This window comes from Amborella trichopoda, chromosome 1 (genome assembly GCF_054954075.1).
Source record: "Amborella trichopoda isolate Santa Cruz 75 chromosome 1, AtrichopodaSantaCruz75HAP2 v2.0, whole genome shotgun sequence".
In the NCBI taxonomy this organism is placed as follows: Eukaryota; Viridiplantae; Streptophyta; class Magnoliopsida; order Amborellales; family Amborellaceae; genus Amborella; species Amborella trichopoda.
Genome location: NC_142336.1, coordinates 48080084 through 48224262, shown reverse-complemented (window position 1 = coordinate 48224262; position 144179 = coordinate 48080084). Strand labels below are relative to the sequence as shown.

At 35.8% G+C, this 144179-nt stretch overlaps 6 protein-coding genes across 40 annotated transcripts in view; 2 read left to right on the top strand and 4 right to left on the bottom strand.

Annotated features, from left to right (window-relative positions):
- The window catches only part of LOC18442361 (SGNH hydrolase-type esterase superfamily protein), an 11838-nt gene extending 5603 nt beyond the window's left edge, over positions 1-6235 (top strand). For 4 of the 8 annotated variants that reach the window (XM_088869595.1, XM_088869605.1, XM_088869602.1 and 1 more), the window contains 2 exons: positions 2973-3048; positions 5962-6235. In XM_088869595.1, coding sequence (XP_088725721.1) covers positions 2973-2981 — 9 coding nt within the window. In that variant the 3' untranslated portion in view covers positions 2982-3048; positions 5962-6235. Of the gene's footprint in view, positions 1-2972; positions 3049-3246; positions 3328-5961 lie in introns of all 8 variants that reach the window. The other 4 variants (XM_088869589.1, XM_088869586.1, XM_088869591.1 and 1 more) reach the window with 2 other exon arrangements.
- Positions 935-8512, bottom strand: LOC18442360 (calcineurin B-like protein 1). Of its 8 annotated transcripts, none has more exons than XM_020672304.2 (9): positions 8362-8512; positions 8069-8159; positions 7696-7778; positions 7548-7607; positions 7359-7467; positions 7202-7254; positions 5029-5109; positions 4724-4836; positions 935-1223 (listed from the first exon to the last, which is right to left on the bottom strand). In XM_020672304.2, exons 1-9 carry the CDS (start codon positions 8398-8400, stop codon positions 1145-1147), a joined length of 708 nt encoding a protein of 235 aa, XP_020527963.1. In that variant the 5' UTR covers positions 8401-8512; the 3' UTR covers positions 935-1144. The 8 variants fall into 8 exon arrangements, with proteins under 8 accessions (XP_020527963.1, XP_006852641.2, XP_020527964.1 ...); XM_006852579.4 differs by having other exon boundaries at positions 8069-8156; XM_020672305.2 differs by lacking the exon at positions 8362-8512 and adding an exon at positions 8252-8342 and having other exon boundaries at positions 8069-8156.
- A 12949-nt stretch (positions 8513-21461) lies between these two features.
- LOC18442358 (calcineurin B-like protein 7) lies at positions 21462-29156 on the bottom strand. 11 transcript variants are annotated; one of them, XM_088869629.1, is made up of 9 exons: positions 28717-29156; positions 27001-27158; positions 26682-26764; positions 26460-26519; positions 24174-24282; positions 23844-23896; positions 23398-23478; positions 22934-23046; positions 21462-21955 (listed from the first exon to the last, which is right to left on the bottom strand). In XM_088869629.1, exons 2-9 carry the CDS (start codon positions 27077-27079, stop codon positions 21793-21795), a joined length of 741 nt encoding a protein of 246 aa, XP_088725755.1. In that variant the 5' UTR covers positions 27080-27158; positions 28717-29156; the 3' UTR covers positions 21462-21792. The 11 variants fall into 11 exon arrangements, with proteins under 11 accessions (XP_088725755.1, XP_088725751.1, XP_011626310.2 ...); XM_088869625.1 differs by having other exon boundaries at positions 28721-29156; XM_011628008.3 differs by having other exon boundaries at positions 27001-27064; positions 28721-29101.
- Positions 29157-48225: 19069 nt separating this feature from the next.
- On the bottom strand, positions 48226-56847 carry LOC18442357 (Acid phosphatase/vanadium-dependent haloperoxidase-related protein). 3 transcript variants are annotated; one of them, XM_011628006.3, is made up of 3 exons: positions 55969-56847; positions 48937-49144; positions 48226-48541 (listed from the first exon to the last, which is right to left on the bottom strand). In XM_011628006.3, exons 1-2 carry the CDS (start codon positions 56707-56709, stop codon positions 48983-48985), a joined length of 903 nt encoding a protein of 300 aa, XP_011626308.1. In that variant the 5' UTR covers positions 56710-56847; the 3' UTR covers positions 48226-48541; positions 48937-48982. The 3 variants fall into 3 exon arrangements, with proteins under 3 accessions (XP_011626308.1, XP_011626309.1, XP_020527800.1); XM_011628007.3 differs by having other exon boundaries at positions 48970-49144; XM_020672141.2 differs by having other exon boundaries at positions 49003-49144.
- Positions 56848-70714: 13867 nt separating this feature from the next.
- Positions 70715-115883, top strand: LOC18442356 (RING/U-box protein). 9 transcript variants are annotated; one of them, XR_016057575.1, is made up of 15 exons: positions 70715-70960; positions 71409-71516; positions 79942-80027; positions 80223-80313; positions 94783-94835; positions 98644-98713; positions 98835-98944; positions 106402-106467; positions 106835-107532; positions 107637-107742; positions 110088-111289; positions 111398-111472; positions 113575-114624; positions 115303-115529; positions 115668-115883. XR_016057575.1 is itself a non-coding variant. In XM_088869545.1 (15 exons), exons 9-14 carry the CDS (start codon positions 106941-106943, stop codon positions 115519-115521), a joined length of 3240 nt encoding a protein of 1079 aa, XP_088725671.1. In that variant the 5' UTR covers positions 70715-70960; positions 71409-71516; positions 79942-80027; positions 80223-80313; positions 94783-94835; positions 98644-98713; positions 98839-98944; positions 106402-106467; positions 106835-106940; the 3' UTR covers positions 115522-115529; positions 115668-115883. The 9 variants fall into 9 exon arrangements, 7 of the variants coding, with proteins under 7 accessions (XP_088725671.1, XP_020527856.1, XP_088725667.1 ...); XM_088869545.1 differs by having other exon boundaries at positions 98839-98944; positions 110088-111285; XM_020672197.2 differs by having other exon boundaries at positions 110088-111285.
- Positions 115884-133602: 17719 nt separating this feature from the next.
- EMB1796 (Pentatricopeptide repeat (PPR) superfamily protein) lies at positions 133603-136092 on the bottom strand. The gene has a single exon (XM_006852574.4). It carries the CDS (start codon positions 135804-135806, stop codon positions 133860-133862), a length of 1947 nt encoding a protein of 648 aa, XP_006852636.1. The 5' UTR covers positions 135807-136092; the 3' UTR covers positions 133603-133859.
- Positions 136093-144179: the final 8087 nt, after the last annotated feature.

The window sequence follows — 144179 nt, the reverse complement described above, 5'->3', positions numbered from 1 at the left end:
GGTTTTTTGCACGATTTTGGAAAACTTCGAGCTCTTCAATTCCGTTGCCAATCTGATGAAAATCGAAGATTAGGATCATCTTTGTGTTCTTGATCTATCCATAGGCTAGTTCCTCCAAAAAAATAAAAAATAAAAAGGAGGAATTCGTATATGTTATTTTTGGTGTTTTTATTCATTCTCTTTTTTCCTTTTCTTTTTTTATATTTTATATTATTTTAAAAGCCAATAATGACAATTGTTTTTCATTTCATGTTCTATATACATGTTTTGATGTTTATTTTTTTAAACATTTTTTGGTTTTCCTAATTTCCCCTTTTTTTTTTTTCTTTTTCTTTTTCTTTTTCTTTGGTCCTTTTCTGGGTTTGGGCAGAACTCGGGCAAATCCACTAGGACTTGGGCAAGGGCTGAATCCTGAGCCCAATCCAAGTTTTGAAACCTTGTGTTTTAACATATATAATCCACATCGTTTTCAGCAAGTTATTCTCACCATTTGGTAGGTCACTTGCAATTATGCATATATCATACTGGTCTACATAGAAACTATCCAAACCATTTACACATGTAACTCACAGTAAACACGATTTGAATCTGAGGTATGCTGTGCTCCCTGACTAAAGTGTCTTTAATAAGTCGTTATCAGCAGTCTTCATCATCACCGGTCTATATTTCTGGAAATATGAATGGTTGGTGACAGCACAGGGAGGCAGTGTCATCTCTATTTTGCAACTACTTTTTCTTATATCAACATTTGCTCATGTAAAAGAAACGTGATTTAACCCTCCCTCTCTCTCTCACACACACACATACCCACATACACACAAAATTAGCAATGTTTTCCATTGTTTTGAAATTGCTAAGATGCAGCATGAGCAAGTAGAAAAGCCATAATAACCTTAGTATTTTGTTAAATCCTTTCCATGAATTGGAAAATTAATTTCTTAACCTTGGGTATTTGTATTAATAATCTAAATATTCATTAAATAAGTGTCAGAATTTTGGAGTACACCCATCTCATGTCATCTCCCAAGAGTCGCAGGCAACTCCACTGTAACAGAAAATGTGAAGCACAAGGACAGACCTTCTGCCCAGCCAATGAAGACTTATGATTCACTCCCACTAAGTTGACACTACTTGGACATTGAACTTATCCCAGTTCCCTCTGTACATCTGCATCTTCGACTTCTGATCTGAATATAAAGCTTGGAAATGTAGTGGTTATGTCCCTGCAAAATTAAAGTTCTCAGATTGCATTTGCTTGGAAATTAGACAAAAAAAGTTTCGAATAAAGGTTAAAAGTTGAAAATAAATGAATGATGGAAATTCCTTCTATTGGTCCTCTCCTTATAAATGCTATGGTAGCTAATTGGCAGTGATGGTTCCTATGCTTGGTCTTCTTTTTTTTTTTCTTCAAGGCTCTAACCCTTGTCCCCCAGATAAAAAGCATAAGATGTGTACCACTAGGCTAATGCTTAAAGGACAACGTTTATATTCATTCGAGAGCCAGTTTTACAATATATTAAGATCAGAGTCTGATTGGAAAAAGAGCACAAGTGACATTACAACTCGTCCTGAAAATACATTGATACCTTCATGAAAAATAGGAGCTGATGTTATAAATACTAGGACATGATGAAATCATAATGATGCATGGTAAACTATGTTGTCCAGGTACGGTAACCAATATTGACTCTGCAGCCTCTGCTATGAACATGATGGGTATTGCACTAAATTTCCCATGAACGATGTATAGGGAGAGACTTGTATGAGGAACTAGAAACTGTTGAATATTCAAATATAGCTTTAAACACTTCAAAATATCACCTAGGGTGGGCCTGAAAATCCTTTTTGTCTAGATATGGGGATTGTCATTATAAATCTCAAAAAATAAGGATCCATAAGAAAATTTGGGGTAGGTGGGTGATGGGTACCACAAAAGAATGATTGCCGATACTCACCATTACATGTGTAGGATATAATTTAGCAGGTATTCTTAATTCCTTTGTTTTAATAGCTTTTGAGTTGGTGGAATTGCTTTCTGACTTCTCTTACTCTTTAACCAGCCTAATCCATTCATGCACTCCATCATAAAATATAGTTGGCTTTTGAGCTTAGCCCCCTCAATAGCCATATCTTAAGGCATTGTCAATTGTCAATCAATATAAATGTACTTGTTGCTTCCCATTTTCAACATAAATGATCAATATGCATATAAAACTATATATGCTGTGTAAAATTTTATACATCCTTCAGTTATTTAGCTGCCTTTGAACTTATGGATCATGATCAAGCTTTTAAATTGGTGTTGAAGTGGGCTGCCTGGGCACCATAATTTTGGTTGAACTGGGCAGCTAGGTTTATTCAACATGTTGTTGAGAATTGGTTATGGAGGGACTGGTTTGAACTATTCTTTTAGAAACTCTATTATTTCCCCAAGGATGAAGAAGTCGGGAAGGAACTGCTTTAGCCTAACTTTTACCTTCATATATATATATATATATATATATATATTAACTTTCATATGAGTCGAAGTATTAGGATTGGGGTGGTGGTGGTGGTGGTAAGGCATTATTTCATCTAAATGATTGGTGAGCATAACTTTGTAGGTTCTAGAATTAATGAATGCCCAACAAGATAGAACATCTCAATGCTGCTACTGCTCGATATTTTACTTCACGATTACTTAAGATTTGATAATGTGAATTTCTGGAAGTACCTGTTGTGAGTATGAGCAATGTGCCATTCAAAATCTTTGATGAAGGGTGCTCACATTGGAGTATCAGTTTATTTCCTAGATTAAAAACTCAACCTATTTTGTAATTGCATTGAATTGTTTTCTTTCCTTTCTAAAAGATATTAAAGTTATCCTGAACCTATTGTCTGTAAAAAAAACACTCCTTTTCCCCTTTTCATCTGATGACACATGTTGTTTCCTTGATTTTATTGACTCATGAAACTTCTTTTCTTTTATGCAGGGAAACTAAAGCACCGAGAAAATTTGACGAGATGCATCAAGGGTCTCAAATAAATCATGATGAACTAGTAACGTTGGTAAAGCTAACATGTTTGCATAATATAGTATTTTATCTTGAATGACTTGAGCTTGATGATAAAATGAATGCAATCGGTGTTCATAATTTTAAAACATGTCCAGATAATTTTTCCTTAAAGCTATCCTACTATCAAAAGATTCAAAAATTTGACCTAACATATTTTTTCTAACATTTGCAATTCTTCGAATGGGCTAAGGGCATATGCTTTTTCAGCAAGATGAAACCTGATAATGGTTGCTATAGCAACAGTGGCTTAAAGTTTGGCGTTCACATTCAAGTAAGCCCTAGTAGAGTAATCCAATTAGCTCAACCCACAAAGTTTTCAGCTTCCTATTATTTGAATTCACTTTCTTAGGCTTTATATGTGGTACATTTTGTAATTACTAAGGCTTGCAATGTTCAAACCAATTTGTCATATTTTGTGGGAAGATAAGAGACTTTTCTGGTATGTTTATAAATTTTATTAAATCTAAGACAAAGACAAGTTAGAGTCTCACAAGAAGCAGGGCATAAGGGAAAAGGAAACAGGAACAAAGAAGTAAGATTCAAAATTCGCAATTTATACCTCCATTTTGTGGGGCTTATGGGTAACCACCCATGAAACATGGTTGAGACCTCTTAAACCTTGGTACTGGAGTGGTAGGAAAGAAAGTAGGTGCAGGAGATATTAGTTTTTAGGCTATGCAATCTAGAAGACATAGAACTTGAAGCCTAATTATATATTTGGGTGAATGAACAGTTCAATTCTGCGGTATACAGGTTATGTCTAAAAAGCTCAAAATTAAGCTCCACCTAACATGTCTATTGTACTTGCTTTCTGGCCATCAATCGGCATTGTCATGAAACGAAACTTAGTTAAATTAGGGGACAGGAATTGCAATCCCATGGTTGTTGGGATTAGGAGCGGGATCGGGAGAGGAATCCAGATTAGGAGTAGAGGATTGTGAAATGTACAAGATCCCTATGGTTGGAAGAGCCATCCATACAGTGCATTTGTTGGGGATCTAGATCCCCAAATGCTAGGATATCCCAATCTTTTTAGGGATCTTGCCCTCTACCTTAAAGTGCATGTATAGTTTAAGACTATATACATTTTTTAAAGTAGGGATCCCTTTATTTATAATCAAATAATGCAACCATATTAAAAGTATAGTTGTATTGCTAGCTGGCTCAAAACTAAGAAAATCATTAGTTTGGTTGTTCTTTTGGACTTTAAAGTTGGGATTGAGATCCTTAACAATAGGAATCGGGATCCCAAACAGAGGGGATCAAGATCTCAAAATTTAGAAATAGAGATCCCTTTGCCGGAGCGCTGAAGCGATATTGTAGAGTGAAATCACCATGTTTGTTGGGAGATCTCAGCAACTATGGGTAATCGAATTTCTCTAGAATTTTGTTCCTCTCTCTTCAAGAGAAATGACTGTTTTTTGTTTTGTTTTTTAGGGTTTGGTTTTTTCTGTTTTTTGTTGGGGAGGGGGGGGGGGGTTGGGTGGCAGGCCAATAAAATAAGGTTGTACCACATGGTAATTGGAAATTTGATCCTAATTGTAGTGCAACTTTGAGATCATCAAACAAAATAATAATCTCGGAGAAAAGAGATAATAAGGATACACTGTTAATATTAATTTAGGTAGTCAAAATAATCATTGTTACTTCAAGAGGAAGTTGCTTACTTCAAATATGGTACAGTCATGATCTTCATTGAGGACGGATTTCGTGCTACAAATGCCTTCCATTCTTCTCTATCAATCTTACCATCACCATTTGAATCTGCCTCAATGAACGTCTGTGAAGAATTAACAAAGAAAGCACTAAGCAAGTGACAAAATAGACAACAAACTATTGAAGATGTGTTGGGACAGGCATCAAACTGATAGATGCTTTTTCTGAGTAAATGTTCAGCAAACCATGGCTAAGACTACAACAATACAAAGTATTATCACATAACAATATCTGGTCATTGGCCAAAGATTTGCACCTTATCAACGATGGCTTCAATAATGTCATCTGATAGACTCATGTCTGATTCATTAAGAAGAGCCAGTACCATTTCTTTGACCTGAACAACAAATGATATTCACAAAGAGAATATCACATACTTTTGAGTAAATCACATATTACATTCAATACAAAAGCAAACAAACCATCGATATTAGTTTTCGAGATGTGTAAACAGAAAAGATTGTTGTTAGTGACTCTAGCATGCTGCCGTCTCTCCCACACGTTGCAAATTAGAATCACATGTGCAAGTTGTCATGAACTGAACTAAATGAACCATACATGTGGTTCTTGACTTCATGTTTCCATAGAGCCATCATCACTTGATTATGTATTTAAAAATTCTCTTCAATGTGTAGATTGTTGTGCATTACACTAACAAACCTACTGAAACTCAACCGACTAGTAGCATTTTATGGTACTACATGCTTCTAAAATTTATGGTACTACATGCTTCTATTCATTGTGCTAGAAACCTTAAATCCTATCATACAATATTGATGGAGAAACGAGAAACGTATCAAAGGATAAGAATTGACTCTGTTTCACTCATATGTTTATGGCCTTTAATGAGGACCATATGCACTTCACAGCAATATACACTTCACAATGAAACAATATGCACTCCTTCAATACATAATTACAATTATACCCTTGGGTACGAAAATAACTTCTATATATAGAAATTAAAGAAGATAACATTACACAAAATAACATGCCTGCTCCTGCTGATCCACTAATGTTAGCGGGTGATATTACTCCTGATCCACAGCCTAGTTCCAATTCTTTTCTTTTGGCTACTTGCATCTTAAAATATTTCCTGCATTTTCTATAATTGAAATCTTGTTAACCTATAACAGACAATTGGTTGCCTTTGATTTTGTGATGTGACTTTTGTATTATGGTTATGCAGGACTGCCAACTGGCTAACTCTTGGAAGAGATAGGAAGGTTGACATACTTCTAAGATTTCCATTCTATGCCAAATCAAGTTTTGATTGGAGTATTTTCTGCAGATACATTTGAATTTTATAAAGCTCTGATCCTAACGCCTTTGAAGTCTGAATTGGTCCATTCTAATATGTAGTGCGTGCTACTCTATCTTGTAACATTGTATCATTTAGTTTTTTCTGATGTTTCTCACTTCACACAACCTATGAATAACACATCTGGAGGTGTCAATCAAAATATTAAAATAGTTCAATGCCTTTCTAGGACTGACAAAACTAGCTGCTTAGTTTGAGACTCTTGATGGGACCCAGTTTACGTCCATATCTCTGATAAACAATTTGGAAACATTACTGTATCAAGCCAATCTTTTGCCTTCCATTAAACCTGCTACACGTGACCACAAGGACCTGTTGCCATTAAAGCAGCAAGAAGTTTTTCCAGTCAACCACTTGGTGTGTTAAACAATCACACTTTCCATTCACTTACTGAACACAAGAAAGGGAAAACAGATCAATTTACTTTTTCTATTTCTCATTTCCACAACCTTCACTAGGTTACTTGTGGTAAGTTAATGGCTCTGCTACCTTCATATGGATCACAACAAATTTCTTTGTCCAAGTCTCCCTTATCCACTGTCTGTTCACTCTTGTAAGTCCGATCTTATGAAGGCAAGAGAATTGCTTTCGAGATAGGAAAACTGTATGCAGCAAGCTGTAGATTAAATTAAACTGAAAATAGGTGTGAATAGGTCAATTCATGAATTCAATGCAAGAGATCTTTTCAAGCTGTGAAATAGCAATCTCTTTTTTACCATATCCAAATCTGAGTTGTAACCTCGGCAAGCACGAGGATATTACGACAATAACAGGAAAAAGCAGAACATGAGCTAGATATAAATAGAAAGCTACAGAAAATGAGTTAGAGATGTGTAAATCTACACACACAAACACATGTACTGGATCTAGTCGGCTTATATGATGAGCAGATACAATATATTTAAAAATTGAAGGAGAAAAATGAAATATAGAAATCATTCCAAAAGAGTTCATGATCCAACACAATTTTCTAACTCAAACCAAGACTGAAAATTTCATACAAGTATAGGTCGCTCAATCTCTGTCACTCCCTAAACAATGCTAGTGACATGATTACGGAAGTTATTTATCAAATTCTTGAATGAATATGAGTTGTCACAGTTCTCACCTCCTCCCTCTCTATGTAGCCAGTTTGCCATAGATCATACAATTGGAATGCAACTGCAACAAAGTTGTATTACTACTCCAACAATGAGAAAGAAGATATGTAAAATTCTCTAGAAAGTGTGTAAAGGAAAGAAGAAGATCAAGCAACTCATAAATACATTCTTCTTTGTCTGCTTGAGGTGAGTTCGGATGGAAGACGCTTAATGATTTGACAAATTCCCCAAATCCGATCACTCCATCATGTTTTGCATCAAACAACTCAAATATCTTCAAAACAAAATAATTAAATAATTCAGTGTATGGACAAAAACTGAAATATGCAAGTAAATGAATTATTAAGTTTCTACCCTGTCCGCAAATAGGTTTTGCTTCTTGCTGTTCCTAAACAAAGCAAGCTGAAATTCCTCCTACAACACCAACAAATTAGTCAAATTCCATAAACTTAAAACATGGAAGTAGACCAAGGTCTAATTACAGGAACTAGTGAGAAAATACCTTGTTAATAAAGCCGTCATCGACCATAGAGCTACTTAGTTTCTTAAACAACTCATACAAAGCCTCTACTTCGCTCACACTAACTGCGATAGTGTTAAGGAACAAAAAAGATACAAAAAAAAAAAGAAAAAAAACAGAAAGAGGAAACAAAAGAAAAGTCATGATACCGCTCTTAAAAGGGCAAGAAGGAAAATGGAAGGAAAACCAAGAAGTGGAAAAAACTCACAAAACCTTATTTTTCCTTTTGAAAGAAAAAAACCAACATGATACTCGGAGTTAAGGATTTTAATGGAATAGAGTTTCTTTCTTCAGAAAAAAAAAAAAAACTATTTTAGTAAATGACAGAGAAAAGAAAAAACAAAGACAGACTTACAATATGTTTGAGAGGCAAGAGCAACAGGATCTTCATACCCTCTTGGACGCTTCAATTGCTTTGCACAAGTGCAGCCCATAAAGCCAAACTGCTAAAAAAAATCGGCATATAATTCTAATTATTCATGATGCATTAGCTTCTCCCTAAGAATTGAATTCTTTTTCAAGTTCAGGAAAATTCTACCCATTGAAAAACAAGCACGAGAAAAATTCTAGTTGAAAAAAACTCAACAAATCATTTAACCAAGAAGACTAAATTCAACAAATTGAACAAGGAAAGATACAAATATTTACCTTACTAGAAAATAATGCTGTCGTTTGACATTTTTTCATGTTTTTAAATTTAGCTAAAAAAGAAACAAATTAAAATCATGTCCATATATATATATATATTAGGATATGTTGCATTATTTTGTCTTTTTTGGGGTTACTGTACAAGGCGTTAGAAGAATTCAAATTTCAGAAAATGAGAAGAAGACTTCAAGCTTTTTGCCGTATGGCCCAACCTTTGCCAGAAATGTCACTCCTACCACCTCTTTGATAGCGTCATGGAATATTGGAATATGCATGTAAGATGCAAGATTATAAATTTTAAATGAGAAAATATTAGGTGCACACCAAACGTGCCCTTAATTCTAATTTCTACCGGAAAAGGGAAGGGATTCAATCTTTATTGAATTTATTTCCCATAGAAATTTAGCGTGCAACACATGTAAAAGGGATACGACAGATATGATATATACTTGAAAATTAAGATATAAAAATGGGGAAATTTATCAAATAGAAAAAGTTTATACAGAGCCGAGGCTCTAAACATTCAAATTGGAGTACACCTCAAAATTTTCATTAAAAGAGGTTGTTTTGATGACCAAATATCCTCACATTGATCATCTCGACATCAAGATGCATGGAAGTGAAAAAAATGGATTTCAAGATGTTCAAGTTTTCATAGATCTGCTTGATCTATTATTTAAGCTTGAAATTTATAATTAGAGATAAAAATATATTTTAAAAGGCTATCACAAAGATTTCCAATATTGAAACTACATTTCTTGACACTATTTGAAAGTATGATTTACTTTGATTGTTTAGAGCCTCGGTTTTATACAAATTGCATCCTTATCAAATTGGTCAAAATAGTTTAACACTATACTCATATCTTTTGATTTTATTTTTAAAATACCCATAAAACACGTATGGTCTTGAGTTAGAATAGTTGCAAATAAACAAAATATTAAATACTTCATCACTAATGGGTATTTTGATGTAATTTCTTTTAAAATAAAGTGCCACAAAAGAAGGATCCATTCCCTTTAATGAAATGCAACATAAGCTCAATAGAAAACAGGATTTATCCCAAAAAAAAAAAAAAAAGGTCATGATCTCCTCTTACTGGCCCACGCATAGAAGGGGCTGTGAACTAATATTGCCCATATAACTCAAATGGATCTTCTAACAATCTTGATTAAGTTTGTTAACCATTTATATTAGCTAAGATGAAAATGGTTCAAATTTGAATTTCAATTGAAAGTTCAGTGTGATAGGGCATCAATGGTATAGACCCAAAGTAAGGCAACTATGGCCATTTAGGGAAATAAAAGGCCAGAATCCATTTTAAAAATTTATTAAAAAATGTATTAAAAAATGTTGGAGGCTCATTTCTGTTGGAATTTAAATATTCTAGACCTCAAACGTTTACTAAAATAATTTGAACATTTTAATAAATGTATCAAGGATAATGTTAAAAAAAACGCTTCTCTATTGTACATATTAAAATGCCACCCAAGGGCACCCATACAAAAAAAATTCTTCTTAATACAAAATTTGATTAAATAAGAAATAGAGCTAAAGCTCTAACTTTTAGTTAGATTTTAGGTATAGTGCGCTCGTGATAACATCTAGGCCAGGTGTACACAAACATTTAGTAGGCCACATTTGAATTAGCACTTGGGAGCTTTTTAGGTATAGTGCGCTCGTGATAACATCTAGGCCAGGTGTACACAAACATTTAGTAGGCCACATTTGAATTAGCACTTGGGAGCTTTTAACTATGGGCTTTAGTGGGGGGGCGGAAAATAGGCCCATATAGGTTCGTTCATGGGACCGAACTATTAGCCATAGGCTTTACCGGAAGGCCATATAGGTTCGTTCATGGGACCGAACTATTAGCCATAGGCTTTACCAGAAGGTTGTGGTTTATATAAGTTCCAAGGAGTATCTCCAAACTTTGTTATGAGATGTAATTTTTGTGGCCAAATTTTTAGGATGGCACAAGAATTTATTTTTATTTCTAATCATAAAAATTTAAAACTCATAAATAATCCAAATCAAGCAGATCTATACATACATGAGAATATAGAAACTGGGTAGTCCAGATAATATATATTGAAAGATGCATCTCTTTTTTTCTCCATATCTATATATCTGAATACCAAGATGATGAATTATATGTTTTTTTAACATCAAAACAATCTTTTACAAAGGATTTTAGAGGTGCACCTTAATTCTATATTTTGAGGTATCAACCTTATATAAACTTTTTTCTTAATAGAAAGTTCGCTAAAGTAAATTGGTCTCCCTTGGTGTTAACAAGTACAAAATTTATATGGTTTGCCTTCGAGTCCATTTATGAATGCAGTCTAATGGTTACATTTACATAAGTTCTTTTTGGGGTAATCTAGCGGTAGGAATTGAACTTGAGATGTAGTATTGCTAAACATCAACCACTCAAGCCCAATTACTAAGTTATATTCACATAATAGACCTGCCAACACAAATATACACTCATACATGATTTATAAAATTAGAAATTTGAAAATATGTTTTAGTAAACAGATAATCTGATAACATATAAAGGAATCTTAACTCTTAAGTGAAAAAAAATACAATAGGATTACTTACTTTTAGTACAAGTAGATCGCATTAATCTGTAACCCCACTCCAGAAGCTACATCATCCACAATAGCATTCTGGTTAAGAAGTTTCTGAAATAGCTCTGGATATCTAATCTTCAACATGATATCACCCAACCGTTTGTGATGCCATACAAGAGTTCTAATGGCATTCTGGTTAAGAACACATTCTAAATCACATTAGGATGGGTGGCAAAAGAAAGCTAAGGAACATTTCAGGTATGAAAACATGTCTTTTAGACCAGTTATATATGATGAACATAATGCAGCTTATTTTCATGTTGTTGATCCAATTTATTGTATATTTCTTGATAATTTGGTTCTTAAGTAACCATCAAACACCAAAAATTCACCTTTTATGGGATTTTATTAATATAAACAGGGATGTTTCCTCCAAAGATATTATAAATGATTTGTTAATTATTGTTCGTTATAATTTATTTGAACCAGAAAGCCTTTGATTTTCGGCAAGCATGATTTACATTCAAGGATGAAGAAAATACAGATTGAATGTTTCAATTTATTTTATTGAAAATTTCACATCATACTGTAAAGAGATATGTCGGAAAGTGATTGGATCGTTTAATATGTGAGTCTCTTTAGCATTGAGGAATATTTGGCTGCAACCATGACTGGCCAAGAATGCATTTAGCTAAGGTAGTCAGTGGGCTATGCGGTGCTAATCTAATGCGACAATGAAAGTGCAATCTAATCTAATGCGACAATGAAAGTGCAATTTAATTGGATCCAAGCCCTTTTTCTATGCTCGCATGAAGCATATTGATGTCTAGTATCACTTTACTCGAAAAGAAGTCCTGGATGGAGATGTTGAGTTAGAGATTGTTGAACTTCGGACTGATAACCAAATGTTAGGCTTCCTCAACAAAAGCCTTCTAAAAGCAAACTTTGAAATGTTAATGGGCGTATTTGGACTGCTGGACTGCAAGCATGTATTAGTGAAGTGTCCTAGAAATGAAATCATGTTGTAAAGGTACTTTAAATAATTTTATTTTTATCTAATTTTATTTTTATCATCAGCTTGTTTCTTATTTATTGAAAATCATGTTGTTGGTTGGGTTAAAGTTCTCAAAATTTCTATCTTCTCTAGGACTCGGAAGTTTAATGGAGTAGTATAAATATGAGTCTCCTCTCCTGTTTTTGTCCATCTATCTCTGGATAAATTAAGAATTATCTCTAGTTGAGGAAGTTAAAAGATTTGGGGGTAGCTCTAGGCAAAGGTGGTCAATGTGGAGGGTGCCATAACGTGATGTCTAGAGTTCCAATTTTATCAGGTCCCAAGTTAACATGTAAGGGTTTTTAAGGTTTATTAATTCTAGTACTTTATCTAAAAGATTAGAAGTGTTAGAAAGTTAGATACTTATAACATGTTTTGTATGTGTGAAAATCATTTGGTATAAGTATTTTTATATAAAAGAACACTCCCATGTGATAAGGAGTGGGAGATTTTTCACACTAATTGGTACCAAGGCATTTTTTCACTTTAATTAGCAGTCAACTGGTGCGAAAACTCTCTCACACCTAATCACTTGGAGGCGTTTTTTTTATGAGAAAATATTTTCACGAAAATATTTCCAATTGAGTACCACCGGTAGTTGGAACAAGTTTCCCACGTTTTCATAGATCTTTCTTTTTTCTCTCTAATAAATGTATTGAAATTAGCAGAATAAAATCTAGAACGATATTTTCACCAACAGGTAAATGGGATTTGGCTTGACAAGTATGGGTCTAAGTGAGCCAGGTCCGGGTTTTTTCATAGGGCTTGTCGAGTTGGGCCGATTCTTCATTTAAGGCCCATTATTTTGACAGGCCCTCTCGAGCCATAGTATAAGGTCGGATAGGCACCAATTTACATAACATTTTTAGTTTAAAATAATGCAAATGGGCCAGGTCTGGCCCCTTTATACGGCCCATCGGGGCAGGTCAGGTCCCGCCCATCAATCAGGACATATTAGCTTAATGGATGGGCCTGCCAAGGCACAAACCGGGCCCAGCACACTTACACCCTTATGAACAAGTTTTGATTTTGATGGGCCACACAGAAGCCCATTTTGTTCTAAGCTCGAACCACAAAAGTGACGCATGGCATCTTTCTTTGAATAAAGGTCCAGACCAAATGAATAACTTATTATTCTCTTTAGGTGGTTATATGATGTTTGGGTAATGGAATAAATTCGAAGAGGGTTCCAGTATTTAGTGGAGCCTATTCTTATGTAGAGGAGGATATGCAATTTGAGGCAAACTTACGTACCAAATGTAGGCAAAATTAGGAGTACTTAGGGAAGGCATAGTAGGAATCTATTTTACCATGTTCAAGGTGAGCTGCCCCATTCATGGAGAGGTTGTCGATTATATTCTTGGGAAAGTTACTATAATCCCAAGGACTATGAGAAAATCAGGACCATCACAGTCCATTGAAATGGATGGTGATAGGGGCAGTCGCTAGAAGATGACATGATCCTATGGTGGGTCCCTCTCTTTATGTATTTAGGATTATGGTATACTTGTCAAGGCCTATATAATACTCTAACCAAGGTTTTAAAATCACGGAGTTGGGTTGGAATTGCCCAATTGCTCGGGAATCGGTGGAGCCGGTCCAGTTCCCACCATATATTGGGAACTGGCCGATTTGCCGTTGAAACTGACCTATTCTTTGACAGAACTGGCTGGTTCTGTTAGGCAACTGGTATATCCATCCCCCACTCTTATTTTTTATTTATTTTTTAACCTTTTATCTTTCTCAAAAAATTTTACTCAATAGGAAGATTGATCTGACATGCTGATCTACCAGTCCGGACCAGTTTTTGGGACTAGCGATCCGGGTCACCAAACCATGTTTCCAAACCTCGATTGTAAAAACATGACCTACACGTTATCACGATATACCATCAATGGATTGGACAATAATGTAGGAGCAAGTCCATTTGAAGTGGTCATTTTCTAATCATGACCATTATGGATCATGCTAGGTTTTTCCCATAATAGCTTTCGAACCAAAATTCTAGGGGAAAAAGACGCATTATGGTTTCGACCACAAAGTTTTGCCAAAGTTTCAATGGGAATTATTATCGTCCAAAACCTAACTTGCATTTTGGGAGGGTAACCCTTAGACGTATGTTACATGAGGCGCAAGCCATATATGAAACATATGCGACCCTTAGTAGCAAAAATTTTAAAAATAAAATAAAAATTACAATGAAGTTTCTATACGGTCTAGGTTTAATGAAAATAAAATAAAACCTCACCTCAAATCGTCGTCCAAAAAGCACTTTCGGCAATTAAAATATCCATGATGGCTCTAAAATTAATTTATAATACCGATAGTGAGATTCGAAACTTAAAAAATGAAACAGATTTTGCGGATCTATGAACACTTATTCTTAGGGCGAAATGGATGGTCTAGATAATTTGTTACCATAACCATATTTTTAGAGTTTAAAATCCTATTTTTTTTTACAACCATAATGTTCAGGCCAATATGATCGATGCAAAGATTTTCTAATGCTTGAATTATAATTTTAGATGAGTTATAAAGTGAGACTTTATTTGTTTTAAAAGGGTTGCATCCCTATCAAACCATTTTCCTAAAAATAATTGGGCCAAATATCCCCAACAATTCTAAGGGCATTTTGGTAGTTTTTTATCAAACATATTTTTTCTTTTTCTTTTTTTAAAATGTGGCCCTATGAGAGATATGCACGTAATTTATAAAATAAAAATACAAAATAAAATAATCTGAGTCTTCCAATCAAGTTCAAATGTTCTTACTTAACTAAAAGTATCCTAGCCTTCACATGTGATTGAATGGCTGGGACTAAGTGTGGGACTAAGTGTACACATATAAGGGCAATGATTTCATACAACCGTTGTATAGTAATATGATGCAACAACCATAAAAAACTATCTTGTGGCTATTTGTTTGATCCAAATTTTAAAAGATACACTCTTTTTATTCTAATGAACAATTACAAAAAAAGAAAAAATTGAAAACACAACCTAGAAAGTATTTTTTTAGCTCAATTAACATAGGCCGTTTATTTTGGTGAGATGTTTAGATCTAGGCCTTAGAAGGATTTTTTCATTTCCAATTTTTTGGATGGCTTTATTATCATTAGATAAACAATGTTAATGAAGAAAAAAATTATTTTGAGTTTATAAAGGCTAAGATCTTGAAATTCACAAAATTGATGGCCTCATTCGTTTTTGGAGGAGACTCATTTTGACCATATTTAGGGTCCAAATTGAACCTTTTTTCTAGGGGGGGGGGAATTGATTATTGAGATGAAGATAGTGTGTGTGCAAAATTTGGGGTCATACAAATACCACAGATATAGTTTTCTAGAAGTGTTGTTGTATTATACTATGATACAACCGTTGCATTGGATAATTGCTCCACATATAAAGTTTATATTATGCGTCAATTCATCTACCATAGTCCAATAAGTTATAGCAAATCTTACTCTAAAGAATCATCGACTGTTCGTCCTTCGTGAAGAAAAGTGGGGAAAAACTTTACCAAGGGCAATTGGAGATGACTCTCTCTACTCTTGCATGCCACATCTATTCCACACTTCAAATGCCAAAAGTGCAATAAATGTTTTATTGCAAAGAAATAAAAAAGAAAAAAAGGGGGAAAGATTATTCTTGCCAAAAGTTTCTATCCTCCGGAGGGAGCATACTGTTTGAAATCTAATTTTTTTTTTTCTTTTTTTGAAAAAAATTATCAAGTAATTTTTAGGTGGTTCTTGAAATTTCAAATCAAAACTATATCCCTTTTTTTGCCCGAGGGAAAAAATGTATACTATATTGCCACTCCGAGCACAATCTAGGAGAATGCCCCCACCTCCCCATTGCTCTTTCCCTGCTAGAATGGCACAACACTCGGGATTGTCTACAAAAGACCATTTATCTTTGCGTGTAGTTTTTATAAGGTTGTAATTTTAAATAATTTAATAAAGCGCATCTCCAAATTTTATCACAACATATATTTTTGGTGGAAATTTTTTTTTAGGATTATCTGAAAATCTATTTTCAAATCTAATTATAAAATTTTAAACTTAAAAAATGGTTAAAATTAAGTAGATCTATAAACATATGAAAATATTGAAATGGACTGTCTAGATAATGTGTTGCAAGATGCATTATTTTTGGGACTCAAAATCTTTTTTTTTTTTTATATTCATACATGAATTTATTATAAGGGTATGATACTTATAGAGTCGAGGATCTAAACAATCAAAGTAAAACGCACCTTCAAGTAGTGTCAAGAAATGTGGTTTCAATATTGGAAGTCTTTGTGATCGCCTTAAAATACATTTTTATTTTTAATTATAAAAATTTAAAGCTTTAAAAAAGAGTGTAGATCGAGCAAATCTATGAAAACTTGAAAATTGACAGTCCAAAAATGTATTACAAGATGCACTATTTCCAAAACTTGAAATCTATTTTTTTCTCATGTCCATGCATCTTGACGTCGAGATGATCAATTTGAGGATATTTGGGCATCAAAATAACTTCTTCTAATCAAACTTTGGAGGTAGACTCTAATTTGATTATTTAGATCCTCGGCTCTTATATAAACTTTTTCTTTAATTGAAGAGATGATGAAAATTTGTCACCATCATGGACGGTGATGGATAAACTTCATTTAGTTTGACATATGTCTCTTCATCATTGGCAAACCCATTGGTTACAAGATGATGAACTACATGCTATGGTTGTGATTAAGAATACTTGTTAATATTGATTGCATTAAGACTTGGTCGGTAACCTACTTTGTTCTCTCTCCTTCATTTGGTATGTCATCTAAATGAAGCCAAGTGTCATACTCTTCGTTGTGATTACTTACGTTTAGATAGATAGTTAGAGATAAGAAAAGGTCGAAAGAAATCAATCACTTTTATAACAAAAATTCAAAAAAATGTTTCATTGCTATAGATAATATTATTGTAAAAAATAATTTTCATGACTAAAAATGGTGTTTAAAAGTAAAATTATTATTTTGAATATAAGTGAAAATTTACAAATTTTAATGTATCTCGCCTTTTGAGTAATAAATTGATTTTCAAAACTAAAATATAAAAATATTTGATTTAATTTTAATGAGTAAACTTATAGTTTTCTATGTGATTTTGACCTTTCTAATTATATAACAATTAGTCAGATACTTTGAGATAACATAAATGCCCAATTTTTCAACAAAAAACTAGTTGTGGACTAGGTTAAAACTCATATATAATGATATTGTAACTGGCACACAATTATTAAAACTCAAAAAATAATATTCTGTAGGCTATGTTTTCAAGGTGGTATTATAATCATGTATAGTTAATTAAAATTAGAAGTTGAACATCTCATTAATAAGAGCACTTTTGTCGACTCACTTTTATAATTGTTGCTGTTAGACTTTTACATGATAATACTGGTACAAGTTAGAACATACAATACGCTGGATAGATAATTGAAAATGTGATTTGTAGTCCCTCTATAACTAAACTGTGTCTTTGTAACTCCTTTATATTGGGAAATCTTTTCTCCTAACCCTTTGTAATGGGAAGAAACCTGCCTACCCTCCTATTGTGTCCACTTAAGTTTAATAGGTTGCTTACCCTAATATGTGCTTTGTTAGGTATCCCATTGAAATGAATGCAATGTGCCCTATTCTTAACTATGGCTTGATATATGCTGAATAGATAGATAGATATCAAAACTTTAACAAAAAAAATTGGAAAAATTATTTATTTATGGGTAATGTGTTTGCATAACGGAAAAAGGTTTAAAATAGTACAATTTTATTTCTATACTTTAATTAGTTATAAGTTTTAAAACTATCTTTTTATTCAAGGTGAAATTTCTCTATCTCACCCATTGGGAAAAATACCATTTCCAAATGGGCAATAGAAAAGATTACCCATTTTAGTTTTAATAATTAAAATTTATGATTTTTATACGATTTTAACCATTTTTAATTAAATCAATTTTTTAAACTATATGATTTTTTAATTATAAATCAATTTGAAATGGGTAATGCCAATTTAAACAAAAACTATGAACTTTGTTAAATTCAAATTTTGATTACCAATATATTGTGAATTAGAAACATTATTCAAACTTAAAAATAAACATTTTTATTCTATTGGTGAGTTGATATCATAATCACAAACAATTGATTAAGATTCAAAGTTAATATTTTATTGAGGAGAGTACTTTGGCTATTCAATGGCATACGTGATTTAAAATTATTCTCATTCAAAAACTTGAAAGTTTGGTCAACGGACTCATTGTTTTTCATTCAGATGTTGGGCCTCGGAATAACCCCTTTTATTCATAGCTCCGCCACTACTGTTGAGGAGGAGCAGAGGCATTAAGAGCTCTCCCTCTGTCCCCACGACATTAATAAATGCGAAGCTCGATTATCATGGCTCTAAGCTCGGGCAGGTTGACCTCGACCTATGATAATCGAGCTACGCACTGGCAACCTTTTTAAACCCTGGTGTCATATTTCACCTCACTAATCAAATAAGGATGAAGTTTCTATATGGCCTAGGCTTTATGAAAACAAAACAAAACCTCACAACGAATCTTTGTCTCGAAAGCACTTTCGGCTATAGAAATTTCCGTGATGGCTCTAGAATCAAATTTCACTTACAATAAAATTTGGAACTCAAAAAATGATATAGATCTTACCGATATCCACATCTCCTTTTTTAACTTTATTTTCCTAGTTGTCCACATATTTCTTGTAATTATTGGTGCAAAAATTGCCTATTTCCTGCACTATTTTGCACCTACCACCAATGTTTTAAAAACCGATCCGCTCGTCGTCTAGGCGCCCTCCTAGGTAGCCTGCACAAAAAAATCGCACGCCTCAACCCAGGCGGCTCTACACGGGCGGTTGTACCTAGGCGGGCGCCCAAGCGGGCTAGGCGAGCACCCAACGCCCAGGGCCGTAAGGCATTTTTCGATATAGAATATGGAGAATATGATAGTTGGAGACCTTACAATAGCCTATTAGACTTTTAAATGTTTTGTATGGTTTGAAATTTTGAATAAGTTTATTCTCAACCTGAGATATGTGATATGTTTGTATATAAAAACATATGTTGTGAGCTCGTGATATTTTCTAATAAAATAAATTACAAAATTTGACACAAATATATGCATGTATGTGCACTTGGATAGCAAATATATAAAAAAATGAAAAGAATTTACACCACAGGGTACCCGAGGTTCTAGACGCTCGCCTAGACGCTGGGCACCAAACAGGCCGCCTAGGGGCCACCTATCGTTTTTTGAAACCTTGCCCACTACAAAGTGCTCTTTTACAAACTACTGCACACACCGACTAGGATCCATTGAAACCATTCAAAATTTTGAAAGCTCCCAAAACCGATATTAAAGTCGTAAAGGGCACGTAGCCGTAAGATGAGCCATAGTGGTGCTCATCTTACGGTTTGAGCACCACTACAATAGGACCAAAGCTCTCTCTTAAGCAGTAAGCTCGGACCTATGTGGGCTTCCAGTGAACTCAGCCGCATTTCTAGTTTTTGTAGTTGGGTACCTCATCTCAACCTTCACCCTAAACACGTAGGAAGAATTTTTCAAATATTTTCGTGTGGTGTGATCATATCTCATTGCCAAGTTTCAATCCATGGTGAGTTTGACTTGGAGTTGGCCACCTCCTCCGAACCTAGTCCTAGGATACGCTCAGCTCAAGGTCTACCTACAGGTATTTACTCTATTGTCCCTTGGACCTACCCTCAAGTCTATAACCGAACTCACCTGGGTGCAGGCGGATCCATAGTTGAGAGACCTGACCTTCACATAAGTGATAGGTTGAGTTCCATATGGGGCGGCCCCTAGCTAAGAAGTATGAACCGCTAGGACAACTCTCAACAGGAATTAGACGCAGTGATTTTCCAACAACTTGGAATCGGTACTTCATCTAAACATCAGAACCGCATGAAAGCTTTGATTGATACACTCGTCGGAATGGGAACACACGATGCACTGCCGCCGAAAGACTACGTAGAAGAAACACTTTGGAGGTATTGAAGACCTTCCACCTGGGTTCATCCATCCAAATTTCAAAACAAGTTTTCCGAGATAGGAGACTCGAAGTCTCACGCAACGGCTTACTTATCATCAATACCTACTCCATGTGACATACTAAACCAACTGAAGGCCATGTTCTCACATAGCTTGGCCGATGGCATTGGAATTTTATGAGGGATTTTCCAATTTAGTACCAAATGGCATGTTCTGGCACTTTGCCTGGCATTATCATAAATGTAAACCAAGACCCATATTTCTCGGAGAATTATCGGCTACAAAACAACGTGGTAGAAAATGCCACTCCTGAGTACATGGACTTCTTTAGTCGCCGGCCTCCACTGTTCTTTGATTTTATGCTCGAGAGGGTCGCCCTCCTTGAGAGGTCCAAGAATGCCGCAGCCAGCGCCAAGCCATTCCAAAATAAAAGTGTGGCTGAGGGAAACACCAACGGCCAAATCAACAAGATCATCATCAATGACAACGCCAAGAACATTGCCCAGCAATTGAGGTAGAAATCTCAGAAGAGGAGGAATAAACCTAGGGGAACCAGCAACAACAGTGGAAAAAATCGTTAGGACACTGACCTTCACGCCTCATAAAGAGCTGCTTGACAAGCTATTGGAAAAGCTCCTTGAACACAACTTGGTGTACCTTCCTCCACAAAGGGAGCCACCTTTCACTATCAACGATATCTCGAAGTGGTGTAAGTGGCACAACCATGCGCAGGACTCACAAAATTATGCATATCGTTCAGGGCCTCTTTGACAAAGGGACAATTCGACGACAGAAAAATGACGAGCCAGTTGACGAGTCAAACCAGAAAATGGGGGTCTTCACCAATCCTCTTCCCAACAACAATAGTGGCAATGGTAAACTCGTAGTCAATTATAACCCACAAGGAAATAAGGTTATCCTCATGACAAAGGATGGCATATGAGAGGAAGATCCTACCCGGTTCGTTTTCCCCACTGATACCAAAGAGGGCAACCAAGAGGACCAAGTCGATTCACTAGACATTCTTAGGAGAGTTCCCTTGAACGAGATACTAGAAAACCCATCAAAGTGGGATAAATACAATGACGAACCCTTAGAGGTTGCCATGATGTCCATCGACTAGGACAATGTGCACTCTAAGGGGTCTCCATCATCAAAAAACAATATGCGCTCTAAGGGGTCTCCATCATCAAAGAATTGCACATGACAAGCTTACTCTCTCTCTCTCTCTCTCTCTCCCTCCCTCTCTCTCTCTCCCTCCCTCCCTCCCTCCCTCCCTCTCTCTCTCTCTCTCTCTCCACAACCACACGCACACTCAAGCACATTCTCCACCATTTCTTTCTTCTTTAAGTACCAAAAACAAGATAACAAACATGTATACTCTTTAAATAGGCAGGAAAAAAGGGAAAAAGAATATACAGCTGAAGAACTCATACTATATATCACATTTACACTTCAAAAAATGGAGCTCGAGCCCCCCATCCTTCCCATCCACAATGGCCCAAAACCCCAGATCACTATAAGCTCAACCAATATCAGATAACAAGTCCTTATGTACACTACCGCGTTGCTTACACTTGTCACCCTGATGCCAACTTATTCCATAATCTCATTCTGTTTGAAACAAAAATGGGTAGAGAGATAGTAAAACATATGGCTCTGAAGAATGTACCCTTGCTCCATAGCCATTTCTTGAGAGAGGAATATTGTAGATATCTTACATTGAGAACTGCATTACCTTCCTCCATTAAGTAGAAACATTACCCTTCTCAATTCGGACAGAAGTTTGTGTGGCGCTTTGAACGTTCGAGCAGAATTCAGAGTCAATGATATGCTTTGTTGATACACTGAGCTCTGCATCTTCCAATTCAGAGTTAAACACAAAGCTTGGAAATGCTAAAGTTATGCCCCTGAGGAGAGTGAAAGTCACATCAGTAATGAAGTCTCCAGGAATGAAATAAAGTGTGCTGGGGACTGATCATGCACAAACTTGTAAGAAATTATAGGAAAGCGAAGCACAATTGCCTCAGGACAAAAACTAGAGAAAAAATGTGAAGGTGTGCATATACACATGTGCACATATTAATAAAAACATAATAATTATGGAAAACATTTGGTTCATCCAGCTGGCCACCCTCCTCCATTCCCCAAATATGGCACACACATCCTTTTGGTGCTGGTGAAGAATATCCTTGAAAAAGAATGCAAATGGCTTTTCTTGAGGAGAAAATGTTGAGTACAAGGCATCCATTTTGGGAAAAGAATAAAACAGCTTTAGATTGAAGCCCAGGGAATTCAGATAGCCACGATTTCATAGAATGCCTCTTCATGACCAGATAAATAATTTTTAAAAAAAGGATTTTGAGTTCTTGAAGGGTTACCTAGATCTAGCGGCCACGAAATGGAACGCCCGCACTTTGTTGGCATTGAGATGGTCTGTCTGCCTAGTTTGGTGCAAAACAAATGCCCATAACGTTCTGATAATGGTAGAGGGTAGACCAATGTAGCCTCTTTCATGTATGTAATATACATATGCATATTAATAGTTGTAATATAACTATAATATCCATACTGTATCATGGGAGATATTCATTGTAATTGAACTTCTTGGTATTTAAGTGAACCAAGTTACGAAAACAACAGAACAAACATATCTTGGACAGGTAAGTCCAAATTTTGTACCAAGTTTCATCTGACTGGCAGGAGGATATGTAAGAATATTTTTCTTTTTTTATTATTCGTGGTACGGTCACAAAGAATACGAGTCCAAGAGTTGGAAAAGGTGCACTATGCTCCTTGTATGCCTACAGCTCCTGAAGGCAGACCATATATATTACACATTTTAAAGAATGAGAGTACAAAAGGTCGGAGTTCAAAAGAGGACTCACTTGAGGTATGGAAGAGTCATGTTCTTCAAAATTAATGGATTCCTTTTCACAAATTCTTTCCATTCTTCTTGGTCAATTTTTCCATCCCCTTTTGTATCTGCTTGACTAAATGTCTGCAAGAAATACATAAGAGATGACAGAACAGACAATGAGAGAACAGGTTCATATAAGACTTAACAAAGAAATTCACCAGAAAACAATAATCCAATGTTTGCATCTGGTCCAAGCTATTCATGACTTCTTAGGATGACAGAAACTGACCAATAAATGGCATTTCTTTCTAGAGATGGCACCTTTAAAAATTAGGTTTTAGCATGGTGGATCTAAATTCAAGGAAACATACATGAGATTCTTTCAGATAGTATCATATCATAAGAATGATACTATGTTTTCATGTCTAAATAGAAAGAGATAACATGTCTAAATAGAAAGAGATAAGAGGAGATCTGTGAGGGTATCCACACCGTATCAACTATGGTTTCAATAACATCATCTGAAAGATCCAGATCTGATTCATTTAAAAGCGCCGACACCATCTCTTTCAACTGTTGAAAAATCGACAACATTATTCTCCACCAGTTCTTGATGTATGTGTCAACGCCTATTTAAAGCAAATGAAACCAATATCTAAAGATCTAGAGTTCTTGATGTATTTTGTGTGTGATGTTGTACGCACGACACAACATGCACATGGACATGCACCGGGCAGCGCTCACACACATACACATGCAAAGCCAACTTTCTTAGTTACAAGAATAACATGAAACCAATGCATTGCTCAAAATGGCCATAATCTATGACATCCATAATGTTTGTGCCATAAAAGGACATAACATGGGGGATACTATTTTTTAGAAGGAAAATAAGAGTAACCACTGAAGCAAAGATATCAAAAATTCTCAAGGGTTACCTCCTCACGTTCAATGAATCCAGTGTGCCGTAAATCATATAACCGGAACGCAACTGTCACATGTTTTACAATAATGTAAGAACTGGAAATGCCTCCAGCCACTTGAAAATCATGTCAGAGCTTGCAAATCATAAATACAATATGAAAATACATATATAAATACTTGTTATAATACACATGGAATGTTTATCAAATTTCTACAAATAGCCATCACATTAGGGGATTCTGAAAGGGAGTCATAGAACATAAACTTAAAAGAAAAGAAAATAATATAATATAACTAAGGAGTATACAATGTTGTAACTTGTAACAGCATGGTAAATGACTTACATAAGATTTTGTCTGCCTCTGGAGTGTTTGGATGGAAAATGCTCAAGGATCGTACAAATTCCCCAAACTCAATGACTCCATTGTGTTTGACATCAAATAAATCAAATATCTGAAATCATATACCATGAAAAACATAAGTGATGAAATGAACCATGAAGTTATTATATGAATGTACTATTATCGAAATGAAGGAAACTTACACCATAAATTACAAACATGAACACCATTTCAAAAAAGAAGAAGAAAAAAGAGTCCAGATGCAACAAATGACATGCAGTGAGACACTGGTCCGCTTTTCAGCAACTATGCTACACGGCCAGACAGGACATTATCATAGAACCGAAATGGGTACATATTGTCTCATCAAATATAAGCAAGTTAATAACCAAGTAAAACTTTGAAAGGAAGCAAAAAAAGCACAAGTGCAAATTCATAAAGCTCAGGTGGAAAATATATATCCAAGGAGTTTTGAGTATCCACTACCTGTGAGGGAAAAAGCTTTATGACAAGCATTAGCTAATGACAAAATTCATATGAAAATAAATGCATTCAAGTGTATTCGAAACAATTCACTGTTGAAGCCATTCCAAATTTCTAGCATAGAAAACCAACTAGAAATCACTATTAATTCTTTCCAATTTATGAAATACAGAATGTTATTAACAATTATCGGTAGTAGGTGATATTATTTGATCTTGTCAAAGAGGCACTTCATTAAAGGAGAGGCAACTGTCAGTCCATTTGGTTCACTAGATTAAGTGTCTATACAGAGTGCATTTGAAGAAGGCAAGATCTTTTCTCATCTTTGCTAGTAGGTTGACATAGGATTGCAGGTGGGATGGGAGTTCTAGGTAATGGGAGCAGTGAGGATAACTTGATCTAAAAGGAAAGACAGGAGAATACAAGCAGTTTGGGAACCAGGAAGCTTCATTAGGGTGATGAGAAATGTCGTAAAGGATTACAGGAGCGACATGCATTGAGTTATGTGCTTGACATTTGGTGTTTGGATGGAAGTTTGGTGACAATAGATAGAGTAACTGCACTTCTCTTTCAACAAGTTGATGGTGCAAATTTGGGAGGTTAGTGCCGGATCCCCTGTTGGGGCCAAACGGTAAGATTCACATTGGGAGACCCCTCTAGTTTTATAAGGTTCGCCAATGAAGTCCACAATCCTGATGGAACTAGAGAAACAGATTGTTGTTTTGTTTGACAGTGATCTTTCATGAAAACATTCAATGAATTCACATTATGCAGTTGAGCGCATATATGATGCTCCCATGGGGGCAAAAATATCCATTTATTACCTCAGGCAATTGACCAACTTAGGAGGATTTTTTTTATTCGAAATTTTGGAATCCTCTTTAGGATCATCACACGAGTATTTCTAAAGAAAAGAAAAGGACATTGGGTACCTAAACACCCAGATTTCACCTTAAAAAAATTAGATGGCATATGTGCAATCCAAGGGAGTGATTTTTTCAGGATGATCAAGGGTGTGTATTTTTTATTTTTCGGTCACGAAGTTGAGCAGGTAACATCCCTAAATTCTGGGCTCCTAAAAGTACTCTAAGTTAGGTTTTACTTGAGGGAGCAAACATACATTTTGCTCCAGTTATGGCAGTAGACTGGGAATACTGTACAGCCATCTCAGGCATCAAGGACTACATTTTAGGATCATGTCTTGAAGAGCGGCACTCTCGCTCCCAGTGGATCTAATTCTTCAACACAAGCTTTAATGTTGGTCTGTTGAGAATATTCCCCTTAAGTTTACCGCAACTTTTTCCTTCTAAGTGTAAAAGGCACACTCAATGCTCATTAAGAATCACTGAAACTTTTCCCGCTAAAATCATCTCATCTCTACTCCTGGAAAACATTGAAAGGCATATTACAAACTTTAGATGATCAAGGGAGTTGGTGTTGATGTGCGAAAGTAATCTTAAATGCTCTATGGGGGTTACTAAGCATTCGTGTCTTGATGGTTGTTCGAATACACATATTTGAGGAGTGGGACACAGAAAGATTATCTCAGTCTGGAAATTGCTTCCACAAATTATCAAGAACTGAGGGGAAGCACATGTTCGATGAAATTTTATATCTTTGGAGTCAAGTGAGTTTAAGGCTGTAGATTTCTAAACACACTCTCATTACTAACAATAGGAAGGAATCATCAATTATGTATTATGACATACATTACAACCATGCATCAAATATTTTTCAGGGTATCAACAGCAATAAAACAATGGAAAATATGAAGACACTAAGTACGTCCAACTTCTAATTTCTCACCCGGTCTGCAAAGAAGTTCTTTTTGCTGCTGTTCCTAAAGAGGCCAAGTTGGAACTCCTCCTGCCAATGAAACCACAAGTAGAAGATAAAAAAATAACATGCATAAGACAGCTGTGATAAAACATCTAGTTGATACAAACTCGCAAATTCTATTCCACCTAAAAGAAAGGCACATGAATGTTAAGCAGTGCAATCCAAAGATGAATTTACGAAGAGCGATACCTTATGAATCAGGCCATCATTTATTATGGAACTGCTTAGTTTCTTAAATAGTTCGTATAAGGCCTCCACTTCATTTACGCTAACTGCCAAATGTACAACATGACCATTAAAGTTATAATCTAATATGAGAACCTAACAAATGAATTGCACATTCACAAAATACTATAGTAATGTAAAGCCAATAAGTTGCACATATCCCTAAATACGCACACATTCAAGCAGGGATGCACAAGCACATCTACATGCATGAATCTACCCAAACATGCTCAAATGAAGCTACATATAGTATAGACATAGAAGAAGAGGTTATACTACTCACATGATGTCTCAGCAGCAAGAATGTCAGGTTCCTCATAGCCAGGTGGCTGCTTAGCATGTCTCGACTGAATACAGCCCATAAAACAAAGAGCATACTTATGATTGGGTATCACAAAATCCAAGAAGCTTTCTATTAATAAATGTTCACAAAATTGGTACCTGCAAAATCATCAAACAATTAGAAAATCAGTAAATGAAGGCATGCAAGTAAGCTTGTCCTTGGCATAAATTACGCAGCTTTGAAGCATATTTAGTGCATAAACAATCATCTGTATGTTTCTTAATTTGTTTTCTGATCCATAGAAATAAATAAAAATAAAAGTAAGAAAATAAAGACAGCCACCATTGCTTGATATCTCGACCAAAGGACTACTTGCTGGGAAAGGAGAAGATCTCACTTTTGTTTTCAAATGTTCAACAGTTCACTTCTATAAAAAGCGAGGTTTCAACAGGTTCATGTATAGAACTGCTGCCCCTCTCACCCAGATAACAAAACCAATATTTTAAAAAGCAAGGGAACCCTAAAATGAAGAAGATATTTACAAGGAAAATTTCATAAAATTAGTTTTAAAATAGGCCCTTAACAGAAAGGTTAACTTACACCTCAAAGTGGAGGAGAAAAAGAAAATCACATAAAATATAGAATGTCAAGAACCAAGACACTAATTTTGCCCACTTCCTCTGTTAGCAAATGGAAGTGCAGAAACAAAACACATATAAATCGACAAAAACAACTGTGACCTAGATTGAAAATTTCCCCAGTTATATAGATAAAACAAAAAAAACAGTGAAATTATGTAACCCAAGATATTATTAATTATTAATGAATGCAAAAAGAGATGCAGTGAAATTGTGGAAATCAAGATATGTAAGGCACCATATAATCTGATCGCTTATGGCTAAATTGAAGGAAAAAAGTGGCAGCTAAAGGAAATAGTAATAATCAACATATACTTTTTGAAAAATAAAGGAAAAAAAACCTTCCACCCATCGTTATAAAAAATATGAACATACAATTATATAGCGTGAATGCTGAATATCACAAAGAAATTATACATTATAAATTTGACCTAATTGCATTTGCTAAAGGGGAAGTATACTACAATCATCATACATGGACATCTAAATAAACAAGCTCCAAAAAGACAAACAGAAAAAGAAGAGAAGAACACTCAAACTCAAGATAGATTTGAAATAAGTACATAAAAACAGGTGAATCAGCTTTATGGTTACACAAATATCCCACAATAAATTTTATAATTATTCGAAAGTTCAGAAATACATTGACAAAAAGAGAGGAAGAATCAAGAAATGCCAAAAATCAATGGCAATTTGTTGATGTTAAACAACCATGCATAATTCCCCAATGATCGTATACATAAAATGAAATCAAGAAAAATTCATGAATTATAGGAAAATAATGTACGAAAAACAAAAGTCAAAAGAAAAATACAACAAAAATTAAGGAAATTTCGAAAAGAAATATATTAAGATAGCAAGAAAAAAGCACAAATTAATACTTGAACCGAAGAATACCAAGCCCAGAACTCCAAATTAAGCGTACATCATTGCAATTAACGCTGGAAACTCACAAACTAATATTACAAACATAAAGAAAAAAAAAGGTACATAGTACCACATAAATGCATCAAGATTCACGGCGAAAATTTCGAACTAAAAGCGAAAAAGAAAACATTAACGGGGAAAATGAAGTTACAAGCCTGAATTTGAGAAACCCCAGAAAAAATCCAGGTTAAATTGACCTCGGAAGCTCTGAACTTAGGATTTAATAAGGTGTTAAAACGTGACACTCCCCTTTTTTCTGAATTTTTTTGTATATGTTTCATGTCCTCTTTGTTCTGAATTTGAAGGACATTCAATTCAGCCGCCTCCCCTGAACGCACTTCTATGCTCTGTCCTCCGTAGAATGTTCCTTGGTAACGCAGTCAAAGGACGTTGCAGTCGTATGTTAATATATCATTTTGGAAAGTCCGGACATTTCTTGTTTTCCTTGCGGAGGCAACGGGAAAATAGGAACTCAAAGCCAAGAAAATCAATGACAACATTTTGATAATGGGAAAAAGACAGAAAACGATGGGGAGAGAGAGAATAGTGGAAAACTTGAAAACGATCTCCGCATATGCCATCATTTTCTATGAATCTAAAATTTCAGTGGTCCACATCTTTTATTTTATTTGGATAGTACATATTTAGTACTATATTAAAAACGAAATTATATCCTCTTTAAAGAGATGAATGGCTATCTAAAAAGCTCAGATAGTCAGCGTGCATGAGCTGGTTTTCGAGAGCGACTACTTTGAGCATAAATCAAAGGTTAGAACCGTTTCCAGCTCAACTCTCTCGAGACCTTTCTTTGGCAATGCCAAGTTAGGCCTTTTATTGTCTTTAGAAGCATGTTAAATCAACGTTGTTTAAATAAGTGGTGTAGAAAATTATAATCTTCCATTTATTCATTAAGGGCCATCATCACTTTGATAATTTACCATTTTATACAAGAATTCTTAATTTGAATATCTTTTATTGTTTTTGAAGACATGTTACACCTACGCCGTTTAAATAGATGGTGTAGAAAATTATAATCTTACTTCTACAAACAAAGTTGTAATTTTTTACGAACTCCATTTATTCATTAAGGGCCATATCACTTTGATAATTTACTATTTTATATTAGTATTCCTAATTTGAATGATGTATTGTTTTACAATGTCCAATATAAATTATGTGAGACAAATTTTTAGGCTTTACTCTTTTATGATTTACTGAAAATTACATGTCTTTAGCCATAAGTACCTATTCCTAATTTGAATGATGTATTGTTTTACAATGTCCAATATAAGTTATGTGAGACAAATTTATAGGCTTACTCTTTTATGATTTACTTAAAATTACATGTCTTTAGCCACAAGTACCTATAACAAACCCTAAATGATATTATGCACAAGAATAGTACCAAAATAGTTAACAAAATAGTATTATCTAGATTATATTTAGGCTATATCTTTTTGACGTAATTTTAGACTATCTATCAAAATACACATGATCATGACGTGGAATAATTGTAAAAGGGTAAATTATTAAATAATTTATCTCTTGCGGGTAGTTTGATTAATTTTTAATTAATTTTAGATAACATAATAATCTTTTTCAAATAAATTACTTGTCATTCAAACAAGCCCTAAAGAGTGATCTTAAACAGTGGCAATAAGTGTGAATGCCTGTCGACCATAATAAAAAAAATCACCATTTTTATGGAAGCAGTTTTAAACGACGAATTTTTTAAAAGGTCGGCAACAAATCGCATAGTTTTTATAAAAAAAAACTTTTAAAACGTGTTTTTTTCATAATATGATTTAAATCAAGCCAAAAAATATATCTTTTTTTACCTATAATTTTTTTTGAAAGATATTTTTTTCCCCTGTTTTGTGTATTGCAGCCATTACTACTTTCATGCTTGTTAAAAAAAAAAAAAATCATTTAAAAAAAAACCTAAAATATAAATTTTTATCCCTATTGGGTTCTTCAAAGCCACAGTTGCATACTGAAGGTATGAAAAAAAATCCCCTTGTTTTTAAACTTAATTAAATAGATGTAGATTTCAGTTGCTATTATGGAAAATAACTGTGTAAATGAAATACTGCTTATAGCAAATCATTTTGTAAAGTAATCATTGTGTAAAGAAAATCATATACATGCAGATTTTTGTGATAATTTTTTTTTATGAAAATACTGTTTATGGCACAAATTAGAGCTCAAAACATAGTCTTTTAGTGATGAATGAGAAGCAAAGAGTGTGACTACAAGACCAAGTAATCAATATTTTGTTTTTGATTATGTGATAACAAACATAAACAATATAGTATAAACTGTAAACATACAGGAGCAAGCAATTGTACATATAGGATTTGTTCCCAAAACCTAATCTTTTAACTATGCTTGTTGTTTCGCCATAAAAATGAAAAACCTTCTTCCTTTTCTCTATCTAAAAATCAGTATAGTTATGGCTTTCTCTTAAACATCCCAAATCAGAGAGAAAAACTCTCTTCAAACTATCCCAAATCAACATCTTCCTTTTGTCTCTCTAAAAATCAGTTAAGACCTCTTCCATTAAGATTTGTGAAGCCGATGATCTCTTCTTTCTTCTCTCTCTACCTAATGGCTATGAGCCCAGCCCTATTTCTTCTTTTCCTTTTTCTCTCTCTAAACTGTAAACACTGAAAAGCACTGACGTCCTCTATTATAATGTTTGTTTGTCTTTTCCGAACTTGTTTTCTATTATTGTTCCGGTAGTTGTTTTTTTTTTGGGTGAATAAGTAGAGAGAGAAAAATTGAGCTTAGGATGTAGAGTTGCAAATAAAATACAACTCGCAATCGCGATAAGAAAAATAACACAATAATATGGTTTGAAGCAATGTTTTAAAAATCATCGAGTCGGCACAAAATCGGCCGATTTGAATCAAGAATCAGTCATCCTGTGTCGGTTCTTGTGTAAAGCCAATAATCGTCTGGTTCTTTCAAGAACCGATGGATTCTGCATAGTAAATCGCCCGGTTCTCTCTAGAACCGGTGGATTCTGTATATTAAATCGCCTGCTTCTCTCTAGAACCGACAGATTCTACATAGTAAATCGCCCGGTTCTTCGTGTCATGACCTCATGACCCGCCCATTCTTCTACAGGCAAAGGCATTTTTGTAAATTTCGGGGAGTTTCGAGTCCACCCATTCGTCTACAGTCAAGGGCATTTTTGTAGTCAAAGGCGTTTTTGTAAACTTTGGGGAATTTCGAGGCCGCCCATTCTTCTACAGTCAAGGGCATTTTTTAAAATTTCGGAGAATTTCGAGGCAAAATTCGTCAGAGAAGGCATTTTTGTAAATTTTGGGGAATTTCAAGGCCGCCCATTCTTCTACAGTCAAGGGCATTTTTGTAAATTTTAAAGAATTTTGAGGCAAAATTCGTCAGTAACCAGGAACCCACATCAAGGGCATTTTTGTAAATTTCGGATGTCAATTTAAATTTCAGAGAATTTCAAGGCAAAAATCATCAGATACCAGGAGCCCACAGGTCCACACGCTTCGCGGGGCCCTAAAGTTCCTACACGTACGTGTGCTCACTATCCACGCGCTTCGCGTGGTCTTGTTGCTTCAAACACGCTACGAACAGTGAGTAGAAAGAACTATTCATTAACATAAATTTGCTTCTCTTCAATGTGGGACTATGTGAAAACGTAATACCTTAAAACGTTTATATGTCGTATATTTTGTTAACAGCTTTATTAACACTAACTTACCAGTGTCATACCAGTTATTGCGTGCACTCATTGTGTGGACGGATGCGGGATTGATTCCTTATTGAGGAACTGTTTTTTTTCCTTTTTTTTTTTTGTCGAATTTTTTTCTTATCAAAAAAATTAAAGGTTTTTTGTAAAAAAACAAAAATAAAAGGTTTTTTATCAATTTCTCTTTTTGTCAACTTTCTTTCTTATCAATAAAATTAAAAGTTTTGTATAAAAAAAATGTCAAAAATACAACAAGTATTTTTGTTAAAATAAGTTCATACATAGAAAAAAAAATGAAAATTAATAATGTAGTACCTCGATTTGTTATTGGATTCTTAAAAAACAACATTTATAATGAATTTTAATAATTTTTTGATCTTTTTTTAAAGCTTAATCCGACAGATTCGGCCAATTCACTTATCTGGATGGGTTTTTGGGGTGCCCGATTCGGGACACCGATCCGTTTCTTAAACCACTGCTTTGAAGCGGTGTTTCTAAAATCGGTGGTCTGATCCAGAATCGGGAAATCCGGATCGGGTATCGGTGATACCACTCCAAATGCGGTATCAGTAAAACCGGGCAGTTCCTACTTTTTTATTTTTCAATCCGGATTTCTTTTCTGAGAAAATTATAAAATACACCCTCAAATGGACTATCTATGAAACTTACCCCACCTCAATTTTTTCTCACACTTTTTTCCCCTAAAGAACCTTTTCTCGCAAAAACCCCCCAACACAAAAGTAATATAAAATAAGACTAAAATACCCTCATTTATTTTCACACGGCCGTCTCTCTCTTGTTTCTTTTCACACGGCCTTCGGCTCTAGCAATGGAAGACTGCGCTCTGGCAGTCCTAATGTGCACTCCGGCAGTCACAATGTGCGCTCTGGCAGTGCTTTGTCTGACCCTCATTGCTCCGGCATACTGATAATTGTGCTCCAGCAGTGATACTGTATGCTCCGACAATCTGAGAATGCGCTCCGGCACTAAAAATACGCACTCCGGCAGTTCGCTCCAGCAATGTAGCACCGCACTTTGGCAGTGCTTCTTGACATTCCGCTTTGGCAGTAAGATACTGGGCTCCGTCACTACTCTATTTGGGATCACGAATTGATTTGGTTTGTATAGGAAGGGCATTTATGTCCAAAAATTAACAACTTTTTACCTTGAGGGGTTTTTGCGAGGAAAGGTTGTTTGGGGAAAAAGTGTGAGAAAAATTGGAGTGGGGGTAAGTTGCCTAGATAGAAAAAAATTGGGGAAAGGTTTTTTTTTTTACACCTTGGTGTTTTTGAAATGTGATTGACAATTTTCATGCCAGCTGGCACTTCACCTTCCTCCTACATGTGATTGACAATCCTTCCTTCACGCCAGCCTTTCTCCAACACGAGATTGACAAGCCTTCCTTCATTCCAGCTAAAGTTACCAGCTTAAAAAGCTTCAACGTGCAATTCGCACGCTTCACATGGCCAAGACAACATTCAATGTAGCCAGATTGTTGGGCTCTTTTACTTCTCACATCGCTTCGATGTGAGATATATCTGTGAGTTGAAAAACGCTGGCAAATATTATTAGCTTGGGATAAATTGCAGTGAGATGGTGTATGCACGACGGTGTATGCCCGTCATGAATAAGAAAGTTGTATGTCCGATTGTGGCAATGAAATTTGACGATAAAAAAAGAAAAAAAATATTAAAAATAATAATTGGGTGCCCATCATCCCTATCTTTTACCAAAAAAATTTAAATTTACTTGTCAAAAAAACATAAAAACTCTATTAAGCTATTATATCATGGTATTATCTCATTATATGAGTAATAATTAATTAATTAGTATTAAAAAATTAGTACTAGCTCATAGGATAATAAAAATAAAAATAATAACAATACCATTTCTAGTATATTGGATATTAAAAAACAAAAAAAAGTTTAAAGGATATTTTAAGATAGAAAATAACACTAACTCACACCACTTTAGAATTTATTTCAAGTTGCTTTATCAATTATCCCACATTGCAAATATAATTTTTTAATTTATTAATAACCAAATCTTTTATATTATTTATTAATTTATCTATATTATAAATTTTATAATATATTATTTTTTCTTATAATTATAAATAAGATTTTTTAAATTAGATGATATATAAACATTTTATATTTTATTTGTATAGTAAAATAATTATAAAATATGAATGTATAAACTAACAACCTCAATTTCCATATATATTATTATAGTTAGTTAAGTTGTAACAATTTTGGATAAGTACTAAAAAATGTTTGATACTTTGATGTGATACTAATTTATGTGGGAAATTAAGTTTTTTTATCTTCTAATATAGAAGTGTTTGTAACTAGTTACCTCACATTGCAAGTATGAATTCATTTATTTAATTTTTAATTTTATTAAAATATTATTGTAAATTTATATTTCTAAATTCTATATTTCTATCCAAACTAAATGTTATATATTAGATTTATTTATTTGTGAGGGTCATACCCTTGTTTTTTAAATCACATTTATTATAATATTGTAATTAATAATTATATTAATTACAATGATAACTAAGTCTTATATTTTATTTATTTATTTTAATTATACAGACATCCAGATAGAAAAACAACGTCTCAATAATCACCTATTTTTACAAAGTAATGAAAATGCATAATGCACCACTCCTAAATTCATTTATAAATGAAAATAACATTATTTTTAGAGATTTATAGTGATTTTTTAAAGATTTTTTGAGACAAAAATTGTCAATTCCACTCAATTCCCGATCCGAAACGTCGATTCATCGATCCAGATGAGTTTTTGGGATGCGCAATCCGGGGCATCGATCCATTTTTAAACCACTGGTTTGAAGTATACATGCATATATAGGCCTAATCAACCGACACTACTGGCTTTGAAGGGTTGAATAACTACTTGTAAAAATAATAGGAAATCTATCAAACTCTACCAGTATTTGATATCTTATTCATTTCTAACCCCCATATCTAATATCTTATGTCTTTTGCTTTAAATAATTTCACGAAGGGGCACTTTTCATTATGCAAGTTGGACAATGTGATCAAGACCACTCACAATGTCCAATTACAAACAAATAACTTTTCAAATAAATAAATAAAAGAAAAAAAAGCACGATTCTCAATTGCTACCAATATTTAATACAATTCATTAAATCAAGGGAAATTGTCGCTAATATACCTATATTTTACTATAATCGAAAAAAAAAAAAACCCAATTTTTCAAAACCTCACCTACACCCTTTCTCACAATTTTTAGCCTTTTTTTTTAGTAAAATAACCTTCACGGTAATCTTTTTACCGTAAAGAACGTTATGGTAATTTAAATACCGTAATAAGTTGAAGGAGTATTACGGTAACTAAAATATCGTAATATCTTAAAGTAGTATTATGGTAATTTAATTACAGTAATAACCTTACGGTAATTTAAATACCACAATAAGTTGAAAGAGTATTACGGTAATTAAAATATTGTAATACCTTAAAGTAGTATTACAGTAATATTGCCCACGCCTCATTAAAAGAGCACAAAAGATTTTTTACTCTCGGGAGTCTACTATCTATTTACTCCCTCGACAAATATCCATGGTAGCTATATTTTTCAAATCTCAAAATTTTTAAGATATAATCTCTACTACTTATAGAATAATTTCAGCAAAAGAAATTTTCCAAGTAAATTATTCTGCATAATAGAAAAACCTAATACTTCAAGATTGAATAGAAACTATCCAATTTTCAAAAAGCTAGATTTAAGTGTCACATAACTCACAATTCAATTATTTCAAAACTAATTTAATAATTTTTATATGGTTCTCAAAATTTTAGAATAAAAACATTCTTACATAGGTGTTTTTGAGCGAGGGAATACATCCACATCGTGCTCCCATAAGAACATGGATTTTTTGAAAATACAGTTCCAAAGAAGATTACCGTGAAGGAGGAGAGGGATAGCCCTAATATTAGCTTCGGTTTGAAGCTTTTCAACTAATAGGGGTTCGGAATTGACTGGGAAAGTATTATGATAAGAAGAATACCGTAAAGATTGCCCCACACATTACGGTAATTAAATTACCGTAATAATGATTCAAACTATTACCATATTTAAATTTATGTAATACTATTTGATTTTTTTTACAGTGTTTTAATTACCGTAAAGCTTAAAATGTATTGCGGTAAAAGGACTACCGTGAATGTCATTTTGATAAAAAAAAAAAACTGAAATTTGTGAGAAAGGGTGTAGGTAAGGTTTTGAAAAGTTAGGGATTTTTTTTTCAATTTTTCTAAAATAAAGGTATATTAGTGATAATTTCCCTTAAATCAGAACCTCAATCGGGCTTAGTACACCCTACACCACACCGAGTCTCCTTCTTTTGATTATACTTGCCGATGATGCTTTGGATCTCTGATCGGTCTCATGATTCTCCTACATATGACAAAAACTTCTCAATGACATATAGATCTCAATCTAGAACCAACTACTTAAGGCCTGGCCTTAATGCTTTACTCAAGTCCATTTAGAATGGTTTGATCTTTGGAGAGATGAGAGATTTTTGGAGAGATGAGAGATGAGAGATAGATTAAAGAGAGAGGGAGAGATCTATCGGTAGGGAGATTCTCATTTGCTATCCTCAAGCTAACCTTAGCTTGGGCATGCCACCTAGAAACCACCTAAAAATGGGCATGACCCCTTGGCTTGGAGAGAGATTGATTGAAAGTCCCTTGGCTTGAGAGAGATTTTGGTTGGGGCGTGCCCCATTAAAAAAACGTAGGAGAGATCTTAAAGCCCTAGGTGGGGCGTGCCACCTATAGAGAGATCATTGAGATTGAGATCCTTACAGAGAGGAGAGAGAAAATAAGAGTAGAAATTTTATGAGGTGAGAGAACTCATTTTTATAGATTTTCTATGTCATAGGTTTTGCCTTAATTCGTATGGTCAAATTTCAACCGTCGATCTAGAGAGACTTGTGAGGTGAGAGATAGTCAATGTATATAGTATACAAAACCTTGCATACTTTCCCAAGTCTTAATGGCTTTTGTGTGATCCCTAATGAAAACGCCCTTTTTCGAATTCGTACTATTTCTTTCTGAGAAAAAGTTTTATAGACGACTTAAATTTGGAAAAAAGGTGAAGTTCCATCTCAAAACCTCGCCAAAAACATGGAGTTCCAACTCTCAAATTAATCATTCCAACATCTACAATTATCAATGAGTCTTAAAAATAATATTTCTTCTGACATATATTTCTTGTAACATCTAAATTAATATTTTTTATAACATATTATTCTCACAGTTTTGTCAAATTTATACTATTTTTAGAGCTCCAAATTCCATAAAAGAGCGTTTGGATCTATGGATTTTCAATCTTTGGAAAAGTCAATCCTGGAATTGAGATTTATTGAAATTGACATTTCCTGGAATCTTGTGTATGCAGTTTGGATCACATATGAGATAAAATCAAAAAAATGCAAATTTCTTGCTTGGATTGCTTGGAATATCTTTTTTTTTTTAAATGTAAATCATTTCTCTCTCTCTCTAAAATTTTAATGCACTCTTTCAACATTCATGATTGTTTTAAAATGAGGAACAATATGTTCTCAAGGGGCAGCTAGCATAAAACTTTGTTATATTTTTTCATGAGTCTTGTAGCGGAACAAGATTTTATGTTACCGATTGTAAATAATTGGAAAGGCTCGAATGATGATGACAATTATGAACTATATTTTTTTATGAGTTTTAGTACAACTCTATTTTTAATGAGGACCGACCATTTCTCACCCAAAGTCTAAACCTATGGCCCACAAGGTCTCTTTTTTGGTACAAATTCATAAAAACAATTTATAGCTGATGTAGCTCCCAGTAATATCGATCAATTTTCAGTTTTAAAATAGACCACACAGCCTCTAAAAGACCACACATATGGTCAACTCAACCATTCATACTGCTCGCTTCTTAGTTGGCTTCATAATTTTGCTCTTCTACACGAATCCCGCATGTGAATTTGAAAAAGTTTGAAGCTGGCAACCGCAGGGGGCATGGGAGAAGCATCTCGTGAACCCCATTTAGAGCACAATAAGCTAACTTCATTATGGAGAGTCTTTTTCTGACTATTTAGAGTTGGTTACACGAATTGTGATTTACTATTCTACCCAATCAAGAGCGGTTTTATGAATTTTGACTATTTAAAATCGGTTACATGAATCTTGATCCGTCATTCTGCCTAATCAAAAGCAGTTATATGAATCCTGATTTATCATTCTGCCAAATCAAGGGTGCACAACAAGCTAAGTTGTTATTTCAAATTGCGAGTTGCATCTCTTTTTTTTTTTTGGTTGAATACTAATTAAGATTAGCCATGTTTTAATGTCTGCATGCCTAGTTGAAAAATGTTCACGCTTGAATGACTTTTTTTTTTTTGCTATGCCTTATCCAAATATATTTTTCTAATAATTCTTTGGCATACAACTACAAATATTTTGCAATTTTTGAGAAAATCTATTTGTGCATGATGTGATTCTAAATTCTAATGTTGCACGCGTATACTAAGGACAAATATTTTTAAGTGGGGTAGTGATCTCATGCAACCGTTGTATCATAGTATAATGCAACAATCTTAAAAAACTATGTTAAGGCCATTTGTTTGATCGAAAGTTTAAAATATACACTCTTGTTATTCTAATGAACAATCACAAAAAGAAAAATTTGAAAACACAACCTAGAAAATAATTTTGTAGCCCAATTAATATAGGCCGTCCATTTCGATAAGATGCTTAGATCTAGGCCTTAGAAGAATTTTTTCTTTTCCAATTTTTTTAGATGGTTTTATTATCATTAGACGACCAATGTTAAAGAAGAAAAAAATGATTTTGAGTTTGTAAAGGATAAGATCTTGAAATTCACCAAATGAATGGTTTAGATTCGTTGTTGAAGGGGACTCATTTTGACCATATCTAGAGTTCAAATTGAATTTTTTTTTTTAGATTCATTATTGAGATAAAGAGAGTGTGTATGTAAAATTTTGGATTATACAGATACCAAAAACATGGTTTTTAAAAAATGTGGTTGCATTATACTATAATACAACCGTTGCATGAAATCACTGCCCTTTTAAGTGATTTGTCAAGCTAACAAATAGGACAGATGCCTAAATATCTTCGAGAGTATATACCATGCTCTAAGGGAGCATAATATGCACTTGCTCCCTAAACTAACTTGGGGAGATTTTTTTATTCATTTTTATTTTATTTTTTGTATTTTATTTATTTATTTCATTGTAAAAAAATATTTCTTTATTTATTTGAAATTCTGAAAATACCTAAAACTAACTACATGTTATATTCAAAACAAAAACTCTTAAAAATTTGGACGGTTGTTATTCAATCTCGAGGCATTTTTTTTTTCAAACCCATAAATAATACAATTTGGAAACCTTTTTATTGAATATAACATATGTTTTGAAGGGGTTACATCCCTAAAATTTGGGCTCCTAAAAATAATTCTCAATCGGGTTTTTCCTATGAGAGTAAATAAACAACAAGCTCCCTCGATATCATAAAATCTTTTGGTATTAACTTTAATTTCACTATTTTGGTAGGTTGACATTATGCAACAATCATCATGTCACGTCTACATTAAGTTTATTTATGAATGTGTAGGCCATTCTAGCTAACAATGAAGCCATTTGGTGCACATGGTTAATGATTCATGTAGGCACCTAAAATAGTTGGGATAAAGTTCAAATAATAATGAAGCCATTTGGTGCACATGGCTAATGATTCATATAGCCAACCTAAAATGGTTGGGATGAGGTTCAAATAACGATGTTAATGACTTATAGGGCGACCTAAAATAATTGGGCCAAGGTTCAAATAATGATGATAATGACTTATAGGGCGACCTAAAATAATTAGGATAAGACTCTGATGATAGTGAATTAAAGGCCATGAATAAAACGATTGAGGCATGGGATAATGATGAGCATCACCATGAATCGAGTATACATATCATGCGTGGCACCAACATGCAATTTTGGTACTTCATCATGTGCAGTAAAGTATTAAACATGCATAAGGTATCAAAAGTATAATTCTTGGGGAAGGGGTTGGGGTTGTGGTGGTAGCACCGTACACCCTAGTCATCACGTTGTAGTTTTCATTTTCACTACTAATGTCACTCCACTAACATCTTCAAAAAACTAATTTTTAATCTACTTGAAAAAACAGATCCAAAACAAAAAATGGAACATTGATCCAAGTTTAGTACGAAACATAACGATGAACACAAATCCAAATCTAAATTTCAAAACCCCGCTTCTAGAAATACAAAGATAGATACCAAAGGGTTTTTTTCTTTAGCAATGAATGGCTTTTTTACGCATCCAAGAAGTAAGTGAATTCACATGGACTAAATGAAAAAAGAATATGGTTTTTTTAAGAGAGATTCATCAAAAAAATATTTTAAAAATTCTAAAGCTTCGGTTTTGGTAGTAAAACATTGAATTAACTCCCATAATGTTGAGATCGGAATGGAGGATCTACAAAAATGCCCTTGTAACCATTTTTTTAGGAATCACGTCTTCTCAATATTTCCTCTAAAATTTTGTATTTCTTCATGTTTGGTTCACATGAAAATATTTTTACATAAAAAAATTCTCTTATGTGGCTAAGTATAAGAATATTTTTACATTAATTAGTTGTTAATTAGTGTGAAAAGATACATTAAAACTAATAGGTATGAAAATATTTCCACTTAACCGCATGAGGATTTTTTCATGTATATTTTCACACGACCAAACGTATCATTGGTTATTTTACAAAAAATTTAACATAATTCCCATTTAGTAAGTTTTTCCAACATCAACCAGTGGTTTGTCAAGACGAAATTGTCCATGTGTTCGTTGTGATCATTTTTGGACTACAACAATGGGGGGGGCAGACGACCCGGGTCCACCCAAAAATATCGGGAAACCAACCAGTTTGTAGAGAATTAGCTCCACCAATTATTTTCTAATTTTCTTAATTCTTTTTGAAACTTCACTCAGTCGGCAGTAGGATCGTCGATCCGAACCGTCAATTTGTTATCAATTTTTCAAATAGACGATCTACATCATCGATCTATTTTTTAAATAATACTAGAAATATAACACAAAGAATTGTTATGTTCACCACTAATTAATGCTTCATTAGGACCAATTCCAACCTATATGGAAGCTCAACCGGTGGTATTGGGTCCTCCAATATTTAGAGTTAGCAAAGGCCCAGGTGGTCCGCCCTGAAAAAATTGGGGTCTTGGCCACAAAATGTGGCTCGAGTGCATGCTCATAGACTAAGGTTACTTAGGACCAATCCTTTTTTTTTTCTCATTGGATCCATTGGACCAGGCCTAGAGGCTTCTTCGGTCCCTTGTGCTGGGCTATAGGACTAGGGCTGACTATGGCTAGGCCTAGCCCCCTACCAATAATGATATCTTTTTACATTCTAAAACTCGCAGCCACTCCATTGGTTGAACAGACATGGTTTTAACGTATCAATCGATTGATAATCATAGTGTAGTGGAAGAGACATAACTCCAATTCTATCTGAAAATTGATTGATTTATGTTTGCTTGAAATTTAAACTATCTATCTTTGATAAAAATAGCTACAATCTCCTCCTGTAAAAGAAAGCATTTTCCAAGCCCATAGAAAAGTTCGTTCATTGAAAGAAATTTCCCCATAGCACTTGGACATCCAAATAAGTGGTGCACCACTTTCTTACAGAGCTACATGAAAAAAACCATGGAAAAGTTTGTTCACCAAAGGCAGGTTTGGTTCGTGTGAAATTGTTTTCTAAAAAATAATTTTATATGAAAAAATTATCTCATGTAGTTTAGTGTGGGAAAATTTTTATATCAATTAATTGTCAGTTAGTGTGAAAAGATGTGCTAAGATCGATGGATATGAAAATATTTTTACACTTAACCACACGATAGAATTTTTTCATGTTTCACGCGAACCAAACGTACCACAAGAGATCTTTCCCGTCGCCATCACAAAGTCAAACATAAATAAATAAAACGTTAGTTTCTCATGAAAATACATGGATGACTGAGAAAGGCCACAGTTTTTCACAACAACCATACAAAGTCCACTAAAAAAAAAAAATTCCCACCAAAACAAGGCCGATGTGACAAAGGTAGCTATCGTCAAATTTTTTAAGATGGGGGTTAACTTAACTTTTTGGTGAATAAAATCATAATCAACATAAGCATTTGGAACAAAATTTTCATTAAGTACTAATTATTGTATTAGTACTATTTAGTTTAGTGCAATCTTTTTATGTTTTTTCTACAACATAAAACTTATATACTTCTCCTTATCCAACCATCCATTCTGAATGGAGGGCTAAGATTGCCCCAATCACAATGTCACGTCTCTACACTATTTTATTTTAATTTTTTTTTTTATAAACTATTTTGACACCAAATTTTGGACCTTCAATCCTCTATTAACTCTCACTAGCAAAAAAAATTAAGAAAAAAAATTGCAATAAAATAAAATGATCAAAATACCTTGAAAGTTTTAAGGGGTATTTTGGTCATTATATTTTATCGAAAACTTATTTTTAATATTTTTAATAGGTGCGCCCCGATGAGAAGATGGAACGTACCGAATTTCATATTCATACAATTTGTATAAAGAAAACTAAAAATAAAATACTTTGAGACATTGGATCTAAGATCAAACGGTGAGTAGCTCTCTTGATCAAAATTGGACGGCTGGATGGTAGGAGAAGCACAGATCTTCTATGCTGTATGAGAAGTATAGAAACCTTTCCGTTTAATTTGACGGTAGTAGGTCCATGAAAGGCGCTTAAAAATAGGTCCATGAAAGGCGCTTAAAAATAGGTCCATGAAATCAAACACAGGATCCCAATGTCTCTTATCATTTTAAATCACACAAGCCAATATGGCCTACAACTCTAGCCTTGCTTTAAAGAATCGTAATTGAAAAATTAATGTCCCAAATTTGGAATTTACCCAACTTTGTGCTGATTAGGTCAACTACGGGCAGATATCATTGGTAGCCATAATTTCTGGATACTAATCATTTGCAATCATGGATATTAGCAACTCTTAAGAGATCTTTGTTATACATGTTTATAGAGAAGCCCATGACTAATGTCTTAGCTAAATAGGGTATTTTTAGAAAAAGAGCTCAAGTTTAATTGGTTAGTACTAGATGATTTGCAATGTTATGTTTTAAGCTCAATTCCTATCAAAGTAGAGGCCCTCTCCTCATTGACTCAACCAAAAAAAAAAAGTGGGGTATTTATTTCCTAGGGTTGACTATTCTTCATGGGTTTGTTTCTTTAATGCCGCTGTAGTTTTCTTGCAATCGTTATTGTTCAATAAATTAGTAATATTGTAAAAAAAAAAAAAAAAAATAGTAAGCATTTTGGATTATGTTTGAAAAACGTTTGCTTGTTAATCAAGGGGAAACTTGCATTAGGGTATTTCATGGGCATAGTAGGTAGGCCACTCCCAAAGATTTTTTCTAAAATTTATGGCAAAAATGGAATGGATTATTAAAGGGGGCCACATTTCTACATATAAGTCTGGGGACTCGTAGAAACCATGTCCTTTGCCTAATGGTTGGAAAAAGTTCTTCAATTTTAATTTGGAAGCCATTTGAATTTATTAATAGAACCAATATTAGGGCAGAAAATTAGAATTAATTTGGAGCCAAGATTCCAAATTTCCATCAACTCACTCTGGGTCTGAGAAGAGACAATTGTAATTTGAACACTGTTTATCAGGTCTTTGATGGCTTACAAATGGTGTGTCTCGAATGGCTTCAATAACAAGGGCCGTGAGTGTGAATACGCAAATAAACAGCAATTTAGTGTGACACAATGGAGAAATTTATTAACTAATATCTATTTAGATTTAAGATGTCATCGATTGAAACAAATGGAGAACTTAATTAATAATTTCGAACTATGGCCCAGCAAATAATTCAACTGATTGTATATTATTGAGAATATGATCCTTGATAAAGTGGAATGCAAGATCAGGATATATGTAACCAACTCCAAATAGTATACACAATAATGACAATTGTGTATTAGTGTGACTAGAACATTTGCCATGTAACCCAATGCCAATCAGTGCAAGATTCCAAAACTATAATGTGGTTGAATACATTCTTCTAATTCAACATTGTTTTCTCTTTGATGTTTTCCTGCTTAATCCTCTGGTGTTCAATGACTTCCTTATAGTATTGTGTGCCTATTTACTCCTTTTTATTAATCTATTGGTTTGGATTAGCAGTCGTGTCTAGGGTAGATGGCACAAAAAGCATTTGCCAAAGAGATCGTCTATTGCCTTTTCTTTGACAAAATATTTCAGTCTGTTGCTGAAATCGGTAAATGAATATGGCTTGTTGAATGGGTTTTGGTGACTCAAGAGGGTACTTGATTTAACATCTGTTTTGTACTATGCAGCTAACACATTAGTTTTTTGCATCTCCAAAATCCGACAAGCTCAAAATCTGTGGTTATTCCTAAAATATTACATAGTAGTACGAGTTTTAAAATAAATATGGACAAATCCAGGATTATTAGTACTCTACATTGTGAAGTAAGTGCAACTGCAAGTCTTTTTGTTTGGAGGAGATGTGAAGTAGAGACCCTCCCATGCAAGTATTTAGGTATTCCTTTGGATAACAAGAGATGTCTGGGACGCAATGATCGACAGTTTCCATGTTAAGATGGACTCATAGAAAGCAAGATATCTGTCCTTGAGACGAAGGATAATATACTATTCAGAGCTACATGGTCAATCCTGCAAATTTACTACAAATCCTTGCTTTAGAGCCCTGAAGGTGATCAGTAAGAGACTCGAAGGGATAATGAGGAAATTCCCATGGAATTGTACTAGAAAAAGAAAAAGTTGAACTTAGTTATTTGGATTTTAGTGTGTGCCCCAAAAAAGTGTGGTGGCCCAGGGACTAGAAGGCTAAAAGCAGTGAATAGAGCTCTTCTAACCAAATCGTGGTGGCATATCACCTTTGGATAGAACCTACTAAAGCATGTTCTTCAAGCTAAAGACGGTTTGTATATGGGATTCTTATTGAGAAACTAAATACAAGATCAGCAGCATTTTATGTCCGAAAAGGATAGCTTATTGTAGGCCACCATTTGGCAAAATGTTAGTTGGAGATGAGGAGAAACATATTCATGAAACTGCAAATGGCGGGTGATACCCCTGTAAAAATCTGGTTCCCAAACCATTATCAGAAAGTTACACAGTTCCATATTACTTTACAGGAGACCAAAACAGGGTAAGGGAGAAAAACAAAATTGGGAAATTAGGCTAAGGCTCGTTGAGTTGATGAAATGGTAGTGAATCAACTTATTCCCAGCAATTTCTTTCATGCTGCATGCACAGTTGGCACTATTATTTTGGAAGCTAACCTCATCTAGTGATTTTTCAGTCAAGTGATATTGTATGAATCAAGATCTATTCAAACTATGCAGGCTGCCAATAAAACCTGGTCTGTGATGGCCCCGCAACCACAAAGAATGGAAGCATTTTTAGTTAGCAACTATAAATTGTACTTTATTGAATGAGCATTTAAAGGAAAGGGAAGGTTAATGAGGAAACAACTCGGCTCCTTCTCAAGAACACCTTGGAATTGGATATTACTCTTTGTAAGCTAAATTGGGTAATAATTCAAACCGCATCTCATTAATTCCTACAATGGGATCTCTCATGTTCCTAAAAGCTGGCATTTTCTTATGGCCAGCTGCGAAGGAGTTATGTGAAATATTTGAAAGAAAGAAATGGGAAGGCCTTTGAAGGAGTGGTCAATAATCTGAAGGGATCCAAAGTGATGGCTTCTATAGTAGCGAGGATTTTGATAAAGAGGAATTCATTGGTGTCTCAAAGGAGCATATTGTCAATAATTTTCACCTGATTACTACGCTTAGAGCTAGAAAGACAGTGAAATCCAACATATGACAGCCACCATTGGTGAAACTAAATTTCAATGGAAGCTCAAGAGGCATACTAGACCCGGCTCGTGTTGGTGATATTCTCAAGGACCATTGTCGAAACATGATCTTCGCCTACCCAGGTCCATGAAGCAGAGTTGCAGGCACTTAAGAATGTGGTCAATACCTCTTGCCCTCCTACAACAGAGACATTATACAGGGAAACTCTACTAGTGCAATATTGTGGTGCCTTGGTGCACATAAGATTCCTTGGGGTTTGAATGTACCTAATGTTTGGGCCCATTAGCAAACGAGGAGCTCCAATAGAAGGCTTTCTCCTTATATACCTGTTGAAAGGGGTTTGAATATACCTAATGTTTGGGGCCAAGTTGGTTTTTGTGGAGACCAGTAAAGAAAGAATTTTGATAGGATTATAAGGATGGTAGGTCATTTTGTCAATCCTAGGGCACAATTCCTGTTGATTACTTATGTTTCTACAAAAAGGGTTCGTAAAAGGAAGCTGCAAAGCTTCTCATGTTGAGTGTATAGATGTTGACTTATGTTATTCTACCAATTGTACATTTGTCTCATTGTACACCATTTTGTATTAAAAAATGAAGGCTTGATTTAACATTCGCGGAAAAAGAAAATTTGTTGCTTCACTTTCACTTCATCTTGTGAAATAATTAGTCATTTCGATATTTATTCTCACAATTCCTCTCCTCTCTTGCTCTCTTAACAAATGAATGGAAGGTGGAGATCATCATTGTCGTATCCCTTTCCCAATTAATTGGAGTCAAGTAATAGAACTATTCAAGATGAGATACACAAAAATAGTTGTGTTCAATGTTAGAGACATAGAACTGTCAAACGACCAAAATATTGATAGTTTTTTAAGGCTAGCAATATGAAACCAAAGGTATTTTTGACATTTCATAGTTTCATATTCTCATCCCTGAACAATTATGGGTATATTAGTAATTTAACTTGAGCAACTTACGTAGACCAAATTCAACAAACCATCGTACCGCCCCAGATTTTACGGTTCCTAAACATGAACAAGGGTTATTTGGAAATTTTTTGAAAAAACAATTATGGGCCACCTTTAAAATGAAACTCAACAACATAAACCGTTAGTGTAAAATGATATCTTTTGAGGCCTTTATTGGTTTTATAAGATAATTTGAAACCTTTAATCATATGTTTCCTGTTTTCCAATAAATTCTAGATAATTTGAACTCTTTAATCATAATTTTTCTTTCTCCCTATAAATTGTATATTTTAGTAGATGGGACTTGAATGACTCCAAGCTCGCTTCTGTTATTGCCTTCTCGCAATTATATTCAAACATTGACCTCGAGCCACATTTGGCTGCTTCGAGGTTTGTCATACTTGTAAACTTAAAATTCATTTTTTCTTTCAAACTCATGATCAGGGTGATGATAGACAAAATTTTGAATCCAAATTCCTTTTCCAAGAGGGATTGGTACCCTTTAGTCATAGGAGAGAGAGAGAGAGAATGTAGCCGAAATTTTAGTGAAAATTGAAAAGCTGGCTGCATTAAAAATGAGACTAAAAACAAATTAAATGGAGCAACGTTGCCATTTTCACAAAAGATTGAAAGGACTTTTAGTGGGGCTGGCAACCTGGCCATGATATTTTTTAGGGTTTGAAGCCGGCTTAAAAATTCCCCTTGGGTAGTACTGCAGTATTCGAACTTGACTGTAGAAATGTCAATTCTTGGAAAGTTAGATAAGAGCCCAAACCCTCTATGTGGATGCCTTTGAAAAACATAAATGCTCATCCATATGGGGCCGTCAGGCACAGCCTGCAGTCCGAAGCAGTCAGGCCTCCCTGAACACTTCCTGCAGTCTTAACATTGGGGCTCAGACCATGCCGAGCCACTAGGCCCATTGCCACCCTAATTCTCCCTAAAATAAGCACAAATATCATCTCATATCTGAGGGGAAAAAAAGTAACAAATACAAGAGTTGAAGAACAAGAATGAAGCCATTAACATGATCATTAAGTGGCTATCCATCTGTCTTCAAGGAAAAGAAATGAATCAGAGGTATAATGTACAAAGGAAAAAGTTTATATAAGGATGAGGCCCTAGACAATCAAATTAAGGCGCACCTCAAAAATTCATTAGAAGATGTTGTACTGGTAGCGAACGGTAAAAGTTTGCCAAAAACAATGGTCATTTGGACAAGTATGGAACTGAAGAAAGCGCCCGCAAATCAAACTCCTGACCTGGGAAAAAAAATGATAAAAATAAAATAAGCTTATTAATTTTGAGTATCTTTTTAAGAGCCAGTTGCCATGAGCATTGCAAAAACTTAAGAAACCAAAGGGAAGAGAGAAACCTGGAAAGTAAATGTAATGATAATAGGACAAAACTTAGAAAAGAATATGAAGAAAAAACAAAAGTGAAAGTTATAGAAATTAGAAATTGGGAAAGTAAACCATGAGGTTGGTCATCTCTACAATTCACACAACTACAGACAGTGGAGATGAGCTGTTCTTCTGCTCATGTGCATCATTGCCCTCTTAAGCAGCAGGACATCGACCCTCCATTGCTGAGTAAGTGAATATATATATATATATATATATATATATAGATAACGAGAGAGAGAGAGAGACAAGACCAGTTTCAAAAGATCTGTGGGTGCTATAAGAACCTGCACAAGCAGATCAGATTGCAACCAAACAACCTTGGCAGCACATGCAAGCAACCAAGATGCCAAGAAAAGCTCCAGCTATGACTTGTGAAGGAGTATGACCAAGGAGTTCTTTGAGCTTCCTCTGACTAACAGGATGGCCTTGAAATAAGTCCTCAATGATCATATTCAATACCTGCATTTATCAGCATGTCACATGAGCACACTTAAATAACAAAAACACTGAGACATTGGGGCAGATCTAAAAAAATGATTTCTTCTTACGAAGTGTTTTGCGATCATAAGTTTATCTTCATGAGTCCCTCCATCGATTGGGATTACTAATGAATTTCTTTAGAAAGCCTAAACTTGCAAAAAATCTGTTTGGAAAAGGTAACATAGTCCAGATTTGAATATACGAAGGTTTAATTGCTCTAAACCCATGAAATAATCACAAATCACTATAAAATGAGTTACAAATAAAAGAACAATCGAAATTATACCATTTATTGTTATCTCTACCAAACACCTTGACTAACATCTTCTTTCATTTTTCAACGCCACTAAGCATAGAACAACTACTTCTCACACAACAAATAATAATTTCTCAGAGAAAAATAGCTATGGTAAGTTGAGACATTATCACATAACAATTCCCAAGATGGTTGAAGAAACTGCTCTAGGTATTATTTAATCATGCATTCCAGAAATTTCTTCAGAGAAAGTGCACAAATTTTTCTCAATAGCACATCCGTCTTCTTTATTATCATACGATGCAGCGCTAATATCAAACTCAAAACAATTGTTTTTGTTTTTTTTAATTGTTTTATAGTTATCTTGTATACTAGCTAGAAGGTGCAAACCTATTACAATGAACTTTCCATGTGGAATCCTTTAAATATCTCAATAGCTCAAATTGACTGAACAAACATCATCCTCGAGTATGTATGTTTTTCAAATATATGTCACACCAAATCGAAAATTGATTAATTTTCTCAACATAAGCCACAAAAAATATCAAATTTTATACATCAGCAATTCCTTCAAGAGAGCCCATACGATTTAAAATGAAGAGATTGATAACCATAATAAAACAAGATGCAGAGCAAGAAATCTGGGGAAAGGGGTGTTCACTGGATACACCTCTGATTGGGCCACCCATAGTGGATAGTGAAGACAGTTCAATTGTACAATTCTACATCCCAAAGGTAAGTAATACGTGAGCTCCCACTACCTCATTACTTTCAATTCGAATAGATGCTGTCAATTGGGATTTTTTCTTATCTTCGCAATCGGAATTTAAACTTAAAAGTAGAATTCAAAACTTTTTCTCTTTGGTAACACCCATATGCCTCAACAAGATACAAATCATAGGAACCAAGATGCAAAACAAAAATTGGAATGGTCTTAAGGAAACTGTAATATGAAATTTATAAAAATATCAAATTTTATACAGTAGCAATTCCTTCAAGAAAGCTCACACGATTTGTAATGAAGGGATTTATAAAAAACAAGATGCCATGCAATAAATCTGGGGAAAGGGGTGTTAAATGGATACACCTCAGATTGGGCTGCCCATAGTGGATAACGAAGACAGTTCAATTGAACAATTCTACATCCCAAAGGTAAGTAATATATGAACTCCCACTAACTCATTACTTTCAATCCAAATGGATCCTGTCAATTAGTGTTTTTTCTTATCATCGTATGTCAATTCAAACTTAAAGTAGACTTCAAAAACATTTTCTCTTCAGTAACACCTGTCTGCCTAAACAAGATACAAATCATAGGAACCAAGATGCAAAACAAAAATTGGGACAGTTTTAGAAAACTATAATATGAAATATCTGTGCTGAATTAGATGGGAAGCATGATATAAATATGGGAAAGGTAATGCTCAATTCAGATTATTCCTTAAGTCGAATCCATCATTTTTGTTCCTAAATACTTTCAAGCTTACAATACCCAAAGTAACCCAGTCTGATGTTTGATGCCAAAGTCTTGGAATTCTTCTTGAATGGCTTCTTTTGAACATTAAAAAAAGATAAATACTAACCACAACCTCATTGCATCGACATCACAATGGACTCAGGAAAGGAAGGCATGACAAAATGGAAACTGACCATTATATGATGCAAGGTCAGAAGTGTGAGATACACAAAACAGTGTGTAATGAGATGGATCAGGAATGGATCCCTAGGATCTGCATTAAATTTATTATTCAACTCCATAAAAACAATTAGGTTTTACATTTCATTATGCCCCATTTTGACCGGAGCACCATGTCACACAAGGAGTGATCAGACACCATAAAACCTCTTCCGTTTACAGCATCATAAAAACTATTAAAATACACCAATTATTGCTCCAGTTTGAACAATATGGCCTTCTTCAGATTCAAACATTTTTCCAAACAATTGATTCATTCAACCCAGTTAGCTGCCTGGGATTAGTTGCCAGTTACTGCTAAACAAAAGCACCAATTAGTGCCCCATGCACTACCTCATTCAATTTCCTTGAAGGCGTTTTTCACATTCATTTGACTAGTAACCCATCCAAAGCAAACTAGACAAGGTTAATGTTGTTTTTGTAGTTCCCATCTTAAGCATAGGGCTCAAAGAGTCACTGTAGCCCACTCCACACTGTAGAGCCTTTAGCTCCTAATTGGGCCTTGACCCATCCTATAATTCAATCCTAGATTATTTTTTTTGGAGGAAATGGTTAACTAATTCAATCCTAGGTTTCATTCTTGTGAAACACTACTACCTCTTCATTTATGGCTTCCACCCATTCTTACGCTCCTTCAAATGACTGAACACTATGATCTTGACAATTACATATGAAAATTGTTATGTGCAGGAGGAGCAAAAGTCGGGGTTTGTTGCTTGCCAAGAGTTTCCTAGTTTGGGTGTAACATAGAGGTGCCTGTCCCATGGATATATAAAACAAGAGAAATAAAAATTAAAAAAAAAAAAAGGATTAATCAAAAAATTTTTTGAATAACACTTGTATGAAAAATTAATATAGTAGAAATATCTTTTATCACACTCACGGTTAATTTAACCAAATAAAAATGTCCTGGGTTTAGAACCCAGAACAAACATAGGTATTTAAATCATTTAACTCGAATATCTTAAGTTGGCAAATTACCAATATGCCCTAACTTCCTCAGGGCTCCAAATCTGGAACAAAGGTAGTCTGGGCATTGTCTACCAAACAATTAAAGAGATACCTAACTGAAATTAATTTAAAAAAGTGACCATCTTTTGGGTAAAATGGTAAATTAGTCTATTTAAGAACCTTATTGCTTTTTGGAGGTGGTGTGACCATTTTATTGATATTTTTCCAATAAAATATATAGTAATAACTCATACTATTTAGTCAAGTCTTCTCATATACAAGATCTCAACCATAATATATTAAAGATATTAAATTGGTATCACATTATCAATAACAAAGAAGGATATAATTTCGGTCAAATCATATACAAGTACTGCCTTTTCCTTCATATGTTTCCTTTCCTTTCTATCTATTAAAAAAAAAGAGGTAGATCAAGGAAATAAATATATATATATATATATATATATATATATATATACATACAGAGAGAGAGGGAGCATTGAGAGAGATATCATTCTATCTCTCTTGTAGACATATTTTTATAAAGATAATGGGTCAAATCCCATAACCATTGGTGACAAATGTTGGACCCACGATTAATTGTGATATTAGGAGCAAGAGATTTACTTTTTGTGATTGATGTGAACTTAAGAAACTCCTTCCTTTTGGAAAATTTATGAAATATGGCTTTTTTGTTTTTTAGATATGCATTAATTGATTTCTTTTTTAATTGATGTGCATTTGTTGCTTATTTTCCTTTAAAATATAAAGAATATGGGTGTTTGACATGTTGACCAACTCCTATTGCTTAGGGTAGGATCACATTTACGGAGCAGGATCGAGACTCAAGTTAGGAGATCCAGAAAACTCAGGATGACATCTAATGATGTTCAAGAAAGAAATCATAAAATTACACCTGCCTATCACATGATATTTTCCACTGGCAGATTAGGCCACTACAACAGGAGGAGATGGAAGCAATTCTAGTATGGATGCAGCTCTAAATGATAAATGCAATCCCATAGTGCATGAAGCAAGCAGTTGTGAGCATGTAGCATTCTGAAGAAGCAAAGTCCATTTGTAGGTAGATATATGATATGGTTAAGAACACCTCACTCCCACACCATAATAAACCAGCTACCCTAACTTAAGCCTCACAAGGGAAGAACAATTTCTGGTTTTGCAAGCTCCTACCCATGTTCATGGAGTAAAAATGTTGTAAGCCTCGCCAGCTAGAAGCATATCCAATTATACTACAAATAGTGATGAAAAATGTGGATTCCGCTGCTTAGGCTAGCGCCGATTTACCCAGGCAACCTGTGTGTGTGTATTGTGGGAATTGGAGGGAAGCCATCAGCCAAGCCTCATTGCCTCGTGAGACCGCTTTTGGCTATAGATGGAAAGAGTGACTCAATAAACTAGTCAAGCACGTCTCTCTCTATAACTCGTAAACACTTTCTCTCTATCTTAACCAGTCATAAACTCCTTCCTCTAAGCACATTATACGTGTCTTTTCACTCTTCACCTCTCTATCATATTTAAATCACACCCATCACATCTCTCTCCCACAAAATTAATCCATCCATATCTGTCTTCTCCTTCTTTACCACTCAAATCTCAAATGAAATTATGCACGTTCAATCTCTCCCCAAGCCCCTTTCCATTGAATGACATCACACGCATCTCTCTCTCTCTCTCTCTCTCTCTCTCTCTCTCCATAAGATTGAATCAAACACAACCCGTCCCTCTAAAGTTAGAGGTCCCTTTTCTCTCTCTAATGATCTTTAGAGGTCCCTTTTCTCTCTCTAATGGGCTTTAGGAATCAGGTTTGAGCTTAAGTGGTTAGCAGTTGACTGTAGCAATGCTACATCTCAAGTTCGAGATTCCTAACTGAACCACCCCCCCCAAAAAAAAAAAAACAGAAAGTAGAAATAAGAAAGCACAACCAATGGCACAAAATCTCTCTCTCTCTCTCTCTCTCTCTCTCTCTCTCTCTCTCTCTCTCTCTTCAGATGCCTCTTTCTCAAACAGGCATACATCTTTATCCAACAGACATCCTTGTAGGGGGTGGTACACGGCGGGCAAAGGCACCTGCCAGGTGCTCCCTTAGGCACCCTCTTGAGGTGTTAGGAAAATAGGGATACCTTCTCAGTACATCTTTCTGTTGTGAGCTTACCAAGCCAAATAGGGTTCCCTCTTTGAGCAGATTCATCCAAAGTGCACCGGCCATAGTTCAAGCTTTTGGCTGGTAAGCATGGATAAAGTCCTCGTGACTTGTTGCAACAACAGCTGTCAACTCACAACAAAATCCTTCCTAACCTTTAATCCTGACACATTTTTTGTACATGTATGTGTTTGCAAGATCTCCTCTCAAGTCTTGACATGATAGGATTTTAGAAGGATATGGATATAAGCATATAATTTATGAAAACTTCTCTAATTGTTGTATATGCATCTCTGTATTACATAAAATGATTACACATATATTTTGCAACACTCCACGGCATTGATGTTGAATTATATAGTCACATGCTATCATGATTTATGCATAGGAATATAAAAAAAACATAATGAGATACAAAATAAAGATTATTCTCAAGGTCAGTCACATTTATATACTCCAGTACATATTAGTAAACCGCTAAATTTCCAAAAAAGAATATTTAAATCATGAATATCAAAACTTGTTTTGAATAGTTGGTAACATTTAGTGGAGCTTTCCCCAACATAAAGCAGTTTAGCTACAAAAGCTCTTCTTCCGGACACCAGTGAATAAAAAATGGTTTTCAACTCAGGGAAACTCGGTGAGTCAACTCAACTTGGATACGTGCTCAGTTTCATTAATGGAAACTCAGGTGCGCCGAAGTTTATGCGTATCGATTTTTTTTTGCATGATCCAGTCATCTCATTGTCAAATTCAAAGTGGTAACCATGTGGTTCTAACTTGGTGATGCCTATCATGGACAACTTTGTTTTATTATATCTCTTTACAATAAAATGAATATGAAATTTTTAGCGAATCACCTGTTTGAGTTTTTGAACACTAATAGACATAAACCCATCGCTCTTAACTTTAGCAAGTGTGAAGCCACAAATATTGTTACTCGCCAAAAAAAAGATTCTAAAAGAAAACTTGCGTAAGGAACTTAAACATGGTAAAACACATCCAGAACACACCAACCAACTTGCTATCCAGCCAAAACAGAGTAGCGACTAAAACGAATCGAAAGCACCAACACAAGGCTTGACTACTTCGGAAAGAAAATTGAGAAGGTGTACCTATTTCATGATTTTGGAGATAACATGATACGAATGCCAAGGATGGGAAATAAATGAATAGATATCTTTACATGTTTCAGTGAAAAGCGAAAAATAAAAAATAAAATGACCTTGTGTTTGTACATCTTCCAGAAATATGGTATCATTATTAAGTTATTACCAACACATCTTTCAATAAATTTAATGGTGGAATGATTTTGTCAAAGCTGCATGATTCTGATTCGTACAAATGAAAACACCTATAGAAGGATATCACGTGGTATTTAAATTTTAATCGAGTGATGCTTATAAATCATGGCTATGAAAGCAAATTGAAAAAGCTTTTCAGTATATGGGGTGGTTACAAATCAACAGCCAATATAACATGAACAAATAAGAAATGCCAAGCAATCAGTTCTTTCTCTTTGGAATTATTCCAATAAATCCTACATGAATCAGAAATAGGAAATTCAGAATTCTAACTTTTGCAACGAATTAATCTAATATTCCTTACTCTTACAATAGAACAATATCAGAAGCCTAACTCTTAAAAAAAAACTCTCTCTCTCTCTCTCTCCAATAACAGGACATCAAATTCCATAACACGAATCTCAAAAACAGAGTGTAACTAAGAATTCAAACCTCAGCTTGCATGCCTGCATGGCGCCTAACTCCTGTTGCATCATACATGACAATAAGACTGAATCCCAAGCACACCGGAAACAGAGCATCGCTAATTCCATGACAGAGAGCCACTGAAGTTGTCAAAGCAGTGCAAAGTGCAGAGTGAGAAGAAGGCATGCCCCCCGAACTAACCAGCATCTGAAAATCCCACTTTCTCTCAACAAAGAAATTCAATAAAACCTTCGTAGATTGGGCGATAACCCAAGCAAACAAGCCTGACATGAATGTTGGGTTAGCTGATAAAGTAGCCATAACAGGGCTAATGTGCCCTTTAGCCATGGCAGTTGTGCTCAAAAGAGCCATTCCTATTCCACCACTGTTTAATAAATCGTCATCTAAACAAGCACCAGTGCGCCCGCCATTTTTGACACCAGAAACCCATTTCACCATTGTGGTCCTCAAGGTTTTGCCGCCATGAAAACCCTTTACAGTGAAATAATCCGTGATACGATGAAGAACTGGAATTAGCACACAAAATGGAGAGAGAGAAGGAAAATCCATGCAGGTACATTGTCTTTCAATAGCTTCCTTATGTGGGTTAGAGAGAGAAGACAAGAAAACCAAGTTTTTCCACTTCGAAGAGAGAGAGTGATGAAATTTGAAGTGAGTTGGTGATTTGTAGGGAGAGAAAGTGGAACTTGGTCTCGGTTTTTTGAGTTGGGTGGCGCGATAAATGGGTTTAACGGCTATCGACTCCATGGAACAAGCTCAATTCATGCTGCATTTAGAGAGAAAAAGTCACTTCATACTGCATTTACAGAGAGAAAGTCGATTCGGCTTTTCTCCATTTTCAGTGACTTGCAGAAACAAATACATGATTCCATCCCGCTACAGTCTAGATAACTTAGGGGAGAGATCGAACCACACATATATAAGCTCAACGAAGTTTTGAACCCTTGTTATATTTGATATTGCAAGAATACCCAAGAAAAGCATAATTAAAGTATCATATCTTTTATTGATATTATCCGCATTGTGCCCATAATGCGGCTTATTGGTGGGGTCCTTTTCCTGTGCGTAGTAAAGCTTATTGAAAGGGAAATGTTTTGATAGGATTCAACCTTATTAAAATAAGTAGAACCTCAATTCAAAACCTCATTTCAAAACATGTCAGAGATTACAATTTTGACATAAAAAAACTTTCAATCTCATCTCACTTTTCATCATTATGGTTCGGAAAAAAAATTAAGATTTTAAACCTTATAAATAATGTGTATTACAACACATCATCTAAACCGTCAATTTCATCTTAAAATAAGTGCTACATACCAATATTATTTTTCGAACTTCAAATTTTATAGTTGGTGTTGTTGATTTTAGAGCCATCACAAACATTTACCATTCTCAAAGTACTTTCTAGATGTAGATTCAATGCCAGACTTTATATCGTTTTCATAAAACCTAGGCTTTACAGCAAGGGCATCCTTTTTCCAAGGTCCTTTAAAATTCTGAATACTAATCATTTTATCAAAAGATATCATGCTCCCGTGAGGGCATTTACTCCGTTGTGTAAGACGCCAATCTAGGATTAACTTTAAGATCTTAGATTTTGAAGAAATAACCTAATCAACCCATTGACTAACCTCAATAGGAAAAATTTATAAATTGCACTCTTTATAGGCTTAAAAAAAAATAGAATATAGGACGTCCTAAATTTTGGAGGGTGAGACTCAAGTGTTGGAAAATTCAAAATTCATATTTCTTCGTTTACAAATAAGTCATCATTTTGGGCAAAACTAAAATAAATAACATTGTGAAGACATAACAATAGTCTTGTGGTGGATTTTGGGATAATGCCGATCTAACTATGATTTTTTTTTGGTTTCCCATCCCTTGTTACTATTATGTTTGGATGCTCTAAATAGTGATTAAAAATAATGGACTCGAGCTCTTTTCGGCTGTTTGGATGTTCTAAATAGTTATTAGAAAATCTTCGACTCGAGCTCGGACTCGTCCCTGTCACTTAGATTCAGTAGGGTGCCAGATGTCAATGACAACCCTAAAAATCAGGTTAGTCTAGCCCAAGTCCAAAAAGTTCATGTATTTTTGGGCTGGGCAGCCTAGTTGAGCCCAGTCCGGCTCTGGCTTAGACTCGGGACCCGAGCAAGTTCAAGCATGGGTCGGGGTTCTAAACATTTACCTATAAATTAAAAATGCCAAAAAAACTTCAAGTTAATGCAATGAATATTCCAAGGTAGTGCCAGTCTGCCTAGATATGTCGCTTGCTTCTTTTGTCTCCAAATTTCGAACAAATTTATGGCAATTATTGTTGTCCTTCTAATATGTTCAGGTAAGATTCGTACTTATCTACTTTCTAAAACGGTGGGCTTGTTCTTTTTTAGGGTAAGAGAATTCTATTTTCCAATTTTTCAAACGTATGAAAGGCACCATGACAAGGAAAGTACAAACATAGAACATCTATTTTTTTTATAAGATGGTTTACTCTTTTCAGATTCAAATTGCGTGTTTGTAATAGCGTTATTCACTACATTCTAAGTTCAGGAAAAAAAAAAAAAAATTCAAATCGAACTTCATGACATATACCCCAAGCCATCCAATTTAATATCTAATGGCTATGGTTATGGCTAAGGAGTAATTGTGACCTCATTGTAATAAAAATTATTTTTTGTCCATGAAAATCACAACCATTATCACTCATAATATGTCGAACTAGATGGCTTGGGGTAAGTCACAAATGTCTTAGAGAATTTATCTTTTGGAACTTTGTGTGTATTCAATAACACTCTTACAATCACCTGTTTTGAAATTTAAGAGACAAAAATGATTGTAAGTCCATGTATGAAAGATAAATAGTCTTTTTGTAGACAATCCCTAAATATAAAAGGTGAAATTATCAAATGATAACCTTAAACAACCATGGTTATGTACACTTCAAAATCTTATTAAAAGAAGTATTTTCAGTGCCGAAACTCTCGTCATGACCTAAGAGTCTATTTTTCTCCTCTATTATGAAATTGAAAGTATCGAAAATGGTGTAGATGTAGCAGATCTATGAACACTTGAAAAAATCTTCAAAATGGAAATTTCAGATAATGTGTTACAAGATATATTATTTCTAATATTTAAAATTCATTTTTTCTTTCATATACACACATATTGAGGTCAAGATGATCAATTGAAGAATTTTCTTGTGACAACAATATTCTTTGATGGGTTTTTGAGGTGCACCTACTTCTACAGCATAAGGTTGACACCTTAGATATATTTTTTCCAAATATAAATAATCTCATAATAAAAAAGTTTATATAAGGATGCCACCTTACAATGTAGAAGTACAGATGCACATCAAAAATCCATCGAAAAAGGTAGTTTTAATCTTGAAAAACCTTTTGATTAATCATCTCGACATCGAGATGTATGACCATGAAAAATAAAAATATTTTAAGTCTCATAAATAGTGTATTTTACAATATCTTATCTACACCATCCATTTTCAAGATTTTCGTATGTTTATTGATCTACTTGATTTTAACCATTTCTAAAATTTAATTAGATATAAAAATAAATTTTAAGATAATCCTAAGACATTTTACATCAAAACTATATACCATGATAAAATTTGACGGTGCACCTTACCTCTACGGTTACGGATGCATCCGTATGCCAACTCCACCCTCTCAATTTATTGTTATTACTACCGAATTTGTTGCTTCGGTGAACCCAAAACATCTAAAAGGGAGGAAATGCAAAGCTTATGACCTTTCATCACAAAGAAATGCAAACAGAAATAAATCCTTATTTTTTAACCAAAATATGGAACCATTTCAGTGGGTCACACCATCGTGACCCTCCAACTGTATGATCATCTTTGATATGGACCGTCCAAATAATTCCACGTGTTGACAAAGTCTGCGTATGATAGTCCATTGATTAGGTTACCTAAACTCGGTCCATTGCTCCTTTCAAGCAACGGTTGAGATGACGCGAATAAAAATGGCATCCCTGTAATCATGGATAAAATAGAGTGTAAAATGAGAAGCCCACATGAGTGGGGCCCCTCTTGGGGATCACAGGCCTCTGCAAGGTGGACCAAACCACTCACTTCATGCAAGGAGTATTACTTGATTGGGCAATGATTTAATGCAACAGTTGTATCATAACATAATGCAACGACACTTTTAGAAAACCGTTTGTGGTATTTGTATGACCCAAAATTTTTCACACATAGTCTTTTCATCTCAATAATCGATCTCAAAACAAAAAAAAATTTAATTTGAACTCTAGATCTGGTCAAAATGAATTCTTTCCAACAATGAATCTAGATCATTCATTTGGTGAATTTCAAGATCTTAGCATTTACAAATTCAAAATCATTGTTTTCTTTTTTAACATTGTTCATCTAATGATAATAAAACCATCTAAAAAAATTGGAAAAAAAAAATCCTTTTAAGTCTTAGATCTAAGCATCTTATCAAAATCGATGGCCTATATTAATTGGGTTAAAAAAATACTTTCTAGGTTCCATTTTTTAATTTTTATTTTTTTCTTATTATTCATTAGAATGAAAACAGTGTATATTTTAGAATTTGAATCAAACAAATGGCCGTAACATTATTTTTTAAAGTTCTTGCATCATCACAACCCTACTTGATGATACCATGATAGGCCTATTGCTTTTCTTCTCCCTTATTTCATTTTAAATAGGGGTGCGGTTTGTATAAGGTGCCCGCATTATATATACAAGTAAGGCGCATCTCTAAATTTTGCCGAAAGTTGTAGTTTCAACATACAAGTATGCAATCATGTATTGTATTTCGGTCAAGATGTAAAACGAGATGGTTGGGAGTGTGCTATAATTGTTTGGGAAATTATAAAAAAAAAATGTCATAATTTTTGGATTATTGAAAATAAACCCCAAACTTTCCAAAACCTCATGCATAGCATTTTATGGGTAAGTAGACAAAAATTGTTTTCACGGTATTCTTAGAACCATGAAGGCATCACAGTTTATTGAAAACCGTGATGGTTAAGTCAAATGTAGTTATGAAGCATCACGACACTTAAATAAACCATAATGATTTATTGGATTATCATGTTTCTAATTTAATTGATGTTTCTTCGTCACGGGCATAAGAATCCTTAATGACCATCACAACTTTTTAAGTGTCATAATGTCTCTTGACAACCATCACCGTTGGTTAAGTGTTGTGATGCCTCAAAAAATTAAAACCGCTCATGACCTTATTGTTGTGGATTGATGTCTTGTATCCATATAAGGGGTATTTCGGTAATTTGTACTATCTATATGGGACTTGATATATTGTTGCGATTGGGGGTTCATCCAGGGTCAAGAGAAAAACATAGATCTATTTGTAATTAGAGATAACAGATAGGTATTATGAAGAGAGTGGTTGTAACCCTATTCTCCATTGCCAATAAAGAATCTCTTATCTCCCGTGAACGTAGGCACGTTGCCGAACCACGTATATCTTTGCGTTGTGGTTGATTGTCTATTTCTTTTGTGTTTTTTTCTTTTTTTTTGTTTTCATGGAATGCTTTTCGTTTCTACACTCATAGTCTACCGTGATGTCTTCAAGGTCCTATGAATACCATAAAGACTATTTTGATCAAAAAACGTAAAAAAAAAAGAAAATGGGAATATATAAAGTTTTGAAAAATTTGGAGTTTATTTTCAATAATCCAAAAATTAAGGTGTACTTTTTATATTTTCGTTAAACTCTTTTTTAACATGGAAGGAAATTTCACTTTTTGAGCCATCTAATTTCATATCTAGTCGCTTGGGGACTTGTAATATACATTTCTTTTTTTTGAAAAACATTAATAAAAATGCTCAAATGTTAAAGCAACTAATCTTTAAGAAAGTAGATACTTTATAAAATTTGTTTCACTTAGGGACTTTCCCAGTTATTTTTTAAAAATGCTCAAACGATCTTTTAAGCCTTGAACTGATGAGGGCAATTTTGTTATTTGGGCACTTAAATTACTCAAGTCACATGGTCTAACCACTAACGTTTGATCGTGTCTTCCATTAAAAAAAACTAGCGATATGAACTCACGTTGCACGGGAAATTAATTATTAATTATAAAATTAAATTTTTATTTTGAAATAATATTTTAAAAAGACTTTCGATTATACAGAGATAGAGTTTCTAATAGATCCATTTTCAAATAATTATAGAGAGAAGGTACATCTATTTTGCCGGTCTTAGATAAAAATAATTGAGAAACAATACAGTGAATACAAAAATATGAATATTTTTTTCTTATTCTAATTTAATAATTATGTATATTTATGGGTCAAATCCAAGCCCATAAACTTCCTTATTTATGTTTTTTTTCTTTTTAATTATATCATTCACTAAATTATTTTTACTTATATTAAGTTTTACTATATTATTAACTTATATAAGTTTTACTATATTATTAACTTATATAATTTGCATTGTTTTCAATTATTTTTTGGTTTTTTATATTTTTGTTATATTATTTTTAATATAATTAATTTTATTTTTAATTAAAAAAGTACATATATTCACTTATAAGTAAAAATTATTAAAAAATTAGAGCATATGAAAAATACAAAAATATGTCATATGTATCATATAATAAAATTATAATAAACATGTATCTATTGCAATCAAAACTAATCATAGTGTTGGTATTATTTATTTTTCCTCCTTTTATGATAATAAATATTTAAAAAAAAAAAAAGTATTTTGAATTATGAAAATTACAAAAATAAATTATAGATAGAAAATGAAAGAAATAGAAGAAGAAAATCAGAAATGAATAAAGCAAATTGGAAGATTTTTTTTCCTTTTTTTTTGCAATTACTAATTAATGTGATACTATAATTCTTAATTTTTTTATTTATTGTTGTGACTTGCTTTGATGTAGTTACTTTTACAAAATAATTTCAATTGTGTTAGTACCTCTATAATTTTTATTTATGATTAATTATAATTATTTTTCCTATGTTTTGCATTTACAATTATATCATTCATTAATATAATTAAATAACTTTTACACAAAATATAAAAAATTCTTTAAAATTGAAATAAATAACATTAAATGATTTCAAATATATGAAAAAAATTTACATGAGATAGAAAGCTACATTTTATATCATACATTCAACTGGTCAATGAAAAATGTTTTTATTGAACTATTAAAGAAATATGTATAAATTGAAGTATGAAAGAGAGAAGTTTTGAAAAGTGGGGAAGAAATAAAATTTTTAGAAAAGTTGATTTATTAAGAAAGAGATAGAGTGGAGGTACATGAGATTATAGGTGAGGAGAGAGAATAGAGAGAAAGGGGAGGACATTTTTTAGGAGAGAGAAATTATGAGAGATATTTTAAGAAAGTTGATTTATTATGAGAGAGATAAGGTACATGAGAATATTGGTGAAGTGGGAGAATAGAGAGAAAAATGGGGGACAATTGTAGTATTACATTAGTATATATTTTATAATAATTGAATAAAATATTATTGAAAATTATAATAAAACTAATTTGGTTTTATGACTATTAGTATTTATAACTAAATAGTTACAATTGTAGTATTACCAGGATATTATTATTTCCTTAAAAATACACTGTACTTTTACAATTCATATATCAAAAAAATAAATTTGCTGCAATTAAACAATGAGTATCAAATAAAAATTGAAACTTCACTTAATGCAAAGATGATGATGTAACATTCACTCATCTTCATGAAATTTTGCATAGGTCCAAGCATGACAACTAATACATTTTATTATGGTGTATTTTATCATTTATGAGCATAACTTCATTGTACATATAGAAGTACAACCGATAACCAATTAAAATTATGTAGTTTTTACATTGAACACTATACACACTTCTAAGTAAAAATAATTCCGAACAATTGTAATATCCAATGAGTAGCCAAATAAAAGCTCATCTAGGTTCTCTCTCAAAGTAGCTAAGGCTGCTAGATACATATTTTTTGTTTGTCGTGTAGCTCACTCTCTCCTCTTTTCAAACTTAAAAATATATTTTTTTTTAAACCCTTCTCTCTCCTCCATATACCAAACTCTTCTCTCTCTCTGTGTGTATTCTCCTATTTTTTCTCTCTCACTCATCTTTTTCTTTCTGTATTCCATTATTTTTTTTGTCTCAATCCTCTCTCTTTTTTCGTATTCCCTATTCTTTTTCTCTCCCCTGTCTCTCATTCTCTCTCTCCCCGTGCCCTCTATTTTTGCTCTCCCTGTCTCTCTCTCTTTTTGTATATCTCATTTTTTTTCTCTCCCCCTATCTCCCACTCCCTTTTCACACACAACTCTTTCTTTGCAACATAAATATTTAAAATTATACGGAGAACAGAGATGGAGCACAAAACTTCAATGGACGTCAATAAATCTTTTCAAGAACCAGTATATATTTGGTTCTCAAAAGACATTCTCCGAGCTTTCAAATGTTACCAAAACACATCCTCTGTGCTTTCAGATGGGTTGGCAGTCAAGTTGGAGCTTTCAGATGGGTTGACAGTCAAATTGGTTATGTAATTTGTCTATCAAATTGATCATTAGTTGGGTTCTACAATTTGTTTATCACAGGGAGAGAGAAAGAGTTGGGGGAGCACGAGAAGTCTGCAATTTGTCTATCATGGGGAGAGAGAAAGAGTTGCGAAAGCATGGGAAGATAGAGAGTGGGAGACATAGGGAGAGGGAGAGAAAATAGGAGAATACAAATAGGGGTTTGGCAGATGGGAGAGAGAAAAAGTGGGTTTGGCAGACGGGGAGCGAGAAAACATGAAGGGAGAGAGGTTTAGAAAGGGAGGATGACTTTTAGAAAATGCATGTCTTTTTAGATTTGTTTGGCCTAAAAAAACAGGTTTAAATTGACTCAGGGGGTTAGAAGAAATAAAATCTACAATTTTTATGCCCTAAGATATATTTTAAAACCTTTGGTCTATTGTGAAATGAAACTTAAAAATAAGGGGAACACTAGTTTTTAAAGTAGAACCTAGTTTCATTAAATGTTACATGCCTTGCAATAAAGAAGCTTATTGACAATTTGTCATAGCATCGGTAACCTTTATGTTCTGAGCTGTAGCCAACAAACCCACACTCATGAGCTTTAGGAAAAAATTTATTTCTTTGAGAAGAATGAATATGTGGGAAATACACACAACCAAAGACATGAAGAAAAGAGTGATATGGTTTACTACAAAAAAGCTTTTGAAATGGAGATATGAAAACATAGAACTCGACAATCTGTTAATGAGATACACAACAGTGGAAAAGGCTTATGGCCAAAGGGATTGTGGTAGGCCACTTGCATACATCATGGATAGACTACTTCCTCATCTGGAACTAGATAAGGAAGTAACTGGAGTTGGATCCCAAACATCACAGTGAATTAAATCAAGAGGACCATTATACTTTCTATTAGTTGAGTGAAATGTAGATTCAAGTTGTTTTCCAAACTGACAAGAAGAACACTATGAACTAGAAGATAGGTCACCAACAAAATTTGCTAGAAATAACTATCTTTCAAGACGACTGATAGTAGTGAAACTAGAATGACGAAGGCGCTCATGCCACTAAATAGCAGCTCATCCTCTACCTTTGGAGATAGTCATAACATGACCATAAAGTAGATCATTTTGAAGCACATACAAGCCACCTCTTAGCACCCCCGCAGCAAGCACCTTCCCACTTTGTAGATCATTCACAACACAATCATGAGGGGTAAACTCAAAATAACATTTAAAATCTTTAGAAATTGAAATACTGACATGAGTTGTTTCTTTAATTTAGGAACAAGCAAAACATTAGGGACATTTAAAGGACCAAAGGTAGTAGAAATAGACACAATGCCAATATGGGTTATAGGTAAGGCAGTACTATCTCCGTAAATACCATGCAAGGGCCATGGTAATCAATCATAGCTCGAAGTTAAGAGTTGTCATTTGTCATATGAGCAGTTGTACCATAGTCCATAACCCAAGAACGATCGGTTAGGACAATGATTGATAGATTGTTGAAATCATGCACTAGCGCATCGTGGGACGATGATGCATTTTTAATGTCCCAACAGTGTGTTAACAATGTGTTCAGGTCTCCCACAATACGGACAAGTTACTCGATGTGGCATACACATTCTTAGTTGAGGCATACTCATTCTTGGTTGAGGCATACCCACTCTTGGCTGAGGAGGATGATGAGAAGCTGTATTGGCTCCAAGAATCCCATGCCGATATTGGTTGTGACATCTACCTCTTCTACCTCCATAACGGCCACGTCCTCGACCAAATCCCCCTATGTGTCCGGATGATGAGTTCACCAAAGCTTGAAGATTACTTCAACTATCGATGAAAACACAAACCGAGCTTCATATGTGAGGAGAGATGATCAAAGCTTTGAAAAAGATAGAAATTGAGGTTTGGTCATTAGGTAGGTCTCAAAGGATTTAAACTTTGGACCAAGACCTTTGAGAGTATAGAGGACCATATCTTAATCACTTACTCGGCCACCAATAGCAGCAAGATGGTCACATACGGTTTTGAACTTGTTCAGGTATTCAGTTACTGATTGAGAGCCCTTTTGTAAACTGATAATGTTGTTTTTAGTTGGAGAACATTGGTAAATGTTTCCCTTTGAGGTGTTGTAACGCGTCTCCCACACTTCTTGAGCTGTCTTCAGATGCATTACTTCAGTGAGCAAGTTATCCAAGATAGTAGAAAGTAACCAACTCAATAGTGTTTTATCTTTCATTGACCATTCTAAAAATTTAGGGTTCTTTGATGGTTCTGGATTGATGCTTTGATCTTTTGGTTCCTCATAAATAAATTCGTTTTGTGGCCAACTAGATGACATTCAAGGCCTTCAATACAATCAATGACTTGAGCCTACCATTTGAGGTAGTTGTCTCTGCTGAGCTTAATGGATATAAAAGCTAGAAAATTCAGTGATGCTGAGCTTAATGAATATAAAAGCTAGAAAATTCAGTGAGGCCATGACCAAGAAGATGATTTTAGATGATTTTCGAAAATACTTTGGTACTTGAAAACAACTTTCAAGAATACTTGGAAATTTCAAGTACCGAACTACTATTTGGCATTACGGGGACAACTTCGGTGCTATATGTGCCGAACTATTACTTGGGTGTGTGTGCCGAAGTATTACTCGAGGAAACAGGAACAACTTCGGCACTGTATGTGCCAAACTAACACTTGGGTGAAAGGAGATACAAAGAGAAACGAATTTCCACCTTTTGAAGAAGACAAACAAATGAGCAAAAGTAGGGAGAGAGAGAAGACAAACCAAGATTTTGAAGATGAAGAAAAACCGAGAGACAGATAGGACAAAAGTAGGGAGAAAGATAAGACAAACGAAGAGAGAGAGAGGATAAACTAAGCTTGAGATAGGATAAAAGAAATAGGGAGACAGAAAGCAAGAAAATTTATGAAGGAATAGGGGGGAGAAAAGTATACACGAAAGAGGACAAGACGGGGTAAACGCTACTGCAGTAAGAAATTCTACAAAGAAATAAGGAGATAGGAGGCAGATCTAAATTTTGTAAAAATAGATGAGGGGAGAATCGATAAATAGAGCATTTGTGAGAGAAACAAAAATATAGGAGGGAGAGATGCAGCACTTATAGATAGATGAGAGGAGAATCGATAGATAGAGAATCTGGAGAGAGAGAGAACAATATTGTAGAGAGAGATGAGGCACTTACAATTTAAACTTTTGTTGAGAGAAGTAGAAGACCATAAGCTCTCTGATATCATGATAGAATATGAAATCTTAGAGAGAACAATGAGAGAGAGGTATGAACATGTATTCATTAATTCAACACTCTAACCCTTTACAAATTAGGGTATTTATATACACAACAGACAAGTGCGGGTAATAAAGAATGCCGTACACAATATTACTAAAGCCAGTTTCGTCTCTCTTAACAAAAACAACTTTTTCTAATTGATTTTTGAGGTCCACCTTACTTCTACATTTTAAGGTTGGGACCATGTATAAACTTTTTCCTTATATAAAACCCCTTATATAACATAGTTTGTTGCACCATTGTAGTCGGGTGGTTAAATCAAGATTGTTTCATTCATGTAAATCCAAAGTAAGATAAATTCTTTCATGTAAATACAAAAACACAATAAATGAACAACCTATAACCAAATGCTAAGAGCAATGAAAGTGATATTTCATGACATGGTTGCCATATAACGAAGAGCTGGTACCGATGAGCACTGAAGTGCCGCCCTGGTTAGTGTGCATGTTGTTCATGTGGTTGAGCATTCGTCCTTTGCCTTTTTACTTACCCAAAAACAAAAAAGCTGGTCCCTTTAAAGCCAAGAGCTTAAACCCTAAATGAAAACAAATTTAAGTTCATAATTAGAGAAAATAATACAATAAAATAGATGTTTGGAATTTTGGTATTATATGGCGCACAATACAACCAAATAGCTCCTTGAACAAAATAAAAACAGCAAAATTTTTTACTGCTAATAATCACTTACTTTCCAACATCAACAAAGAATTTCAATCCTTGCTAAAAATTATAGTTCATGCGATAGAAAACATTCAAAATCAATCATCTCAACTAGTGTAGGAAAAATCGAACCGGAACGGTTAATTGGACATGGGCCTAGAAGCGGTTCAACTGGCCTAACCAGTAAATTGGCCGGTTCAATAGTTCTAACCAGCGTTTTAAAAAACGCCGAGTCGAACCGGACTCGCCCGGTTCGACTCGGAAATCGTGAAAAGGGGACCGGATCGTCCAAAAAATCGGAAATCGTCCGGTTCTAGAGAGAACCGGACGATTCTGTACAGTGAATCGCCGATTCACTGTACGGAATCGGCGAGTCCGAACAGTGAATCGGCGATTCCGTAAAGAATTTATTTATTTATTTATTTATTTATTATTATTATTTTTTTTTGTAATCCATGATAGATTTTTTTGTAATACTTGATCGATTTTTTTGTAATCCATGATCGAATTGTTTTTGTTTTTTTGTAATCCATGATTGAATTTTTTGGTTTTTTGTAACCCATAATAGAATTTTTTGTAATCCATGATCGAAATGTTTGATTTCTTTTCTTGTAATTCATGATCGATTTTTTTGTAACCCATGATAGAATTTTTTGTAATCCATGATCGAATGTTTTGTAATACATGATCGAAATGTTTGTTTTTTTTTTGTAATCCATAATTGAAATGTTTGTTTTTTTTTTTGTAATCCATGATTGAATTTTTTGTTTTTTGCTTTTTTTGTAACCCATGATAGAGTTTTTTGTAATCCATGATTGAATTTTTTGTAATCCATGATCGAACTATTTTTTTCTTTTTTTGTAATCCACGATTGAATTTTTTGTTTTTTTTTGTTTGTTTTTTTTTGTAATCCATGATCGAATTTTATGTAATCCATGATCGAATTCTATGTAATCCATGATCGAATTTTATGTATTCCATGATTGAATTTTTTGAAAATTTGTGATTTTTTTTGTTTAATCCATGATCGAATTTTTTTTGTAATCCATGATAGAATTTTTTGAAAATTTGTGATTTTTTTTTTAATCCATGATCGATTTTTTTGAAAATTTGTTATTTTTTTTTTAATCCATATTATTCAAAGAGAAAACGAGAGAGATGATGATTCTGAGGCCACCCTATCCCAGCCATATTATTCACATATCGAGTCCCAACAGCAACAGTGTAGGGATGAGCACGAAATACTGTAAATTAAATGCTGAATGGCGGTTCATGCAGGGAAAGAACATATCAATATTCGCATATTCATTCAAAAACATGAAAATTCTTAATGGAGTACCCTCATTTTTTATTGAATTCCTAAAAAACAATATTTATAATGAATTTTAATGATTTTTTTGAATTTTTTTTAAGCTTTATTCTGACCGATTCACCCGATTCTCGATCCGGATCGCCGATTCGCCGATCCGGATGGGTTTTTTGAAAGCCCGATCCGGGTCACCGATCCGTTTTTTAAACCATTGGTTCTAACTGAGCAATTCTCGAGCGGTAAAAAAAATGCTAAATAAATAAATAAAAAATACAAAAAAATCTAATAAAATATTAAAAAGATATTTAAATAATAATTAAATAAAGCACATCTAAATGAAGTTGATAATTAATGAAAAAAATAAATTTTAAAGAATCAATTTGTGTCAAGGGTATTTTTGAAACTTTTCAAAAAAGATGACAAAAATATAAAAATAAGTATTAATATGAAAAGCATTAACAAATATTATACAAACAAAATCCTTTATTTTTTGAGATTTTATATAATTTTTGTTTTAAAATACTCGGCTGGTCATCAAAATCGGACGAAACCCGATTCAGGTAGTAGCCACATGTTAGATCGCCCAATTTTTCCGTCAATGATCTCAACCCTGACTATTAGAGGTGTGAAAAAAAAATGGAGTTTCAAATCCTAAAAGAAGTACATATATAAAAACACATCTAAATTTGGTTCATGTGAAATTATTTTTTTAAAAAAATTTTCACATAAAAAAATTTCTCCCATGTAATTAAGTGTAAGAATATTTTCGTACCAATTAGTCATCCTTTTATATCAATTAACGAACTAATTGATGCGGAAATGGTCCCCACAACCACACTACCGATATATTTTTTCATACGAAAATGTTTGATGGAAAACCATTTCCGGCGAACCAAACGTACCATACTGGTGTATACGTTACGGAGGGACAGAAGGCGTTCTTTCAAACGAACGAGGGGAGCGAAGACAGCAGCATATGGTACAGATCACACCAGAAACCAAACCCATTCATCCAAGTCAGAGGGAGAGAGTAAGGGCTATAAACGAGTGATTCTAGCTCTGAAAGGTCTCCCAAGAAAGAATCACCGCGTTAAAGAAAACACCCAGCATCTGTGAAGTCGCGCGCATGACCATGACTCCCTCCTTCGATTGTAGGAAAATGACGCTCTCCACCTTCAGGTAACTTATCTTTCTGCTACTAAAATTTTCATCTCATTTTGTTATTCCTTCTCGTTTCTCTGTAAATTTGTGGTTTGGGGACTTCCATTTACTCAAATCTCCTCAAAAAACGAATAATAGAATCAATTACTTTTAGAAAGCGTGCCATTTATTGCGTTAAACTATTATTGATGAACTATTACTGATTTTTTTCTTCTCTACTATCGGTAAATTCAATGATTTACATCGGTAGTGAAATATAATTTATATTTCAATTCCAGAGTCTTATATATGTTGGTTATGTATATATTGTTTTCCCCCATTCATCTATGTGAATTACAATGATTATGAGTCTTTGTGTAGGGGGTCTTCTCTCGAGAACTCTTTTCTAGATATAAGTAAGTGCACGCACTAACTGACGATTTTGACAACAAACACCCAATGCCTGTAATTCTATGTTATTTGGCAGATCACTTAATGAGTGGGAGTAGCGGCTCGATTGAAGTTTATGATGGATTCCGAAGAGCATGAATTTGGAAAATTTAATGAAGCTGGTTATGAAGTCCAGGAAGATTTGGTAACTTCCTGCCTTATTCACCCCTTTCCAGTTGTTCTCTTTTTAACTAGTGCGGTTTCTCAATGTGGATACCATGTACAAAATCTTTGAAGTGTTTGAAGAAATGTTAAATTTTATATATATAATGAGTATAATTTACAAAAATATTTGAGGTTAGATTTCTTTATTTTATTTTATTATTGAGATCTTTTGTTATATCTTTTTTTCAATGTCTTATCTGGACATTTCTTTCTCTGTGTTAGGGTAGATTTTCGTGTCCTTTAAAGGTCAGTGGAGGCTAACATTAGAAAAATTTCTTAGTTGGCTTCTATATTCTTGAACCATCTCTTTCCTGATTGACACTAGCCTATATTTCTCTTTGTAAAACTGTCATTATTTTTGTATTGGTTCTGGTCATACCTTGGAATATGCATTATTGTGTGTATATGTTTGCATTGGTGGATCTCTCACAATTGTAACTTTGAAGCTTCTAGCCTCCCTGTGACCCCCAATAAAGAACTTCATTAATAACTTGTAAGTAATGTGCAAAAAATGTGCTGAGGTTTGGTACTCGGCCATTGTCTGAGTCGAATAGTCCACAAAGGACTCGGGGAAAATCAGAAAGAAAGGGGAAGATCCCCCGCCAATTCCCCCTCTCCCCCACCCCCAAAACCAAAAGAAAAAAAGAAAAAAAGAAAAAAGAAAAAAGAAAAAAGAAAAAAGAAAAAAGAAAAAAGAAAAAAGGAAAAAGGAAAAAGAAAAAAGAAAAAAGAAAAAATAAAAAATAAAAAGAAAAAAGAAAAAAGACAAATGAAAAAAGAAAAAAGAAAAAAGAAAATTTTTTTCTTTTAAAAAAGCTATAATGATGGAAAATTAATATGCATAATAAAAAATTATGCAAGAAATTATGTATACAATAGCTCTGAATTATAAGCTATGAAATACAAAGCACTTGGAGTATAAAATGCATTTAAAATGCAAGCTCATCCCACATATATTCTATACAACAAATATACAAACTATATACCTATAAATAAAAGGAGCGTTGTTTGAGATCAGACCCTTGGGTCTCGCTATTAAGGTGGGGTCCTTGCCACCAAATATATGTCAGATAGAGGGAGGAATCCCTATCCTAGAGGTACCTCCTTTCTAGACTGGCACCTCAGTCAAATTGGCCACTAATAGCCCACCTGCTCACCCCACCTTGGATCTTTCCCTCTCCTGGGGCCTCTTTCTCACCACCTGGGCTGAGTAGCTGGCTTAGTCGTAGGCTACGTCTCTGGCTATGTGGACTATGCTGCTCATAGCTATAGCTATGTCTTGCCCTTTGTAGCCCTCAAGTTGGGGCCTCCTCCTTAGTGGAGGTCCCACCATCCTGCGCCTCAGCTCCCCTTACCTGTGCCTTTTGCTCATCCTCCTAGTTAGTTCCTTGCACCTCTAGGTCATGGGGCTCGTTTGCAACCGCTTCTTCGAGGTCCCTCCTGTTGACTACCGCTTCTTCCTACTCCACCAGCCATTCATTTGCTGGGCCCTTATTGAAAATCTAGTCGAGGCTGATTGGGTTACAATCATTGATCTCCCTCCTTATGACTCTTCCTCAAGTTGATATTGTAATGAACATTACCAGCTTGTGCAGCCTCTTTGTCTTCAACTTGTTCCTCTTTGGAGCATGGATTCATTGGAATATACTCTAGTTTCTCTCACACATGTGTGGACCGGGAGAGGATAGATAGTTGAGGAAATAAGAATTAGCGATTGTTGTGGAAGAAACAAAAGTTAAGAAAAGGTAAAAGTTGAAATTGAGATAAAAGTGGGATTGGAGAAGAGAGGGGCTTGGGGTTTTTGCAACGGGGTAGTAGGTTTAGAGGTCATACCTGCTAGTTTGCTGTGTTGGTTGCACTGACTGCCCCTAGCTTGGCCAAAGAGTCTGCAGGATGCTTAGCACTTCTATGTACTTGGCCGAAGGCCACCTTGTGATCCTTTCTCAAAGAGTGTATATTGTCAAATATTTGATGGAGGCACTAAGGGCTCTCAATCTTGTATGATTCCCATGCGATAACACTTCTTTTAACTCCTTCCACTGCTATGAACCCTAGTTCTAAATTTTGAGAACACCATCTGAAGAACTTCTAGCATGGCTATAGATTATGCAAAATTAGAGTTGGAGATAACTAAATATTTGAAAAAAGATAGGTCTGACCCTCTTGGTTTCTAAGTAAACTACCATACCTGCGGGGCCTGGGTTTCCCAAGCATCATACATCAATGTTTAGCTTAAGGACTCCTTCAGTGGGAGGGGACCAGGAAGGAGTTATAGTGCATGGCCTTAATTAAGGTTGAGGAGGTTCTGCCAGTTGTTGGTGAAGGAAGATGTGGGGAGGTGTAGGAGGAGCCTGTCATCCTTGTCCCGTAAGACAGTGAGGCCCCCAGTGGGGTTTAGAGGGCTCTTAGGTTAGAGCTAGAGGTTCCTAATGGACCATAGCTTGGCCGCCACCGAAATCCTTCAAAGGAACAGTCCAGCTTTCAAGATCTCTACCACAATTATTACTATCTGATCAAAGCTAAGCCTTCTCAAATCTCACAGAAGTCTGGGTCCTACACCTACGTTGTTGGTCCCCTTAAGGTACCTCCAAACCCTGTCAAAGCAAAATTACTCAAATTCCATATAGCAAACTTCTTTCCCACCTTTTAAAACCATTCTAAGCAGCCCTCCATCTCTTTCTCACTTAACTTATTCCTCAACCAAAGCTAGTAATCCTCTACCCTAGTGTCCCCATAACTGGGGACATTTAGTTAAAGATGGCTTTCCCCATGTTCAGTTCTGGTTACTCCAAAACCCAGAACCTAGAATTGGAAGAACGTAGTATATCCTGGATCAGTCCCTGTTGGCCCAATTCCACCCCCAAAGAAACGAAGTTAGAGGTATTTAAAAGTGGCTGGAGCTTCCCTCCAATCAGGTCCATTCATTGCAGAGCTCTTCCTCAAATAATATCCTAATATCCTTTTCTTCAGAAGAGGCTACTCTTAGTGCCTTAACCTTCCAAAACCTCTCCCTCAAAGGGGGTTGTCTGAAGCTAAAAAAGTGGGTGGAATCTATGGGAGCAATGAAAAAAGAGAAAATATGGATTACAGCTAAAGGCATCCCTGATGACCTGTGGCATCAACAAGTGTTCAAAGAAATTGGAGCTTGTTGTGGGGGTTCCGTGATCATCCATTAGAAATCTTTTGGGGTTCAATTGAGTCCTCCCTCCATGTTGAAATTCCTCTATCGATCTTGATTACTCCAGAAGTTTTGTGTACAAAAGTGCAACAGTAGCAATGAGAACTAGCGAGTATAGGGAGAGTGGCCATGGGTGAAAGAAAGTGGATCTCGAGAACACATAGGATAGAGATCTTGACCATGGTAGAGGTTGGACCATGGTGCACAATAGGCAACAGAGAAGAAATGCCCAGGGCCCTGTTCAGATCCATTCCCAAAACCATGATCCACCGGCACCGCAATCTACTAAACACACTCTCCAACCGTATGTGGATTCTCACTAGGTGCCAAAGACATCGCAAGATCCAACTCATCCTCCTTGAAGACTTCCGCAATGATGAACCTCTTGACAGTGCCGACCATGTTATTAATGTCTGAGGCCTCCTTAAATGCTCTTTTGCCTATAGCTGCCTCTAGCTACCCGCCTTTCCTAGATAGTTAGTTGCCCTTCCGTACCCAAGTGTCACATTCTCTGGTACCCTCCTTCCCTGTTCCATCTAATGTGCAGCCACCGCATCCTTCTCATCATAACCTGGCCGGCGAGCTCTTGGAACCTACCCAGTCTGATCTAGCCCCCTTACCCACCTACCTTAGTTGGCCCTTTTGACATGTAACCCCCTTATGGTATAGGCACCACCCTCTCTAGTGCCCATACCCAAGTGGCCTCCCTTGAGGAAGGACAAGTGTCTCATCGGTCACAGTGGAGAGGATGGATGCCTCCACATAGAAGATGGATGTTCACCTTCACATCCTGTCCATAATCGTACCCCTCACCCCAAGACTATAGCATACGAACCCTAGGCACCCTAGTTCCCCTCTCCCAAGTCCAGAGGTCTGCCCTGAACATCTTCAATCTACTCCCATTCAAAGCTTAGCTCCAGGTTCACCTTTATCTCTCCTTTCTTTGGAGGGTTAGTCTTCTTTGTCTGGAGTTTCTTCATCTGCTCCGATTAACTCGGTGAAACCTCAGGATCTACTCCAAACAAGGGTAAGATTTACCTTAAATTTTAAGGCTGTAATCTGGATCTTTGTGCTCGGTGCGACTTGGGGCTTCAAATCTGGACCAAACCTTCCTTATGCAGCAAAATTGAAAACACCCCAAACAACTTTTGGGATCGGACTTTGGATCTATGAGATCCAAGGGTTTCCAAATTTTTGAACTATTAGAAAATCCAACAAGAATTGAAATTCCTCTTTTCTTTTTGTGGAGGGACTAGCTTATGCATGGTCAAGAACACATAGATGATCCTAAGCTTCAATATCATCAAAGATTGGCTACTAGAATCGAAGAAATCAAGGCTTTCCAAAATTGGGCAAAAAAATTCCTAGTTTTTTTATTTTCAAAATATGAAAAATATGACATGCTGTTTGTTTTGGATCTAATGCCTCCATTGGTAGATCTAGTGATTTGAAGCTAAATCTGTAACAGCGTTTCAAAAAGCGCTAGGCGACACCTAGGCAGGCGTGGGGGTCCAGGCCGCCCAGTGCCTAAGTAGGCGCCCAGAACCTGGACGGCCTGGTAGAAAAAATAAAATTTAGAATCTTTATGCTTTTATCCATAACTATATACTAAATATAATAATATAACTATATAACACATAATCCATAATCCATATTTGATATTGCCATGAATGAGGAGAATATGATAGTCCATAATCCATATTTTCATACAATGCTAAAACCATACAAGCATACACTGATGCACACAAGTGTTAGATAGTAGAAATTAGAAACTAAAAATAAGAAAAAGAAAATATACAGTCTAGGACTCAATAGTCAACAGTCAACACCAAAGAGTCTAGCGTCTTCAACTCTTCATTCTGCAGTCATCATCGTCATCATCTGAAGGAGCTGGGTAAACTTCATCATATGCATTAGATTCGAGGCCATCATCATCAGAGTCATCTCCCTCTTCAACATAACGCTCGTCCTCCTTTGTTTCTTTTGAATTTGCCTATTCCTCGTCTTCTTCTACCTCCCTCTTACTCTGTGCAGATGTGGCTGCTCTACCTTTTTCTATATTTTTGTGCTTTCCTGAACTCAAATATTATATAATCTTCTCTTTGGTTGCTTCATGAACATTTTTACACAGAGCAACATCCCACTTAATAGCGACAAGGTGTTTTTTGAACCGGTAAATTCCCCCATTAGTATCCTTTCCACAATAATTACATTTAATATGATTTTTTCCATTCGGATTCAGGTTATGACTATACTTCTAACCCGGGTCACCACTTCTAGAATAACCTAAAGAAGATATTTCCATAGAACAAGGCTCATTTTTATCATTTTCTGGTTCTACTAAATTAAAAAATTGTCTAATCTCATCCTGAATAGCTTCAGGAGCTTTTTTACGAGAAGCAACATTCCCTTTAATACCGGCAATGTGTTTCTTGAATCGGTTAATACTCCCATTGGTATATTTTTCACAAAAATTATACCTTATACAATTTTTATCATTTGGTTTCGGGTTATGACCATACTTCTAACCCAGATCACTTCTTCTAGCAGAACCAGAAATAGACCTATCCAAATGGCAAGGATTTTCTTCCTGTTTGTGTGTTACTGAACTCATATATTGGTTAATCTACTCTCTGATAACTTCATGAAATTTTTTACAAGGGGCAACTTTCTCCTTAATACCGGCAAGATGTTTCTTAAAGTAGTTTATGCCTCCTTTTGTATCATTTTCACAATAATTGCATCTTATACAATTTTTGTCTTTCAGATTCGGGTTATATCCATATTTCCAACCCTGATCACCACTTTGACTAGATCCTGAAGAAGACATCTCAAAATAATACAAGCAATTTAAAAAATAAAGTTTTGCACTTACTTTGAGTGCTCGAACTCCAAACTTCCACCGCTGAGATGTTTTCTAGTTCTAAAATATTAAAAAACACTCTAATAAGACTAAAAAAAACTCTAAAACTAAATCTAATCTTGATGGGTGATGTTTCGATCCATTTCCCATAACTTTGAGAAACACTTCGATCCAATGAAAATTACAAAATATAGTTTGCTTTGAGGTTTCTCTCTCTCTAAAATGGGTTCTTGTTGGTTAAGGTTTCAAATGAACCTAAACCCACCTTTAAAAACATTATTTTTTCAAAACAACCCCAAAACTACCCTAAAAAAAAAATCCATTTCCATCTCTGGGCGGGGCGCAGTGCTATATCGCCTAGGCAGCCGCCCAGGGACCGTCCGCCTAGTTTAGCCTCCTAAGCCTGGGCAATGCGCCCAGGCCTTCTAGACCGCTTAGGGCGGTCCGCTTTTTGAGTCACTGATCTGAAACTAGAGTGCGAAAGGGGTCGATTTGGGGCTCAAATGGACAATATTTTGCAAAAATGGGGGTTGGATCTCTCCAACACCCCCCTTCCCTTCTGTCCTTCCTCCTCCCATATACTTGCCCAAGTTCTGCAGTAACCAGTGGTTTAAAAAGCGGATCGGTGCCCCGGATCGGGCACCCCAAAAATCCATCCGGATCGGTGAATCGACGATTTGGATCGGGCGTCCGCCAAATCAGATAGATTAAGCCTTAAAAAAAATCTCAAAAAATTATTAAAATTCATTATAAATGTTTTTTTTAATAGTCCAATAAGAAATGGGCGTACTACATTATTAACTTACATTTTTTTTCCTCAATATGCGAATATTGAGATTTTCGTTCCTTGTATGAAGATTCTCATCAAATATTTATTAAAATCTAACTAAAGACAATATTATACATTAAAATTAGAATTATTGGTATGTATTTTATTCTTTTATCATTATTTTACTATACAAATAAAAATAAATTTGAAATTTGTCTTCTAATATTATCTAATTTAAAAATCTAAAAATTTAACAATAAATTAGGAGAATCAGCCAAATCAGCAAATTTTGTCTCAAAATATTTTTAAAAAATCATTATGAATATTTAAAAATAGTGTTCTTTTAGTTTCTAAAAGAAATTAGTTGCCTTAGTCCAACTAAGCCTTTATACCGAAAAAGGAAAAAGTTTATATAAGGTTGCAACCTTAAAATGTAGAACTACGGATGCACCTCAAAAATCTATCGGAAAATGTTGTTTTAGTATTGAAAAACCCTCTAATTGATCGTCTCAATGTCGAGATGTATGACTATGAAAAAAGAAAGGATTTTGAGTCCCAAAAGTGATGCATCTTACAACACATTATCTAGACCGTCCATTTTCAAGCTTTTCATTTGTTTATAGATCTACTTGATTTTAATCATTTTTGGACTTTAAAATTTTATAATTAGAAAATAGATTTTGAGATAATCTTAATAATATTTTTACATCAAAATTATATGCTACAATGAAATTTGGAGGTGCACCTTAAATGGATTGTTTAAGGTTGCAACCTTATGGAATCCACACTCTTATAAATGAGGTCCAAATAAGTCTTCCATCGCACTTGAAAAGCAAGCACGGATAGTCCCACATCCAACGCTTAAAGGCTAAAATAGCCATATAAAACTCTATCTCTTAGCCTTTAATGTAAAGCTGCATGCTCATTATGGTGGTTGGTAGATACTTATGGTGGCTGCAGGTACGTGTAAGAAGTTTTAAAATAATGTAAATGGTGGCTGCTGCAGGTACGTGTGAGAAATTTGTATTAAAATAATATGAACGGTGGCTGCATGTGTAAGAAATTTATATTAAAAAATAAATTTTACATTAAAATAATGTAGACAATCTGGTTCTTCCGGATCCCAATATATCATTGGATCCGGATCGCTTTGGACAATATCCGGTCCGGATGGAGCGATTTCGATTCGGATCGGCGATTTTTCAAACACTGATAGTAACATACGAATATGTGCTTTTGAACACTGCTTATAAGAGGATCATTTACAATACAGGTGGCTCCTTGATTGCATGTGTTACTGTGGTATGATGACCATATTTCTTGTTTTGCTAATTTTTTTGAGGTATGATGTGTGCAGTACTCACCCAAGTACTGTACAGGTTCCCATCTACCCAAGTTGGTACATGGGAACTCCTCTTCTCAGATGAGTTCGAGTGCACTTGGCCGGGTTTTTGAACCCTGCTATAAGAGGATCATTTACCATCATAACAAGTGGCTCCTTGATTGCATATGTTACTTTAGTATGATGACCAAATATCTTTTCTTGCTAAATGTTTTGCTGTAAATCTGAAGCTTTTCAATTTTAATGTGTGTAGGATGATGATGTCTCTGAGTATGATAGATGTGGGATATGCATGGATCTCATTATTGATCGAGGGGTCTTGGACTGCTGTAAACATTGGTATATTCTTGAAAAGAATATTTACTTCATTTTAAATTTTTTATTCCTTGTTCCCAGTAGAATGGGGTGTAAAAAGTGGAAGTGAGCTATTTCATTATAGGTTTTAATGGATGTTTGGCTTATATAGAGAAAGTGATATGTGGTTCTTTTATTTATTTATTTATTATTTATCTTTTTGTTTTAATCTCATACCAGGTTTTGTTTTGCTTGCATTGACAATTGGGCAACCATAACAAATCTCTGTCCTCTTTGCAAGAATGAATTCCAATTGATTACATGTGTTCCAGTAAGTAAGCATGTTATAAGGTCTATCACTTGTTTTGCAGTTTTAGTACTTATTTTCGTATTATAATGTGTTAAATTTAAGCCAATAGATGCATTTTGCACATATCTTTTGCTTGTGCCTGCACTCTCTGATGAATGTTTTTAGCATTGACTCTCGGGCACATGCATCTCAGCTAGTCTCATTCATTGGAATCTGGTTGCTAGCATCTGGATGTCAGATAGTGGACATGGAACTTGTTTAATTCTTCCTTATGTGTTTGTTTTTACAGCCTTGGAAGCTGTACATGGACTTGCTCTTTCACTCCTGAATAGATCTGCATATTAACTCTAGGATGTCTTATTCTTAATGGCATTTTTCAGGAACAATGTAAATAATTAACAAAACAGCCTTGGAAGCTGTACATGGACTTGCTCTTTCACTCTTGAATAGATCTGCATATTAACTCTAGGATATCTTATTCCTAGTGACATTTTTCAGGAACAATGTAAATAATTAACTGCCTTATCTATGTTTGGAGATTGCATATTGGTTTTTATCCAAGAGATAAGTTCTGAAAATCTTATGGAACCTTCAGAGATGTACAATAAATTAGCGATTCATTCCAGTGTGTATCAAAATCTCTTGTCAGCTACAGTGGGAAGGAAAAAATTATTAGAGACCCTCATCCCAGTGGTCTTCGCATATATTTCATGAATCTGTGTAGATATACACAATGTCTTGTGCATCTGTTAACGGTCATCGTCTTCTGTCTCGAATCACTCAGAGACTAATCTGATCAAATCTCACAGACACTAAGTAGTGATAGATTCTTATGTATTTTCCCCCCAGTGACGTATTTCTTCCAAAGCCACCATAAACCCAAGTCTAATATGGGCCATAGTAAGTATTGATAAACCATGAAAAGGAGGTGTTAGAACAAATGGGAACTTATAAGGAAAAAAGAAAAAGATGTTGGTCAAATATTTGTCTGCCCTTTGGAGTTATTACATGTTCAAATTCTTATCATTTAGGCATCAGTTTTTGAAACATCCCAGGCATCATTGAGCATGCTAACGTACACTTAACCTGGTCCTTGGTAAATCTTACCAACCAGGGGCCTGTGTGGATGTACTTGTTGTCACTGATAATTCACTATTTCAATAAAATTAATCATGATAATGAATTGTCTGTTGATTGACATTGTCCACTATAAAGTTATCTGAGATAAACCTATAGGCAGTTTTCCACATAAGTTTTATCTTTTTAAAAAGCAGTTTTTACTTTATTCATAGTAATTTGCTGAAAATCACATGTTTTGGCTAGAAATAGATAAAAATAACTGAATTCGTTGAAAAGTTTTACAATCAAATAATATTATACATAATACAATAAATTACATAACAGCTAGCAAGATAATATTATCCAAAATATATTAGTTACCAGAATGAACGTACATTAGCCTCCTCTTATTTGGCTTCTCCTCGGCGGATTCTCCCTTTATAGCATAGCATTCAGGAGCTGCAAGACCCCCGAGGCTCACCTAACTTAACTAAGTAGCGCCTACTAATGTAGGGAACGTGGAGCTAGCAAGAGAAGTATGCAAGCACTGAGCGAGCCTTTGGGGGGAAGCAAAACCAGATCTGGCAGAAGCGAAACAGCCCCTATAGTAATTCAGCAGTTTTATGAAGCGTCTAAGCACAATTCACTGGTGTTGATCAATCAATAGCAACCACTCCATAAGGTTACCTATAATACACTCATTGCATTGTTTCCCATGCTTCATACCCCTCTCTTCTTAAGGTAAAGGGCCAGGCATGATGGGGTAGGAGCATCTCGTTGGCAATCTTTTTGGCCTGACCAAGAAGTCTTATGGCCTCCGAGTCGCACCGCGTTTTAACCGAAATTACTTCTTGTGCAAGCAACAAAGGAAAAGAAAAAAGAAAGAAGAAACAAACCGGACTCTAGCTGCTCTTATTTATTGAGTTAATAACTCTATATAAGCTAGGACCCTCCATTTTTTTATTAGCCGTAGCATAGTAGGAGTAGGGCTTCTTTGGTAGTCCAAGCAGCCTAAACGGCAAAAGGAAAGAAACTTTGGTTGGAGCCCTTTATTCCTATTATATATAGGGAGCCTCATTCAAGGAAATAAAGATTGAGATCGTAGTGACTTTAGACACCGACGGGAGAGTCTTTAGCTCGAGTGAAAGGAGAGGCTAGGCCTTACCAAATGACCTACGGGGGAGTAGCCTTGGCTAAGCTTCCGTTCCTTAGCTGAATCTATATCCTAAGCTGATGCAACTCCGTCCCGGCAAGAAAATGTATATGCTACTGCACAATGGCTTTTGCGATAGTGCGCTCTTCTATTGCTCGGTTCTTGATATGCTCAACTAAGTGCCTATCTTAATAGTCCCGTTCGTAGAATGAAGCCTTAGTTTTAGATAAGACGATCTATTCCAAATAAAATTAATTACCAATCCAAACAAGCCTAATATTACAAACTTATCTTCTTTTATCCGTCTTTTTTTAATAGATACTTTCTAGAGCAAGCCCCTCCTAATCATGGATCCTTTGTCCTACATCCACAACCTTCCCCAATCCCACCACCAACAACTTCCTAGGTTTCCCTACTTCAAATTACTAGTTTTATGTACCTTCCTCTAGTATTTTGCCCCCTTCCCTACCTTTTGACCTTCTTTGTTCTATGAGTTTTCCTCTAGACCCCTATCCCTAACTTCTTTGTAGTTGTACGCCAAAAACAGGCATTATGTCCTTACATACTTGGTACTTCCTATACGCTTTGACTAGTTTTTGTTCCTAGACAAATCCCTTCATTTGGACTTCATTTTATATAGGTGCATGGTTAACATTCAGTCCTAATGTTAATTCTCCGCCTTTGCCTTGTAGGCTTAGAACTCTTAAAATGTCCTGGGCATTCAAAAAGGAACTTTTGAAGATTCCCTGAGCACCTTTCCTATCCTTATCATCCACCCCCTAGTTTTTTGGGAGTGGGAGAGGGAACTGGAGCAGGAGCAAGTGCGGGAGCCGAGGATCGACCCATGGCTGAATCTCCCTACCTTAGGAGAGCTGCCATGGGAGTGGCCTGGGACCAGTCTTTGATATATGTACTATATGTATATGGGATGTTTGTAGAGAGTGCCGTACACAGATAATTTTTTAAGTGATTTGAAAAAGTCCAAAATATATATTCCTCATTTTAGCATTATCTGTATACACACATAGAATGAATACTCTACAGCTAGAAAGTCTCAGAAATAATTGAGTAAATGAGATTGTAGGGCAATGATAAGAAGCAAACTTAATTTCATCATTAAACCTCTTTAGTCTTTCATTGACATGGCTTTAGTGTATATCTCTTGGAGATATTCCATTAAAAAGAGAGAGAGAGAGAGAGAGAGAGAGAGAGAGAGAGAGAGAGAGAGAGATGTTGACAAACCTGATCAAGCAGCTTCTAGTTTATCTCTTTCTTGTCACGGGTGCATTTGTTTTTGATTTACCTCTTTCTCTCGCCTAAGGACAGACAATGAGGGACTTGGTTAGAGTGCACGTTGGCGTGACTCCCTAGTAGAAGTGGGGTTTAGTGGAGAAGGTGACTGGCCAGTTGGGCAGGGCTGCTGCATTGTTGCCTGCATGAGTTGATCCATCTGATGGATTGGCGAGGGCTAAATATGAGGCAGGCATGGGCCCTACAAGATGAGCATCATCATCAGCCTCGAGTTGTGCATCTAATGCAATTACTGCCTCTATGTCATCCTCAAGGTGGCCATCATTGGGCGAGCATTTCAATTCTCACAAGTTAGTTTGTATCCAAATGCACCTTTCTCAACAACCAGTCGTTATTATGCACATAAACCACCGTCTTGGCACTATGTATGTAGTTGTAAGTGCTGCAACATTGCTCGAAACGTGAAGAATCGACATTATGTGACAGCACTCTCATTGCAAGAGAATACAACTTTGGCACCCCACCACTCAGGTTCCACCAAGCAATGAGATCCATCGATCTCTCATCAACCATAAAACATTGAATGGCTAAGACTTTCTTTTATGATGATGTGCAAAGTACCTCAAGGGTTCAGGGCAATGAGTATGTTCTTTGGGAGCAGCAGATTCCTCCTAATTCTCTCACATACTTTGAGGATGTAAATCATAGGAGGCTTACCAAGAAGAATAAGCAGAGGAAGCACTGCTTGGGATAATTTTCTAGCCATTTTAGGTTTATTTTCATATTTTTAATACTTTTATTTACTGGACCAATTAGGAACTTTCTAAGTATTTTATTTAAAGTTAGGGTGTTTATTTTTAAGTTACATTTAAGTTGGAACTGAATTGGTCATTTTAAGTTCGATAAAGGGCATTGTGGACTTTTGTGCTTAAGTTAGGACATAGGGGTCAGTTTCTTATTTGTATGGACAAATAATGTCCTTTGAACAATAAACAAATAATAATGAAGTGGGGTGCGAGGAGGCTAGAGGCCATTCATGTGATCTATTTCTAAGAAAAATAAAAGTGGAATCTCTAGCCTCTTGAATCCTATAGCTTGGGTGTGGAGAAGAAACCCTAGGTTTCTTGGAATAGATGCTTGTGTTTGGTTTGTTTTCTTGCAGATTTTACAGTTTTCATCAATTTTCCCACATCCACTTGGTATTAGAGCTCAGGTTTTTTCAACAATGAGGCCAAGAAACTACGGCCTAGTGTCTTCTATTTTAGGCCAAGTTTTTCTCAATTCAGCCTAGATCTTGCTGATTTCATCGAGTTTTTGTGGATTCTCTGCCTAGGGTTTGTGATTTCATCACGGCCATGGCAGCGCGAAGATTCATGGAAGGGGGATTTTGCAAAACATATATGAAGAAATTGAGAACTTCATAAGGCAAGTTCAGCAGCTGACAACAGCAGTTCGTGGGCATCGATCATGGGAAAGATGGTGATCTTTCTGACAAGAAGATCTGGAGTGCAACCCTTTCCATTGCTGCACTTGGCGTGTGGATTCGGGTGATGAGGATAGCAATAGAAGGCTTAGATGTGCGGCACACTGCTTGAGGGATGTTGATTTGAATGTGGATATATTAGATTTTGCCGGTAGGCCTCAACTCGAGGTGTTTATAGATTGGTTGAAATCTATAGAAAGAGTTTTTTATCATAAGGAGGTTCTCGATAATAAAAAAATAAAAATTATATTGCTATAAAATTGAAGAAGGGCTCCTTGGCATGGTGGAAACAACTTAGGGCTAGAAGTGGGAGAATGGGAAAAGCTCAAAACTAATACCTGGGAGAAGATGAAAAAGAAATTAAAAGAAAGATACGTACAAAATTTTCTCTCCAATCCCTTTGTTATAGGATGAATAACCTTCATCAGGGAGAAAAGAGTGTAGAGGAGTACACTAATGAACTTTATCAATCATGGCTCGTCATGATGTGGTTGAAAGCGGGTAGACCGCAACTCGCTGTGTTGGTGGGTTGAGAATATCCATCCAAGATGTGGTGGCTTTACAACATTATTGGACCTTAGATAAAGCTTGTAACCTAGCAGTTAAGGTTGATGTTCAGCAAAGGCATCTATAATCAAGGTGGGGCATAGCCCAAGGTAGTACATATGATAGTGGAAGCGAGTTCAATGGAAAACCAGTCCTCTCGACCTGCTGATCAGTCCAAACAGCAGCATACGGTGGGTGTTGGGGCCTATTCTAGTCACTAGCACCTTGACAACAGTGCGATTTGGGAATCGGACATGTCTCTTATCAGTGCCCACATAAAAAATTTGTAAATCTTATTGAGAAGTTTCTTGAAGAGGACGACGAGCTATCTTTTGATGGAGACCTTATTTATGATGGGGAACCTAAGGAGGAAGAGCCTGGAGTGACATTTAGTGACCATGAGGAGGCTTTGGTAATCTGGTGCAACCAGATTACAACCTGAGTAGTCGACAAGGCAAATTGGTTGTGCACTAATATTTTTGACACTTGATGCACGACCTATGGGAAGGTTTGTAATCTTATCATTGATGGGCGCAGCTGTAAAAATATTGTTTCTCAGGAGATGGTAGACAAGCTGAAGTTGAAAATAGAGAGTCATCCAAAGCCATACATGCTAGCTTGGTTCAAGAAAGGAAATGAGATATCAATTTCTAAACGTTGTTTAGTTTCTTTTTATGTTGGAAAGTATTACAAAGACAGGGTATGGGACATGTCATTTATTATCGAGAAGACCATGGTAGTATGATAGGCGTATGTTCATGATGGGTTTAAAAGCACTTTCTCCTTTGTCAAAGATGGGGGACAGGTGGTTCTATGTCCATCTAAGAAGGAAAGTGGATCCAAATCAGATAAAGGGTGTGCTAGCCTTCTTTCTTTGGTGGAGTTCATGGAGGGGTTGGAGTCAAGGATGTTGTTTACAGTGGTCTGAGTGGAGGTGCAGCCTGATTGTTCGGCTCCACTACAGCAAGCATGAAAAACTATATTGATGTCATTCCGGATGAGTTATTCGATGGGTTACCACCCATGAGTGCACGTCCAACATCATATAGACCTTGTTCCTTAGTCTAGCCTACTGAACAAGGTCGCATATAGAATGAGTCCGAAGGAGTGAAGAATAGAAGAGACAGGTAACAAAGCTTCTATAGAAGGGGTTCATTTGAGAGGGCATGAGTCCATTCATTGTCCTGGCCTTATTGACGCCTAAAAAGGATGGGACTTGGCGCATGTGTGTGGATAGCAGGGCTATTAAGAAGATTACGATCAAGTACTGCTTCCCAATTCGGCGCCTTGATGATATGTTGGATATGCTGTCTGGTGCTACTATTTTTGAAGATATATTTGAAATGTGGGTACCATCAGATCCGTATTTGACCTAGAGATAATTGGAAGACTGCATTCAAAATATGAAAGGGCCTTATAAGTGGTTGGTGAGCCATTTGGACTCTACAATGCTCCTAGTAATTTTATAAGGGTGATGAATTAGGCATTTAAGCCTTTTATTGTTAATTTGTGATGGTCTACTTCAATGATATTCTAGTATGCAACATTAGTGAGCAGGTGCATATTGAGCATTTGCAGTTGGTCAACTTAATGTTATCAAATTCGCTTTCCTTTGGATTTTAGGCATAAACCGAAGACAAGCAAAGCCTGGTGCTGCTGATTCGTTCAGATTCAGACTGCTTCGAGCTGCTGCAGTCAACTTCGGACCACTTCAGTTTTGCTTCGGCCACCAAAGAAATAGCCATATAAATGTATTTTTTTTTATTATTTTATTATTTTTTATTTCTAATTTGATCCATTATTTGTATATATTATATATATAAGTAACTAATTTATTTATACTAAATTAAAAAAAAGTCCGAAGCCTTCCCTCGAATCGATCGAAGCACCGAATTGCTTCATTTTTCTCACCAAACCGAAGAAGACTCCGAAGCGAATCTGACAACATTGGTTCAACTTGTTACCGAAACAACCATATGTGAATCTTAATCAGTGTGAATTCATGACAGAAATAAATCTTTCTTGGTTATGTTCTCTTGGTTGAGGGCATTAAAGTTAATCAAAGGAAGGTAATAGCTATCAGGGGTTGGCCTAGTCCTTATCCAATGCATGATGTTCGCAATTTTCATGAGTTAGCTACTTTATGTTCCAGGTTTATTGGGCTTCAGTTTGATCCTAGCATCAATCACGGATGGCCTAAGAACGTTGGCACTTGTATGGACTGATGAGGCCGAGAAGAGTTTTCAATTGGTGAAGTAGAAGATGGTTTAGGTGCCTGCGTTAGCTCTTCTAGACTTTGATGAGGTCTTTGAGTTGGATTGTGATGCTTTGCATGTTGGTATCGGTGCAGTGTTGAGCCAAAAAGGTCATCCTATTGCCTTCTTCAATGAGAAGTTAAATGATACTTGGCGGCGATATTCTACATATGATTCGGAGTTTTATATTCAAGCCTTAAGGCGTTATTGGTACTATCTGATCGATGGGGAGTTTATTTTGTTCTCAAATCATGAAGCTTTGAATTATTTTATGTGCAACATAACTAAATCAGCGGCCTTCTTGGAGGGGAGCCGAGTATCAGGAGTTCACTTTTGTTATCCAACATAATGTAGGCAATCAAAAGATTCAAAACTGAGTGGCAGATCCTTTGAACAGAAGATTAGCTTTATTGATTACCATGACAACTTTTATTACTAGGTTCGATTTTGTGAAGGATTATCCAACATAATGTAGGCAATCAAAAGATTCAAAACTGAGTGGCAGATCCTTTGAACAGAAGATTAGCTTTATTGATTACCATGATAACTTCTATTACTAGGTTCGAGTTTGTGAAGGATCTTTATGTAGATGATGTCAACTTTTTCAAGGAGATATGAGATCAACGTCACGATGGACTGATGGAGTCAGCAGATATTTTCTTATTTAAGATGGCTTTCTTATTAAAAGAACCTGTCTTTGCATAGTCGCAGGTTCCCTTAGACTCTCATAGCAGAGCTTGTGGAGGAGGCCTTGGTAGGCATTTTGGTTAAGACAAAACAATAGCCTTGTTGGAGTCTAATTATTGTTGGGCAAAATTGAAGAGGTATGTAATGAGGTTTGTCAGGAGTTGTCGTGCATGTCAGTTGGCTAAGGGGCAAAGAACAAAATATCGGGCCTTATTCTCCACTTTCTATTCCTAATGCACCTTAGGAGGATGTTACATGGATTTCATGATGGAACTTTCGTGGACTCAAAGAGGTATGGGTTCTATATTTGTGCTAGTGGGTAGATTTTCAAAGATGGTTCATTTTATAAATTGCAAGAAAACCTTGGATGCTACACATATTGCTAATTTGTACTTCAAAGAGGTGGCGAGGTCTCATGGCGTTCTAAATAGAATGGCTTCAAATTGGGATACTAAGTCTCTCAGCCAGTTTTGGGGAACTTTGTGGAAGAAATTGGGTACTTGGTTACAGTTCAGTAATGCCTATCATCCATAAACATATGGGCAGACTAAAGTAGTAAATCGAACTCTCGGAAATCTTCTCAGGAATATAGTCAGGGAAAAGAAGAAAGAGTCGAATCTATCATTGCCTCAAGCCGAGTTTACCGATAGTAGTGTTTACGGTAGGTCTACTGGTAAGAGTCCGTTTGAGGTGATATATGGGACTTCCCATTTGCTTGACTCCTATCCAGGCCAATGGGGAGGGTCATGCTGCTGCTGAGTAGTTGGTTGAGCAGATGGAAGGAGTGGATGAGCAGGTGTCTACTAATTTAGAAGCCACTACAGCCAAATGTAAAGAAGTAGCAGACAAGTGTCGTTGTTTCAATGAGTTTAATGTGGGAGATAGTGTGATGGTGTGATGCAAGACAAAATTATTCTTATTTTAATTTTTATTATTTTCTTCAAAGGATATGTTTTAATTCTAGTATTAGGGTTTATTCTTAAGTTTTCAAGTTTTTTAGGGATTCTAGGTGTTTTTTTAATCTTTATTTCCTATTCGCGAGTTACTATTCATAGGGGTATTTCTAATACCAATTGATGCATAGAAATAGAGAAAACAGGCAAAACGGAATCGAAAAACTATCAAAATAGGCCAGATTTGAGCTGACCTGGCTTTCCTCGCACAAAGAAGGGGCTCCCAAACCCTAGATAGGGCTTGGTTTCACCGTTCACACCCTGTTTTTACTATTTAAAGCCCCAAAAGTATCAGAAATCCTAACAACCTAGGCTCTTTTATTAAATTGTAATGAAAAAAGGACCAAAACTCCCCCCACGTAAGTTAACATATTATAAAAATATCCCATAAGTCCCCTTACTTAAATCAAAACATATAAGGTCTCTAAACTACCCCTAACTTCAATTAAAAAATTGGAAATCACTTAGAGACTATGAAAACAACAACAAGCTAAAAATAAACTCCTTCAAAAAGTCGGCCTTCCCCTTGTTGAGAAACTTGGTATCCCTATCTGATGTAGTTGTTTTGGGAATCCCGTGAAGTCTCACCACCTCACGGACCACATGAGTTGCATCTAGAGTCTTCTTGCAAGCAATGAAGTGGGCCATCTTTGAAATCATGTTAACCACAACAAATATAGATTCCATTATTTGTTGAGTCCGTGGAAGACCCAACACGAAGTTTATGCTAACATCTTCCCATGGTGCAGTGGGAATGGTAAGGGCAAAATATACACCTGCATTCCGATGTGCCTCTTCGTAACTTGGCACACTCTGCACCTCTCCATATGGCTAGCCAAATCTCCCCTAAGTTTGGGCTAATAATACTAAAACTCCACCAATGCAATGGTTTTGTCTTGCCTCAAGCTTCCCCCCAACCCAAAAAGAAAAAACCGATGTATCTCTGAAATAAGGACCTTTCTAAGAGAACCAACATGAATGCATAATTGATTCCCTTGAAGAGAAACCCATCCTATACCACAATCTCCTTCAACTCTACCTTGGCACTGCACCCAAATGTCTCCAAAATCATCATCATCAGCATACAAATCATGCAGACACTCAAATCCTGTCACCATAGCCGCATAGTGGTCAAAAGTGACACTCTCAGGATCAAGGCATCTGCGACTTTGTTTTGACTCCTAGCCTTGTGACGAATCACGAGGCAAACTCCATAAATATGTCACCCACGAAGCATGCTGGCTATTTTGTTTTTGAAACTGTTAACTGTCAGCATGCTGGCTTTTCAGTTTATGCTGCCATTAATATGCTTCAGCGTCTCATGGTCTGAAACTAAAAGAAACTCCCACTGAATAAGATACTGATGTCAGTGTTGTAAACCTTGAATGATCGCATAAAATTCCACATCATTTGTGGAGTACCCCGGGCTCGTATCATTCAGTTTCACGTTGCAATATGCCATTGGTTTGCCCTCCTGGCTCAAAGCAGCCCCAATACCAACATGTGAGGCATCACACTCTAGCTTAAGCATCTTATCAAAATCTGGCAATGCTAACACGGGTGCCTCCGTCATAGCCTGCTTAATACTCTTAAAGCTATTCTCTACTTTAGTGGCCATTTGAACAGTTAGTGAGTAGTGATATGATCGTGTTGAATCATCTCATCATCTAATCAACTCTTGATAAAAAGTGGCCAGCCCATAGAAACTGCACACGTCATGGAGTGATGTAGGGGTGGCCATTCTCTTATTGCTGACACCTTTCTCTCATCCAGCTTGATTCCCTCAGTGGAAACCACGAAACCCAAGAAAATCAAATTGCTGGTTATGAATTCAAATTGCATACAGCTACTCCCCTCATAACAGCTCCAACACAAGCCTTAAATAGTCCATATGCTGCTCTTCACTAGTGTTGTAAATGAGGATGTCATCAAAGTATACCATCGCCCTTCACTAATGTTGTAAATGAGGATGTCATCAAAGTATACCATCGCCCTTCACTAATGTTGTAAATGAGGATGTCATCAAAGTATACCATCGCCCTTCACTAGTAAATGAGGATGTCATCAAAGTATACCACCACAAACTTTTCTATATACAACTTAAAGACGTGGCTCATGAGCATAATAAAGGTGCTAGGTGCATTTGATAATCCGGACGGTATAACGAGCCACTCATACAATCCCTTTCGCATCTTGAACGCTGTCTTCCATTCATCACCTGACCTGATTTTGATTGATGGTAATCACTTTTCGAGTCTATTTAGAGAAAATCATAACCCCAACCAACATGCCCAACATATCTTACAAGCGCAGTATTGGACAGCAGTATTTATGATAATTTTATTAATCGCCTTGCTGTCCACACACATGCACTGGGAACCATCTTTCTTGAGCCTTAACAATGCTGCCACTGCACATGGGCTTATTCTCTCGTAATTAAATCCTTCTGCAGCAACTTTGAAACTTGCTTATGTAACTCCTCATGCTCCTTGGCGCATTCTATAGGCCACTTTATTTGGGAGGCTAGAACCAGGGATGAGGTTGATGTGATCTTGGATGTCTTGCATGGGAGGTAATCCCTTGGGAAGATCAGCTGGTTTGACATCATTGAATTCCTTCATCAATGGCTATAACTTATGAGGAATCAAACTACTGGGCTTTTCTTCAACTAGCACCGCAACAAAAAATACATCCGACTCATGCAAATCTCTCATGAACAGTAAAAACAAGATTTTCAAGCCAATTACAATTAAGTCTGAAGCAAATTACAAGTAACTTACAAATGCTTAAAGCATGCTACTGTAATCATGCACCCCTATCTTTAGCTTACATAGAGATTACAAATAACTAGAAAGCAATTTCCATGGTTATATATGCATAAATGGTAATTGACGTCCATTCATAGGGGAATGCGTATAGATGAGGAGCTGGTTCTTGATTCCCCTACCCAAACCCACCCCTGCCCTTCAAACCTAAAATCCATTCGGCTGAGAACAAAGTTTGAAACAATACAAACCATGACCATGGAAATGGTGAATGTCATGTGCTTGTTAGCGAAAAAACTGCAGGATGCAGAACAAATAGCATGGAATCAAAGACAATGGGTTCAAGAGTCAAATTTTAAGTCAATTTTTTTTTAATTGACTTTGTTTTCCAATGGGCTCGTCTCCCCCCTCGAGTAGGATCGCTAGATGGGGATTACGATTCCTTATGGTGGGGGATTGAGGTCCGCTTGACCTCTCGCTTCCAAGACTGCTAGAGTGAGATTCTAGGGAGGGAGCTCTACCCCCTAGGTCTACTCTGCGTAACAATGATCCATCCTACTTGCTTAAACCACCTCTATATCTTATTCATGCCCTTATAAAAGCCTGTATACCCATTTCATATTTTGGACCGGTCTCACTGATTATCCTTCTCTAGTTCAAATATGTTCGTAAAAATAATGGAAACAATGTGAATCAATCTCATTTTGGGGTGTTTTTGGTCTCCTTCCTCGGTGACATTTTGTACTTTGGCCTTCTGAGTCCTCTTTGTATTTCTCTTATCCTTCTATAAAATGCTAACATTATCAAAAAAACAAAACAATGTGAATAAATGTGTGTAGTGAATGACAATTCGGTGGCCTGGCCACCTATGCTAGGTAGGGACTATTTGAATTGAATGGGGCCCTAGGGGGCACCTTTTTCGGATTTGTACTAGTGTGCCCACCTAGGAGGACCTCTCAGGTTGCCTAATGGAGTCCTTGGGCCAGAAAAAGGCCCTCGGCCAAGGGCTCAAAATGTTCAATGCGAGGCGCCTCTCTCTCTCTCTCTCTCACACAGACTCATATGCTTTCTCTCCCTCTCTCTCTTTACATATAAGAAGAAAAAGAAGAAGACAACTTTGTAGTGCTTAATTCGAGGCTCCTCTCTTCTTCTCTCACAAAACCATATGCTCTCTCTCTTGTTATATATAAGAAGAAAAAGAAAAAGATTACTTCCAAGTGTTAGATGTGAGGCCTCTCTCTTAGGCAAACACAAGAACCATATGCTCTCTTTTTCTCCATCGAAGTAGAAAAAGAAGATGATCTGCAAGTGTTTGATGTGAGCCCCCCTTCTCTCTCTCGGATTCGTATTCTCTCTCTTTCTCTCTCTACATATACTAAAAGAAGAAGACACCCTCCATGTGTTTGATGTGAGGCCTCTCTCTCTCTCACACGCAAATTGACTCCTATGCTCTCTCTCTACATATAAGAAGAAAAAAAGAAAACCTTCAAATGTTTGATGCAAGGCCCATCTTTCTCACGACCCATATGCATTCTCTCTACATATAAAGTGATCAAACAAATTTGGGAAATGGCAAATGGGGGCGCTCGCTGCGTGCCCAACCAATTTCAAACGAAAAGAAAATCAAAGCCATCACTAAAGAAAGAAGAAAAATAGGATGATGACCTTAGTGTTAATGCGGGTCTCTCTCTCACCCTCACACACACATACCCATATGCTCTCTCTCTACATATGAGAAGAAGATAAAAAAGATGACTTCCAAGTGATTCGATGCGAGCCCTCTCTCTCTCGTGGACTCATACGCTCTCTCTCTCTACATATAACAAGAAGAAAAGGAAGAAGATGATCTCCAAGTGTTTGATTTGAGGCCTCAGACACACAAATGGACCCCTATACTCTCTCTGTCTCTCTCCTTACATGTAACAATCTCCTCTCCCCCCTCCCCCCCCCCCCCCCATAATAAAATAAAAATAAAAATTGAAAGAAAATTTAGGGCCAGCCCAAGTATATGGGTGCATGTTTAGGTGGTTGAATCGATCGTTTGCAATAGTGAATGTGCTTAACCAATTAATCTCATAGATGATGAGAGAATATGAAGTCTCATGTTTCACATGATTGAACTAATCCTATGGGAAAATTTCTAATCTTTTTGTACTATTTGAATGTCATATCCCCCATGGTACAGTACATACGAGATATACTTAATGACTTGTAATATTTATCTTAACATCTTAGCCATTGAATATATTTTGCTAAATTTGAACATCGTACTCATTACTTTTATGCTTTTTTTTTTTTCCGGGGGAATAAATACTCATTACTTTATGTTGATTTGAAGGTATATGATACCATCGGGAGCATCACACACGAGGAGAATTCTTTGGTATCCAAGTATGATCTTCTGGCACCATTTATGCAGTACTCTCTATGCTCTTGTTTTAATTACTGGACTGATGCATGCCTTACCAGACTTTCTTCTTTAAATTTTCATGGTAACTTGTTTCTTTTCTGAAAATATCAAGAAATTGATTTTCAGGATTTTATTTTCTTGCAATTTGTGGAAGGTTGTGCTACGCCAATTTACCTTTGGCTTCCCTCAAACCTCTAGCTTGTCTAATGTATTTGCTTATTTCAGAATTTCTAATATTTCATCATTTTGCCATCCTTTTTAACCTGTAAATAGTAGATTTACTCATTGGATCTGTGTCATCAACTTCTCATGCTGTGTAGGATATCTGTATATGTGATGGTAAATGATGTCCCATTAACGATGATATGTTGTCTATGTATGGCACATCATTTGCGCACATGGAAGACTAAACAAGTAACTTGAACTCAGTCTTACTGAAGCTTGTGGCCGTTTAAAATCTTGATTCATTGCTATGGGAGGTTTTCCCATGATCAGGGTATTCCTAAATGTATGTTGATATGCCTGCTTGGCCATTATTCCTGGAATATGCTTTTTTCCCTTTTCTTTTATTGATAATGATGTAGCTCATTTGTAGTCGTAAAAGAAAGGTATAATTATTTGTGAACCCATAGTTTGAAGAAATGATAAAGGAAAAACAACCACAAAGTGATGCCAGCTAGACATCTCAATGGATGTGTTCCAGGTGATGGCAAAACTATCTTATGAAAAGGTGCTCTCCTTATCTAAAGCATCTGTGGATACATTAGCATTGCAAAAGACATGGAAAGGAAACGTACGTGGACCTATGAAACTTGACCGCTTCTCCAAAAGCGATAGGCTATACACACAGAAGAGGCATTCCCCGTGAATCCATCTCATTGTATTCAAAGAGTTGCTCTTATGTTCAAGATCTTTCCTGAGGGCGCGTCTAGCTGATTGTATGTTAATATTCTAGATGAGTTCGGTTTAAACTTTCAGAATACGATGGATCTCTCCTAGCTAATCTCACTCTTATTCGTGGTTTTTGTTTTACCATATCTGGTGTTTAGTAGACTGTGATTCTCACATTCAGGTTGGACTTTAGTGAGTTAGCTTGTCAAGTCTCCCGCGACATTGCATTTTAGTGTAGTTCATCCCATCTTCAGATATGTTGGGTGCACTCTTTTACGTGGGCTATTCCTCAGTCTTATTAAGTTGTCAATTGATTGATATATCACATGGATTCTTCTGTTTTGTTGCTGTACTCGTGTTAGATACACATTGGCACACAGACTGACACATATTCTTATGTATTCTTTTCTTGTTTATCAATCATCGATTACATCTTTTTAGAGACTTGATTCTTTTCCCTTTTTTTTTTGGGCAGGCACATGTACTTTTGGAAAATATGTGGAACTTTCATGTTTGAAATATCCATGCATTCAGTCAATTAAGTTATAATTGTTTATTCTCTTGCTACTCAACATGAACTAGAATATGGTAAAACTTTGTTGGATTTGGTTCTCTTTATAATATAGCTGCGTCGCTGAATCCTCTTCTTCATGGCATGAGGAATCTGACATACCATACCCTTGAGTGACATTAATACATGTACTTGTGTCCAAGCAACATGAATGTCTTGCTTAGATCATGCATATTGCTCAGATATTAAATAGTTGGGATAGGGCCTAGATGACGATGATCATATTGCCCAAATATTGAAGATCCGTATTAGGATATTGTCTGTTACTGGGAACATCACTTATTTCTTGGTGTGCTGTGCATGAGTGGTTTCTAAATCCATTGTAGAAGTGTAGTAGGATTATAGAGTTATATCTGCAGCTTCTCATGAGATAGGTTGCCCTAATATTCTGTTGTGTCAGATGTTTAATTTCAGATTTCACCAGATTTCACCCAGGCATCTCTTCATAGAGATTAATTATTGTAGTGGTTATATTGAATCTTGTGTCTCATGTCATGATGAAGTTATTTCTCTTCCACATATGATATTTGTTACCTAAGTAGTTAGAGAGAGAGTTGACTACTTTGTGAGCAAAATTCCACATGTATCTGTTCTGTTGAAGCTTCAGTATCAACTTTAGAGGGAGGCATTGAGTTATATCTTAATATCATAACATCCACATATTATATTTGTTACCTAAGTAGTTAGAGAGAGAGTTGACTACTTTGTGAGCAAAATTCCACGTGTATCTGTTCTGTTGAAGCTTCAGTATCAACTTTAGATGGAGGCATTGAGTTATATCTTAATATCATAACATCCACATATTATATTTGTTACCTAAGTAGTTAGAGAGAGAGTTGACTACTGTGTGAGCAAAATTCCACTTGTATCTGTTTTGTTGAAGCTCCAGTATCAACTTTAGAGGCAGGCCTTGAGTTTTATCTTAGTATCTTAACATATATATATATATATATATATATAGGGAGAGTTTGAGGTCAGCCCACTAGCTGACAGCTACAGTAAACTCTCAATGACCCAAATTGAATTTGGGCCGATCTGACGATCATTATTGCATTTCGTATTTGAACTTTAATATTTGTTCTACAAATCCAAATCACTTGAAATTTGGAACGTCTATTCTTAAAAAATAGGTGAGCCTAATTAAAATATCAAAAAAATAATTCATAATAATTGAATGGACCAAAATACCCCTAAAACTTTCAGGGGTATTTTGGTCAATTTGTTTGTTGTTTTTAATTTTTTTTAGGTGCGCGTTGATGAGAAGATTGGACGCCCCAAATTTCATGTGATTTGAATTTGTATAAAAAACATTAAAATTTAAATATAAAATACAGTCGTGACTGTCAGATCGGCCCAGATTGGACTTACTCTATTCCATTAGCCCATAGGCTGACATGTCTTCTCTCTCCTCTCTCTCTCTCTCTCTATATATATATATATATATATAATATGTGTGTTTGTCTGTTTGGAGGTCATGTTTGAAAGTTGGATCAGGATATTTCTTGCATAATCCATCGTTTGGAATTGGATATGGCTCTATGATTCCCATCATCCATGATGCTTAAAGCTGTATTGTTTTAAAGTTCAACTTGGCCTGGCTGAATGTGGAGCATGCGTGATTGCTTGATGCTCACATGTATTAGTGCTTGTTTCATCTTGATCTTTTGTTAGGCTGTAACTATTCAGGTGAGGTTTTTGAGCCCTTTGGTTATCACGTGTGGGGTATTTGGAGAAAATTATACTGTACCATGTCTGTCATATGTGAGGCCTTAGGTCTTCTATGAGAGCTTTCATCTTTAAAGAGAAACATGACTCATGACCTCCATTACATATCAGCAATACAAAAAAAACAAGGAGTTTCTTGGTGTTGCTTTATTCCTGTCAAATCAAGTGAAACTTTTTCACTTAAAATTTTAGTATAATCTATGATGATAATTTATTAAGAATAAGCTTTAGGAAGCTATGTGAAGCTTGGAATTTGCAGGGGATTGCATGGCATTTAAATATGATCATAGTTTATAATACTTCTTTTTATTGAATACGTAGTATTGAGTTGGAAACTGAAGGTCTCAATCTAGCAATCTCTTCTTAAAAATTGAGTTATAGTTGGTTTGCCGTCTTGTGGAAATACTGTTGCTTATTTTATCTGGTCCTTTGTTATTATATTAAATAACTTCTGCTATACTGTACCATTTATGATGTTGAATTCTGAGAGAGCTTAGTGCTTTTCTTTTTGGTTCCGCACAAAAGCGCAATCTTGGGTATGTTATCATTTCCTCTAATAATTCTCAAAGAATATTGAGCTAGTTACATTGTGTCTTTTGCAGAGATAATGACTGGTGTATTCAGGGGAAAAGCAACACGCTTTCTTTTCCCTCGTATTATATTGATGAAGATGTAACACTCGTTTGTCCTTGTCTGGTCTTTCTAAATAATGTGCTGTGAGTAGTTAGATTTTGGTATATTTTCTTCAAAAGAAAAGCTATTAGTTTTTGATATACTTAGAAATGTCCTGTAGGCAGTTATCTGCTTGGACGGTGATGGATGCAAGATACGAAGTGGGCTGGCGAGTACTGAGGAAGCATCAACTCTTGAAACTTCAATTGCTTGTGATTCATGTGATATCTGGTAAATTTGATTTCTTGGTCCCCCCACCCCCCCTAATTTTATATTTCACTTTGAAGTCCCACTGTTTTCTCTTTTTTTTTTTTTTTCCCAAACTACCTCCCCGGTTTGGGACTTCAAGTTCAGGACCGAAATGCATTTATATATATTTTTAAACTTAAAAAAGCAAAATGGAAGTTCAAGTTACGTACCCATTTTTGTGGGTTTGGAATAAGTTCTGGACCCTTCATTTTCATCAAAAAAAAGGTGTGATGGGTTCGGAAAATGAAGTTCCGAACCCACCATTTCACCAAAAAAAAAAAATATAATAGTGATGGGTATGGAACTTAGGGTTTTGTACCCCATTGTACCCTGCCACATCATCAAAAACAAATGCAAGTGTGAATGTTGTGTTCGGAATTTCAATCGCCTGACCCAGCACATGATTCATTTAAGTGAAATCTGGTTCCAGAAGTGCAGGTTCTGAACTCAGGTTTCACTAAAAAATAGGTTTGAAACTTGAAATTCTGGACTGCATTCTCACGTAAAAAAAATATAAAGACAATGTTTTGGCTCGGAACTTGAAGTTCCAAATGGGGGGTAGTTTGGGAAAAAATGTTAAAAAACCGAGAAAAAGTGGGACTTCAACATAAAATATACATAGAAGGGATTTGTTTAAAATATCCAACTTGCACATGCACTTTTTTGTAATTTTCCTCTAGTTAAGATCTATTGCGTGCATTGGCAAGTACACAGATCTCATCGCATTCTTGGGGTAATCAGTGTATCATTGTCTGATATTCTTTTTTATCCTCTATATAGACATGCGCTCTCATGATTAAGCAAACTTTGATTTTAATCATCCTTACCTCTTTATGAACACGAGCCTGAATGTAAATTATCGCAATAATAAATTCTATCTGAATCATATCACGTTCGTTTTGAGTTATTGTTCTCAAGGTAATTATGTTATTACAAAAAAATTATTCCTTCATCTATAGCTACTCCAATATCGGGAAAGAAAAGAAAATAGACTGCTCGTAAATTGGTCTGAAACTGGAAATTCTAGATTGCATTCTCACGAAAAAAAAATATAAAGACAATGTTTCGGCTCGGAACTTGAAGTTCCAAATGGGGGTAGTTTTGGAAAAATGTTAAAAAATGAGAAAAAATGGGACTTCAACATAAAATATACATAGAAAAAATGCACTTTTTTGTAATTTTCCCTCTAGTTAAGATCTATTGCATGCATTGGCAAGTGCGCAGATCAGTGTATCATTGTTTGGTATTCTTTGTTATCCTCTATATAGACATGCTTTCTCATGACTAAGCAAACTTTGATTTCTATCATCCTGACCTCTTTATGAACACGAACTTGAATGTAAATTGTTGCAATAATAAATTCTATCTGCATCATATCACGTTCGTTTTGAGTTATTGTTAACAAAAAAATTATTCTTTTACCTATAGCTACTCCAATATCGGGAAAGAAAAGAAAATAGACCGCTACTCCAAAGGCCAGATTTTTGGTGGGACTTGAAAAGGAAGCATAATGGAAGCTAGGCAGTTGCAAAAGTAATGAAAAGATAAACACTGTTAGCCATAAAAAAAAGGTTAGGAGGTTTTGAATATTGATCAGTGAATCACCATTTGTGGGAGTGGGAGACGCAGTGGTGTGAAGTTAGTTATGAATTTGATCTTTTTTTTTTCCCTTCAATTGGAAACCAAATTTCCAGTGGTACATGCCTAGGAATAACAACTGATCAGGATACCTACCAGAATCATCTCATTGGTCACTTGTATGATTTAACTTTTCTTTGAAACTTCTGGTTGAGGACTCTGTTCCGGAACCAAACTTTTGATGGGTAACATCCAAGCTAAGTTGGACTGATACTTTTCTTATTGTTGGTGTTACTAGAGTGGAACAACACATAGCAAACTTAAAGGCCTTAAAAAACTTGCTTTGTTGATACCAGTGGTTTAAAACGGATCGGTGCCCTTGATCGGGCACCCCAAAAACCCATCTGGATCTATGAATTGGCGATCCAGATCGGGAATCGACCGAATCGGTCAGATTCAACCTTAAAAAAAATCGAAAAAAATTATTAAAATTCATTATAAATGTTGTTTTCTAAGAATCCAGTAAGAAATGGGGTTACTCCATTAAGAACTTTAATTTTTTTGCATCAATATGCGAATATTGAGATATTCTATGCATGAACTACTGTTAATCATGAAATTTACATCACGCAAAAGGAGAAGTAAAAAATTATCATGAATGAAGTATATCATCGTACATGGACTACAATAAAGCATACAATTTGTAAAATACGACTTAATAATAAAATGAAAGACAACGTCGTTCTTCATCTTGGTTACGCTGGTGCCATTGATTGAATTCGCATGACAATTCATTGACTTGATCTAGAAACGAATCATCCAAATTAGTGGGCACCTGACTATACCCAAATCCTTGAGTGTTAATGTTTTGTTGCGCTCCAAAATCCCCGAAGCTTGTCCATCCTTCATGCTCACCTACACTGTCGTGCTCGTCCCTACCCTCTTGTTGTTGGGAATAATTTGGTCATCATCTCTCTCATTTTCTTTTATACCCCCTTCCCACTCTCTCTCATTAGATGCAATACCACTGACATCTCCTGCGAATTGTGGATATATTGGTTTGCTTCCTCTTTCATGATGCTCATCACCTTCATCATGATCTTCCTCACCGATAGCCTCAAGGAACGCTCTTTTGTGTAACATTGGTTCCTCTTCTTCTACTACTTATTATTTTGCTGTGTCTGTGACAAAGATTGTGTCAAAGTTTATCAACCCGTATTCTTCAAGCTTCCTTCTTATTTGTCGCTCTCGGAGTTTTAAGTTGTAATGAACGTAGACTAGCTTATGAAGCCTCTTCGAAGCGAGTCGATTTCTCCTAGCAGTGTGCAACCATTGGAACATACTCCAGTTTCGCTTACACCTAGTAGCAGAATATGTCTGGGAGAGCACTTTGATTGCTATCCTCATTAGGTGAGCTGCATCACTACCATATATCTCCCAGTGCATCACTACCATATATCTCCCACCATTCAACTGGATTACAATGCAAAAGCGTTGTAAGAACAATTCATAAGATTAAATATATGAAAGAACAAAATATTAGTTAGGGGTTCACCTGGATCCATCTTAGTTCGAGAATTCTTGGCAAGTTTAGTTCCGAAGGATCCTACAGCATCCCTATACATAGAAATCTAAAACAAAATATTTCGTTTTAGTGCATTAGTTATTCCTTACAAATATAACAACTCAATGAAAGTCTGACCCAAATATTAAATATTACCTCCTGTATTGCTGTTATCTGGTTTCATATTGCTGTTATCTGGTTCAATTTCTTCTCTCCAGCCTAACAATAATGTATTTGACTCCTTCCATAATCTTGTGGAGATGCTCAGGTGTCAAATAGAAAAATTTTGGGTTGAAGTAGTAACTTAGAAAATACATAGATAGAGAAAGGTCATTTAAACTTTCATTAAAAAAATATTTTAGAATTAAACATTACAAGGATATAAATGTATATGTACTTGCATAATGAATTGGACAGCCAAAGTTGGTGTTCCACCTTCTTTCTATAATCTCGATCGCTTTACTTGCAAAACTACACTTCTCCTCAATAGCAGATTTGCCCTCTCGATACCTTCGTAAACGATGGCCATGGTAGGCTTCTTGTCAGAATCCACCATTCTTAACACCGTGACCAAAGGAGCAGTGGTCTCTATGACCTTGAAACACCGAGACCATAACCTCCTATTTGTGACTATGCCCTCCACTTTTAGCCCATTATTGGACTTCGAGAGGCGGTCGTTATGCCCCTCTTCGCTGGTAAACAATCTCTTCAATGCAGCTTGAGATTCCTGAATGGAGTCCACAACCAAGTAATCTGTCATAAATCGGGTGGTAGACCTGATTATCTATTTTTTCTCATATTGTTCTCTTAACAAAAATAAGATTTTATAGTGGTTATATATAAATCTTGACACGAACCTCGCTGCCTCTAGAGTCTCCTTCACAATTTTTATCGTGTCGATCACGTCTAGCATAAGATTAATGCTGTGTGCAGCACACAGGGTCCATACTAGATGCTTTCTCTTATCCATCAACTTGCTAGCCGCAGAAACACAAGCAGTTGCATTGTCCGTAATAAACTGGACCACATGCTTATCTCCCGCCTCCTCTAGTATCTAGTCATATAGTCGTACTAAGAATTTTGCATCATTTTTTTTCCTTGAGACGCTTTTGCTAGACAAGAAGGTTGTACCTTTTGGGCAATAGACCAATAAGTTAAGATATTCCTTCTTGCTAACTTTATTCAACCAACCATCACTCATGAGAGTAATACGTGTTCTTGGCCAACCCAGTTTATATTCTTCAATCCACTACTTAACTTCCTCCACCTCTTCATCTAAGATCCGCCCACTTAGCTCATATGCAATCGGGGGCTTTACCTCGGGCCCGGCTCTCTGGATTACGTTGACCATAGGCGGGAAATATAGGCTATTGGCTGCATCAAAAGGGATCCCTTTATCTTATAACTATTGACCAACATATCTGCCCAACATGTTCCTTGTACCTTCACCATGCCTTTGAGTGTCATTTGTTGTGACTTAGGCTTTGAGAGAAATTGGTCTATGAGATCATGACTTGCAATACTGGTACTCTTAGATAAGCCAGGAACAATGTCCTCGACATCCGGTGCCTCTGGATGCATATTGCCACCAACACCCCATACGTATTTGAGCTGGGCCTGCCATACATGCTTGAGCTGGGCCCGCCATGCATACTCGAACGGGTCCCACCATTCATGCTTGGGCTGAGCCCACCATGCATGCCCATGCCGTAACCACCGGGCATTCCAAACCCGCTTTCCCTCTGGTATGTTTCGTGCAAGCTCATTCTTGTGGCCATCTCCAAGTCATGATTATATTGCTCTTCTGGATCCATCCCGCTTGATAGCGTATATAAGCCAGCTATCTCCTCATTCATCTTCTGCTTTGCGACTTTTTTACCCTTGCTAGCCTTGAGAATGGCCGCCATCTGCTTTCTTGTATTGCTAGGGACACTATTGCACGCAACAACATCTCCCTTAAACCTTGCCAAGTGTTGCTTAAATCTAAATACCCCACTACTAATCACTTTTTGGCAGTAATTACAAATAATTTTATCTTTTTTGTTAGGATCAAGTCTGACCCCATATTGCCATGCAGGGTCTTCCCTGGAATTTGCCATGGTTCAACTCTTTTAAGATGTAAATGGTTGAAAATGAACCTGACAATTCAACATGAAATTTAATCACCATGTGTAGTAATAATGTGTAAGGGGTAGTTCATGAAGTTATCATTGTTGTTCATGCAAAATACTTCTACTGACAAAAATATGTTAGTTCCTACTTGGCAAAAATATTTTATTTATGCAACATTATAGATAAAAATAGTCTATATCAGCCAAACCTAGAATCAAGAAAAAAAAAATTACAATGATATAGTATCAATAAAAAACATTAGTTACAATGATATTTTCATTCATAATGCCACTACATGTAGACTCGCCACATGTCTTATTTTTGACAATAAAATTAAAAAATACAAGTTTTTATTGCATGATAATTATGCATTCATGCCATACTTAATTATGTATCAATCAAAATTGAATTATATATCTAGATTCAAGAACATACATTTTAGTGCACTAATAAAATTGACAATAAAATTAAAAAATACATATGCATACCTAAAAATTCGAAGCTATTTGATTTATGCAACATAAAAATAGTATGTATCAGCCAAACCTAGAATCAAGAAAAAAAAAATTACAATGATATAGTATCAATAAAAAAAATTTATTTACAATGATATAGTCATTCATAATACCACTACATCTTGATGATAAAATTAAAAAATACAAGTTTTTAATTTTGTATCAATCAAAATTTTAAAAATACAAGTTTTTAATTTTCCCCTCATTCAGAATGTATGATAATTATACATTGATGACGTACTTAATTATGTACCAATCAAAATGATTTTAGTGCATCAATAAAATTGACAATAAAATTAAAAAATACTTATGCATACCTAAAAATTGGAGCAAGCTTCGATTTCTTGCAAATTCGAGCAACTAATGTTGCTTAATCTCACAAAAATTCTGCAATAGCTTATGAAGATTAGGATTACGAGCAAAACACCTTTGTTTTCTGAAGATTGGTGGATTATCTTTTTTCGTCAACTGTTCCTCACAAAATCCCTTTGATTTCTTACAAAATTTAGCAAATCAAGCAAAGAGGCTACAATAGCATATGAAGATCAAGATTTTCAACAAAAACCTCTGTTTTCTAGGAACAATTCAGCCCATATCGATTGGGATCTCAAGATTGGCGGATTTTCTTTTTCCGTCAACTGTTCTTCACGAAACCTCTGATTTCTTAAAAAATTGACCTCCAATATTTATTGAATCACAAAAACAATCACTATAATCATCTGTAGAAATCAATTTTCTTGAAAACCCCTCTGATTCGAACAAAAAACAGTGACTACTTGTGACGAAATTGAAAGAATGGTGGATTTTCTGTTTCCGTTAATTGTTCTTTACGAAAGCTCTGATTTCTTCAAAAATCGACCTCCAATATTTGCTGAAGCACAAAAACAATCACTATAATCATCTGTAGAAATCAATTTCCTTGAAAACCCCTATGATTCGAACAAAAAATAGTGAATATTTGTGACGAAATTGAAAGAATGGAGGATTTAGGGTTTTTCGTGAAAAACGCACCAAATTTTGTGATTCAATCTTCTTATTTGTTGTTTTGCAATGAAAAAATGAGTAATTTCTCACAATAATGCACTGTAAAAGCTGAAATTGATCAATAATTGAGAAAAAAGCTGCAAATCTACAGCAATCTTGTGACAAAATTTTGGCATTCAATGTTCATCTTTTTTTTTTCTGCTGACTCGGACGAGTCACTGTTGCAAATCGGACGATTCAGTGTTGCAAACCAGCGATTCCCGTGTCGACCCGGGCTATTCCGGGTCGACTTGCCGTGTTTTGAACCACTGGTTGTTACCATCTAATGGGTTCCTTTTGATGTTTTTGTGCTGATTAAACTTGTAAGATTGACAGAAACGAGAGTGAGAGTGTGAGACTGAGAACTATAAATTCACCTCATTAAAATAATGCATCTTGCTGATTAACCTATCCTCTGGTGATTCTTACTTTCTTGTAAAGTTCTGTAACTCTGTTTTGGTGTTTTCTTTTCTTTGGCCTTTTTCCTTTCCCATTTTACTCTGTGCTGTCCTAATATGTGGTTATCTTCTAAATATTCATGATATTTGCAATTCTGAATTTGTTTTCCATGTGTATATTTGTTTGGTCTATTTATGTATTATTTATCAGTTTTCTGTTTACCTTGCCTTCATCTGATGTGGAGATAGGTACCATGCTTTTTGTGTTGGATTTGATCCAGAAACTACATCTGAGACCTCATGGTTGTGCCCAAGGTAACCAGAAGTTTATTAATCTTTCTTCAGGTAGTTCTAATGACGAAAAGTGGAAATTGAAATTGCTAAATCATACTTTCTCGTCAATAATTTTAGGTAAAGTAACCAAGGGACTATGATATACTCATAGTTCATTGGGGTCACCAGCATGAAATGAAATGAGGAGTGGTTAATTGGTTATGTAGAGGGAATTGGACCCATTAAAACCGGACATGACCTCAATGGCAGGTCTCACTTGCTCTATCATTGTTATCTTTTCATTGGAGGAGATGAACCCAATGGAAGATCGTGCCATACATTTCCCCTATTTTTTATGCATTTGACTATTTCACGAGTTTTTGTAATTTCCTGTGGTTATATCTTATAGGTGTAAAACAGATGAGGCTACAAAGCAATCAGGAGTTTCTGGTCAACATTTGGACACAAAGTTTGAAGAAGATAATATACATCTCTCCGAGGCTGATTTCTCTAGGATGGTTTCAGTATCCATTGCTGATTATGGGGAGACAGCTGTTGTTGTTTCAATGGTTGATGGGAAGCAGTGGACAGGAGTCAATGAGAACTTGGAAAAGATTTTAGCGGATACTACTAGACCAGATAAGGAAAATGGACCATCTTCTGTTGATTTAAATGCTGATATTTTAGTCAAGCCTGAGTTGAAATTGCTTGATGAACTTGATTCAAGGGAGGCTTTAAATTCGAGCTTAATATGCCCAGATACAAGAGAGATGGCCCGTTTGATTCAGGAGAATCTGGGTAATGATGGAACGGGTCATAAAGTTTCTTTGGAGAATACAATCCATCCTGAGATCGACATTCAAAGGAACACATTAAGCCCCTCAGGAGATTTGTCACTATCTTCAGCATCTGATTTATTGCACATCAGTGATTTCATATCTAAAACTGTAAATACAGGACGTCATATTCAAGGAAGTCCTGATAGATGTGAAATCTTGTTGCCTCAGTTTGACAATACATGTTGCACAAAAATTGCTGAGTCATCTCAATGTGAGTCAAGTATTGATCTTCATCTTGACCTAGCTATGGGTTCTTCTCATTTATCAGGTGAGCAGAAGTAAATGTAGACCACATGACAAAAATTGTCTCCAGTAAGATGAAAATTTACGTTTTGATATGACTTTCCTTATGGGCATCACTGCTTGGTGCAGGTGACATGATGTCATTCCATGAAAATGAGGACATCTTGGTTGAAGAAAGAAATCAGAGGAGCAACAAGTTATGTGGTGCAAAGAGAAGAAATGTGGAGAATGCCAGGTAGGTATCACCTAAGCCATCATTATGTCCATTTTCCTTTTTTCCGGCATTGTGATTGTTTAATGTGAAAATAGTGCTTGATATTGTGAGCAACATCAAAAGAAGTTAGGTGTGCATAAGTTGGGGATGTTGGAATGGCTCAGCCAGAGGGTGCTCCTTGTTGGGCTGTCTAAGCCACTTATTGAGGATTTGAATAAGGTGCGGTTTCTATGAGGTTGCAACCTTGAACAATCCAATTAAGGCGCACCTTAAAATTTTATCTTAACATGTAATTTTGTTGTAAAAAATTCTTAGTATAATCTTAAAATCTATTTTCATACCTAATTAGAAAAATTTTAAAATCCAAAAATGGTTAAAATCAAGTAGCTCTATAAATATATCAAAAGCTTGAAAATGAACGGTCTAGATAATGTGTTGCAAGATGCACTATTTCCGGAACTCAAAAATTTTTTTTTTTCATATTCATACATCTCAATGTCGAGATGATCGATTAGACGGTTTTTTCAACATTAAAACAGCATTTCCGATAGATTTTTGAGGTGCATCTGTGATTCTACATTTTAACGTTGCAACCTTATTAAAACTTTTCCCATTTGAATATATATAGGTGTATGTGTGAGTGTGTGCACCTTTGTGTGTATAACATATTTACGTCTCTCTCTCTCGCTTCTCTCTATTATCCCTTCTCCCTCTTCTCTCTCTTTCTGAGTATGGAATTGTGGTTACTGAAAACCTAGGTATTGGCAAGGGTGCATAACTGTGATTAGGAGGATTTAGCTTCTAAATTATAGTCTCATTATAGGACTAACCACTCCAACGGGATTGCATTCAAGTTTCTTGAACTTCTTTATGGTTGAGCTGCATCTAAAACATGGGGATAAACAAATAGTGAGTAATTATTACATAGCAAATGCTATATGCTAAAGTCGACATGCAAATAATTCTTGAAATGTTTAAAACTCTTATTTCTTGTGCTTTTCTTGTTGGCATAATCCAGGTCTTGAATGTAAGGCACTGCCCTGTGAACCACATGCATAATATCCATATGCAGTTGCTTAAAAACTAAAGAAATTGTTTAAGAGGGATTATTTTTCCCTTAGTGATGGTCCTCTCTCTCTCTCTCTCTCTCTCTCTCTCTCTCTCTCTCTCTCTCTATATATATATATATATATATATATATATATATATATATATATATATATATCACACACGAACACACGTGAACCCACACACTTACTTAAAGAAAAGGGTAATAAAAGAGACACATTTACGGCCAACCTTTAGGCCAATTTCTGATGTTTTTCACTTATAGTTCTCATACTGGGAAGTGTATCTCAACATTTGCTCTCAACTGGTTGATTCATCCTGCATTGCTCAACTGGATATTTCCATGTTGTCCTGATGAGAACTCACCGTAATTCAGAATAAAATTCATTTCAATTCTCCACCACTTTATGGCTTTTCAACTTGTGATTGCTATATACAGGTTTCCACTTTAGTAAACACATTCAACTTTTGTTTTACAGCTTCAATTGAGATTCCATAAAATTAGGTATATTTTAAGGGCTTTCTCTTTGAATAAGATTATGTAACAATGATTACGAAGGATTTCTTGAGATCTGGATGCAGAAAACGAATGTCTGAAAAAGTAATTATAGTTTAAAGTTCAAACTAATATGTGCTTATGGTTCAAACAGTGTTGCACTTCCATCCTAGAAGAAAGCTTATGATTTCACTTCCAACCTGTTGCTCTCTCTCTCTCTCTCTGTCTCTCTCTCTTTGTGGCTTTAACCCGTTGCAGTATCGGTATCTGTTCTTAACGGTTTAATCTGTTGCTCTTCATGGTATGCCAAATTGCTCTTTTCAGGCAAAGAGAACTAGTATTTAACCAGAAATGTGTGGATAAAAATTGAAAGTCAGGATCAAGGTTTGGGACTATTTCATCTGAATTTGAGCATAAAATATTATTAAAGATAATGTTTGAACTCTATCATTAGAGATATATGCTTGATCCATGTTCCACACTTGTGTTTCATGTCTCTGTTATATGGAATTGCTTCGTCTTTCTTGAGGCATTATTTAGGCAAGTAATCTTTGTTGACATGCTTTTGCCGAATGAGGTTTGCTTATAAAGTAAAATAATATTTACATCATTTTTTAAACCGTTCATACCAAGGCATTCTCCTTGAGCCATTCCTATTTGATGACTCTTGGCTTTTCACTTCTTTCTTTCAAATCTGAACTCTTCTGGTTCTCACTGTCGTCATACTTTATTTTACTGTTATAATCCTCTGATAATGGTTACAATTCCTTAATGAATTTTTCCTTGTTTTCTCTTAACTTAGAGATTCGGTGGAGGTTGAAGCCCAAACTGATGGTTCTAAGAAGAAATCTAGATTGGTCGGAAAATCTGGGTGTTGCCAGGATGTGAAGTCTGAGTTAGACGGATCAAATGAATGTCTCAGTCATACGAAATCTCTAGGCTATCACAAATTATCGCCGTCTCTCATGAAAGAGGCCTCCCCCACTGATATCATGAGTATAGTTCAGAGGTCCGACTTGAGATCTATCAAAGGAAAAGCACCCCCTAGCGCTACAGATGGATCTACAAAAGAAACTGTTCATGGCACTGGCCTGAGGGTGAAAAAAATCATGAGGAGAGGAACAGATGACAAAGAGGCATCCATACTAGTACAGAAGATAAGAAAAGAAATAAGTGTTGAAGTTTTGGACAAAACTCTAATAAATTCTGACAAGAATGATCAGGTTGAAGCAAGGCTTCTCTCTGCTTTCAGGGCTGCTATAGTAAGACCCAACTCAGCAGAGGCAAAGACTGTGAACCCGTCTATTATTGCAAAACATAAGAAGATGCTGCTACAAAAAGGAACGGTACGAGAAAACCTAACCAAAAAGTTATATGGAACAGGAAGTGGAAGGAGGCGGCATGCTTGGGATAGGGACTGGGAAATAGAATTTTGGAAGCACAGGTGCTTCGGAACAAAATCTGAGAAAGTTGAGACTCTTCAGTCTGTTCTTGAGCTCCTAAGGAAGAGCTGTGACTCGAAGGATTCAAAGGTTGAAAAAAAACCTGAAGGAGAAACTGCTAATCCTATTTTTTCTAGATTGTATCTAGCAGATGCTTCTCTTTTTCCAAGGAAGGATGATATTAAACCTCTATCTGTGATGTCAGATTGTGGTATGAAAACTTTACCTGCAGAGAATAAAGAGCACGATCTAAACACTAGAACAGCCAAAGTTCCCAAGCAAGGTGCTGGTACTTCTATTCCTAACAGCAATGCTGGTAACAAAAGCACTACTCAAAGCTGCAAAGTACAATCTAATCATGATAAACTACCTGTATCTGATATAAATAAGGGACAATCTAATTCAATTATCAAAGATGTGGGTAAATCTGATGATGTTAAGAGCGATAAAAAGAAGTGGGCCCTTGAGGTTCTTGCCAGAAAGACCGCTAAGATAAACAATGGGGATCCTGGCAAACAAGATGATGTCACAGGACTAAAAGGAACCTTCCCTCTACTAGTGGGTATCATTATTTTGAAGACCTATGATCCTTTTGCTTATTCATAGTTTGATATATATTTCTTATCTATGTTACAAGTTGACATGTATTTTTTCCTGTTTGAATGTACAGGCACAATTACCTTCTGATATGCGTCCAACTTTGGCAGCCACTCGTCACAGTAAAGTCCCAATAGCAGTAAGACAGGTGTGTAATATATTTGGCATAATCACACATACCTGCCAAAAGTATACTTAGATGTTGAGTACTGATGACTAGTGCAAGCTATTTCCTCTCAGTGTTTTGCAAACAAAGAAGGTTAACTGATTGTTGCCTGAAGGATAAGCATGCAAATTAGTTCTAATGTTCCCATGTCCTGCAAATAGTAGAATTCTGAGGAACACTTAACAGAGTAAAAATCGTTTTGTCATTTTTAACTGTGAGAATATTTCACATTGTGAACTTTAGATGGAACAAGTTCTGTACTTCCCCATTTTCCAATTTTTTTCAAGGATTCATTATGCAGTATGTGCTTCATGATTGTACTTGTTTGATGATTGCCTGTAATCAAGTTTCTAGCTTATAGTGAACATTGTGGAATGCCGACATGCTTTTTCACAATTACTTGTAATCAATTTTCAAACTGAATAGTGAATATTTCTCATGTCCACATGCGTGATTGTCACATGCGTGATTGTGGTTGGGCTTGTCGCAGATATTCTAAAGATAGTTTATCAGGTGCTAAATTAGCTTATTTATCATTGTGTATTCTTATTGCCGCTATCTTCAGCATCTGTGAATAGAATTCTCAGTATGACCATTTACCTGATTTAGGTGTATATGAAAATGCCTTGCTACCTTTGGACTTTTGGGTGATATCTTCCTACTTATATGTGGAACATTATCCCAAACTCCTAAGGACGCTCCTCCAATGGAATGAATTCTGAGTAGACAACTCCATGTTGTAATGCATCCTTCGCTATTCTGACACTTGCAGAATTGTCTATTTTCTCAAGGAAAAAGTTAATATAAGGTGTTAACTTTATACTGTAGAAATAAGGTGCACCTCAAAAACCCATTGACAAGTGTTGTTTCATCACTAGAAAATTCAACAATTGATCATCTTGACCTCAATATAGATGAATATGAACAAGTCCTAAAAATTCGTTCATCTTATAACATATTATCTAGACCGTCTATTTTCAAGATTTTCAAGTGCTCATAGATCTGCTAGATTTGCACTATTTTTGGAGCTTTCAATTTCATTATAAGGGTGGAAAATAGACTTTTAGACCATGATAAGAGTTTTGGCACCGAAAATACATCGTTTAATGAGTTTTTGAGATGCACCTTACCGTGATTGTTTAAAGTTGAAACCTTATACAAACCTCACCCTTTATTCAAACATGGCTCTCAAGAGCTGTTTCAGAAAAAAATAACTCTTAATTGACAGACCTCATCACAATATGCAATTATGCATATCATTCTAGCAGAGACCTTGATTAGGCTTTCTTGGGAGGACTGACAACGGCATGCCATACTCAAGCATGTTGATAGAGATATAGCTAAACCTGAACATCTTTGTCCCCTGTGGGCAACACTAATCCACATAACTCATCATTATGTTGTGGAGCAATAACATGCTACAATCTTTACATTGATAGAGATCTAGCTAGGCCTGATCACTGTTGTACCCTGTGGGCAACATTAATCCACGTAACACATCATTAAATTGTGAAATCATTATCACTTACTAAGCATAAATGACCGTGGGAAAAAGTAAAAAATCAGACCAGGCTGATCCATAGATTCCTGGTGATGCATCTACTAGTAAGGCACTGTTTTGTCCGGTGATTACCAAATGGTTTGCAATAAGCTATGCACTAATCAAAAGCAGAGTACAGCGAATAGCCAAGAAAGTGTATGCATCATCCTAACCTGACACTACTCTTTGTTTTAAAAATAACCTGGCACTACTTTTGAATTGAGATTTCAGTCGATGTTCATTAAAAGGTTAGAAATGTTGCCCAAGATTCTAAGTGTAATCACTAATGGATGGAAGTTTTGCCTTCTTTGGTATTGCCATGTCTGAAACTCCCATGGTCCGGCAAACATTATCCTTATTGTTCTCGATTCGTTCTGTTGTCAGCACTGCACTTCATTTGTAACTGTTCAGTCTTCTCATATTTTGGTTATCCATGAAAATACAGGTTTCTAGTGGATGTTTTCATATAAAAATGTTTTCTTTTATCTTCTTATTTATTGAATGATATGGGTTTTCGATTTGTAACTTAGTCATTATCATGCAGATGCAACTCAACTGTCTCATTGAGCACTTTCTGAGGAAAGCAGATCTGCCAATTATTCGAAGAACTGCAGAAACAGAGCTTGCTGTGGCAGATGCAGTCAACATTGAGAAGGAAATCTATGGCAGATCCAACAGCAAAATTGTTTATGTAAATCTTTGTGCACAGGCATTGTCTCAGCATTCTTCAGCAAATCAGAGATTTAAAACCGAAAAAACCATTCCTAATCCCAAGGAAGAAATAAAAGAAATTCCAGAAGGTGATACATCCGATGCCGCATTAAATTGTGATGTGCAACGAGCATTAAAAGAAGCAGGCCTTGTTGATGATGATGATGATTCTGATGACGACCAAGAAAAGAATTGTGAAAATGTACTGGAGTTAGATTCTCATGCAGAGATGGACATATATGGAGATTTTGATTATGATTTGGAAGATGAAGATTTCATCTTCCCTTCAAGCATTGTGAGTTCTTCAAGGGAGTCTAAGTTGCGGAAGGAAGACGGTGACTTGAAAATGAAAGTGGTATTGTCCACTCCTTGCAGTGAGAAAACAGTGGTGAAAAATCCAAATTCTGGAAATGGAGCCTTGAGAGATGTTATGTCTGATGCAAGTTTAGGGGATCATAAGACATTGGCAACACATGAGCCCAAAAATATTGAGGTTAACAAAATTAGAGGCTCAAGAAGCTCAGCTACTGGTCTTGAAACAGCAAAAACCTGTCAGCTCAGCGAAACTGATATTGAACTTAAAGAACCTTCTTTAGCAGAGTGTGAAGAATTGTATGGTAAGGAAGAACCCATTTTGAACCAGTTTATCGTCGATACATCCAGCAACCGAAGCGAATTTACTGGAAAGCCTGATGCTACTATTGGGAAAGTCTCTATAGATGAAATTACTGAGAAGTATGGTGCTACTCATTACCGTTCTTTCACAGATGAAAATTCTGAACCAATTATTTCAAGAGGGTTGACGACTGAGAATGTTCCAGTTGAAGAATCAAGACGCAGCAATGATGGGCCTTCGAATCGTAATTATTCAGTTTGGAAAAAGGTAAGGTTTTCCTGCTGGTTTGCTCCAAGTCATTCATTTGTCTTATTAGAATAACAGTGCAGCTTTTCCATAATAGGTTGCAACCTTAAAATGAATCAAAAGATGCACGTAAAAAATCCATAGGAAAAAGTTGTTTTATTGTTATAAAGCCCTATAATTGATCATCTCGACATCGAGATGTATGAATATGAAAAAAATAAGAAAAAAGATTTTGAGTCCTAGAACTAGTGCATTTTGCAACACATTATCTAGACCGTCCATTTTCAAGATTTTCATATGTTTATAGATCTATTTGATTTTAACCATTTTTGGAGTTGAAAATTTTGTAATTAGATATGAAAATAGATTTTCACATAATCTTAAGAATTTTTTACACCAAAATTATATGTTATGATAAAATTTGGAGGCGTGCCTTACTTGGATTGTTTAAGGTTGCAACCTTATAGAAACAACACCCTAATATAAAACGGTTTACCTTTTGCAGACAGGGAGGTGTTCTTTCCAAAAATACAATTAAAACCCTCTCTTTCTCTCTCTCTCTCTTTCTCTCTCTCTCATGTGAGTGTTTTTGTGAATCAGATTGACTATAAGTTTCGATACCATCATCATATATTTAGACTTTTTTTATCATTAACTGATCCTCATTTTTAAACGTGTCTTGAGTTTATGTTAATTCAGGTGGAAGCATATATTAAAGAGCATATCAGACCTTTGTGCAAAAGTGGTGTAATAACTGTGGAGCATTATAGGTGGGCAGCCACTAAAGCAACACATAAAGTCATGAGATACCACTGCAAAGCCAAAAATGCAGACTTCTTGATCAAAGAAGGCCAAAAGATTAAAAAGCTAGCTGATGAGTATGTACAGACTGCCAAGCAAAAAAAAGACCTTCGATAGCCAACCTGGTGAGTTAAAAACCTCTCTAATGATTCCTCAGTTGATGTTTTCTGTATCTTGTTTGTATGTCATCCACTTCGATAATGTTACTTCTGAATCTGTCCGTCATTCATGTTGTCGTGGTTCCTGTTTCTTTTGGTCCACAGGTGCATTTCTTGAGGCTTTTGTGGTTTCGGTATTTTAATATATGTTGTAATCATGAATATTATGCATCCCTGTATATGATTTGTACAGTGCTGCGATTTTCTGTATTTTTGCAAGTTTACATGTTTTTCAGTGATATAAATTTTTCAATGATGGCCTTTCATTAGTGAAGATAATGTACGAGAATTTTCGTGATGTTAAGATTCAGAATTTGTCTACATTCCATATTTTAAGAGTATATCAATTGGAAAATGTTTAAAATAAGTAAAACCTCACCTCTGGAAAATGTTAAAATAAGTAAACCCTCACCTCAGGACTCACCAAGTATTGGTGAGTCGGAATACCTTCGAATCTATTATCTCGGCATTGACTATTATGGTTGTAAAAAATATTAGGATTTCAAGTCCTAAAATTAATCTATATTGTAACAAATTATTAAGATTGTCTATTTCGGCGCTAAAATAAGTGTTTAACTGATTTGTAAGATCTGAAAGTTTCAAATTTCATTGTCGTTGTTGGAAATTGATTTTAAAGCCATTATGGAGATTTTTTATGTCCAAAGTGCTGCTGGACGAGGATTTGAAGGGAAACTTTACTTTGTAAGCTATAATGAATAACAATATAGGTTTTTTTAAGCATTAGATTTTAATTAGATAGTTGAAAATACATGTCACTATTTAATTATTTATTTATTTATTTTTAAATCCGTTCAAGCTAAAACTTTAGGCGTATAGACTTGATACAATCTTGCACTAAATGAAAATATAAAAATTTTAAAATGAAAAATTACCGTTGTCATTTTTAGGGGTATTTTTGGTTATTTTAAATTTTTAGAAAATCAATTTTTTTTTGTGCTACTTTTTTAGTACACATGCTTAAAATTTCAGCTCAATTCGATCTATAAAAAAGATTAAAATTAAAAAATAATAACGTGTTTTAAACCATGGGATCTGATAACTAGGAGTTAACCTATATTATTATTCATTACAATTATAACCTTTTGATAGCTTCTATATATATATATATATATATATGGAAAAGTTTATATAGAGCCGAGGTTCTAAACAATTAAATTTGAGCCTACCTCGAAAATTTTACTAGAGGAGGTTGTTTTGATGCCCAAATATCTTAAAAATTGATCATCTCGACATCAAAAAGCATGGACACGAGAAAAAAATAGATTTCAAGTTTTGGACAGTGTGTATTATGTAACTTATTTTTGGACCGTTAATTTTCAAAATTTTCAAGTTTTCATAAATCTGTTGATCTACATTATTTTTAAAACTTTAAACTTTATAAATAAACATAAAAATATATTTTAAGGCTATCACAAAGATTTTCAATATTGAGACCACATTTCTCGATACTATTTGAGGGTCGGCTATAATTTGATTCTTTAGAGCCTAGGCTCTATACAAACCGCATCCATATATATATATATATATATATATATATATATATATATATATATATATATATATATATATATATATATAGGGCAAGCTTTATATGCTTTCCCTACAACATAAAAATTATATAGTTCCTTTTTTCCAACCGTCCATTTTGAATGGAGGGCTAAAATTGCGTCAATCACAATGTCATGTCTTTACACTATTTTAACACGAAATTTTGTATGTTCAATCCTCTAGTAAACTCGCACTAGCAAAAAAGTTAAAAAAAAAAATTTTCAATAAAATAAAATAACCAAAATACTTTTGAAAGTTTCAAAGGGTATTTTGATCACTATATTTTATCAAAAATTTACTTTTAATGTTTTTTATAGGTGCGCCCCAATGAGAATATAGCACATACTAAATTTCATATTCATGCAATTTGTGTAAAAAAAATAAAACTAAAATATTTTGAGACAGATTTAAGATCAAATGGTGAGTGGCTCTCCCGATCAAATTTTGACAAGGAAAGCATAGGTTTTCTATATTATAGGGAAAATATAAAAATCTTTCCCCCCATATATATATATATATATATATATATATATATAGAAAAAAACTCGTATACGTCCATTGGCGTCCAACAGTGTAGTTGTTTAGAAGTAAAATCGACGGTGCAATCGGCTTCCCGCGGTTACCCAAAAGCCATTCGAAAAAAAACCTTTTTCCCTCTATGTTTCTCTACCTCTCTCTCTCTATGTTTGCTGCACCCTCCCTCTTTTTCTACCTCTCTCTTATCTTCGCTGAACCAGGGGCATTGTTCTCTCTCTCTATCTTCGTTGAACCAGGGGCATCGTTCTCTCTCTTTTTATCTTCTTGGACAAGCTCAACGATCTCGATTGAATATGAATCGATTTGATGATGACGATTTCATTTCATATTTTAATTTTAATTTTTTTTCTACAAATCTAAATAATATGAAATTTTACACTTGTATTCTTCAAAAATATAAAAATCTAATAAAAGTTTCAAAAAAATAATTTACAAAAAATAAATTGATCAAAATACTCTTAAAACACTTCAGAAGTATTTTAATCAATTTATTTTTTACAAATTATTTTTAAAATATTTTTATTAGGTACATTTTGATGAGAAAAATTGACGTCTAAAATTTCAAGTTATCTAGATTTATATAAAAAAAATTAAAATTAAAATTAAAATATGAAATGCAATCGTGAACGTCAGATTGACCCAGAGTCTATCTAAACTGTTAGGCTCATATGTTCATATGAGCAAGTCGGCTCATATATATATATATATATATATATTAGTAATATGCATGTGTTGCATTTATTATAAATATTAATCATTGAAATAAATTTTCAATTTAAAAGAATATTTTCAAAAAAACATATCGGATTGTAGTGTGTAGAAAGATAGAGAATTTGATTGATCTATCTTCACATATGAGCTTCTTTTAGATAATAGAATTTCAAAATATGATTATAATTCTATTTATAAATCACGTTTTAAGGTAATTATTTTTCTAAAAATAATATTAATTATATTATTTACCTTCATAATTTGTATTTACAGTTAAATATTTTATTTTTAAATTTGTATTTACAATTAACTATTTTATTGTTTATATATTTTCAATTATATCATTCATTAATGTAAATAAAATTAGTTTCACACAAAAAAAGGACCTTAAACTTGCCCTAAATAAAATGAGAATTTATCAAATCACTACTAAGAGATCAACTATTTAACATCTCACCGTCCATCAATTTTTAACACTTCTATGAGTCTGATCTTCTTGAAGACATCAGATAAATAAAACCCTTTTCATGATAGGCCCATTTGAAACTAGATCGAGCCGTTAAATAATTTAACTCGGGTATTTTTATATCTCAAATGAAATTGCTTCAAGAAGATGTCCAATATAGGAAATTGCTCCCAAATAATTAACTCAGGTATTTTCATATCTCAAATGAAATTCCTTTAAGAAATGTCAAATATGCGAAATTGCTCCAAAATAATTTTTTTTTAGATTTTATGTCATGACTCAATACATTTTGAGAAAAAGTATTGGGTCACACATGAAGAAGGTATTTTGGCACACTTCATTTGAAAACTTCGAATGAAAAGATACGTTGGAAAACTTCATTTGAAAGAAACGTTTGCTAAAAAAAAAAAGGTTTGCAGAAGTTGCAGAGTTGTGTCATTCTCAAAAAAAAAAAAAAATTGCAGAATGTTGTGTTTCTTATTTTCCTGTATATCTTTCTCAATCTAGCATTAATAAAAGAACTTATTGTGATTTTGGATTAATCAGGTGGAAATCCTTCTCAAGATTTTATAAACCAAATAATAATCCCGAGAAATTTTGGTTGCACAAAGTTTAGATGCCTAAAAAACTCTTAAAACAAACTTCGTTGCTAAATATGAGTGATGAAAAAAAGCAGGGATCAGTAGAGCAAGTGCGGTCTCGACTGTTACGACCGGAAAAGTATAGTATGATCCATATGGTCACCATGATCCCCACCATACAGGTATCATAACAGTATGGTAGGTTAGTCACAAGGGTCATCAATTTTGTCATGAATTCAATAATCATCATCAGAGATTTTTTCCAATTATTTGGAGTCGACTATCATTAATTCAATAATCAACATGTCATGATTCAATAGCATGCCTCATTCTACTTATAGACAATACCGTGCTTTTCCTCACTGAGAAATCTCACATAATATATGCATCCCATATGAGCTCGATGCACAATGTAGTCAAGGGAAAATACGTTCCACAATGTGCATATGATCATCATGACAGTATGGTCGCAAGGTTGAATGACAGGGTGTATGTGCAACTGAAATATTGAAATGTTTTTGGGGACCCATTCTTCATCGTTAATCTTATTGATTGGACGGTGATGACTCGTTATGACCATGATCAAGTATTTTATCAAACGTCTTGGTTTGCCTATAAACTGTCGACACCAGATGCATCTGCCTAAACTAAAACTGTGACAGGCACAACAGTGCCCCATCTTCTTTTAATTTCTTCTGTTTTATATGAATATTGTTAATATTTGAAAGAAAAGAATATTATAGTTGCACAGAGAGAGAGAGAGAGAATATGACAATGGCTCTTCAATTGCAGCAGAAAGAAACAGTGACTAGGACACTGCATAACAAAAATATTGTGAAGTAAGAATCGACCGAACACTTCACATTTTAAAGCAACCAACCAAGCCCATGGTACACCTTAAAAGGAACCCATTTTAGCCGCTTTTCTCTTTTCCAATGCAATTCTGCTACTCTCTCCTCTTTTCCTACCTTCCTGATCTGTGGCAACATGTTCCAAGACACGAGACTGCGACATGCAGAGACACTCACATGAACGAGATGATGCCACAGCTCACACTAATCACCTTCAAACCTACCAAATTTTTGTTTGGGAAAGGCATCACCCAAATATTGTATCTGGTAGCTCAAGTCCTTTACTTGTAGTAGCTACATGGCTGTGCTAGTACCTTTTTTACACGAATTTAACCTAATTTAGCTTGATTAAACAATTTCAGTGAATATCTGTAGTTTTCAGAAATCTACAAAACTACATAACCGCCCCAATAAACATAAGCATCTACACAGAGTTGTGACATAGATAATTGGCAAAACCAGTATATGGCAAGGATTTAGGATCTAAAAAAAGTAAACATCTACTCACCTCAATCATCCTGTCTACTTCCCGAAGGACTAATTTTCTTGCTACAACTCAAAACCATTTTCAATTTGCAGTAATTGCTGACCCTCATAATTAAAGCTTTAAGCTAATCTTCAAAATTTAAATAAAAGGCCCGCCAAAATCAACCACTAATGCATTTGCCAAGTAGCCTGGTTGGTACCATGTTCTCTTAAACTCGAAGCCAGACCAGAACTACAAATTAACATTATAAACAGAAGCCTTGGCTCGCTGGTTCATGGCAAGTGAGTTAAGCCAAAGAGTTGGAGGACTTGCCAAGGTAGTTCCCTAGTTATAAAACCATACAACATCAGACTGGATATGTATTCGTGCAAAACCATTCAAACATGCCAACCCAGAATCTGAAACATTTGAATGAGGGCAAGGCAGTGGGCTCCAAATCTTTGAATGCTTAACTTTATTGTCTGCGCAAATTTAACTGGAAATCCTCACCAGTGGTTTGATCCAAGTCCCATAAATATAACCATGCACTGCCCAACAGTGTGTGCATGTGTGTAACAATTTCATCCTACAAACTTCATTGAGCAAAAACAACCAGAGAACAAGAGCCTTAGAAGCACAAGCATTCAAACACAGATGGTATCCATGTAAACTAGACTTTTAAAATTAACAATAGCCCAGAAATGTACCACGGCCACTACTCCCCACAAGGTCATTTCATAACAAGATATTAGTAAAATTGTTAGTCCTCTTTAAGTTATTTTTCATGACACAATGTCCTTACACAGACATGAGATCAGATGGCGTATAATTCAGTTACAAAGTTATGCTCAGCTGAAGATTTCAGGGAAAAAGTACGTCCTGTTGGATATGGTGATATCCACAATCACCCACATAAGGAAATTCCCATATTATGTGGGATTGATATTGATATTGATAAGTTTCTTAAAGGAAATAGAAATCTAATAAGATTAGGACATTTGGATATATCTCTTGGTCTTTGGAGATATATGTAACATCTATAGGAAATTTTCTATTTCATGTGCATTCCGAACCTTATATATATGAGATAAAAGAGGCAAGAATGAGTGTGCCCTATTTGGGTCACCATGTGGGAAAGGTGGTTTCCTCTAAAGAGAGAGGTAAGGGCCTTTTGTGCATGAGATGCAAAGTTTCTTTTAGAGAGAAGAAAGCTTCCTATGGAAAGAAACATTATGATGGTGCCTCTTGTAGACTCAAACTTGAGAGGCTGGTTTCTTGTAGGCGGTTCCCACTGAGATTTTGGGTGGTTTCCCCTTTTAATGAGAGAAAGTCAGTTTCTCTTTGCTCTCAAAGTTCTCTTCCCAGATAGTGGTCTAGTTACGGTCTCTTCCTAGAGAGTGCTCTAGTTATGAAATAGAGATGAGAGATCGATAGTGGTGCCGTTTCGGAGCGCAAGCCTAAAAGGGTTTGCTCAACAAGTTTTTTTGTTGAGAGTTAGAGAGGTAACTCTATGTCCCAAAATCTTTGATGTAACTTTTATTGACATAATGGATTTCAGTTTGCCGTGCCCGTGCCCGTAGATGTGTCCCTTCTGGGGTGAACCATGTAAATCTTTGCATTCTTGTGGTATGTGTTTCATGCTTTATTCGCCAAAAATCAAGCCGTCGGGTTTAGAGCTTCCGCGCACAACAAGTAATATCAGAGCCTGATTTGGGGTTATCGGTGTGGCAATAAAGGATTCAAATGCAAGGTTCGAGGTGGAGAAATTTGACGGCAAGCACTATCTTTTAGCAAGAATGATGATGAAATTTTTTTGGCAAAAAATGAAGAATTTATAAAGCTATCCAATAAATGTTGCCATGGTGAACAGGTGATTCAAGGTGGAGATTGTTGGATACAGTGATATCCAAAATCACCGACATAAGGAAATACCATATTATGTGGGATTGAAATTGATATTCATAAGTTACCTAAAGGAAATAAAAATTCAAAAACAATTAGGACTCTTGCATAAATATCTCTTGGTTCGTGAGATATATGTAATATCGATAGGAAGTTTCCTATTCAGTGTGGATTCCTAACCTTATATATATGGGATGAAAGAGCAGAGAATTTATGTGCCCTGTCTAGGTCACCATATGGGAAAAGTAATAGCTTCCTCTACAGAGAGAGAGAGAGAGGCAGGAGCCTCTTGTGCATGAGATGCAAGGCCTTTCCTTAAAGAGAAGAGAGCTTCTTATGGAGAGAAACATTGCGATGTGCCGCATATAGATTGAGAGGTTGGTTTCTTGTAGAAAAGCGGCTCCCATAGAGATTTTGAGTGGTTTTCCCTTTTAGTTAGAGAGAACGTCAATTTCTCGCATCTTTATCTGGTGTTGTTGGTAATGGTTGTTAGAAGTAAAGAGAGGGAAGAACAACATGTGGTGTTGGTCAGGAGAGTGCTTTAAAAGGGTTTGTTCGACTCGGTTTTATCGAAGGTTAGATAGGTAACTCTATGTACCAAAATCTTTGATGTAACTTTCATTGGTATAGTGCATTTCAGTTTGTTGTACCCATGGATGTAGCCCTTCTGAGGTGAACCGCGTAAATCTTTGTATTCTTGTGGTATGTGTTTCATGCTTTATTTATTGTACTATATTTGCCAAAAATCAACCAAGAGATATATATCAAAGAGTTCTAATCATTTTTGGATTTCTGTTTCCTTTAAGAAAATTATCAATATCAATCTCAATCCCACATAATATGAGATTTCTTTATGTAGGTAATTTTGGATAACATTATATCCAACACCTTGATATCAAAATCACTTGCTCACCCCGCCAACATCCATTGGATAGCTTTATAAATTCCTCATCTTTTGTCAAAAAAAATTCTTGCTCATTCTTGCTAAACATAGTGTTTACATTCAAATTCTCCACCTCGAACCTTGCATTCGAAACCGTTCCGCCATACCGATAACCCCAAACCAGCTTCTGATACCACTTGTTGTGCGTAGAAGCTCTAAACCCAACGGCTTGATTTTTGGCAAATAAAATACGAGAAATAAAACATGAAACACATACCACAAGAATTCAAAAATTTATGTTGTTCACCCCAGAAGGACTACATCCACGGGCACGACAAACTGAAATCCACTATACCAATGAAAATTATATCAAAGATTTTGAGATAAAGAATTACCTCTCAAACTTTAGACAAGACCCAGTCGAGCAAACCCTTTCAAACCACTCTGCCGACCGACACCACATAACGTTTTTCTTTCCCCTTACTTTTGTCAACCTTTACTAATAACACCAGATATAGACACGAGAGCAACGACAAACTCTCTAACTGAACAGAGAAACCACCCAAAATCTCTTTGGGAACCGCTTCTCTACAAGAAATTAACATCTCAATCTTCAGGAATCTACAAGAGGCACCATCGCAATATTTCTCTCCATATGAAGTTTTCTTCTCTCTAAGGGAGACCTTGCATCTCATGCACAGGACGCCCTGCCCCTCTCTCTCTCTCTCTCTCTCTCTCGAGGAAGCCCACATTTTCCATATGACGACCCTAATAGAGCACACTCATTCTTTCCTTTTTCATCCCATATATATAAAGTTAAGAATCCACACTAAATAGGAAAATTCCTATAGATGTTACGTACATCTTCAAAAACAGAGAGATATATGCAAGAGTCCAATCTTATTGGATTTCTCTTTCCTTTAATAAACTTATCAATATCAATCTCAATCCTACATAATATGGGATTTCCTTATGTGGGTGATTTTGGATATCACCATATTCAACAATTTCCACCTTGATATCAAAATCACCTACTCACCATGCCAACATCCATTGGATAGCTTTATAAATTCTTCATCTTTAACCAAATAATTCTTTCATCATTCTTGCCGAAAAATAATGCTTGATATCATATTTCTCCACCTCAAACTTTGCTTTTGAAACCTGTACCGCCATACTAACAACCCCAAACCATACTCTTATATCATTTGTTGAGACAATCTTGCTTTGATACCGCTTGTTGTGCGGGAAAGCTCTAAACCCAATGGGTTGATTTTTTGCAAATAAAGTACGAGAAAAAAAGCATGAAATACATACCACAAGAATATAAAGATTTAAATGGTTTACCCCAAAAAGGCTACATCCACGAGCATGACAAACTGAAATCCACTAGTTACATCAAATATTTTGGGACATAGAATTACCTCTCTAACCATCAACAAAACCGAGTAGAACAAACCCTTTTAAACCACTCTTCTGACTAACACCACATGTCGTTCTTCCTTTTCTTTATTTTTAACAACCATTATCGACAATACTAGATATAGACGGGAGAGCAACGAGAAACTGATGTTCTCTCTAACTAAAAAAGAAAACCACCCAAAATCTCTATGGGAACCGCTTCTCTACAAGAAGCCAACATCTTAATCCACATGAGGCACATCGCAATGTTTCTCTCCATAGGAAGCTCTCTTCTCTCTAAGGAAACGTTTGCATCTCATGCACAAGAGGCTCTTGCTTCTCTCTCTCTCTCTAAAGGAAGCTATTACCTTTCCCATATGTTGACCAAAATAGGACACACCAATTCTCTGCTCTTTCATCCTATATATATATATATATATATATATATATATATAAGGTTGAAAATCCACACTAAATAGGAAATTTCCTATATACGTTACATATATCTCAAGAACCAAGAGATATATATATCCACGAGACCTAATCTTTTTTGGATTTCTATTTCCTTTAGAAAACTGATCAATATCAATCTCAATCCCATATAATATGGGATTTCCTTACGTGGGTGATTTTGGATAACACCATATCCAACACGTCCCACAAATGGCAATGGGCCTTACCATAAGTAATATAACCAAGTTTCTTGGCAAGTCACTCTCCAAGAATGAAGATTCCCATTAGTATAGAGAACAAGTGGTGCATAACCAAAAATGTTGACATACAACATGACCATACAAAATTATTCAACTAATTTCAACACAAAGTAGCAACAGAAAGTTGGAAGCATTTCTTGAATCTCCTTTCTAGCCCCACTAAAAACCGAAACCGATGTTGTACAACTCAGAATGACAATCACTCTCACCCCACCAATGCAATCTTGCACACTGAGGTTCTATTCAAAGCTGAAAGCTTGAAATATAAGACCAGAGGCACTTGGGTCAAACATGGATAGATCTTTATTATAGTGCCAACTGCCAAACATATAATGCTCTGTAACAAGAGTGTCGTCAAGTATAATAAATGATAATTTGAAACCGCATATTAACATATAAGCAGGTCCCTCCCATACTTCAACAACAAAAGACAACAACACACTCACGTACAACACCTTAGAGACAATCAAATTACCTTCATGGATGCATAGGCTGAACAATCATAGTACTATGGACGTACGAAGATGCATCACAAGCTTCATAAGCTTGTAATCCCAGAAGGGTATATCTTTTTTTTGAGTAAATTGACTAACCCAGAAGGGTATATCTTTTTTTTGAGTAAATTGACTAACCCAGAAGAGTATATCCAGAGAGCCACAAAGTAATCATACATGTGATCTAGTTTTGACTTTGTAGAATGGAGATGGGGCACCCTAGCAAGTTGGTCATAACATATCACTCCCTAGACCTAAAGGCTCAATCAATGCCCAAGCAATTGAGCAAGAAAAATGCAAAGGCTTCAAGATGTAGCACCATCTAGATAGTGCAACTCAGTTTGATTAAGATCCACCACGCTGTTCTAGTAGGCAAAAGCATCATACCTCCATGTCTCAACTCGTTCATGCCCAACAGCATTACTAGAGGTGGCCATGATTAAATTTCTCAAACAGGGGGCCTGCATCTCAATCCTATGCATCTCTTGATCACTCAATGGTCAATTCCCTGAATTAAGAAACTTAGAGAAGCCATGGAATCCATATCTCAAGCCCAACTATATCCTTCTACCCACCTAAATGGGCTTCGAAGAGCAAGCCAATTCCCACATGGAGTGTCAGCGTTGCTGCATCACAAACATGGTACGCTCTCCATACATATGCCAGGGCACAGTCCCCCATGTGCACTTGCAACACCATTAAGGCCAAAGACTCTTAAAAAAGGTGCATGCGAGAGCCTAGGCATCTCGGCGGTCAAGTGCCTACCCAATAACAGGGGACACCCTCCAAAATAAAATAATCATATAACTTCACATAACAATTAAGATATAAGTATATAACATAATTATTAATTTATCAAACAAAAGTAAAAAAAATAGAATATCAAAACATGATACATTGTACAAAAAGGAATCAATTATTCATAAAAGAATTCGATATAGGCCCAATTTCATCGTCCAAATAAGGAAAAATCAATTAATCACAAAAAAATTCAATCCTTCAACTACAAATATGTAAACATATCATAAAAGAAAAAAAGTAAAAGGAAAAAAAAATGATTCATTAATCACAACATAATACGTTACAGGAAAAAATAAATCAAACCCTTATTCAATTATAATAATGCTCTAAAAATATCAAAATCAAAACTATGTCAGCCCAAACCTCATCTATTGGGTCGCCAAAAGTCCTCAAAATCGACCACTAGAAGCTCCAAAAACTACCATGACCTATTGCCTTTGCTTTTGGTAGAAATTGAAAAAATCTAAAATTTATTGATGTTTTGATAATCACAGATTTGCGGCTTTTAGGGAGTTTTTATCTCTCTAGAAGCCACAGATTAGGTTGTGAGGGGGTCAAACCTTTTTCCCCCTTTTTAAGGGGAGGGGAATTACTAAATTGACCTTGGCCTAGGGCATTTTTCCGCGCTTGGCAAGTTGCGTTGAGGCGGCGCCTAGGCAATCATCTTGACTATATCGCCTAGGTGGGTAAGGCGCCGCCTCGGAAGGCGCCTAGGTGCCCAGTCTAGATGCCGCCTAGGGGTTTTGGCCACTCATCCAATTAAACGGCTGGGCAGCCAAGTTTTCGAACATTGGCCATAGAGAAACATCTTTTTCGAGAATAGCAGCCATAAAGTAATGTATTGGACCAAGCCATTCATCAAATCTATCACCTACTTAATCCTTACCAAAAGGGCCATTTCAAAGACTTTGTAAAAGCTTCCTAGTAATTAATCGAATAGGAGATCCTAATTGTCATTGTCCACATTGCATTAAAATAAAATGCATGATTTTGTTATGCACCATATTCAAACTACAAGCCCGATGGATAGCAACCAAATATACCTTGCCTTCAAGATGTTCCCAACTCCTTAATCAAGACCGAGGGAACTCATCAATACTGAGGCCCACAACTTGAAAGGAATGAACCTAGACGCATCCCTTTCCCCTCAAAATGGGAAACTCAAACCATACCAGCAACCAGATAATAAACAAAACAGTGGTTCATTAATCCTCCTTGATATTCAGTACCCACAGAAACCCTAATCACAGAAGAAAATATCCTCCTATTTTCAAATGCAAATGCAACTGTTCTTCCCCATTCCATGTAAAAACCAAGTTTCTTCTTTTTATATATAGCAAGTGTTCTTCCCCATTCCATGTAACAAACAAGTTTGTTCTTTTTTATATATAGACAATACCGGGAAATTAAGTTGCCAGTAAACATTCATTAGATCTCTTATGACTTTGTGGATAAAGTAGACAGCATGGTATTAAAATAAAGTATTAGTACAATAGGTGTGGAAATGAATCCATTTGGTAGAATTTAGGTGTGGCACCAATAGGCGAGAAGATGAGAGATAGTAGACTTAAGTAGGCTAGTCATGTGTGGCGCCGAGCAAGTACAACACCTGTTAGGAGGTGCAAGTTAGTTTAAATGAAAGGACTTAAAAGGGCAGGGGGTAGGCCCAAAAGGACGTGGTTGAAAGTAGTTCGGAAAGATATGAGGACTTATGGCCTCACTAAAGGTATGACCTTTAATAAGAGCAAAATGGCGGACCAGGATTCACATAGCCGACCCCAATTAATTGGAAAAAGGCTATGATGATAATGATGATTAGTATAATAGGTGTTTTACATTAGGGTTCACTGCATGTACAACAAGCACCATAAGGGCAAACACATGCCCAAAAATTAAGTTTGCGCCTGACAAAATCGCAGCTAGACAGAAGGTAGAATATATAACATTTCCAGTAGAGTATAAGGTTGTGAAAAATAGGAGCAAGAAGGTGCTCCTCAGAGGACTGCCTAGGCTGGGGTAGGGCAGATAATCAGCAGACTGTTGTTAAGCGCTCCCTGTTTAGCCAGCTGGTCCACAGCCATGTTGGCTTCATGCCAAACATGTGAAAAAAGAGATGTCAATCGAGGCACAATGAAGATTTATGCCAAGGTTTGGTCCGGCGTCCGAGTGGATTATAGTCAGCTTTGAAGTTTTATAACTGCAAATCTTACTCTAATCCACTTCAGCTTTGCATCAACTACTGATGATATAACAAATCTGCTTCATGACTAGACACCCCTTCTCTAAATCTGAAGTTTGTATGGCCATGGTAGAATTGGGACATGACAAAGCACCAGAAGCAGATGGCTTTCCGCTCATTCTATATCACGTCTTCTGGGACTGAGCTCTAAGCTGCATTTTGAGAAGGCCTTCAATCACGTATTTTGGCCAAAATCCTAGATTAGGTGTTGGGACTCATGAGCTTTGACTTTAAATGTTGGGTCCTGAATTTCAGGCTGCATTTACTTAGCTTCTCTTTCCATTGTCATCATTGGAAGTCGTTGTGACTTCTTCCATTCTTCAAGGGGTCCACATTAAGGAGACCCAGTCTCCCCTTTCCTCTTTGTTATCATTGCTCAAACCTTCAGCTCCTTCTCAAAGCACTATAACAAAAACCTCCTAAATGTCTTCTCCACTTCTAGGGGTGGGCCATTCATACCCCAACTTCAGCATGAAGATGTCACCCTTATCTTCTGCAACGGCAAGCATATCCAAGTGAACATACCCTAGGTGTTTTGAACAGTCCACTAGTTTAGGCATTCTTTGGTTTCCTAGCCATATTGCAATTTGGGCCTAATTGAAAATTCCTCACCAGCAAATTTTAATTAGTTCTCAACTGCGATTAGGCCCCCAAATTGAACTTCCTCAAAACAACTCCAACTTGTTTGAACAAAAACTCAATCTAGAACTCTCTCTCTCCCCCCCCAGAACCGCCACTGCCACAAGTACACCACCACCACCACCACCACTACCACTCCACCACTATTCCACCAAGGCACCAACAAGCAACCAGTCTACCATCACCACCGCATCCACCACCATCACTACAAAAGTCACCACGGCCTAGCAGCCACCACAACCACCTAACCACTACCGCCTCCAGCAACAACTTGCCACCACTGCCACCACCACCACAGCCTAGCCGCTGTCACCACCACCACCATCACTGTAACCACCACCACTACCACTACCACTACACCACCATTACCACTACTACCACCACCCGACTGCCTACCCGCCACCACCACCAACACTGCTCCACCACAACCACCACCACCCCCTTGAATGCTGCCACCACCCCTAGTACTGCCGATTGACCACCACCCACTGCAACCACCACCACCTCCTCCAATGCCAAAACCACCACTAGCACTGCTGCTTTAACACTACCCACCACAACCATCACCACCTCCAATGCCACAATCAGCACCCCACTACAACCACAACCACCATCACGCCATCCCTACCATCACCAACACCACCACACCACAAAATAACAATATAAAATTCAAATTCTAACAATCAAAAACCCATAGAGAGCAAATGACGATTGGCCAAATTGCCATTTGGTCAATTAAAAATTGAAAACAAACTGTCACCATTTTTTGCACTCAAACAGTCCCTTAAGAGTTAACATGGAAAAAACCAAGTTAATGAGTGTTGGCTTATCGCCTGCCTCTTCCCTTTGTCTAGACCTTAGCCAAGTGAATCGATTGTGGATCAAACCCACTGCCCTGGTCGTTCAACTCAACCAAGGCAAATCTAGAAAAGCCCTCTGGGATGGGGTTGTCAAAAGGTTCAAGTGCAAGTTAACTACTCGGAAGTGCTGCTTCTTGTCCTTTGGTGGCTGAATCACCCTCATCAAGACTACTCTATCCAACATCCGTCTCTTCCAGATGTCAGTATTCAGGATGCCTATCTCCATTAAACACAAACTTGACCACTAAACACATTCTTGAAAACTCACGAGATATTTCTTGTGGAGTGAGAGGTCTGTGACATCCACAGAGTCCATCTCATAAGATGAGAAGTTGCCTGCACTCCCAAGAGCCATAGGGCTTAGCATCAGAAATGAGGATTGCAATACAGCCCTATTAGGAAAATGGTGGTAGCAATACGTCAACAAAAAAGCACCCATGGCAGCATGTGATCCAGCACAATGTGCAAATAAGGGTCAAACAAATCTGGGTACCTACACAGAGGTGTTCACAGTACTGCGGCTCAGAAGCTTGGAAAGATATTCAGTCCACCTTCTTGTCTATTTGAAGTAAAATCAGATCTACAGTCAAAAGTAAGAGTCGAATAAGATTTGGAAGGACTCATGGATAGGAAAGGAAGCAGACACTCAAAATTGATTTCCCCAATTTGTTCCTCGTCATTCTAGATAAAGTTGCCACAGTCTCCAACTACCACGAATTCCTGGGAGGCCAAACAGTTTTGAGTGCCCAAACTTAGGTAATATAAGGAGGAAAAAGAAACCTTTTGAGTTGGTCTTGATGTTTGAAATATTACAGCACTTTGTAACCAGCTATTGCAGAGAGAAAAGATGTGGTCCCAGGCAGAATTTTGGTTTCGTCATTCTGTAAGGCCCTCAATCCCCCTGCCCCAGGCATAGCAATAGCCTCCAAGGCCTAGCACACACCTGCCCACGTAAGGTGCAGGCCTGGTTGGTGATATCCAACAAAGTACTATCCATGAATCACATCCACAGAAGATGAATTGAATTACCAAACCCATGTCCCATGTGCAAGGAGGAAGAAGACCATTGACCACATGTTTATCCATTGTAAGACAGCCTCCAAGTTCCGATGCTCCGTGGGCAATGCCTGCATCAACTACCCAACTTCCCAATCCTACTTCTCGCCCCATTCCAAACAGCAGGCCTGTTTCTGTGGTGCTCCTCACTATTGGCCTCCATTTGGGGTATCTGGATGGAGAACAGATGCATTTTCAGAAGCAAAGAAAGACTCGTTGACTCTCTAAGGGACAGCATCGAAGTTCCCATTATTTTCTGGGAGCAAAACTGCAAAGAAATCACCTCACACTCGGCGACAGCCCTTGATCAACATTGGAAGAAAACCATGTGGTCTACCCTTGTCACAACAACATGTTTCTCCGATTGGAATCCACCAGCCATTGGAACTCTCAATCTCAATTTTGATGGCAGTTCTCTTAATGACCCAGGAACTCAAAAGCCCAAGCCTTACTCTTTCAGGCATTCAAAGGAACTAAGGACCTTCAAAAGATATTGGGGTCCATACCCTCTAACTGTAGGGGGGCTCAAAAAAGCTGTAAGCTAGGCCAGCAACTCATATCCATGCCCCTGGAGATTGGAGCCCATTTCTAATGAAATTTCTCACATTGCCTGTCGTTATGAGTTACCTTCTAGGACAAATACTTCCAAGGATTGTCCAGCAAAAGGAGCAACCATATCAGACAATTGCATCTTGAGACCATCCTCGTAGTGAGGCACTTTTGCTAACCTAAAGTTCTTTGTACAGACCCACAACAGCATACCTCATTAAAACACCATTTTGTATCTACATATGACAAGATGAAAATGGTTTGTTCAGATTAATACAATGATTTTGTCGATTTGTTTCATTAAAAGCAATTTCATCTCTAGTTCTCTCAGCAACAAGATACTGACTAGTCATCAAATCAAATTTTTCCATACATCCTTCTATCAACTGGAGAAGTAAAGAAGAAAAATGCTTGACCTTGACCATTCACAAATCATACTGCAAAACCACACAAACTAAATCCCAATAAAAGACAATGATATACCATTGAAAATTTTACTCATTCCAAAAGGATAGGTAAGTGAATGAAATCATGATCATTAGAACTTAGTAACATGGTCACTGAAAAGATAACACCAATTATCGAGATACAAATCAAATAGTTGAAAAGGAAATGCAACAAAAACCGCAAACCTTGCACACAATACCGAGCCATGCAAGCATGTGGGCATACACATAAGGGACATCTGACTGTGAACCTACACACTCCTAATTTACCAATAAACTTCATAGCCATGAGCTCAAGAGGACCCAAATACATCTAGAAGGCTAAAATACAACAACTCATATTAGGGTCCAGCCGTCACCATAGAACAATCTTCACACACACCAGTCTCTAGTTGAAGTATCCACATTGAAACACATAGAAGGAAAACAAAAACCAAAAACGTAAAGAGCATTATTAAATAGAAGAGATATATAATGTTTAAAGCCTTGCATAACGATGACTGGCAAACAACACAATCTTAAGATCTAATTATGAACTTCTATCTTCACCAACACATGTTAGGAAGTGCGAGTTATTTAAAGTGGAAGGCTAAAAAACGGCAAGGGATGGGCTTAAAAGGACATGGTTGGAAGTAGTGAGAAAAGATATTTGGACTTATGGCCTCACCGAGGGTATGAATATTAATAGAGTAAAATGGCGGGCCAGGATTTATGTAGCCGATCCCAATTAGTTGGGAAAAGGCTTTGATGATGATGATGATCTTTACCAACATCAAGGATCTAGTTATGAACTTCTATCTTCACCAACACCCAAAAAAGTACAAAACCCTTTATGAACTAACTCCAAATCACATTTATAACATCTGCAATAAAGCATAACGAAAAATTCAATCATCATATTTGAAACAGAATACGCAATCGGTTATCTTGTGTCACGAATCTTCTGACACTTCTCTCACAATAAAAATTTGAGATCATATAATAATTGGAGTTTTCTTGAAAGTTAAACTAGGGAAAAGTACAAAACATAACTCTCCAACAATAAAACACAAAGTCCCCGATGGGACAAGCTTTCTTCCCTGCCACCACCTAATCTCAAAAAAAAAATTCACAATATATCTGAGAATATTTGTTCAGGAAGTTCCAACCTGTTCAATATTAGCACTATCTTTTCCTTCCTCCCCTTCCTCAGCAAAGGCGCCAACTTCTTTAGCCTCGACCATGTCACCCTCTACACTTGTCACATCCCCCTTGGGCCCTTTACTACTACTCTCCATGTCCTCATAGGCTGCTTCAGAATGAACAGCCAAAGCCTCCCCTTCACTCAATGCCTGCACAGCTTGTGCATCATCAGCCTTGGCCTCGCCATCACCAATTGTGGCTCCTTCACTGGCTGCTTTTGCTGCTTCCTCACTCTTACTAGCCTCCTCTGCCTCCTTGGCCAAAGCCTCAGCCTTCTCCCTCTCTCTCTCATCAAACAGATTTTGCAACTCCCCATCCCTCTCTACCTTTCTTAGAGAATCAAAAACAAATTCCTTGGTTTCAGTATCCAAAACCTCATCGTTCTTGAGCACATCACCAACTATCTTAAGCACCTCATCGAACCTCGACTGTTCGCATAACCCTCTTAACACGAAATCATAAGTTTTGGTATCAGGTTTGAGCTCTTTCTCTCTCATCTGCTCAAAAAACTTCGTGGCCTCATCGATCTTTGAAGCATTAACCAACCCACCAATCACCTTATTATACGCGACAACATTGGGCTTCAAACCCGTCTCTACCATCTTCTCAAAATAGCCAGCTGCTTCATTCTCTTTCTTCTCTCTAAAACAAGCGTCAACAAGCAAGACATATGTGAACTCATCAGGATTCACAGATTTCTCAGCCATTTCATTGTATAACGCCTCTGCTTCCCTCAAAAGTCCATTGTTACATAATTGCTCTATCAGGTTATTGTACGAGAGAGTATCAGGACTGCACATTTTCTCACTCATCTTTCTAAAAACGTCAATTGCTTCCTGAAACTTGCCCTGGCTACAAAACCCATCAACCATTACATTAAAAGAACCCAAATTTACAGTCACTCTCCTGGGTGGGTCATGCTCATTTAGCATACGATCAAACAAACCTTCAGCCTCATCAAACTTTGCATTCTTAGCAAGAGCATCAAGCACTGAATTATAACTAATAGCATTCATCTTAAACCCTAAGTTGAACAAACTCTCATAACATTCCATGGCTTCTTTATCCATACCTTTCGAGAAGTACCCTTTCATCAAAGTCCCATGAACTATCCCATCATAAACCTTCAAATTCTGCTTCAACTCCCCAAAAATCTCAATCGCCTTTTCCAATTCCCCAGCTTTGACACACCCCAACATGAGATTATTATAAACAATTGAATCCGCCCCTATTCCTTTCTCTCTCATCTCAGGCAAAAGCTCAAGAGCCCTACTCAACCTATCAGTATCAACCAAACCCTTCGTCAAAATCCTATATGTAGTCGGAGATGGGGAAAAAGGAGAACTATTAAGCATAGTCCTATATGTTTCCAATGCAGTTTCAGGTTTTCTGATATCACAATATGCTTGAAGCAAAAGGTTAAAGGTAACCAGATTAGGGGCAATGGAAGCTTGCGTAAAGAAGCGATGCAGAGATAGAAAGTCAGGGTATAAACGATGATTGAGAAGAGAGAAAAGCACAGAGTTGCAAGTAAAGATAGTGGGGCGACAGTTGGAGTAAATATGATGGCGAACAGAGAGAGCGGCCTCTGTAAATTGACGCTCTCTGAGAAGAGAGAGAACTTTATTGTGGAGATTGAGGCGGTTTCCTGTTAAAGCAGAGGTCGTCTCCGGGAGTTTTGGAGCATTAGGGTTAGCGTTCGGAGAGATGGGAGGGCGGGGGCCAGAGCGATTAGAGGAGGAGAGGGGCGGTTCGATGCGAAGGCGCCGCTTTCGGCGACGACGCTCGGCGGCAGCATCTTCAGGAGAGGAGAAAGAGAGGAAGCGCAGGAAGAGGAGGTGGTGGCGATGAGAGACAGGGGATTGGGGGAGGAGAGAGAAATATTTGGAGAGAGACATGGTCTGGAGAGAGAGAGAGAGAGGGGATTCTGCAGAGAAGGGAAATATGGTGATGGTGAGGGGGGTTTTAGGTGAGAAGGGAATAGGGTTTAAGGGTCGCAGGAAGAAAGATGGATTTTTCTAATTTTATTAGTCCATGTACCAATGACTCACCCATTAAAAATCGATTTTGGAGATGGAATTTTGGACCTAATTTTTAAGGACATGCAATCTTTTATATGGAGACAAATGACTCATCTATTAAAAATCGATTTTTGAGATGCAATTTTAGACCTAATTTTTAAAGATATGTAATATTTGACATGGAGATCATAGATATAAAAATAAATAAATTTTGAAACTTAAAAATAATAATTTTATTAAAAAATTATTTGGATCGGTAGTTTCAATTATTTTTTCGATGGACTGGCATCTATCTTTAATATGGATGCCTTTATACCTTCGGGACCGCAAATGTAGAAATGCGGCTCCCACCACATGAAACAATTTTTCTTTATTCACTGTAGAGTACAAAGAGAGATGAGAATGGTATGGGGCCTTGGTGTAGTATTGTTGAGCCTCATGATGAAGTCTCTTACTCTATCCATTCCTACCTCTAAAAAGTTTAGGGGCTGAGGTTGTGGTCGTAGCCCACACCCAGTTACCACATAGTGGTATAAGAAAAGGGCTAGGGTCATGGTCGTAACCCACACCCAGTTATCACATCGTGGTATTAGGAAAGAGGTGGGGTCGTGGTCTACCACATTGTGGTATCCATTCCTACCCATAAAACAGGTAAGGGCATGTCTTCCCCATTGAATTACCCAACATCATGGTATTAGGAAAGGGGCTGGGGTCGTGGTTGTAGCCCACACCACATCATGGTATTAGGAAAGGGGCTGGGGTTGTGGTTGTAGCCCACACCTAGTTACCACATCATGGTATTAAGAACGGGCCTAGGGTCGTGGCCATATCGTGGTATTAGGAAAGGGGCTTGGGGCATAGTCTACCACATTCGTGGTATCCATTCCTACTACTAACATCCCCAATTAACACTTTCAAAATGTAACTCCTCCAATTAATACCTTCAAAATGTAACTCCTCAAAAAAAAAAGGTAGGGGCCTGTCTTCCCCACTGAATTACCTCAAAAAAAAATAAAAAAGTACAGATAGAGAGTGATTTTCTTAAGGAAGAAATGAGAATGGTTTTTTGATTGAATTGTGGGAGTGGGCTACACCAGTATCCGAAAAATATCCAGATTAAATTCTTATTCGTATTGGAATCAATCGATCTGAATGAAAAATTGGTAGATTCAGCTCCAATTTGAATTATGGTTTTCAATAGAAATCAAGAAGTAGACTAGTTCCCACAGAACTAACCGGTTTTATCAAGGAATCGAGGCAATCAAAATTGCTTGGTCCATAATTTGTATTTTAAAAAAATAATATTTACCAGTACTCATCAACGAATCGCGGATTAAGGATTTGCAGATCTAAACCGATTACATGTGGATCGGTTCACCCAGTGAACCAGGATTTAAAACACTAAACAGACTATAAAAAATTAGGACTTGGGCCATAAAAATCAGGTTGGGCAACCAAAGCCCATGTGTCAAGCTAGGACCCTTCACCCGATCAAGGCTAGAATAGCCTAGTCCGGCCCTATAAAAACTTGCACCAAGCTTGGGCCAAGGCCAGCCTTTGCCCAGGCACACCCCCTCGCCTATTCACTTGAGAGGGGTGACTTGTGAGAGATAGAGGTGTAGGTCAATATGGGTAGGCACAATGACCTCGACAACGCATATACACACTCATATTAGTGGAGAGGCACCCTTAGCCGGTGCAAGGGTGTATGTTTCTGTTCTTTCTTTTCTTTTTTTTTTGGTGAGTCAGTGGGGAGAAGGCCCCTATCTTTGGGAGGAATTGAGCCTAGGACGTAGCGTTGCAAATCGTCAAGCACTAAAAATTAAGCCTGGGTTCCTTGTAAGTTTCAACAAAGGACAACTGCAATGCACTAATTGGATGTATAGATAAGTGTGATTTCAGCAATAAACCCGTTTCAAAATAGAAGAGAGGAGGCTGCGGATCCAAATTTTGGGAGTTTTGGTGTTAAGAAGGTTTAGAATATAGCTCTATTTGCATACAGTGGTGGTTCAAGTTGACAAAACATGGTGCATCGAAACTGTTCATTTCCATTTTCCAGATATCCATTCCCATTTCCCGATCTCGAAATAGAGTGACTTGAGTGACAAAGACTGTTGGAAATGGGCGGTGCAACAGGGGACTATAAGAAGTTTGCCAAATGCAGTCCTAGAACGATTTGAGTAAAGATCAAATGAACTAAGGATCTTCTTGCACTATTTTAAAACAATGTTTACTTCTAGAAATAGGCTCACGCTAGGTGGTTAAGATAGTAGGTCGCTACAACATGATATCTTGAGTTCCATTTCTATTATGTGTCAGAGATTTTATCCCTATTAAACTACCCAAAACATAAAAAAGAAAACAATTTTCTTTTTTTTTGACAAGGTCAACAACTTTTATTCATAGGTGTTGTAACAACATCAAATTACATGGTTGGAATCAAAACATAAGAAACATACAAAGAGGACAAAGAACACCCCTCTTTTGCTAGATGATAAGCTAGAACATTAACATCTCGGTAAACATGGTTGAAGGAGATTTGTAAACCTGAAGTAGCACAAATATTAGAGATTTTCAACTAAAAAGCATAAAAGGATTAGGAAGCCTCTGGTCTAACTTGCACCATTTGGTAATATTGAGGGAGTCTCCTTCAACTATAATATTATCTGCAATATATTTGTTAATAATAATCTCCAAACCTTACAATATATAGCAAATCTCAGCATGATTAACCATAACCGTCCCGCAAGTACCAACATATGAAAATAAAGTAGAGCCCTCATGATTTCTGAAAACACCCCATATTCCAGCTAATTCTTTTGCAGTGGAACTTTTAACTATGAACCGGCTAAGGGCACCTCTTTGCCCAAGAAGTGAGTGCATAAGCTAAGTGTATTCTCCCTTGGATCCATAAATGCAAGATTAGCGGGCATTCATCTATATATAGTTCCTCTTTTATTCTCATTTTTCTATATGGGGCAAATACCCATGCACTTATTATTAGGGGTGGCCTGGCCCGGTTTGGCCCATCGCTGCCCTTATTTCTTTATTTTGTTTTGCTCTTGTTTTATTTTAATATTACCCAGCCAACCCCGATAAGGTCAAGATCGGACATGGGCGGGCCCTGAAAAGAAAAAAGCCGGGCTAGGCCAGGGGTGGTATAGCTAGGCCTGACCTGTTGCCATCCCTACTTATTATCTCTTACAATCACACACAAAATAAAGGTTTTTAGAAAGACTGTAACTTCAAAAGATGTCAATTTTAAATAACTCATTTTATTCTTCCAATACAAAAGTACTGCCCAATTCATGACCTAATTACAAATCTAGTCTTAGTGCAAAGGCTGCTATTAGTTAGGGTATTTGTACGAATCAAAACCTCATGAAACATCTTTAGTGCATCATTGTATCAGTCTAATTGTTTAAGTTTAAAAGGTGACGGTTTGAGCAATTCCCATCACAATAGACGGTCTAGATTCAATCTTCACCAAAGTCTAATTTGTGGCATTTCGAACCAATTTCCCTTTTTCCTCATTAAAAAAAAAAAGAAAAAACAAAAAACAAAAAACAAAACGATAATGAATGAGAAAGAGGAATATGATTTGGGGGTTTTGAGCCAATCAAATTCTTTGACTATATTTTTGATGTACTCGTGAATGAACTATTTAGTCCCCAGGATCCCTTAACTTTTTGGGAAAGGTTTCTATATTTCTCCTACCGCATATAATATATGGGTAAGGTACCGCATATAGTATATGGGAAAACTTTCTATGCTTCTTCTACAACATAAAACTTATATACTTCGCTTTCTCAAACCGTCTATTCTGAATAGAGGGCTAAGATTGGCCCAATCACAACGTCACATCTTTATACTATTTTATTTTTAATTTTTTCTATGAAGTATTTGACACCAAATTTTGTACGTCCAATCCTCTATTAAACTCTCACTAATGAAAAATATAAAAAAATATTTTCAATAAAATAAAATGACCAAAATATTTTGAAAGTTTCATGGGGTATTTTGGTCATTATATTTTATCAAAAAATTATTTTTAATATTTTTTATAGGTGCGTCCCAATGAAAAGATGACAGGTACCAAATTTCATATTCCTACAGTTTGTATAAAACAAGCTAAAAATAAAATACTTTGAGACGTCGGAGCTAAGATCACACGATGAGTGACTCTCTTGATCATATTTGGATGGTTACATGGTAGGGGAAGCGTAGATCTTATATGTTGTAGGAGAAGTATAGAAACCTTTCCCATAATATATATGCTTCCCCTATCCATCCATCTAAAGTGAACCACTAACCGTTTGATCTATAACTGATGCTTTATAGTATTTTATTTTTAGTTTTTTATACAAATTATATGAATATGAAATTTAATACCCACCATCATCTCAATGGGCACACCTAAAAAAGTATTAAATTTTTTTTTTCAATAAAATATAATAAACTAAATAGTAATGATCTTATAGGACCCCCCCCCCCCCCCCCCCACCCATGTGTGTAGGAGGATCACCATTAAAATTGGCACAGATCTCTAGAAAAGTTATCACATAGGTATATGACTTAACTTTTCTATAGATCCATGCCAAATTTAATGGTGATCATTTGAGGTCCTACACACATAGGTGAGGGAAGGTCCTATAAGATCATTTCTCTAAACGAAAATACCTCTTAAAACTTTCAAGGGTATTTTAATTATTTTATTTTATTGAAAATAATTTTTTTTATATTTTTTTATAGCGCGAGTTTAAGAGACGAGTGGACATCCAAATTTTGGTGTTAAAATATTTTGTAAAAAAAGAAAATGTAGAAACGTGATATTGTAAATTGAGATCATCTCAACCGTAACCGTCCATTCGAAATAAACAGTTATATAGAAGGAAGTATATAAGTTTTATACATCAAGGCAAACATAGAAAAGCTTTCCTAAACTTTTTGAGAGAGAGAGAAAGCATACATGGGTCGTTACTCTTTTCACATATTAAGGGATCTTAAACTCCAACCAATCGGGTGAAATAAGTCCCACTACCTGTGAAACAAAGTTGTCGCTAACAATAAAAACTCACATTCTATTATCTAAAACAATGGTTTAAAAACCGGATCGGTGACCCGGATCGGGCTTTTTAAAAACCGATCCGGATCGGCGAATCGGCGATCCCGATCGGAATCGGGTGAATCGGTCAGAATAAAGCTTCAAAAAAATCCGAAAAAAATTATTAAAATTCATTATAAATATTGGTTTTTAGGAATTCAATAAAAAATGAGGGTACTCCATTAAGAATTTTCATGTTTTTGAATGAATATGCGAATATTGATATGTTCTTTCCCTGCATGAACCGCCATTCAGCATTTAATTTACAGTATTTCGTGCTCATCCCTACACTGTTGCTGTTGGGACTCGATATGTGAATAATATGGCTGGGATAGGGTGACCTCAGAATCATCAATCTCTCTCGTTTTCTCTTTGAATAATATGGATTAAAAAAAAAAAAAAACAAATTTTCAAAAAAATCGATCATGGATTAAAAAAAAAATCACAAATTTTCAAAAAATTCTATCATGGATTACAAAAAAAAATTCGATCATGGATTAAACAAAAAAAATCACAAATTTTCAAAAAATTCAATCATGGATTACATAAAATTCGATCATGGATTACATAAAATTCGATCATGGATTACATAAAATTCGATCATGGATTACATAAAATTCGATCACGGATTACCAAAAAAAACAAACAAAAAAAACAAAAAATTCAATCGTGGATTACAAAAAAAGAAAAAAATAGTTCGATCATGGATTACAAAAAATTCAATCATGGATTACAAAAAACTCTATCATGGGTTACAAAAAAAGCAAAAAACAAAAAATTCAATCATGGATTAAAAAAAAACAAACAAACATTTCAATCATGGATTACAAAAAAAAAACAAACATTTCGATCATATATTACAAAACATTCGATCATGGATTACAAAACATTCTATCATGGGTTACAAAAAAAAAAAAAAAAACAAAAAAATCGATCATGGATTACAAGAAAAGAAAACAAACATTTCGATCATGGATTACAAAAAATTCTATTATGGGTTACAAAAAACCAAAAAATTCGATCATGGATTACCAAAAAAAAAAAAAAAAAAAAAATTCCGTACGGAATCACCGATTCACTGTTCGGACTCGCCGATTCCGTACAGTGAATCGGCGATTCACTGTACAGAATCGTCCGGTTCTCTCTAGAACCGGACGATTTCCGATTTTTGGGCGATCCGGTTCCTTTTTTACTATTTCCGAGTCGAACCGGGCGAGTCCGGTTCGACTCGGCATTTTTTAAAACGCTGATCTAAAATATTCCCAAGAGATGCCATTACTTTATACCTTTTCTTTTGAATTTTTTACTTTTCCTTGAATGCTTTTACTTTGAATGTTAGAAGATACGAAGTTGTAACTCTAATGACTTCGGATCCTGAACGCTCAAAGGAAACTTTTTAAAAGAAAAAGTTTATATAAGGTGTCATCTTTATTCCAACATTCGAAAGGTTATTCCAACATTCGAAAGCCCTCTATTTGATCATCTGAATCTCAATTTGATCATCTGAATCTCAATATCTAGATATGTTAAAAAAAAGAAGATTTTGAGTCTTAAAAATAGTGCATCATCTAATACATTATCTACACCATCCATTTTTTAAATTTTCTAGTACTTATACACCTGTTTTGAAATTTTAAGTTTTATAGTAAGAAGTGAGATTTTCAAACCGTCACAAGGGTTTCTGGCAGTGAAAGTACAAAGTCCGACACAATTTGAATGTACATCTTACTTTGATTATTTAAAGTTGGTGCCTTAAATAAACCACAACCTTTTATAAATTATGACTTCTGACCTTCAAAAAATCTTAAGTCATATCTTCACTTCGGACTTTGAAGATCTGAAATCAATACATGTATATAAAAATATACTCTTAAGCATACCAAAAAGTACAAGCAACCAAAGAATACCCTAGGAATGATAGGCAACTAGGATTACATGGCATAACTTATAGCTCCAGAAAAATAAACAGACAAATGAATAAAAGATACGGTTTCTATGAGTCCATGTAGAAATGAGTTGACTCTTAAAATTTTAATTTTTGAGATGGGCTTTCAGATGCTATTTTTAAGGATATGTAATCTCTAACATGGAGATCATGAAATATAAAATAAATAAATAAATTTAAAAAAATATAAATAATGATTTTATGAAGAAAGCATTTAGACCGTCAGTTTCAGTTGTTTTTAGATGAACTGCGTATTTGTATCTATATTTAAGATGGATGCTTTATACCTTGAGACCGCATATTGTAGAAATGCGGCCGAGCCCACATGAAACAAATTTTCATAAATAAAGGACTTTAAGTACCAATGTAGCTAAGCTTTAACCCTTAAAGATAGTGAAAAATTGAAACATGGCAGAGTTTGTTGCAAAAGGTAAGTGATCGATTATTTTGAAATCTTATCTTAAGGTCGGGAGCAGTGTTCGCAAAATCGAATCGGAACGGTTAACCGGACATGGGCCTTGAAGCGATTTAACCGGCTTAACCGATAAACCGGCCAATTCAACTGCTCTAACAGGGCAAGTCCAAAATGATTAAAAAATGTTTTTTTAAAAAAAAGATACAAAAAAAATCTACTAATAACAACCTCCCAGAAAAAAAAAAGGAAAGAAATTTAACGTATGTCTCTGTTTTATTAAAGATTAAAGATAATTAGCAATAGGTGTTGGAAAAATACGGTTCAACGGCCGAAGCAGAAGCAAAATAATAAACTGGGAACCGAGTATCATACATGAGTGCTCGCACAACAATTTTGGTGAACGAATATGGGAAGGAATGATCAACTCACGTAGGCATGTCCAACAACTATTAAAGCTGCCGAAATCTGTTCCACACCGTAAATCCCGAGTGAGGTGGAAGCTTACATATGCTCCAACAAGTAAGATTCAGGAGCAATCTGAGCTCGACTCTCATGCACAACTCTTTATCTCTCACAGCTGGATTTCTCCTTAGATCTCAAATGGCAGAGGGATTATACTCTCTCTGTCTCTCTCTCACTCTTTCTTTATCTCTCAAGAGGAGCTCTCATACCGCTCACACATTTCTTGTGTGTATAGTAGTGTATCAAGACCTCCACCTCTCTCCCTTTTATAATGAGAGAAAGGGTCCTCTCATTCATGAGGGAGTAACCTCCTCATGAATGGGT

Coding starts and splice junctions, on each gene's coding strand:
- LOC18442357 (XM_020672141.2), bottom strand. CDS start 56,709: ATGGAGTCGATAGCCGTTAAACCCATTTATCGCGCCACCCAACTCAAA. Junction 49,145..55,968: donor ATGCAGGCATGCAAGCTGAG/GTTTGAATTCTT, acceptor TGATAAATGCAG/GTATTGAATATGATCATTGA. Junction 48,542..49,002: donor TGCTTGCATGTGCTGCCAAG/GTTGTTTGGTTG, acceptor TTTTTTTCCCAG/GTCAGGAGTTTGATTTGCGG.
- EMB1796 (XM_006852574.4), bottom strand. CDS start 135,806: ATGTCTCTCTCCAAATATTTCTCTCTCCTCCCCCAATCCCCTGTCTCT.
- LOC18442358 (XM_011628008.3), bottom strand. CDS start 28,846: ATGAAACATATACAAAAAAATTCAGAAAAAAGGGGAGTGTCACGTTTT. Junction 26,765..27,000: donor TCTTGCTGCTGAGACATCAT/GTGAGTAGTATA, acceptor TACATTTGGCAG/TTAGCGTAAATGAAGTGGAG. Junction 23,897..24,173: donor AGAGGCAGACAAAATCTTAT/GTAAGTCATTTA, acceptor AACATGTGACAG/TTGCGTTCCGGTTATATGAT.
- LOC18442360 (XM_020672304.2), bottom strand. CDS start 8,400: ATGAAAAAATGTCAAACGACAGCATTATTTTCTAGTAAG. Junction 7,608..7,695: donor ATGACGGCTTTATTAACAAG/GTATTTTCTCAC, acceptor TTGGTGTTGTAG/GAGGAATTTCAGCTTGCTTT. Junction 7,255..7,358: donor TCAAGCAGACAAAGAAGAAT/GTATTTATGAGT, acceptor ACTTTGTTGCAG/TTGCATTCCAATTGTATGAT.
- LOC18442356 (XM_020672197.2), top strand. CDS start 71,448: ATGATGGATTCCGAAGAGCATGAATTTGGAAAATTTAATGAAGCTGGT. Junction 71,517..79,941: donor ATGAAGTCCAGGAAGATTTG/GTAACTTCCTGC, acceptor TAATGTGTGTAG/GATGATGATGTCTCTGAGTA. Junction 107,743..110,087: donor AGAAATGTGGAGAATGCCAG/GTAGGTATCACC, acceptor CTCTTAACTTAG/AGATTCGGTGGAGGTTGAAG.